Genomic DNA, 144,179 nt, shown 5'->3' on the forward strand with positions numbered 1-144,179 from the left:
TGATGTTGTTGAATAAACTCTTAGAAACACACTTGCACCATATAGGTCCTGCAGAGTCTTGCAGATGAAGTTGTTGGCTTGTTTCTTTGTTTTATTAGGGTGTCCTTGTGCCATATTCACAGAGCAAAAATGCCTTGAAGGGGGTAAGATGGCTTTCTGAAGCTCTTTCCCTTCTCCGGGTGCAGATGACCTCCACAGAAATACGGTTGGACATGGAGCACATTGAAAGGTCGTACTAGTTTCAGGGTGAACCATGTATACCTGCAATTTATTTCATGGGGATTGAAGAGCGCAGAAACTAACTGAGAGTGCTCTGACTCATGTTTGGGACAGAACAGTCACAGCCTACAGCACAGACTAAGGCTCTCGGTCCCCATGTCCTTTTCCCTACTATTCATACCCCAAAAAGGCAAAAGGAAGAACAAGGTAAAAGAAATAACTGAAAAAAACAGCTTCCAGTTGCTGATAACCTCAAGGCAATACGAGCACACAGATATAGGTGTTCCCCTAAGTGGAAGAAATCTGATTCTACAAGTTACACACTTTTTTGAAAGACAGAATTAAAATATTTTTGTTATGCGCTGTTGAAACAAAAAAAAACCCCAGACGCATCACTTGAAACACAGCGGAGTGGGGAATAGGTGGCAGTGTCACAACTGCCAGCCCGACCGAGCCTCCAAAGGAGGTGATGCAAGACAGCGTAACAAAGGTGTTCTTGCTGAGGCTTTCCTGCTTGAAGAGATTTATGACATGAAATTAGATCCAGGCTGGCAAAAGTTGTTTCTTTTACAACTAGGTTAAAATATTCTGAAGTTCAGGATGCTGACACCAAGTAAATAAGCATGACATTTTAAAGTTAATGTGGTGCCAGGGAAAATGGCCAGAAAGCAGTTGTTAAGATGGTTAAATCACCTTTAGCTCATACTGGAAAAAAAAAATCCCACTGAAGTTTTCAATGCTGGATGTGTTTTATTGCTTCTAATATAAATTCACTAATGGTAGTTATTACCATAACTGGGAACTGATCACACTGGGCATGGAGGTCTTGGGTGCATTTAAGCTGAGCTAAATGATATTAGGCTGTGAGTGCTTTCTTGAATGGAAGACAGTTTCAGTATTTAATAGTAATTTGAATGTGAAAAAGCCAATTTTTAGTATTTGCAAAAATACAGGGGCATGGCTTGTTACATTTATATATTCCTATTCCAATGAATAGGAACTGCATAATCCCTTGGCATTTTTCAGGCTGCAAGTAAAACTTTTTTTTAAATTTTACCATTCTACAGTGACAGAAAAGTAGCTTGCTCACTTTTTTTGCACTTTCAGTATTTCATTTATTCCTTCCAGTCAACCTGTTCTTTCTGGCATGCTTAGACAAACTGCAAACTCATGTACCTTTACAGAACTGCTGCAAGCCAGGAAACAGAACCAGACAAGACAGAAAAAAGAAAAGGGCAGGATGCATTCATTTGTTCTTCACTGTGTTTTCAACTGAAACTCAAAATGTATGACAAAGATAATCATCTATTACTTTTACATAAAGTAGACGTAGCTTTATATAAAAGCTGCCATGACAGCTGAATCTCCAGTCAGTTCGCATTTTGTCCAGCATCTAGTATTAGTTTGAAAAATGCCTTCACTTTGCCAATCTCATGTTGCCAAGTCACAGTTCAGAGTTGCAAGAGAACAAAGGCAAATTCAATAGCTGGAAAAATACAAGAGAAAAAAGACTGGCCATGGACAAGATTTCATTTAATGCTGCTAGGAGCTCTAGCGCTGGCTAGAACTGTTTCAAAAGCCTGTATTCTTCTGCTCTTCCTTCAGGAAATAACATGTTAGCGTACCTCAAACCCAGTGGAGCCACCCAATGGAAAAGTGACTATATAATGCACACACTGCCAGATGCTGTTCTTTGTAGCTGTGGCTAGAGCTACAAGTATCTCAGTTAACCTGCTCTGAGATAATTCAGGTATCTCTAGCCTTACAGTGAAATGTGCAGTAAAGATAAAGGCTCTTCTAAGTTTTGTATTCAGAAATGGCTGATATTAAGAAGCCCGAGTTTCCCAGTTTCTAAGTCTTTTTGATGTTTTTGAAAATTGTACCCATAGTCTAGCAAACCTACCAAAAAGCATGCCTGTTAGTTGGTATGTAATCTGTACAGAGGGTATTGGCACTTGGGACAATAATGCACACATTAACATCAATGGACATTCTTAGATGCTCTGTCTCCTCTCCCCACCCCTTACTTTTTGAGGGCAAACATGATTGAAAGTTGATGGAGAAAATGGTTTTGGAAAATAAATGACAAGCTGATTTTTAGCTGATCTTTAAGCATGCATACAAGATGTATGCTTTGGAAAATACTTAAGATACAATCATACACTGATATTTCCTGAGCACATCCATCACTCTCATGGGACATGTCTTTTCAAAACTCTTCTTCATGCATACATCTCTATGATTTTGCAGATACTTAGCATCATTCAAAAAGTTCCTTTCTCCTATCTAAAGTTAATAAAGGGCTTCAGAAGCAGACAGAGAACCAAACTTGGGTCTTCTGGAATCAATGAAGAACTTTAAGTGTCATTAACATCACTCATGATCAACAGAGCCAAGGATCTTTCTTCATTACAGCAAAGAGAAAAAATGTTGACCATGTCATCATGGAGCTTTCTGGACAAGTCTTGTCTGTTTTAGTGAATTTCTGACAGCAATCAAATACAGCTTGCAACCCTTTGTCAGCCCCGTTGACTAGCTCTGAGGTTTCACAGACTGCCTGAGAAGCACGCAGCTCCTTTGGCAATTTGACAGCCATAATGTGGCATCCATCACTTGCATTCCCTGAAAGCTCTGAGTGCCTTTCAGCTTCCCACCAGGACGTTCAACTCTTTTTTTCTTCTGCTCCTTCGCATAAAGAGACCTGCATGGCCATAACTGACTCCTTAGCTTGTGTATGTGCCGTCTGTCCCATGAATATTTCTCAGATCACAGCTTGACTTGTCTTTTACGCCCACATAGAGGTGCCTTTAATTACTTTTATCTTTCAGGCTGAACAAAGGGTTTGTCATTTTCAAGGATGCTCTTAAAATCACACTCCTTTTCAGTGACAGCATGTTACCACCTTCCAGGAGCACAGGATGACTGCCAGGACTATTGGCCACAGTTTCATGAGCCAAAGATTTTAGTGACTTGGTAGGCAGTAACAGTTCCCCAAAATCAGATGGATCATTGAAGCTTGTGCTTTGCCTTAACTCTCAGCACTTCATTAGGGGCCTCCTAAATCTCTTTGAAAAACCCAAATAAACCCTGGCTGTATGGTGCCTGCTGATGGAACATTACTTACTCATGTATTTGCCATGGATGGTGTGTGATTTTTTTTTAAAAAGTGTTGGCCGGTGTAGAAAATGAGCCTGTGTAAGCAGAGAAGGAAAACATAACGTTGAAAAAAATCTCAAGAAAGGCTAGGACTGACATTATAACCAAGATGTGCATGAGACAATTCTGTAAAGTCGTGAAAGCCACAGGTAATGTGACACTCTGCAGCTGGTTTTAATGGGAGCAGAAGCTCTGTAGAAATGTTTTCATCTGATTACACAATTACTTAGGTTGCAAGCTCAGAATTAAATAGTTTTCCAATTCAGATAGGAGGAAGTAATTCCCAGGTTTTATAGTTTTACCAGTTTACACTGGTAGAGATGCGGAACATGAAAACTAGAACAATAATTTTGTTATCTCAAATCTTTTTCAGCTTTCTCAAAAGCATATTAACTCTTCTCATTATTTCTTCCTCAGTTAAGGCCTTTGTTTGTTTCTTTCAGGTTAATTGATAATAGGCTAATGAATAATCCATCAGCATGTGAATTCAGATTCTGATTCTGTGTGAAGATGAATTACTTCATTCAGAAAAAAAAACCCACTTTAGCAAATGCTAACCTTGTTGTGGTTCCAGGCGTTTAATTTATTCATTGTAAGTAACTAAATTCTCAAGTCAGGGCACTTTTTAGGACTTCTAACTGTTTCTTGGTTACAGAGATATTCTCGTCCCCAATACTCACACTTGGTGCCTCTACAAGGTAGATTTATACTATTTGCAGACTCCTAATGGGTAGAATAGCACTACTTAAAAATGAAGGTTCTATATATAATATCAAAATATCTCCCTTGGGAATAGGGAAGAAATGGAATTAGCATTCCTTGTTGTTGCCTAAATTTTACTATTCAGTCTATAACGCAAGAAACAGATATACATTGGGTTACACTTATTAAATCTCATGTCTTACCTTGCCAAATGTAGTCTTAAAGAAGGTTTATTCATTGTTCAGGCAATGCCTTTAATAGTGAAACATGAATGGGGAGAATGTATCCCATAATTACTTTTTAATGGCAGCTTCATCTTGGAGACAAAAAAAAGAAGTGCTGTAATTATTTAACCTAAAAATAAAGATAATTTGTAGAAAGCAATACTGAGTGTGTGAAAAGGTCAAATATTGAGCTTCAAAATAAAAGAGAGCTAAATATGTCTAGGTGCCTGTTAATTGTGTATAGCAGAGGTCTTTAGTTGGACGGGGAAGAGAATTAGTTTTTCATTCAATTAATTAAAAAAATAACCTTACCTCAAAGCTTGGAGCAGATTTGAACAAATCATCTTTTCTTTGTTTAAATTATGTTTACTAAAGGCTGAAACTTTTTTTAAGCAGAGATGTCAAGTGAATTTTGAGAGGAGTATTTTTAGTTTGTTAAGCCTACAATTGACTTTCTGTATCTCAGTGGTTGGCTTGTTTACCTGCAGTAATAAAACATTTCTGATTTTGGAAAACTAACCTGTCTTATATTTATACAATCAGGCTCGTATATATTTTTGGATTAGTACAAAACTACTTTCTTATGGATCTATGCCGCCTCTGTGTAAATGATCGAGGGACCATACCCCCATCCTATGTGGAAGAGAGGAGATAGATACATAGCAGAAAGCCTTTGCATGTGGATATCCTAGGCTGTAACCTCAGCCACTACACAGGTTCCTTTTTTTGTACTAACCATTTCCTCACTGGCAGTGACATTTGCCTACCCGAAACTGGTCCTGATGTGTAACATGGAAATGTTTTTTCCTATCTATAATTTACGTTGGACTGTTCCACGCACTGTCAGATAGCTTTGGCAATCAATGAGGTGACCACACTCTGTAAGTTTTAAGTCAACCAGAACTTTTCATTTTATTCAAAATTCATCGCTTATGTTGGCTTCTTTTGTTTCCTATACTGTTTGTTCCTTATCGACCTGCTGTAGCTGTTTTTGTTTCTTTTGCATCTCAGATTGCTTTGACAGCGTTAATATGCTGAGACACACTATTTTTATAGGAATGGAGTATAATTTTTTCTTTTTTGCTATAAGCATGTTATATAAAATACCTGGCAGCCTGAGAATCCCAGAGATGCATTATGTGGAGCAGAAGTAAAAAACCTGCTTTTGTTGCAATGGGTGGAAATTATTTCAGGTGCAATGTTAAATGCAAATTATAGAATATATTATTTGCTTACAAGATGGTCTTTTTATAAACACAACAATGTGAAAATAAGGAAAAGGATTATTTTGATAGCCTGAATGACTTGTTTACTGTTTCTTTTTGAAAAGTTAATATCTTTGAATATTTTCCACTTTTGATGAGGCAGTTTTTATCATGTTCTTTTTTGCTAAAGTAGCATTTCTCCAACCTCAGATATGGCTCCTATTACAGTTACGATAGACTTAATTATAGAAAGGGAATAACTCTGCTGGGTCAGAACGGATTTAAAATTACAGAAGCTGCTTGACTAAATTTCAACGCTGATTCTACAAACAGCTCCACACCTTACATTTCTGTTCCTAGCTGAGTCCCATGAAGTGAGCTGCACTCCAAACTGGGCACTGTCTATACAGAGACAGAAAGATCAGCCCTGTACTAGCATTTGTATCAACTAAAATATTTCTACTTGCCTGTTATTCAGTGTAAGAGTAACAGAAATCTAGATCCTTGGGGTAATGCAGTGCTTATTTCTCACCCCACTAGAAAATTTTACTTTAGGAAAACAGGTAATGAATAAGAAAGGACTACAGGTACTGTTTTTTTCAAAAAAACTATCCTGCTTTGTTCCTCTGGAAGGCACTGATTTCCATTCAAGCAAATAGTGCTGAGCTCTTTTAACCCGTTCCTGTCCCTTACTAGTTTCTCCCTTCCATTTCTGGACTTTTCTGGGAGCCTGATTAAAGCTATTCACCAGATTGCATTGCTTAGGTAACACCATTTTATTACTGACGGTGTTCCTTTTTGGTACTTTGGTAACCTAAATGTGTCTACAACTTTCATGGCTCTCTGATACTCCCCTTATGGACAAAGTAGCTCTTCAGCTGTTAAAAAGCTTCTGTGACGATACGTAGAGCATCCTGGAGATGTCCAATGCTTTTCTTTAACTCACCATAAAAAGCAGCCTCTAGACAGCGTAACAGATGCATTAAGTATTAATGTTTCACAGTAATCAACAGATTTATGAACGCAGCTGAATCAGTTTTTGTTATTATCAGCATTTCTCACAGGATAGCTTCAAAACTTACATTTTGAACAAACTGACAGTTATAACCTTGTGCAATTTTTTTTCCTTCTTTCATTTTTATCTAAATCCTTCATAAGGAGTATTGGGATATATGTGTTTATCTTACTTTAGAGAATTAAAACGTTGATATAATTGGGCATGAGGGATAGATCTAATGGGAAACAAGTATTCCGAGGTAAAATGGCTTGTGAAGGGGTCATAGCTGTAGTACTTTGAGTCAGCCCTGTTTGCTTAGCTGCATGTAGAAAGTCTGACTAGCATTGGTGTGTACGATGATGTTATAAGCTGTATATATGTATGTCTGAACTGTGCACAAACGCTATAAATACCTACTGCTGCGTGATTTTAGTACACATATTGGTAACAAAGACCAATTAGACGTGTTACAGAGTGTCGTGGTTTAACCCCAGCCAGCAACTCAGCACCACGCAGCCGTTTCCCCCTCCCCCTCCCAGTGGGGTGAGGAGGAGGAAAGCAAAGGAAAAAAAGTAAAACTCGTGGGTTGAGATAAGAACAGTTTAATAACTAAAGTAAAATATAATACTAACAATGGTAATAATGAAATATAATAATAATAGTAATGAAAAGGAATGCGACAAAAAAAGGAGGGGGGGCGGGGAAGGAAAAAACCAGTGATGCACAATGCAATTGCTGACCACCCGCTGACCGATGCCCAGTTAGTTCCTGAGCTGTGATCCGCGCCTCCCGGCCAACTCCCCCCTGTTTATATACTGGGCATGACGTTCTATGGTGTGGAATACCCCTTTGGCTAGTTCAGGTCAGCTGCCCCGGCTATGCTCCCTCCCAGCTTCTTGCACACCTGCTTGCTGGCAGAGCACGGGAAACCAAAAAGTCCTTGGCTTAAGATAAGCGCTACTTAGCAACAACTAAAACATTGGAGTGTTATCAACATCATTCTCACACTAAATCCAAAACCCAGCACTGTACCAGCTACTAAAAAGAAAGTTAATTCTGTCCCAGCCAAAACCAGGACAGTGTAGCAACTTGAACGTTTTCCAGAAGCTGTAGTCTTACAGGGAGGCTGTCATGTCCCCTAGGAGGCAAAGGAACGCTTTCCTCTCTCCTCGTGCAAGTGGCATGGGCAGCTGTTGATAGCCTGGCTTCCTTATTCAGAAGTATGAATCTTTTCAGTACTCCTCTTGCAGCATGAGAGATGCACTGCGACTATTCTCTCTTGTGCTGAGAGAAGAAATTACCTCCCTACCAGTTTTTCAGGTGCATGAGGCAGATGCCGAGCGTTTCAGCTATATTGTTACAGGCATTGCTGTGCTTGCTGACCATAGGTAAATACTGATAAGTGCCATGTAAGCGTGCTATAGAATGAATCACTGCTGTTTGTTAGAGTGACCAAGCACTCTGTTGAAGGTAACAGGATGATATTGGTTCATATGCTTTCAGGAAAAGCTCCTGAAAACATTTTTATGGACTTTCTTTCATTACATACCCACATTTTGGGATCTGAGAAAAGCAATCCTAGATAAAGTGTCTAAGTTCATTGCAGAAATTTTTTTTCTGTTTCCTTGACTGATGGGAGAATAATAGTTTTGTTTATCTTCTGCTGTCCTAGGCAGCAGGTAATTCCTATTCGCCTTTTCTCTCTGGATTGTTTTTTCCTTCTGCAGGACAGATTGGAACCACAGACCTAATCTTCTCCTGCTTTATATCCTATGCAGCCACTTACAGGTGTGTCTATAGTGTCACCTTACCAAAATGGCAATGCTTTACAGAGATATAAATTAGAAGGTACAAGCAGTACAAGCAATATAAAGAGCAAGACAGGAGATAATCAAGTCCCAGGGAGAGAGAGAAACTATGTTTAAGTCTTATACCATCTGGACACAACTTTTTGTGAGTGCTTATGAGTTTAAAATAGCTGTAGGTGCTGAGGCATCTGAAAGTTCAGCGGCATATGCCATTTTTATGCGAGGAGCAGCTGAGTCCCAGATCAGAGATTTACTAGCTGTTAAAGGGAGATACTCCTTAAGAGACTGGAGCAGATAGATTAAACTTCTTACTTTTCAGAAGCTGCCTTTATAAAATAAGGTTTCTGTTATTTTCTTCCCCTCCAGCCTGTCCTTTGCATAAAGCTATGTCAGCTTTGGTGTTTGGCTATGTGTGAGGACAGGGAAAATGCGGTTGTGCAAGGATATTGCCTGTACTGGTAATACAGAGCTCTTTGTTGGAAGGAGTTGAGAAAAAGCTGGCTGTAATCTGCTCAGGCTGAAAAAGGCTGAGCACAAAGCTTTAAGTCATATAAAAACAGGCTGCAGAAAGAAAAGGACCCTGAGGAGGGCTTGTAACAGCAATGTCCTACAGAGTAACCAGTGAATCATCACATTGACTACATAATATTAAACCTCATCTATTTGGACCTGTTTATTACAAAAATTGTGTATTGTGTCTCATCCCTTTCACAGCTGTACAACACCAGCCACTTGAAAATTCCTTAATGGGTCTCTAATCTCAGAATACCACCTCTGAGTATCTTTTGCCCCAGCCTTGTTTTTACGTGCTTTGGTGGAAAGACAGCATAATGCCACTTAGTATAAAATGTACCTGCACTGGTAAGAGCATAATAAAGGTTTTGTTGTGCTGCTGTATAGCTGAGCCAAGACATAAGACAATGCTGAGGTGAGACATTGCTGCAAACTCTTTGCTAAGGCAACTAAAAGGTAGACAAAAATAATTTCTCACAGGTCAGCTCATTAAGGATGCTACTGAAGTACGGGGAAAAACAGGCTCCTGAGTTACTTTTTTCCTTTCCTTTTTTTTCTGGGAGCTGAACCAAATTTGCTTAATGAGCTTTGGCATGAAAAATGATCTTTATTTCTTTCTTCCTACTATTTTCTATAAAAATAGAGCTGAGGGAGCAAGAAAGAGTACCTGGCAAACAAATCGGTATGTTCAGAGAGAAACGACCATTAGTGGGGAATAAAAAGTGGCAAAATAGCTCCTCCTACTCTCCCCAACCCCTTCCTCGAGATAAAGCAAATGTCAGGGCACAGTGGGGCTCGGGGTCGGCGTGGCAGGGGCTCCCCTGGGGCGGGCAGGGTCTCGCAGCCAGGGATCCCACTGCCCCAGCCAGCGAGCAGGGCAGGCCCCTGGGGTTGATGCCCAGCACTTACAGCTGAGAGTTGCCTCTGGTCTTTCTTTTTTTTAGAAACCATTTTCATCTGTGATTTTTTCTTACCTAATCTCCTTCTGTGCTATTTTGCAGGACAAGGAGTCTGTACTCTTCGCGGTCCCTATTACATGTACACTGTCATTACGTGAAGTGGCTGAAATAGAACTAGTATGCTGAGCCGACTTGGAGCTTCCTGGCTGTCATAGTGATTTTGAAGTATTTTACCATTTATCTGGAAAATGTTACATACCTCTGCTAAAACATCCGTTTGTGGTCTGGGCAGTATAATGCTAGTATTCCAGTGTTATTGCTGATAAGAAAGGTGTCGGAAGGGTGCTTTGAGCTGTGTAACAGACTATGGTGTAGTCCGCAATGTTTTCTTTATTGGCAAAGCTGGCCCACGAAATTCCTGCCTCTCCATCCTATCCTCTGCCCTAGACATTCATTCCCATGTCTGTGCTGCAGTTTGCTTAGTTGTGCTCAAGCAGGTTTGTGAGGCTCTGCTGAAAACAAGATCTGGTCTGATTTGGGTTAAAAAGAGGAATATTTTTGAAATCCACATCACTTCAGGATGTAGTGTAGACCTAGTGATATGGGTCTACAATATCTTCACTGACCTGAGCAAATACTTACCGGCTTGGTAAAAAATTAATCCAATCCTGTATGTGATCTGCCCTCACAGGTTTATTCTGTTTTAAAAAGATTTTAAAAAGCAGCAAGCTGATAAGACTGTTTTTCAAGAAGTAGCAGTCACATGTTCTGGATGCAATTTACTGCTGACCAAACTCTCAAACAGCAACAGCTCGGGAAGATGTATGCATGGTAAAAAAAAGACTTTTAAAAATGAAGAATGAATGAATGTCTCTGCATTTTTAACATCTTTTTGAATTTCAAATACTACAGGTTTTATTTCATTTGTTGAAGTACTGAACATTCACTGAATTGCCACTTACAGATTCTGAGCACAAGTCCTTTTATTTCCCTTCCAAATGATGCCAAATTAAAACAGTCTCATGTTTCCTCAAAACGACATTGGAATTACACCAGAGTGTCACTGTTTCTCAGTCGGCACTTCAGGTCAGTCTCCCTGTTCTCTGAGCCTGCCTGAGCCTGGAAACGGTCCTGCTGCCTGTAGGTACCTTGGCAGGAGCTGAGCAATATTTAGCACAAGGATAGCTGTTCAGATAACCACCAGACCAAACAAATGTGGGAGAGTGTGGACACATTCTGCATCAGAAGGAGAAATAAGGGATGATTTCAGTTTTCAAGGTCTAGAAATAGGATTGCAAATTTGCTCTAGTCACAATCAAATAGCTGGATACAGTCCTCCTACTCTACACAATACCTTCAGGGTAATGAGAGACTTCTTATTTTCTTCCCTATTGGGAAAAGAAGGGGGAAGAATGGTCCAGCTTATGGGTTCCTTTCTTTTTCTCCTGGCTGTTGGTTATTAGCTCTCTTTCATGTGAGAAGGAATAGAGGTTTCTCAGCTGAGCGAGGAGAGCATATATTCCCAGATGAGAAGACTTTGGCAAAACTAGGGAAGAACTAATATTTTTTCCTGGCCAAATTAAATAGAAATCTCACACGCCACCTTCTCTCCCTAATTTTGATTCTATAAATATTTGAATAGGCTTGTGATTAGGTGAAAGAAATTCACTCTGTCTCTAAATGGTACCATAACTATTTAAAACAGCTAAATACAAAATGAACTCATTTACTTGCAATAGTCTGAGAAGATTTTTCCCTGGTTCTACTTCAGGAAACTATACCATATTCGCTAGAAATTTTAGCTTCTTCAATTGTATTTTCCCCTCATGTTTTAAGAATAAGGCTTTCCAAAATGCTACTAACAAATATATCTTGCCATTTTTTAAATTTGGTTTTCCTGAATACCGTTGGAGCGGCAGGATGAAAGAGAACAAATGTGTCTCGACAGTGTCATCTAGTGGCAAAATACGTACGAGGCCCTTGAGAGAGCAGCAGCAGCGGAGCTGAGCTGGACAGCTAGTTAGCACCTTCTTTCACACGCTGATTGATGACTGATCCACAGATTTGTACTTTTTTGGGAGGCCTCCCTGCAGGCGACTTGAAGACTTTTTCCATCCAGAACAGATGAGAGAGTAGTTCTAGCAGTTTGCCCAGATGATGAGGCCATCCCTGTTGCTCTGGGGGAAGAGGTCCGTGTTTTTAGTTCAGTTGCTAAGAAAGACTTGCCCTTTGCACACCTAAAAATATTGCCTGTGTAGTGAAAGCATAAAGGGAGATTGGTATCTTCCAAGAAAGAGTGTTCTTTAAGCTAGCCTGACACAGAAAGTCAAACTACATGAGCATAAAGACTATGAATTTGTGCTTTGTGGGGAGCTGGTATAGTGAATGGAGGAGAGTGTTGTCTCAGTTAGCAGAGCTAATAGGAACTATTCAACCACTGGGATGTTTTAAATCACATTTTTTTTTTCTTTTTCTGTTTTCCAAATAGCTCCACTTCGCTTATGTTTGTGCTACTGTGCTCTGGTGTGTTCACTACATTGCAAAAATCCAGCCTACCAGTCATGAAGATGTGGATCATCATCTTGATTCGTCATCTGGCAGCATGAGATGTATCCTCTCAGACAGAAGAGGAGAGAGGAGCATACCTATAGACAGCACACATGGCTGCCGTGCAGCACTGAAGAGTTTAGAATGAATGTAAGTATAGGAGCTGGCTTGATTCTTGAGGGCACACTTTTATGAAAATGAGATACAACTATAAGTGCAGTGAGAGATGCTACAATTGTATTCCTTGGGCTCCCTTTTTTGGAGGTCTTCTTAGTATCAGGCCTTAGAACCAGGTCATGGAATTTACTGTCCATTTGGGAAAGAAAGCAGAAGAGAGCTGAGTGGTTTTTGTACTACTGTTGTTCAATCCATGCTGTCTCACAGGCATTTATGATCTTTTGGCCTACAGTTCTATTAAAACACCCTTTTGTACCTGCAGTCTAATACTGAGTGTTCACACTGCAGCAACCAGTGCTGGTAGAGGAGACAGAAGTCCACTTCAGACTTCATACCTGGAAGTAAAAAAATTTAAATAATTAATCAGAAACAATTACAACAAACTTGGGATTACTTTATCAAAACTTACAAATCAGCAGTGTATATGAAATCCATCAAACATTATGCATCCTCTTTGTGAAACCAGAACAAATCATACAAATGATCATTTTCATCACGAATGCTAATCAACCACTACACCTAATTTTATTTTCAATAAACTTTGAACAGCATATGAAGATGCAATTTTTTATAATGGAAAAATGCTCATAAATCTTCAGTATCCTTAAAGGCTATGACCATGGTTCTATGGTGATACATCATAGAAAAATAGTATTTATGCCCATTAGAATGGCAGTTCATAGATATGCCGCTGCTTGGCTTTTGCTATTAGAAACCTTAGCAGAAACTCAGCCAGATGTAACAACGTTGCTAGAATTAACGTTGAAAGCTATTAATCAAAAATCCTTAAAGCTTTTCTTTTAAAAAAATATTCTATACATTTCCTGATATAGTCTGTCTGGAATACAATGTACATAAGCATGATCTTTTTAAAGTGGGCCTAAATGATAGCTGGGTAGGTTGGAATTACTTGAGAGAAAAAACGAACCTTTTTAGTTTTTAGGGTTTCTTTTCCCCCTACAATTTGGCATATCTTTGTTTTTAAAATTGTAGAAAAAGAGACTCCACTCATGCCTTTTATAGTTTCACTTGCATCTTCATTTGTAATTTCATCATACACTAAAACAAAACTGAATCTCAAACTTTAAGTACTGAAATATTTACCATTTCTTATACAGTCTTTCATTCATAGGTTTCAACACACTTTAGACAGCCCTTTTCCCGCCTATTTTGCAGGGAGTCAATGGTCAGAAACAACTTCATACAAGGGACAATTTAAAGCAGGTAAGTTAAATTCCTGTTTTCAGCAGTCCTAGTAGAGCTTATTCTGATTCTGTATGGAGACAGACCATGCTGGGAGTGAGGAAGGATGAATATTCTCCCCACTGCCTGATGCAATATTCAGCGAGCCACTGGCACAGCTGAGACTAGCTCAAGACAACTGCCTTGAGTCCTGAGCCTGCACTCGACAAGCTCTGCATGTGAAGAAAACTGCGGTGCTATAGTTTTTCTTGCAGAATTACTTTGCTAAGCCTGTGAGCTGTTAACTAAACATACTGTGGTATCAGCTGAGCGTCAGCAGAGTTTTTAGACTGTAGATGGCACTGCAAGGTAAGTGCAAAGGTGTGTGTAGTAGCTGTGGAGGTTTTATTCTCTTGAGGTTTTTTATCTTCCAAACACTCTGAAATCAGTTTGGAAGATTAAAAAACCTCAGGAGAGGTTTTTAAGACCCCGAGAAGACCTAGAAAGAAGTAACGTAAGGCCAGAGGAGAGGTGATGTAAAGAGAATGCCATGCTATCTTTGCCAACACACCATTTATTGCAGGGTTATCCCATTTTGGGAACCGACACCTCCCACAGCAGTGGTGGGTCACTGCAGAGATGGACAGGAGTGGTGACTCCAGCTGCTCCTGGCATCCCTGGGTCACGCAGCTGGAGCAAGACAATCCAGGTCCCCAGGCGTCACTTCAGCTGGGCCATGAACTCCTGCAGAGAGCACGCTGGTAGACTCGGAGAGACAGGCTGCATCCCACTGTGCCCAGGGCTGTGAAGTGCATCCTGACCCCACGGCACTTTGCGTAGCACGTGGCAGTAGGTGGGCACCCTCTGCCACCCAGGCTGAGCACAGCGGGACCACACTGGCAGCAGCAACCCCAAAGCCAGTATATCTGGCGCTCAGTGCCAGAGGGGGTGTCAGATGCCTTGTTCAGGGATAGCACCGACATAGCCCAAATAGCTGCATCTGGGCATGAAATGGCCCAGAAAAAATCAGCTGTATTGTAAACAGGATGTTTACCTAGTCTTTACAAAAAGTTTTAAAAAATAAGAAGCTCTTTTTTCCTATCATCAGAACAAGGCAAGAAAGGCAGTTCCTCTCTGTTCCCACAAGTTCAGAAGCTATAAACAGATGCTCCATGCCTCCTAACCACCATGATCTTGCCTCTCCCCTGTCTGTGAGACTGCCACAAGACCAGCATTGTTATTTGCAATGGCTATGGAGTCTGAGATGTGCACTGGAAAGTCCTTAGGAAGCCCAAGGGAACGTCTTTGATTCTCATGTCTTTCCATCTATCCTCTCCCCTCCATAGGAGGCTGATGCTCTGAGGTAGTCTGCAGCCTTGTTCCTTCTGTTCAGGAAGATCGGGGTGGAAGATGTCCAGGAAAGACAGACCACAAATTGAATTTTCTTGCTGCATTTATACAATAAACTTCCCACAGAATAAGAAAACACTTACTTTAAAATCATACTCTTCTGCAAAATATTTCACATCACAACAGATAACATCCACTTCATATGGACTGCAGTTTCTGATTGTATTGAAGATTATATTCCAGTCACTGAAAGTAACTGTCCCTTTACCAGTTCCCACAAATGATTGCCTTTTACTACCTAGGGTATGCCAATTCAATTTTTATATACGTTGTGCCCTTTACCACAGGTTTTTGCAAAACTTTTTTTTTTTTAAATATGGCAATTCTGTACAAATGTAAGACAATGCGTTCTCATCCCATACACCTCGTATCACTGGTGACAAACTATTCTTTTCGGGTGTCTGGACTACTATAATAATGGAAAATATACCTTGGGCATCAGAAATGCTCCCAAGGTCTCATTAAACAAGCTGGAAATCTTATGAGTTAAAGAAGAGATGTCAGAGTATCTGACATAACACAGCTACGTGGAAGTGTTCCCAATCTTATGAGATGAAGAATCTGCTTTGCTGAAGCCATGGTCTGTTGAGTGAAAGCTCCTGGGTGCTCACCACATCTCCATTTCCTACTTTACCTTCACAGGGAAACTCTCAAGTAGATTGAGCAGACTTCAGGGAATCCTCATACTTCACCATCCTCCTTTTCATGCTATTTGATCCTCGGACTTCTCCACACTTTTCTCAAATGGTATTGGTATGTGGAATTTAGTAACCCTGTCTCTTTGAGTAAGAGGCTTTCTTAAAGCAAGATGCACATCTTTTTAATAAATTTGGAGATACTTTACTGGGATAAAAATGCTTCCTTTGAGTGTGTGGCTGATAAATAAATAGTAGTCTGGGTTTTTTGCAAGCCTTCCCTGCTAAGAGGTGTTACACTGAATCTTCCCCTATTAGTTCTGTAATAAAAATTTCCCAGTATTTTATAATCTTTTTTTCCAGTTCATAAAAGAGAAAGATCATGAGGAACTTATTTAGTATCAGCAGAAGGTAAGCCTGGAGCTGATTAATTTTTTCTTCAGCAGAGAGTATTACTGCTGCCAATAAGAATTATTACTCAAGGCTCCAGAGGACACTGGTAATAATTAGGCCAGCTAAGGCACATAAATAGAAATGTGAAGGGGGAAATCTGTCACTCGACAGTATAGCTGAAAAGGAAAAAATTAATTATTTTCATTTTTGATATATAGCCTGAACTTTTTGATTACTGGCTGATAAAAGTAATTACCATCTTTTTTTCAACATTCAGAATCAATTTCAGAAATCTGTTATGAGATTGTTACAGTTCTAGCATAAAGTGCAGAGTACATTTTTTCCTTACTGTCACTTACATCTTCTCCTCTAATTCCGCCATTAGCCTAAGTCTGGTGCAGCAGACAAGGCATGGAACTTTACCTCAATATTTCTGCAGACTACTCTGGATGGATGGGTAGGATCCATAGGTTGCCAGAAAGCTGCCTAATGGGGTAGCCTCTCTATAGCTGAGATTTATCTCCCCTAGCCTTAAATGAGTATACACATTTGGAGCACAGTCAATCTATAACCCTTCAACAGTCAATGAACTGAGATGCATACTAAGACAAAAAATACACTCTGTAGGCTAATTAAATCTCTCAAAATTGATGTTCCTCCTCAAATGCTGAAGATGGCTAAGTATACTGGTTTTCCTTTTTAAGTGCTGCTCTTTCCATTTTTCGAGGGATTTTTGACTTAAAGTCTAGAGCTGCTATAAAAAGTAACAAAGGCAGTGAGAGACACATGTTTTTCCTATAAGATAATTACATGTTTGTTTGTGATAATTCAGACCCTTTCATGACAGACTGAAAAAGATGAAGAGTTCCTAACTGTCAGGCACGTACTACATGCTTCAGGAACTCACAAATCTGGCTGTTGGACTACCCAATTAAAAAAAGACTTTTCAGTGACTCGTTACTGGCTTTTCATCTCCACTGCCTGTAATTTCTTCTGAAAGGTTTAAAATAGTATATTTTTCCACAACAATGTTGTCATTTTCCACTGGTAAAAAAAAACAAAACAAAACCAGTAATTTAAAGAGGCTCAAGTTAACCTGTTTGAGCTATTTTTGTTTTACAACGTTACCTTATCACCTAAACATATCTTTGCAAATCAAACTATATCATCCTGATTCTGTGAATGGTGTTCATTAGTTTGCTGCTTTTGCAGAGGCAGCACAAGATAGCAGGAATTTCTATTACTGACCTATGAGCTGGGGATAATTAGAAAAGCCTGAACAATAAACAATAGGTAAAGTAGTTAGTATCTTACTTTTCCATGAAAATACTAAAAGTCCTGCAAAGGAGATCAAACTCTTGCACAGAGACCCATGGCTAAAAGCCTTTGGTTATTCTGTCAAGGTTTTGGCTGACTCAGACTCCATCAGGTCCTATTCATGACTCAGTACTATTTTCCAACTTTTCTGTGTCCCTTGCTGTAGTTTTCTATTCTTTACAGTAGTATTTTGTATGAAAGACCTGAGGGGCAGTCCACCTTCTTAGAAATTATTTTTCTCACATAGAATCTATTCATGTTGTCTTCGGCCTTGTTCTACTTTAAGCCTCTTGATCTTTCCACTGTGCTGTTTACCTCTCCAACGGATGCCAGTCCCAGCTATTCACTGGAATTCATTATTATACAACAAAGCATTGTTTATGACTGACTTCAGCTGTATTTGGACCTCCTTATCTCCCCAGATGGTCATTACTGTTCTTAGGCCAGCTGGCAGCATACTTGGAGCAAGGCCACCTCTGAGGTATGCTTATGACTGAAGCAGAAAGAAGCTATCATGAGGAAAACAATGCATAAATAAATTTCAAATAGCATGCAGGGTTAGTTACAATGGTGAATGACTGCTGGCAAACCAAACATTTATACAGTGAAATACAGAAAGCAGATTAGACAAGTCACGTTAACTGGGTCAGATGGCACAGGTAAAAATGCTTGAGATTCACCTACATATACAACTTCTACTCAATCTTCCCCAAATTGAACTGCTGCTGAAGAACACACATAACTTTTTTCAACTTCAAATGTTTTGTTGTTTAAAAAATAGCTAAGTTGTTTTAAAGTCTTTTAATGCTGGCACCACACAGGGGATAAAACTGGGGCTTTAAAGAAACACATAGAAACTCTGGCCATTGGCATTAATAGTAATACATCATTAATATATTTCCATATTTTGGAAAAAGTGGTACATGACTTTGTTACTCTGTATTTTATGTTAGGTACTGCTTGTCTTGGTTCCTAGCTTCCTACCCTAAAATGCTACACCGTAATCCTGTTGCAGATTAATCTGTACCACCTATTACATCATCCAAGGCATTAATTAAAAAGTAGAATTGAACTGAGCTCTCATGGAGTTTACTTGAAACACACATTAAGTGAACCGTAGGTAATTACTTTACAAGAGCAGTTTTTCAAATCCTGGTGCACATACGAAGTTTGCTCATGAGACTGCCCCGAGTTGGTGTCAAAAGCCTCACAAAAATCAGGCTGTATCTTATCAATTAGGCCACCTGCTCTGTCAGAGAGAGAAATTACATTGGCTTAAGACAATCTACCTCGACACAGCCTTCTCGATGCTTTCTCTCACTTCATTATTTTCCAGGGACCTGCAGGCTGGCTACTTAACCATTTGCTCTCGCGTACCCCCTGGAAGAGGTGTTGCCTTGCCAGAAGCCCACCCTCCTCCCTCACAGCCGGCCACAGCTGCTTCTCTCGCGAAGACCGACAGAAAAAGGGACTGAAACACCCCAGCTTTCTCCCCTTCACCTGCTCTCTCCCCAGTATCTCCAGCCCCCTTCCTCGCTGCCGGCACGACGTGCAAGGCCGGCGCCTCACACCTGCAGCGCCCGCTTCGCTCTAACCCTTCCACACCGCCGGACGGCCCGTCATGGCAGGCCCCGCCCCCTCGGCCCGCCCCGCCCCCTCGCACCCCTTTCGCCACCCGACCCAGCCTGTCAGTCGATCCGGGCTCCGCCGTGGGGGGGGGCGGAGCCGACTCGGTCAGTCGCAGCCAATCGACGTGCGAGGTGCGGCGGCACCGCGGCCAATCGGCTGCTTGCTTCTTCGGGGGTGCGGCGGCTGCTGCTGTCTGTGCGCCCCGCTGCGAGCTGCTGGCACCGGCTGTCGCTGTCGCCGCCTGAGGTGTCGCGGTAGCCGCAGCAGCCTGGCCCTGCCCCGGTGTCACTGAGGATGAGCCCCCGCGCTGCCCAGCGCGCGTCCCGCCCTGCCCGCCCGAGTCCATTCATCTAGCGACTGGTGAGGGGCGGGCCGCGACCTGCTGATGTGTCCGGAGGGGGAGCCGGGCCTGGGAGAGGGGCAGTGTCACGGCCGGCCCTGCCGGAGGGGACGGGACGGCGGCGGTGGGGGACTGTAGGAATGGGGAGAGCCCCAAGCAGGAGAGCCAGGGAGGGTAAAGAGCAGCCGGCCACGTAGGATGGGAGGGGACTGGCTTCGAGGCGGAAGAAAAGTGGCTTGGCCGCCTGTTTTGATAAGTCTTCTGTCGCTCGTCGCTTCCCCGCTACGTGGACATGTGTAGTGGGAGTCAAAACGGCCACCTTTCCCCTTGCCTGCCCCTGGCCTGTGGCTGGCTCTTTGAAACACTTCAGACCTTCCCCCCGTGACAGCGGCAGCAGCCTCTGCCAGGTTTCCTTAGCTGGAGATTACCGGGAAGCCTGTTTCTGGCCTTCTTGGTGATACTTGTCTGTGGCTTTTGGTAGCAGCTCACAGTGTTGCTGGCTTTGAGCAGCAGCGTAAGCACCAGAGAGCTGAAATGTCCTAGTTAGCTTAAAAGGATATTTCCATGCAGTCTTCTTAGGGGCCAACAACCTGATCTCTGAAATCCAGCTCTTTTTTTGCTGACGTGGTCAGTGTAGTTGTCTGTCTTCGTGGAAACTGACCACAATTTGTGGTTTACAAAAAAATAATCACCCAACATCTGATGTGGGTACTCTTTAGTAATACTGTACCAAAAGTTCAGAGTTCTTTCAGAAAAGTCAGCTTTTCCTAAGATTTGATGTATTTATTGGATATAGTTTTAAGTGTGATGAAATTCTAAAACACATTTGTGTTTCATTGCTCGTGGCTTATCTTCAGGTTACCTGTTTCAATAAAAAATCTAGAGCAAGGTCCCAGTGTATTGTGGAAATGCCTATAACTGCACTCACGGTACTTTTGTCTATACCACTTTCTGTATGTTTTGATTTTTTGGACAGTGTTAAGTTATTATATGTAAGTAGTTTTGACTATTTCTTGATAAGCCAAGCACAGTATTTCACAGTTTACTGTTTATGTACTATGATTCCTGACTAATAGATCCACTCTGACGCGTTGTAGCTGAATTTAGCTACCAATGGTGCTTTGGTATTTTTTTGACAGACGTGTCTGCCTTTAATTGGTAGTGCTTGTTAGCACTGTTAGGAGCAAATGGATTAGAGTTGCTGGATCATTGAATGTCTCATCCTGATAAGGATTATGCTGTTGTTGCTGTGAGGGCAGGAGTTGTAGAAAGTCTGGCAAGAACCTCTAAAGGTCACCTGTGCCAGGGATGTAACTGTGCCAAGTGGTGGCACAGAGACCCTGGCCCAGTAAATGAAGCAGCTTGGATCTGCCATGGCCCAAGGGACATAGCAGGCATGGTGGAACGTGGTGTTTTTTAAAGCTAGCTGGTTTTCCTCCATAGCTTTACTTCTAGGCAGGTCACATTTATTTAAAACTTGAACAGGTTGCTTGTTGTCTAGCCCATTTTGAGAGCCTCATTAGCTTTCAATTTATCATTTGAAAGTGCTTCCTGACATATAATCTTAATCTCTTACGAAATTTGAACAAATGACTGCTTATCCCACTGTCAGGGGTAAAATGGACTAGAGTTTTGATTTTTCTTCTTTATGTAACAGCCACCTTATTCAAAGGCTCTCGGTAGTCTGTAGAAACCGCAGCTGAAGGAGAAAATAGATCCAGTTTGCTCAGCCTGTACTCACGGGTTGTTTTGTAAATCTTCTGAATCCTAGTTGCTCTTTCCAAAGTTTTCTTCTACTTACCTACTTCTCTTAAAACTTGATATATGAACTAGAGGTAGCACTCTGCCTGATGTTTTGCGTATTGAGAAGAGCAGAACCCTTGCTTTCTGTGCCTTGTATTGCAATGCTCCTGTAATACAGTCAAGAAGCTACGTTTTTAAAAGACTCTGTGGGAATTTCTGACTGCCAAACCACTCTATGCTGCTGCATAGCTTAGATTTACCCTTTTTTCCTTGTATATTCAATTTTCCCCCCGTAAAATATATTGTGTATTCAAATAATATTGTTCAAGGGGTTGAAAAGCCTAGATTTATGCCCAGACTTCAACAAATGTGCAGGCAGTTTCTGAACAGGTTAAGCTCTCTGTGGATATGTAATCTTCTGAGTAGAAATTAGTAGTCTAGCTGTTCTTTAAAGCCTTGGACAGTGTGGTGCTTATAGCTGAAGGGTGTGTTTGCTGTTATTTATCTGTGTTTCCTCGAGGATATGTTGCTTAATGCCAGTGCTACGTTTATTATATTACTACCCAGCTTCAATTTGCTAGTTGCTTTTGTCAGATTCTAAACTACAACTTTAATATGTGTTAGTGAAAGTTGCCTTTAGGTAAGACTACAGTCAACAGAAAATCCTGGAGAATCAGTAACATGATAGCAAATTCCCGTGGCTTTAACTCTGTAAGCTTTAGATTTGGGTTTTTTTTTTTATTAGCTTACTAATCAAGTAGTCTGCATAGTGAAGTTTGTTTTGGGTACAAATATTTTCAGGATTTTCATGCTGTTATGGTTACAGGTCTTTTGTAATGTTACGAAACAAGTGCGAATGGACCAGCTTGGAGAATATTATTAAATGTCAGCATGCTTGTTTAAAAAACAACCGCCCTTCCACTCCACCCTGGAAATCTTTAAGAACTCTCAATACCCTTACAAGGATGGACTTAACCTTCCTGAAGTGTATGATATTGCCAGTCATATCTCTCTTCATTTAGCAACTTACTATCAAAAGGAAGAGCGAATGAATTTTGCACCTTCTGAAAAGCCATATTATTTACACTTTTTTTTTTTTTTTAAGGGAGGGCTGTTAGGATTGACAAGGAAAACTCTAGGCTTCTTTTATATGGAAAATAGAAACCGTTATTTAGTTCCATTTTAGGAAAGCCAAACGCTAGGTAGTTTTTCACCAAGTACTTCCTAGATGCAACTGATATTTAGAAAAAAATCAGTAGCACTTAAAAAAATAAATTTAAAAAACCCAACAGAAAAACAGTGAATGGAATGAGGTTATGCCAATTTAAAGATCAAATAAGGTCTTGAGAAATACGTTCTTCGTAAAGCAGCCTAAAGCTGGGTTTCAAGGCCATGTCACTAATGTGACAATTCAGTTACTTTAATGCACTGCACATGGAGGATGCAAACCCCAGCAATCTGTTTTCAAGTGGCACTGAATTCTAACTATCTGAATCTCTTCAGTTTTCTCTTTCACTTCCATGTGAGACTATTGTCTCTATTAAGATGAAAAAAAAATGCAACAGCAGCTACTAGCCACTGCCTTGGTACTGGTATTCACATCCAAGTTAGCCAGATTTTGCTAGATCTAATACTGAGTATAGGCTTTCATCAGGAAGAATCTGAAAGACGGCAGATGTGAATGCTAGTATCAAATGTGTGCTTCACAGACTGGATGCCAGAAACATATATTGAAACTGCCAACCATGTGGTAAGGGTTGGTTGCTGTTTCTCTTCTTGATAGCACCCTTGTACCTTTGAGCCAAGAGCTCACAACCTCCATCAAAACACTTTATAGAAAAAAAGAAAATTGGGAATGTGTCTGGAGAACATGATCCTACAGATGTGGAAATGAGCAGTCTGGTATTTTCCTTCATCCAGTAGCTTGTGATGCCTCTGTGCTAAATGTCAGTGTTCTAGGCATCACAAAAACTGGTGCTGAATATGCTCTGCCTTCACTGGGTTTGTCTTCTGAAAGATAGTGACTAAGAAACAGATATGCAGTAGGGGGTCCTAAAGCTGCCTTGGTATCGTCATCTCTTTTTTCTGGCTTTATTTTTGTAAGATTTCATATTACCAGAATGCAAGTGATTATGTATTTTTTATCTATTCTGGGAAGCATCTTGGATAACAAAAATAGGTAAACAGAACCCTTGGACCTGAAGACCACTAACCGACCAGAACTCCCTTTTAAGCAGCTTTGATATGCAGAGAGATTTCTGGAACTCCACAGTGGGAAGCTTGTGCCAACTCTGTTCATTTTTCCCAATGATTGAACAGAATCTCAAGATTTCATGTCTGCCCTCTGCTGTTTGCAGGAAATGAAATCTACCATCATCATCCTTAGTCATTAAGGTATTTGTTAGTTTAGTCTTACAGATGTGTAGAATCTTAGCTAATTTCATACTCCAGAGAGGCGTGACAGCTTTGATTTTAGACTTTTTAGCAAAAAAGTGCCGAATCTTTGCTTATTTGTAGTGACTTCTGGAAAGAAACAGAGATTTTTGAGACAACCACAGTAGGTTGAGAGCTGCTTTTTCAGCTGTAGGAGTTCTGACTCGATAAGGTCAGATGACCCATCTGACACACTGCTGCTTGGAGAGTGTCTGACAGCTGTGGTGCAGTGGTACTTTGCCTTCTCTGAGGGGAGGAGCTGAGTGAGAGGGCTCTACCTACTCACTTCCAGGAGGCAAGATACCACAAACACTTTCTTGCTACTTAGGAATTGCTTCCAAGTTGGTTGTAATCTTTTAAATTTTCCTGTGCTGTGAACATGTATAATAAGTAGCTCACGTCTCTAAGGGAAAATTTAGAAACCTGCTTGCTGCTGAAATAAAATATCTTTGGGATACTCTCAATGCTACTCCAATTCCTCCATTTTTGGTGACTTTTTTTCTATAATGAAAATGTTAATTAGGAATCAGTTTTTAAAAAGAATTTGAATTCCAAATGATACCTATTGTATCATAAAATGTTTAAAAGATTATAATCTTATTTAGCTATTTATATCTTTTAATAATTACAGCATTAGGAAGACACTGGTATTATAACATGAATATGATTAGTGCTGCGGAGCCTACAGAAATATCTGCAAATAAGAGCAGAGACACATAATCGAAAGGGCACCGTATTCTAGACATTTCAATTCAAAGTTTAAAAAATGCTGGTGCTGTTCCTATTTTGTGCTTATTTTAGGTGCTGATCATTCAGCTGGGACTCCATATACTAGAAGTGAGCATTTGGACAGCACGAAGGTTTTCACACAGACGTGAGCGTTGATTTACAATTTTAAAGGTTTAAGGTTTCACTTAAGGACCTCTTTTGTATTTAAAAATAGTCAGATCTGATTATTAACCCTTTTCAGATGTTGTAATAACATGATAGTGTGTGTTACTGGTGTGCTAGTCTTTATTGTAGAGGGGTGAAAACTTGATCTCCAGCCTTTTGTCTCGAAACTCAAGGTGTATGTATCGATGTACTAATATAGTATCTAGTGTTGTAATGTTTATAGTAAAGGAGGGCTGGGTTAGAATGACTTATAAAGAAATAATTCAGCAGAGTCAGATGTCGCATAGCTGCAGTAAATGTCACCATAATGGAGTTAGTGTGACGTAGGCAGGGTTGTATTTCTATCTAGTAGCAGACTTTTTATTCTTTTAATGTGTTGTTCGTTGTTCACAGTATTTTGGTGTTTGGTGAGGCTAGAGCTCAGGTGCTTTAAAGAAGTTTTTCTCTCGCCTCCCTGTTCCTTTCTTGTAATGGCACAAGTTGCTTTGAAACCAGGATTTACTTTCTTCTCAATCATTTTCTCATGCAATACAGTATCTTAAATAGGTGTGTATCTGCACAAGGGAAGGTATGGCGCAGGGCATGGCAGGACTGCTTCCTTGGGTGGCGGTGCCATTTCATACCAGTTTACCTAACAGATTAGTCAACTTTATTTTATGACTCCCCTGAGTAATTTTTCTTTAAGTTCTTTGTATTTTTACTTTTCTTTCTTTGTAGCACTAATTGCAATGTCTTAACGATGAATTATATTTAAGATGTGCTTCACAAAGCATATGTAAAATTCATACTTCTTCCACAGCATAATTTTATTGCCTCATGGCATATTGATGAAATGTGACAAATTGGTTTGAGGATAATAGCACTTCTGATGTTTTTCTTATAGATCTCCAAATATTTTTTTAAAATTATTACTAATTAGAAGGGTGTTTGATGCACTGGCAATCTGAGTCTGCTGATAGCAATCACCTGTCACACTTTGATTCCTTGGAGCAGCAAGTCAGGCTGTGTTCTTGAAACTAGAGCTTTTTTCCAAGCTTGTGATAGTGATTCACTTTTCTTTATAGTTTGAGGCGTTAGAGAAGGTGAAGGGAGAAGAGTCCACACAGGTACATGTTAAATTTCTTGCGTTACTGCAGAAGTTTGTATGTTGGTTGTAAAATGCCCTGTAGAGTGAACTGAAGCTTGCTGTGCCAAATGTAAGCAAAACAGTTGTGGTCAATTTTGATCTCTGAAATATTTCTGTATGTCACTCCTGGTCAGGGATGAGGGACTAAATTGTAGTGAATAAAACCTACTATTTTATTTTCTTTATTTGCCTGCTGTTTGAAATTGTTTTGAAGGTAAATACTGAACAACTTCTGATCTGTAGATTTCCATTCCAAGTATTTAATCCCTTCTGAATGACGTGGAAAAATAATTGTTGAAGGCTTTGTCATGAGATGTTAAAATGAATACTCTTGGATTAGAAATGTTTTTTTTTCTTGAAAGTTTAGATTCCATTATTAGTGTTTGCTCTAAACCAATTGCTTTCAGCTTGGTGGCAATCTTGATGATAATTCTTGACATAGGAGCGGGACTGGGATTCCTGTTTTCTTTTCCAAACAAAATCATCTTTCCCTGACATGTCTTTGGAGATAGAGACATTAACAAAATACGGTTATATACTCAGTGCCTGAAAAGCAATGGAAGCTAAGCTCAACAGGATTTTTTGAGGGGAGTGGGGGCCAAGGAGTAAGGTGTGCACATTTATGATGACTGCTGAGCTGGAAAGATAGCAGGGTGGGGTTTTTTGGTTGTTGTTTGTTCCGCCCCCCTGGAGGATTTGTTAACATTTTTAGTTTTATTTATTCAGCTTTCATGATGGCATTGTTCAGCTTCTTTTGGAATATTTTACTCATGGGTAGAACAACTTTGAACTACAGTTTGCATAGCAATCAAAAACATCAAGGAGTGTAACACATGATTGAGTACTACTTCACTCAGTTTGCAACTTATGCTTGAAAGATTGAAGCGTGAAGTTTTTTGGGACTGAATAGCAGTTCACATTAAATTAGGCAGTCTATCAGCGATGTATATAGTTCACTTTCTGTTTTAGATGGGTTTATGTGTGATTTTTATACTGCTGTCTGCACTTCATGTACTGTAACCTTATTAAATATACCTGCACACATTTAATAGGCTAGATGAATGCTTCTGTCAGGCCTTCTTTACTTTTGAGAAAGTTGATGCCAGAGAAAGATGGATATGCTAGATAAGTATGCACAGATAAGCAGAAATGCTATATGCCACAGACTGTGAATATATTTTCATGAAGAAGAATTTGTATCTTTGCCTCCTTTTCCTTCTTCTTCCTCTCTTACCCATTCCAACCTAGACCTTCACTTCTCCCTGCCTGTTTCAGGAGCTTTAGACCTTAGCCCTGCATGAGTGCTAACAGCCTGAATTCATGTCTCTTGTACAAGTTGCTTTTCTTCACTTTGTTGCCATCCTTCCTCTCACCTTTGTGAGTGGCTCCGGGAGAGGTGGAGAGGAGCCTTCCTGTTGATTCTGCAGAAGAGACTTAGTAGGGAGATGGGTAGGCATTCAGGCCAGGGAAGAGAAAGTGGGGCATAATCCTATTTTGCAGTGGCTAAGGGAAACTGTGGTGGTCCCTCCCTCCTTCTGGGTGTGACTGACAAAGCTTCTGTTAGCCAAGGTGTACTCAACAGCTGTGGGGATTTTTTGGTGGGTGTCTTTTGGGTTTTGGTTCCCCCCTGCCCCAGTCTTTTAGTTCAGTTCTTGCTTTCTGATCACAAAGTAATGATATAATTAGACAGTAAACTATCAGGGTCCTAAGGACCCTAAGGCTGGGAAACCAAACTTTTTTTTTTTTCTTCAGATGACTTTTTTGGATCCAGTTCACCATGTGGCCTCAAAGATTTATGTCAAAGAAAGGGAGGAGGTGCTTTTGGAGGCTGGGGTGGGGAAGGGAGTCATGGGTTTTTAAACTGACTGAATGCCTGAGTATAAGCTCAGATGGCATGCGGCAGGTCAGTTAACCCTTGCCATATTGCTCCTGTACTAGTTTGATATGCATTTAAATTGGTACAGTTGCTGGGGAAAAGGATTTTTGTTTACTAATCTGTTCTGGTTTATTCTCTTTCAGGTCTCCCTTGCAATTATGGAGTTTTAGAAGAATAAGGTAGTGTGGAGGGGGAATCCCCCTCTACACACTTCAGGTAGTCCACTTTTGGAATTTTCTATGGACAAGAATATTTGTTATATAAGATGGTGAAATAAGACTTCAAAAAATTTATATTTATAAATATTTATTTGGATCAAGTGCCAAACATAGCAGTACAAAGATTTCTAATGGCAGCTCAATAAAACTGGATTTACATCCTTGGAATTACAAATTTTTTAAGGCACTGTGCTGTGTACTGAATTGGAGTGCCTTGATACACTTAAGGGTTGTCCACGCTAAGGAGAGGAGCAGCTTTAGAAGTGAAGATGAGTTCTTTCATGCCAGACTGCACTCCAAAGTGTCGATCTCTACAGCATGCTTTGGATGTTATTTCTGTAGTAACCAGAGGAAGTGAAGGCCAGATCAAGGCCTTTCTCTCTTCTTACTGCTACAATGCTGCAACTATAAAGGATGCCTTTGGTAGAAACGTTATACATCTTGCTTCATCTTGTGGCAAAAAAGGTGTGCTAGACTGGTTGGCTGAGACCAAAGGAGTAGATCTCTTGGCGAAAGACAAAGAGTCTGGATGGACAGCTTTGCACAGAAGTATATTTTATGGATACATTGATTGTGTTTTGTCATTACTGAAGGTGAGTGATTTGCAACTGTAGTTTTCCTTGGTATCTACAATTTTTAGAGTTCTATTGGTTATGTAAAAGTGGGTTTTTAAACTTGACTGCAAGCCTCTTGAGGGTTGTCTCAATACTGTGTTTAGATCACAGTGCATTGATTTACTTGAAGGCTGTCTCTGTGTTCATGAAAGATGTCTGCCTTTGCCCATGCAGAAATCAGCACTGAGTAAGGATCCGTGATTAATTGTGCACTTCCTTGAAGACTGGTGTGTGTGGATGATATCAGGGTCAGGATCTTAAAAGTGGAGAGTCATCAGACTAAAGATACTCTAAAAATAGACTCTTCAGTAATTATACCAATGTGTTCTTAGAGCACATAAAATAATGAAAGCTTAAATGGAGTTTAATTAGAAATGAATCTTACATTTGAGAGATAAGCACGTCAAGATATGGAGCATTTTGTTAAGCGAATCTCCATTTCATTCATATTTTATCCAGGGCTTTTGCTCAGTCCCCCTCATTCCTTTCTTGCAGTTGCTGTTTCTTCCCTACCACTTAGCAAGTTGTGTATATTTTTGATTGCTCTTCCTTCTGTGCCTCCTGTCCCAAGTACAGCAGAGGGAAGAGATGTTGATACATATGGTTGAGATGTTAGGGCTCCGTTTAACCAAATGAGAAAATGAAATATTTGTGGTTCAGGGTTACTTAAAAGCAAACCTTTTAAGGCATAGAATTTTCTGTTTTGAGTTCAGCCTTTTTAAATTGCAGTGACTAGCCATTTGTAAACAAAAAACTCTCTGCTTTCAACAAGATTTTAAGCAAAATGGTTGTGGATCCAGTATTTTTTAATTCTTGAAGGTCTGATAACTGTTAAATATGTATTTCGTGTGCTGTACCCTTACATAGTGAGGAGGTTTTCATTAAGCTCGACAAAAGTAGGTGTTTGTATGAGAAATGTACATGATTCTGTTCTCTAGAAAACTGGAAACTGTGTATGTGATGTATGAAAAAGTAATCAGTCCTCTAGTGTGTCTGTGTGTATATCTGTATCTTTGATATTTGCTTACAGGAGGCCTGTACAGGTTTCCCCAGATGTATTTTACTTTTCTGTCAGTTGCATAAATGAGTGAGATTTTTCTGATAGCTAGCTCTGCTGATACTCTTCTAAGAAGCAGAATGAAACAGTTCATGGAGAGTGCTCTGCCTCCCAGTTCCTTAACTGAAGTCTCTCTGCTGTACTGCATTATAAAACGGATATGTTCTTAAGGTATTACAGCAACAACAGGAAGGGATTATAGAATAGAATTATGAAATAGCTGAGTTAGAAAGAGATCTCTGAAGGTTGTCTAGTCCAACCCTCATGCTCAAGCAAGGTCAGCTAGAGCAGGTTGCCCAGGGCTGTGTCCAGTCGGATTTTGAATGGAGACTCAAACATCTCTGTTCCAATGTTTTAATACCAGTGCAGTAAAAATGGGTTTTAGGTTTATACAGAATTTCTTATATTTCAATTTGTGCCCTTTGCCACTTGTCCTGCCACTGGATATCACTGTGATCCCCACCCCTCACCTCCAATCAGGTATTTATTATACATATGGATAAGATGTGTGTTGTTCCTCCCCGTTGCCCTCCCCCCCCCCCCCCCCCCCCCCCCCCCCCCCCGAACCTTCTCTAGGCTAAGCATCCCAGCTCTCTCAGCTTCTCCTTATATGTCAGATGCCTCAGTCATTATTTTCATGGTCTTTTGCTGGAGCTGTATGTCCATGTCTGTCTTGTACTGGGAGTCCAGACCTGAACCCAGCACTCCAGCTGTGGCTTGCCAGTGCTGAGTAATGCCTGCTGGCAACACTCCTACATGCAGCCCTGGATGCTTTCACCATTCTTAGCTGCGAGGACACATTGCTGGCTTGTGGTCAACTGGTTGTCCACCAGGAGCCCCAGGTCCTTTTCTGCCAAGCTGCTTTCCAGCCAGTCAGCCTCCAGCTGTATTGGTACACTGGGTTGTTCCTCCCCAGGGCCAGGATTTGTTTTTCCCTTTGTTGAACTTCATGAGGTTCCTCTCAGCCCATTGCTCCAGTCTGTCAAGATCCCTCTGAATGGCAGCACAACTCTCTGGCTTATCAGCCACTCCTCCTGGTCTTGTATCATCATCAGCCTTGCTGAGGGTGCACTCTGTCCTGTCATCCAGGTCATTAGTGAAGAAGTTAAACAGTACTGGCCCCAGAATCAACCCCTGAGGTACTCAACTAGTGTGGATGACAGACTTCTGTTGTGGGCTAGAGGCAGTCATGACTTATTCTCAGACTGTATCTAACTACAAATTTTGCCACTCAGCAAATGGGGTTTGTTTTTACAAATTCAGACCACGTGAATATCACTGCAGCCTCTGTTCTGCTTGTAAATGACTTATACAGCTGCCAAAGAGAGGAATATCCAGCTGCCTTTTAAATCATAAAAATAGGTCAGTCTTTCTGTCATACAGTGAGTTAATACCAGCACTGTTGCTAGTAGGTTTGGAGAATGTATGTTGTTGTTCTTCTGGCTAGTGTTTTTTCCAAATGAAGTTACAGGTTAAAATCCCTACTGCAGATGTGGCTAGCTGTCCTTCTGTCAAGCTTGAATGAGTTGTGCTCCCTCAATTTTTGTATTTCATATGTTTACCTCTTAAGTGTGAGATTCTGTAAGGCTTTCCTTTATATTAGCCAAGAGCTGTGGTACGGAGGTACAGCTGTATTATCCATTAGGTTCTGCTTCGGGACATCTGCAGTTCTTCCCTTCAGGGATGTGCTTGATGACACTTGGCTTCCTAAAAAAACAATGCTGGTGTAGCAGCACTTTTTTAATTGAGAAAACGTTATATACAGAGAATATCTACCTCTCTCTGAGTTCTAAAGGAATGACCTGTTCATGCTTTGTGCTTCTGAAGCTTCCCTGCTGCTGTCTTGTCTAGCTGTTCATTTTCTCTTGCCTTTTCTCAGCAACTGTGAACCACTGTTCCCTGCTTGTTTTCAAAGCCATAGTAGGGTTTCTTGACTTTTCTCACTTCTCTAGCTTGTCAAAACTGATTCTGTGAACATGCCAATATAAGAAAATGTGTTATTTGAAGCTGGTAACTGCATGTTTCTAAATACTTGCCCTTCCTAGATGGCAGTGCTTTATCTTCAAGTGTATTTCCTTTGTGGTTCGCTGATTACATCTTATTACTCAATCAGTATTCATACAATAAAATCCCAGTTAACAGATCAACGTGATGTATACATGGCTGAACAGAATTGCACTGTTTTTTTTCAGATTTGCTTACAGTTTACTTGAATCTGAAGATTTATCAATATTAAACTTCAATTAAAGATTTATTTAGCTTCTTAGACGTTTACCTGGCTTACTTCAACCTGTGGAGTTAAAATTAACTTCTGTTCTTCTCTTCCCCTCCTTTCCTTCTCTTTCAGCATGGCGTTAGTCTGTATATTCAGGATAAAGAAGGCTTATCAGCCCTGGATCTTGTGATGAAAGATAGGCCAATCCATGTGGTGTTCAAGAAAACTGGTAGGAAATCAAATAGTTTAAATTGTATTTTACAAGGAGATACGTTTCAACAATCTATTAATATATGTACCAGTGTAGACAATATTACCTGTTTCTAATTAGGACTGTGTAAGTTATGAGATACCTGAAGATACGGGGTCACTAATATCGTGAGACAGTAGGTGCAGAATCTTGGCAGTAGGCACAGGATGCACATGTGTAGCAAAAATGAAGGAATAATGACTGACTTAGAGGTTAAAAAAAAAACCAAATGAGCGATATGATAGGTAACCCAAAGAGGTTGTGGAGACTCCATCCTTGGAGATACTCAAAACCTGAGAGAACACGGTCCGGAGCAACCCACTCTAGCTAACCCTGCTTAAGCAGAGGCGTTGGACTAGATGATCTCCAGAGGTGCCTTTCAACCTCAGTTATTCTGTAATTTTTCTCTTTTATCTCAATTGAAGTTATTAGAGAGACTTCAGTGTCTTTGAATTTGATAGTTTACATCACCTCCGTGTCCTCTGTGAAAAGAGGGGGAGTATGTTCTTGAATCTTCAAAATATTTTTTAGACAAGGTAGCTTGATATAAGCTAGTTACAGTCACTTTAAATACAATTTCTCCAAATAAGAAATGAGTATGTAAGAATAACTCTGAGCACACAAGTTTTTTTTTGACAGGGGAGTAGTTTTTCCAGTAGCTTTTATTTATTTTTATGCTGTTTTATACTTTTCTACCCCCTTCTTTCTCCTTTTCTCCATGTCCCCAAGTTCAGTCTTGTTGTACAGTGAAATTCGTTTTTTTTCAGCTTGTTTCTAGTCAGTTTAAGTAATTTTGGTTACACAAACCCTGAGTTTTGGGTATTTTAAATTTTATCTTGCAAAATATGTTAAAATGCTTTAATCTTTTTAACAGTGGCACAACATGATCAAATATACATTGATTTCAGTTTTTTACTCATCAGAAAATGTTGTTCAGATATCACTGTAACTGAGAGGTTATTTAAAAAATACAAAGCATTAGTTTTTGGCCACACCTCTGATTTGAAAGTGTTTATGGTTTTCATACATGACAGCATAACATTTTTTGGGAAAGACTTTTTCCTAAATTGAAGCAAAGCATGTATAACCTAAGGTAGTAGTAGTTGTCTTCTGAAAACATAACAAGTAAGTCTGCTGCTGAGGAATGTTTGCATTTTCTGTGACTGAAAAATATATATAAGTAATGTTAATCATCTGTACATTATTGTTAAAATATTTTGTCATAACACCTTACTTGTCATAAGAATAAATATTTTTAAACTTCAGTTTTAGGTAAAAAACAGCTTTCCTCTTCAAATTTTAAGTAGAAACAGCAGGAGTTGCTTTTCAAAGTCAATATGCACAAGACGGGTAAATTGACAAGCTGCAGAGAGAATTTTTTTCATTGCAGATCCCACGGAAGTCTACACCTGGGGAAACAATATAAATTTTACTTTGGGTCATGGTGGTCAACAGGGTAAACATCATCCTGAATTGGTGGACCTTTTTCCTCGGAATGGCGTGTATATCAAACAGGTATTCTTAATGTATTACATAGGCACCTTTCTTGGTGAACTTGGAGGAGTGTGTGAGGGGGAACAAGTATCGAAGATGTTATCAAGTTTTGAAAATTTGCATGGAAAAAAAAAGTTGGGTCTGTGGGGTTTTTGTTGTGTTTATTTTTGGTGTTTTGTTCCCTCCTCCCCCTCTGTCTGTCTTTATTTTGTCCTAGTCATTTCTCAGCAAGCAGTTTCCATTGATCTGGCAAGCAGCTTAGAGCAGCTAAGGAGTACTAGAGTAGGCCTGCTGTATTATATTCTTGCTGCTGCCTCCCTGCCTCACCCCAATCATCCTCAATGAAATCGTGGTTCTCTATTTTGATGGGGAAATTTTTTTTTTTATATGATTTACCTTGGATATATGGCTCCTATATCATTAAATTCAGAAGCATGATAGTTCTGTAACTGTTTTGAGTTTCTGACTTCCTGTGCAACTCCCATAGTCAACTGAAGTGGGACAATGAATCTGTTTGATACATGTTGAATTAAAATTCTTCTTGTGTTGAAAGCAGCATGTGCTGTTAAGCACACTTCCTGTAGCAGTAGTTTTGTCCCTAATAATTTCTTGGGACTTCAGTTTAAGAATGTTTGAAAGTTTAAAGTACAACTCGAACAAGCATTCAGGGCAGAGAATCTGTGCTGCAGTCTTAATATGTTTCCTTCAGCTCTTCTGAGGCGGTATTGTTGCCCTTAAAACTCAATCTTTTGAGCTTCTGTTAGCCTGTAGGGCCATGCTTGACCTTATTTTAATAAATACAAACTGTAGGTCTCTTCAAGTAGGTTAAAGCAGTACATAATAAATTAAAGCAAATATTTTGTGTTCCTTGTGACTTGGTTTGGTAGTCCTGTGCTTTAATACTAGTATCTCACTTGTATTTTCACAAACAGATGTTTATTAAAGCTGAGCTTCTTCACAAAGTAGTTTTGGCAGGTGTTTTCAGATTCTCCAAGAAAATTAATTTGTCCTATACTACTCCTCCCCACCCCTTTTTTGCTCTTTTTCTTTCAGGTGGTACTCTGCAAATTCCACTCTGTGTTCCTTTCCCACAAAGGTCAAGTTTATACATGTGGACATGGACAAGGAGGACGCTTGGGTCATGGTGATGAACAAACATGCCTGGTACACTATCTTATGCTATCTCGTGTAGTCTAGCATGGTGTTTCTTTTATTCAAACAGAAAGTCTAAAAAGTTAATTAGAGTTTCTGTGAGTATGCTTTCAAAACGAGTTTGCTGTTGATTTCAAACAAACCCCCTTGCTCCCCACCAAATAACAGAAAAAAAACCTCTCCAGTACTACTAGTGAGGTAGCAGAGAGTAGAAGAACGTGCATTTAAATGTATTTTAATTTAAGATAGCTAGGTACTGTGGTCAAACTTCTGTGTTATGGCCAAATTATTTTAAAGGCTAGCTGATGCCAGATAAGTGGAAGCAAATGGTTTTTGGCTGGGCTGGCTTCTTAAATAGATTTGTGATGCCATCTGATGAGTGTCAAGGCTGGCACAAAGGAAACAGCAGTGCTGTGGAGCTGTAGTGGCATGAAAAGTGATGGTAGGGTTGCTTCTTACTAGACTTGCACAGATATTAAGTGAAAACTCATCTGTCATTTTCATTTGAATAGTACATTGCTGCAATATGCAAAAACAAAATTTGAGAAGACTAAGATATGATGACAATGCAATTCTTAGACTTCAGTATCTTATCCTGTGCACACTACCTGGTAGCATGCATTTAGTTTGCAGCACGATAATTTTTAAAAATTTCTAATATCAAGTATCTGGTAGAACTTGATATTATATTGCTGGATGTTGTAGTGAAGACTGGAGCTCAATTCTTAATGCTTTTTTTTTTTTAAAAAATGCAATTCTATGAAATTAGAATTTTTTGCAAATTACTGTTTTGAAATTGGGATGTTACCCAGTTGAATAAAGGAGAACTCATGTTAGAGTGCATGAAGAGTCAAAGATACAGAACTGCTTCCTTATTCTATGGAATTTTCTTAGGATTATCCTGTGTTGTGGAGGGAGAAATCTTTATCGCTGATGGTAATTTAAAAAGAAAAACAAAACAGGTAATAGTTAATATTTGTCCAGCTGTCCTGAAGATATAGTTTCCAACCTAATTTCGGAGCAGGTAGTTTAAAAATCATCTCCCCTGATAGCAGAGGACACATTTCAAATGAAAGTAGTTCGTCTTACTGCATTGGATGTGGTAATTATGTTAATGAGTGTATTGTATGTTCAAATGCATTTTCATCTGTAGTTCAGTATTTGGTCATGACTTTCTGTTGGTGTAACTTTAGTTTCATAGATGGCCACCGGTTAATATCAAACCAGTATGTTTTTATATCAATATATTTTTTTTTTCTTGTTCAGGTTCCAAGGCTCGTGGAAGGCTTAGCTGGCCATCAGTGCTCCCAGATAGCTGCAGCTAAGGATCATACTGTTGTTTTAACAGAAGATGGATATGTTTACACATTTGGTTTAAATACTTTCCATCAGTTGGGTATTCTTCCTCCTCCTCCTAACTGCAGTGTTCCTAGACAGGTAAAAATAACATCAGTCAAAGCTTGTTTGTTTGTTTGTTTTACAGAAAGTAAAATATGAAGATTGTGGAAATAACTTTAAAACTTTTTCAGGACAATAAAGTCAAATGTGAGTTCAGATAAAATCTTGATTCTGCGTTATCGTACATCTCAACCTTAAATACTTAACTGTGTCCTGATAAATCTCTTAGTTTGTAACCTGAACTGTACTAAAGTTTGTAGTGCTAAGCATGATACAAGGTACAATTGCCAAAACCCTTTTCTTCCCCAAATTGTTCTGTAGCTGAAATGACATAGAAGTAATAGGTATGTGTTACTTGAGATTCATGCTCTTTACTCCTTTTGAATCACTGGATGATGGATCTCAGGGTTTGATGGTTGTGTCCTTTGCTGGAAGCACTGTTGATTCCGGAGCCATAATGCTTTGGGAAGAATAGCAACAGGGAAGAGAGGGTATGGGCATCAGCAACTCTATTATATTCCTATGCTCAATCTCTAACTTTTTCTAATTTTTTTTTTTTTTTTAAGTAAATAAGAGTTACATTACCTTTTATTGAAAGGAAGCTTCATCTGGAATAGAACAACATTGTACTACCAGTGTTATGAAAGTAGGAAAGAATAATTGGCCAAAGTGCGACAGGATAGTGTTTTGGGGTACAATGGGATGCTCTTCAGTAGTGTAATGATAGCTGTGTATCCACAGTATTTGCTTTGATCTCGATCATCTTCATCTGGAAAATCAAGTTAAATTTGAAGTGTGGAATTAGTAGTATAGTATTCTGCAGTGTGTTCAGGGCATTAGGACTTGTCAGCTGAAAGGTTTCAGCTGACACTTTCGCAGCACCTGAGTCTTCTTTGGCTGTCTTATACATGTACTGTGTAGTCTTGTTCAACATCTTACATATAAAGACAGCCTAAGGAGATTTGATTCTAGTTCTGATTAGATAATGCAAAAAGTTTACTACTTTTTGCCACTAGTGCAATAGTGCACCACTTGACAAACTTCTGAAATAATCCTGACTTATTAGACTGTATGTGGATTGATACAAGTGCTTCATTCTTAATGACTTTAGGAGTTAAATGTTGTCAGAAGTTTGTACATGTGAAATTCACCTGTTGCTGCTTAATATTAAGATGTACTTTGGATTTGTGCTTAGGTTCAGGCAAAAAACCTGAAAGGTAGAGTGGTGATTGGAGTGGCTGCAGGCAGATTCCATACAGTGCTATGGACTAAGGAAGCAGTGTATACCATGGGGCTGAATGGCGGCCAACTAGGTAAGGTAGAAGCGTTCTGAAAGTAAAACCCAGCCATTAAAAGATTGTTACTCATACTAAAGCTGTCATCTGCTTCTTACAACAGAAGCCTGGTTAAAGCTTTCTCTTCTCTCCCCCGCCCCCCCCCTTTTTTTTTTTTAAACCAGTCTGATGACATCATCCCTTCTTTGAAGAATATTTTTTATTACTGCCAGTCACTTTCACATTTTGAGATGATGGGAGCTAGTCAGACTTAGCTCTGTTATTTGAACTCTTTATAATTCTTTTGCCTTCTGTGTATCTTGTATGGTCCTGCTACTGAAGACTTTCAGGAAACAGAATGTTGCTGTTTGTGTTGCAAATTACCCCAAGGCATGCTTGTCTCCTTCCAGCAGTCTGGCTGGTACTGCCCTTAATAAATTATAAACTAGCATTCAGCTGTCCTGCCTATGTCCTTCTTTCACCATGCACTGTAAACATGCTACTGATAACCTTTTCTATACTAACTTTTTAAACTGAAATGCTTGCCCATATCTAGAATTTTTTTCAATGCAATTACCAGAATCTTCACTTAACTCAGTATTATTTTGAAGTCAAGAAAGAACCTAATAAAAATGTATTACCAACTAGTGAACTTCTTGATTTGTTGTATGAATGGGATATTTTAATTGCTTTTGTCTTTTTTAATAAACAGGTATTGCAATATTGGTTTGGATTTGCATTTCCGCAGTTCTGTATCTGTGTGCAAACAAAACTGTTAGCTAGCTCTGGTACTTACAGTTAATCTGCATCAGTTCTGGCATCAGGTTCAGACACTTTTTTGTGTTCCTATTTAAGATTGCAAAGGTATGTGAAAAAACTTGTCTTTGTCAGAGAAGTATCTTCCTAATGAATATTTTGTTTGTTTGTTTTTGGGGTTTTTTTATATGCACCCATCATATAGGTTTTTTTGTGGTTGCTTGTGTTGTTCAGATTATTCTGGTGTGCACATGGCCCAGTGCAGTACCATATGGAGACGGTAACTGGATTGTAAGCGATATAGTTGTGTCAGCTGGGCACTATGATGGACCTGTGATAATAAACCTTGCCTCTTTAAGATGTTTGGGTATAGTACTACGCTGTCATATGACAAGGTTGCTTCCAGCTTTAGAGGTGGCTCTGCTGCTTGTTCCTGGATGTTTGTACCCTGATCCAGTCTGTGGCACAGACATAAGTGCACACAGAGCAGGATTATGTTATGTATGAGATTCTTTGTGTTAGATTTCTTGATGCAGCAGAGCAGCAGTTGCCTGATTTTTTTTTTTTTAATATGTTTTCAGAGACCTTACATTACAGCTCCAACCTTGTCTGTTGTTTCATGTAACTGCCTGCCTTCATGCTTATGTGCACTTACAGTAATTTTTATGACAAGCTTGTTTGGTATCTTCCAATGGCTGAAATGTATGTAGTATCCAATGCCAGTATGTAGTATTTCTAGTGTCTTGAACTGTAATATGATCAAATAAATGTTCTTTCTTTGGAATCAAAGGCAGTACCACTGCAGAATCTAACCACATTAAATAGCTTTCCGTGTAGAATATGCCTTACTTCATTTTTTGTATATCAAATCTTGAATGTTTTCTGGTGTTTGTGGTGAACTAACAAGTATGTGTGGTGGGTCTCTTATCTGTCTAATTATTTTGAAGATGAATTATCTAACTACCTAAAAAATCTTCTAGAATTTAAAGGTTCTTCAAAGTAGTGTAGCAAAGTGTCCTTTAAATGAACAATGTGTGGAATGGCAAATAATGTTTTTGAGGTGTGTTGTATTTTCTAGGTTATCTGCTGGATCCTAATGGAGAAAAGTGTGTAACTGCACCTCGCCAAGTTTCTGCTCTATACCATAAAGATATCTCTGTGTCTTTGGTCTCTGCAAGTGATGGCGCTACAGTATGCGTTACTGAAAGAGGAGATATTTATTTACTTGCAGACTATCAGTGCAAAAAGATGGCTTCGAAGTACGTGTTATTTTTCTAATTTGTCCTGAAGAACAATAGGTGAAGATTTCACTGTAGTCTTATACTTGCAAGCTATTTTAAAGATTTTTGAGTGTAGAGATAATACAGTGTCCCCTGAGTTTTCTTCATTTGCAGTTCTTTCATATGAACTGTGGCTTTTTTGTTTGTTTATTTGTTTTTGTTATTAGATGAGGCTAAGGTGCCATTCGCTGTTTACCAAAGATATTTAAAAAAAACATAAGAGGAAATATCTTGTGCCATAGGTTTAAAAATATTGAAACTGGTATTTTTTTGTTCCTCTGCTAGCCTGAATTTGCATAAATGCATCTTGGTAGAGGCGCTGAAGATCTGCTATTCTATTTAGTTATGTTGTTATGATTTTGAATTAGTAATTTGGGGTCTGAACTTCATAATTAATGTGTGGATATAGTATGTTATAAAGGGTAGTTTAGGTTGGAAGGGGGACCTTGTGACATCATCTGGTACATATGCTAAAACCTGGATGTAAAACCTGTTGAAGAAACTGGGCCCATGACTCGTGAATTTAGGAAATTATTTGATCCTGTTCTCTCTTACTTAGTTTGCAATAGCAGATTAGAAGAGGTAATTAGCATTTTTGCCCAGCTAACTCCCAGTTAGCTTTTCAGCTTCACTTCAAATTCTAACAGTATTTATTGACATGTAACAGCTTAATAATTATTTTATACTTCATTTTCTACATGGTTGTAAGTGAAGGTGATGGCACTTGGAGAAACTTAATACTATGTACTGCGCTGTTATACTAAAGAACTGAAAAGAGATAATGTGCATGGTTTTGATCAGGTAAAAACCAAAGCCCACCAAAAACCTGAGAAACTGCCTACTGGGATAGGATAGGTCTTTTAATACAAACAGCTAAATGAAATTTATACAACTATAATTTTTGTAATGCTGAAGATTGAAGCTAAATCATATACTGGTTTTCACTTACAGAATTTTGTGAAGAACCTGTGGATATGATGTGACTTACTTAAAAGCAAAGCAAAAATTACAATCTGCTAATAGTATTTTATTGGCAGTTATGTTAGTCATACCAGTGGGGTGAAACTAAACTTAAGTAATTTTTCTGTGTCACTACTTCAACTATATTTTTTTACTGCTTCTCTAAATGAAAAAGGTAACTCTGTTGTAGAAGCAACCTAAGTACTCAATGAAGAAATACTAATTTAACCTTTTGTGTTCTTTCAGACAGCTGAACCTTAAAAAAGTTCTTGTTAATGGGGGATATTTGGAATATAAGGTAGATACCCAGCATCTTGAAGAAAATGGGGGTGAGAAGATTTGCATTCTAGCACTGGATGAAGCTGGAAGAGTAAGTTGTATCCTTAGAAATCATAATTATATAGCAAGCTGCATACTGATTAATCAAACTTTAAACATAAGACAGGACAAAATCATGCATAGAAAATACCCAGTTCATTTCTGGGTTCACTAGAGCTGCTAGTGATTTTTTTTTTTTTTTAAGGGCTATGGGAAGACTACCAAAATAATGTACAGTAGTTTATTTTTAAATCTGTGAACTTCTAATGGCTTTTCAGTGAAGGTGTAAACTCCTTTGTTTTTATGTACAGAAAAGGTCTGTTGTTTTGTTCCCCCCCCCGCCCCGTCCCTCCTCTCACCCCCCCTACCCAGTCACCTTTACACCCTCCAGAAATTGTCTCAGAAGTAGTCTCTGGACTTGAAGTTTTAGAACCTTTGCTGAAAAGCAGCTGTTCTGTAGATGCGATGTCCCTTTTACTGTTGAAAAGTTGCAGCTAAACCTGGTGAATGGTTCAGTATTTATAGTTAAGTGTAGACACTGTGTTGTCTTAGAACTGAAATACTGTGGCGGATTTATTGTTTTCTTCCCTCATTCTTTCATAGAGTAACACTTTATAGGATCCTTCAAGACCCCAGCCTTTTCTAGATGTGCTCACTGGGAGATCTAAATCTTCAGTGCCATCTAGTGGTGTTTACAAAAAGGTTTTGTTACTGAAATGCTGCCACCTTAAAGAATGTTAAAAACTGAGCTTGTATATCAAAATAGGAAGCAGTGTGGGTATTTCCTTTTCTTTCCTTGCATTTGACTGAATTATGTTTTGGGATGATCTTATCTGTTTATTAGGTCATTAGTTGTCTCAGAGATTATAAACTTCCAGTTCAGTATTTGTTCATGTGAGGTTTTGCCTCTAGCATCTGTAGTATTGGTAGTGCCCCTTCAACATCTTTGGGACACTGCTTTAGCAGTAAGAAACTACTTTGTCTTCCTACATCAGTGGAACTATGTCAGCCTACGTTTCATATCTTTCCATGCTGAATACTGGCAAATGCTGGGATCATTAGTGCTTTTAGGCATTATAAATTATTGAGTAAGGAGAGGGATGGAATCTTAATACTTCTGTTTCCTGAATCAGCGCTTCCTGGTCTGGCTTGATTGTACTCTCTTTAAGAGAGTACTGTTTAGCCTAGAAAAGAGAAGGCTCAAGGGGGATCTTATCCGTGTATATACATACTTGAAGGGAAGGTGTAAAGAAGATGGAGCCAGGCTCTTTTTAGTGGTGCCCAGTGACAGAGCCAGAGGGAATGGGCACAAACTGAAACAAAGGAGGCTCTGTCTGAGTATCAGGAAGCACTTTTTTACTGTGAGGGTGATCAAGCACTGGCACAGGTTGCCCATGGAGGTTGTGGAGTCTCCATCCTTGGAGGTACTCAAAAGCTGTCTAGACATGGTCCTGGGCGACTGGCTCTGGGTGGCCCTGCTTGAGCAGGGGGTTGGACTAGATAACCTCCAGAGGTCCCTTCCAAACCTCAACACTTCTGTGATTCTGTAGGGCTCAAGAGAGGGGAAAGGAAATAGGTTACTCAGATTCTTTTGTCCCCTCCTTATGTAGGTGTTAACAGACCTGTACAGGTCCTTCAATGGGAGAAGACGAAAGCCTGACTTTAGCACCACTAATGCCACATCTGGGCTTTACCTCGCATGGGATTGTTGCTTCATGCTTTCTTTGTCAGACATCTGCAGTATACCTTGTTGGGGTCCTGCTGTGCATGCAGTTCTTCACGATTCTGTTGAATGTTTTGAAGTTTGTGTTTGGTCATGATTTCCATTCCAAAACCTTGGCTGGTACAGAGAAACTTGAGATTTTTGTCAAACAACAGGAAATGGTTTAAATTTTTGGTGTGTTAGCTTTGAATTTTGCCTGATTTATAAGCAAACCAGTTGGACAAATCTGTACATTAAGAACTAGATTAAACTTGTTTCTTGACTTGGTGACACCTTTTGCTGTCCTTGTTGAAATGTCAGTAAAAACTGTCCTATAGATGACTGCTGTGAAGATGTCTGAATATTCAGAGAAGCTTTTCAAATGCCTTTCATAGGCAAATAGATCTTGATATCATAATAGATTTTTCCCTGTTTCACTTGTGGGTTCCTTGTAATAGATGCTTGTAACACTTTAGGATATAATTTTGAAGAATGTTTTTCTCCTTTTATATGCAACTTTGAGATCACATGTTCTTGTGTTTTTAAAAAAGTAGTGTGTAATATGTAACCGCTTTTATATGATATGAAGATTTCCCCTTTCTCTGAAAAAATGATATTATAGGTGTTTTGCTGGAAGTCATCTAACAACTCCATGAAGCAGTGTCGTTGGGTTTACGGCCGGCAAGTCTTTATGTCCGATGTTGCTTTAAATGGGAATGAAATAATGTTTGTCACACAGGATGGTGAAGCCTTTACAGGGAAGTGGCTGGAAGAAGGGAAAAAAATCTCAGAAAAGAAAGGTTAGCTGTGATTTCTTAATGGTTTTTAAGGACTTCAAATCAATATAGAAGTTTAATTGAATCTTTACAGTCTCTAACAGTATTATGTGGTGAGTTTGTTCTTTCATCTGTGGCTGACGGTTGGTAGCCTTGACCAGTACTGTTCTCTTCCCTCACTAATACTAAGATTTACTTTGCAGCCTTCAGTTAACCTTCAGGTGGAGATTTCCAGGAAGAAAAGTACTTCTGAAGAGTAATGGTAGCACAAGGGTCCAGTGTAATGATCTTGTCACATATTAGATGACCAGTCCTAAGAGACTGGCATTGAACAAAAGGAGGAGCATCTACTTGCTTGCACTGCTAAGTCTGTGAAACCTTATCATGTTTCCTGCTCTCTTATCTGGGCATAATAGAGGGTCCAGAGCAATTGCTGCCTTATTAACTTGGCTCATGTTGCTGAGAATAGGTCCTGATGGATTGTTTTTCTGCAAGGAAGATACCTGCTTACTATAGGACAGGATTTTAATTGAAACTGTCAGCTCTGTTCATGTAGGGGTCTTAAAACTCTATGGATAGAAATGGATTTACTTCCAACCTGGGATGTATTTGAACTTTGTAGCTTTATGTTGCAGTTCTTCTTTCTTTGATACTGAGATTCCATCTTTAGTGTTATTAGTCCATTTTTGCATTCTTTCACAGCAAGAATCTTTCCTGTATTGCTCAATCCAGAGTTGCATACTAGTTTTACTCTGTTGCTACTTTCTTTTATTCTACCCATCACATAGTAGTTTCCTCATTACAGAGGCACCAAACGCATCTCCTTTTTGCTCTGTTTGTCCTGGTGGTGGTATGTGTCTGTAGGCACTCTCTTCTTTTATGCTTATTGCTGTTCTTTTTGTAGTTTTAGTATCTTCAAGGAAACTTCAGAATCCAGACCTGTTGACTAGTTGAATGTCTAGTTCATGTTTATCACTGCTTTGTAATGAATGAGAGCTGATGTTTTTTTGAAAGGTTTTAATGAATGTGGTGAATGGTGTGCATGTATTCAGTTATCCAGTGCTTGAAAAATAATCCAGTATTCAGAGAATATCATGCTTTTTCAATAGCATTTTGTTAGTTTGGGTATAATTTAAACAGATATAATACGAAGTCTGAAGGCAATTGTATTATATCTGCTGTAACTGATATGACAGGAAAAGAAAACAATCTTGCACTGCTATATGCTGATGCACAGCTTGTTTCATTCCACAAGAGGTTGCATTGAATGTGAGATGGAGTGTTTTCCCCTATATGAAGAAGCGGCAACTTCCACAAGGAGTTCTGGATAAAAACTCTCCTATATGTAATGTAAAGTCTTATTCTTAAAGTGTCTTCCTGCATGTTGGTTAAGTGAGCTGAAATCTTCAGCATAGTTTAGCCTTATTTAGTGACTCCATCAATGGACTTACAGAAGTCATAAATCTTACTTTTTTGTTATATTAGTTGCATTTTAATTAGCTGGACCTTTCTGTGGGTTTTCTTCAATTGTTTTGTTTTTTTTTTTTTTAGCAGAACTTGTATCGAGCCTTCAGAATTCTTCATGTGATGTGTCTTGTGAACATGATACAAACAGTGTGTATGAAAGAATTCGACTTCAGAAGCTTACTTTTGTCCACCGAGCTGTTAGTATTGCCACCGATCCTAATGGTTGCAATTTTGCTGTTTTACAGTCAGATCCTAAAACAAGGTATACTTAAAATATCAACAATGGTAATTTTTCTCTTTTTTGTGTGTGATTGCAATTAAATCATTCTGCTTTTCAAAACTGTTTTTTGGCTCATACAGAAGTCACAGTAAATGTGGTTATCCATACTGCTAGAGAATAGCACTTGTTAGTAAACAACTGTGTTGAGGTTACCCAAAGACCTCAGCTTATATATTTGCATAATTAGTATAAATAGTGTTGATGTTTTATCCAAAGTGTTTAAGGCAAGCATTTGTGATATATTTCTTAACACACTCTGAGCTTAAATACTGTAGAAATTCACCCCTTCAGTAATCACCAATAATCAGCTTCTAAATAAAAGTAAAAAGTGGATCTTTATTTGTTTGGAAAAAATGTTTAAAGTAAAATGAATAAGTAGAATACTGAACCATGTTCCTTGCGGTCTCATCATAGTTTCCAATATATCTGATAAATAAGTAAATATTTGCTTTTTTTTTCTTATTGCTTTGGATTGTAATATGAACTAGAACAAACATTTCTGTGTTTTCCTGCTGGAAAAATGAGATAAGATAAGATAGTTCTGATAATACGTATTTACTGGCTACATTATAGAGACAAAATACTATATTTGGTATTCTGAAGCTAGACAGATCTTACATATGTGGTTTAATTGCGTAAATACCATATTAGTAATTCTTCTGGTAAAGAATAGGACAAGAAATGTTGAGTAGTCCAGCAATGTGAGAAAAAACCCAGACAAACCAAATGGAAACAACCTCACCCTCTTCATTAAACATACTATGTAAAATTTTATGGAGCTTGTAAATAGTGGGTTTTTTGATGGATTTCATTTTGTTCTAGTCTCTATGAAATTCCAAGTGTGTCATTATCAAGTTTTGGAGAGGATTTTGGCAAACTGTTAGATGAAACAGATGAAATGGACAGCATCCATGATGTGACTTTTCAGATTGGCACAAGAACTTACCCCGTGCACAAATACATCTTGGCTGTACGCTCTGACTTCTTCAAGAAGCTGTTTGTTTCCAGCGACAACCAGCTAGACACTCCAGACGTCTACCGTAAAGATGAAGATGCTGTTGGATGTGATCTTTATGCAATAGAGAAAGTTCATCCAGATCTGTTTGCATACCTTCTGCAGTTCATATACACTGATACTTGTGATCTTTTGACTCATGGTTATAAACCAAAAATCCTGCATAAAGGAAAATCGGAAGAATATCAAGATACTTTGATTTCTAACCTGAGCAAAATGAGTTTTGATGAAAATGTTAATGGAAAGTCAGCTTTTGAGATTTATAGAAATAATCAAGTGCAAGTTATAAATGAAAAACAGAAGAGCAAATCTAAAAAAGGTAAAGTTGTTGGTGAAGAAGCTAACCTCATAAAAATGTTGCAAAGTGCTGCAAAGAAGTTTGGACTCAGCAACTTAAGTGGAAGGTAGGTGAAAGGGAATGCATTTATATTCTGGCAAACTCTTCACGGAGTGTTTTTATGTAAGCTGATCTAACTTTAGTTGTTATTAAAGTGGAAGGCTAGATGGGGTTGATAAGTTTGCCTTTTTTTGCTTGTTTTATTATTTGTAAGTATAAAAGTTTACAGCACACACCGTGTCATCTCTTTAAAGCAACATCAGTTTGTTCTGATGCTCTTTGCTAAGAGAAAGCATGTGTGACCTTTTTGAATAAAGTCAGAAGCAGACTTTCGTAGCATGATTATGTGCTTAAAGCATCATTTTTCAGTAGGCTTCTGTATGATGGAAATGTGCTGTTGGCCCTTATTGTGTCCTAGAACCTCTTGGACATTTGTATTTAAAACATCTGTCCTGTGTATCTTTTAAGGCATCAGCTCTCTGAGACTTGACATCTGATGCAAATCATCTGATTTTCCAGAATGACTGTCATAAAACATCAATACTTGTTTTGTTAGAGATAGCTGATCTAATTCAGTTTTGGATTGATGAATTTCTATGCTGTGGTCTGTAGTCTACCAGTTTTCCCATAGACAGTGGACATATTTAGTGTAAAACAACACAAAGCAAAGTTAAATTCTTGTTTAACTGATGCATTTTTAATGTTATGTGGTGAAACTAATGGAAACGAGACCAAATGTCTCTAGAACTGTATTACTCGGGGGGGGTGGGGGTGTCCGCATTTGTCTTTTCCTTTCAAAGGAGGGAATGAGCTTTTTCATTGCAGTTTTCTTCACTGTATTTTTCTCAAACACTAAAATTAATCAGCAGAGATGTGAAGCTGCTGCTAAAACTAAGTTCCCAAGTAAAATTTCCATGTTAAAGAACTTTCCCTTTGAAAGTGCGTTGCTTTGTAATCCACCAGCAGCACTCCTGTGTCTTTACCCTCCCATTCACAAGCCTCCTTGATGAATTAGGGTGCTAAAGAAGCCTGTGCTAAAACATGCCTCTTCCAAACCACTGTCTTTGCTCAGATAACTGAATGGTAGCAGTATATATAACTCCTAGATTTTTGACCCTGTGGTGTTGGACTTTGGTCTTAACTGTAGCAGTATAGCTTTCATCTAAGATAATAAATAAGATAGCTAAGATGTGGAAAGAATGTCAGTTACATCTTACATCTGCAGTGAAGACTTTCAAGTAACAACTGGCCCTTTCTAGTTTTCTGTGATGAATGATTTTGATCCTTTTTCATATTCACAATATGAGCCCACTGAAGTGCTGTTACTTTGTGAAACTGTTCTTCTTAATGGTTTGAACTGTATACTAATTGTATTACTTATTACTAATGTTAATGATTTGCAGATTGGATGGAGTCAGGTTAGAAAATGGAAAAATTAATGTTGTCAACAAGAAGAATGGGAACAAACCAAAGTTAAATCAGAAGAAATGGTAAACTTTTTAAATCAAGCTTCCCCTACCCCCACCATCTTCCTCTTATGTCATCTCTTTGTCTGTTAAGTTTAGGCTAAGGTTGATCAGCTGTATTTTAACTTCTGGTTTACACTTGTCTCTTTCACAGTAACTCATGTTTGGAAGTTCTCTGTAGATGCTTATAGACTGATCTATGAATTAGTAATCTGGGATAGATTATGTATGGTATATTTTTGCTTCTTTTTGCTGTACATTAATGTGTTCTGTGGATTAACTGTGTCATAGAATACTAATGCCAGGAGAAATGTTGCGGGTAATCCAGTCAAAAGCAGTCTGACTTTTGCAAATATGTTTGCTGTGACAATAAGACTACATGGATTAGAAATAAGCAAATGTATAATAATTTTTCTAGTTAAGAAAATCTCTGGAGTATCTTTCAATAGAAAAATTCCTTACGCTTTTATCAGTGATGTTTGGGTTTTAATTGCATTGGTGTGATTGGGTTATTTATACACAAAGGCTTGAATAGTCTACTTACGTAGTAAAAACTACATTGCATAAAAGTAGCTTTTTCACAGAATTTGAATTACTTCACTCTTAAAATGCATTGTCAAAGCATATAGTAGCTACTAATATAAAAGAAAGAACTAACTTAACATAGACCATTTAAGATTGACTAAAATTAGCCATAATTGATTTATTTGGTCATAGCAGTTTTGAAACAGTAATTGACCGTGTTTTGAAGGAAATACTTCAGATGGAATTTTGAGAGCTCAACTTTGGACAAAAAATTTCTCTCTTGAAACTATCGTGCCTGTACTTTTAGATTCATTTTATATGATATTATTAAAGTTCAGGTGTGTTTTATTTTAAAGGATAAATCCTAACTTGCTAAAGTAAGCATTTATGTGTAGAATTTACAACTTGTAGCTCTTCTGAATAGTCACAGTTCTGATCCTGTTAAATATCTTCTAGTTCGTACCTCTGCGATGTGACCCTGAAATCTTTAGATGGAAAGGAATTCCCTTGTCATAAGTGTGTACTTTGTGCAAGACTTGGTATGTGTGTGTATTTTTATATATATATAAGTCATATTATCTTATTTTAACTGAAATTTTATTGCATCTTGAACTGAAATGCCTTTCTTTACAGATTATTTTCACAGCATGTTAAGCAGCTCATGGATTGAGGTAAGCTTGCCAATAAACTTGTGTGGTGGTACATTTTGTTGCATCAAATAAGTGACAGCTTTTCAGTTTTTCCTAGAATAACTTCTCCTAAATACTGGGGAAGGGGAAAAGCTGAATTCTTGGATCCTGGTTGCAAGAAAAAAAACCGAACCACATTTTTGGTTACTCTGTATTTGTACTATTGAGATTGTGTGTTAAATGAGAGTAATAAATGTAATAATGTATATCAAAGGAAATTAAAGTATTACTTTTGTTTTAGAGATTTATTTTGAGCTAGTTCATGTATTTATAAAAGCTTCTGGACTGTTCTTATGGGTAACTGCTTTGGATGAATTTTCGTTTTCTTTCTGTAAAAGATCTTACAATTTAAATAGTACGCAGTATGGATTAGCTTTTCATATGTACTGAATGAAAGATACAGCAGAATTAAGAGTCAATGTGTAGAATCTCTAGTTGACTTTTACTGTTAATGAAATAGAGGATATCAAGGACTATTCCACTTTGTCACCAGCTGCTGCTTCAAAAGGTGTAGATCTTTTATTTGTCTTGCTTCCTATTTGCTAGCTGTGTGTCAGTGCCCTGGTTGTTCCTGGACATCGTAATTTCACTGAATGCCTCTGTTTAAGTGTCTGAATACTATTGATAACGGTTGTTGAAAGAGGGGAAAGGTGTAAAGGGAGAAGCATTTTTCAGAGACTGAAAGCTGAAGCAGTGTGCAAGACTTTTCTCAACTTTCATAGCTTTTTGGCAATATGTAAATCTAAAAACTTGGCAAAGTACTGGCAGTTCTTTTCTGCTGCATAACAGAACCTCACCTGTCCTCTAAGTTACTGTGCTGCCTTTTCCTCAGTCATCGCTGAGGAAACATATCCAAAACACTGAGACAAGTGATTGATGTATTTTATTTTTTAAGTGTTGAACATCCATTTGTATCGTTGATTTCTGTATCAGTTGTATGTAGTTTGCGTAAGTTATCTATTATTTCTTAAGTAAATGTAAATCATACTAAATTCATAAGTAAATATTTTGTGAATCAAGTGCTCTAGATGTTGTATAAAAATATTAATGTCTGTAAGAGGTTTTTAAACTTCAGACAGGAAATACGTCAGTACCAGTAGCATGTTCTAAAGTAAAAGAAATCTTTTAGTATAAAGCTTTGCTTCAGTACCACCTGAAATAAACCAAAGTTGTTAAGCAGTGATGTTGCATAAACTTGAATGGTGATGATTACATGGTTTAATGGCTAATGTTTGCTTATACAAAAGCTTTGCCTTAATGGTTAAGATGGTTCTTCAAATGGAGGGTTTGTTGAGGAGGTAGTTTTCTGAGGGATTAACAGTAATGGCTACTTTTGTTTTATTCTTGCATGGGAACTTGTGATTTCACTAGATCTTTTACCTTGAAAGGAAAGCCGTTCAGTACTTGCATAGGGGATTCCTGTAGTTCTACTTTTAGACAATTGTGGGTTAAGTAGTATAATCAAGGAGGATTGTTGAAGTAGATGCTGAAACTGATGAAACACTGAACTGTTTCATGGATATTTATTCAGAAGTTTGGGCAGATTTTAATTGCTCTGCTACAATCAGTTCTTAATTGAAGAACTTGAACAGATTTTGTGCAAATGCTTAAATAATTGTTTAACTTTGAAAACGTGACCCTCAGTCTGAGTCATTTGCTAAATATAATTGCTGTCTTAATTTTGTATTTTATTCCCAGTAGTCAGCTTCTTTTACTCTTTAAATCCTTTTGCCTTTTAGGCTTCCTGTTGTTCGGCTCTGGAAATGCCAATCCATTCTGACATACTACAGATAATTGTAGATTACCTGTATACAGATGAAGCTTTTGCGATAAAAGGTGCCATTAATATATTTTCAACTCAACTGTAGCTTCTGCAATTTTTGTATTTTTAAAATAGAAATTCAATATTTAATATGCTTGCATTGAAGTTTTATGTAGAAAATCCACATTTTTGTGACTCTTGCTTTAGATTTTGAGGTGATAGCTGTACCCCAGGCCTTCTTGTACCTTTTCTTTAGTTTGTTAAACTGCAGTTTTCCTCTTCCCTCCTCTTGCTTCAAAAAAATGACTGTTTGTGATGATCTAAGCTATTCCTTGTGCTGTGAAAATCCCATAAAAATTTGCAAAACCATTACATTTGTCCTTTGGTAAAAGCTTATTGAAGCTGTATATGTTATAGTTGCTTTTGACTTGCCCACAGTGTTTACATGATGCTTTGTTTTCCAGATTCCCAAAATGTGGAATTCATATGTAATGTTCTTGTGGTAGCAGACCAACTTCTTATATCCAGACTCAAAGAAATCTGTGAAGTAGCCATCGTAGAAAAACGTGAGTTCTTCCACTTGTATTATAAAGGGTTAGAGAATAAAAAATGCTTTTTTTAGATGTTAATGTTCATGCCTATTTCAGCACAGAATTATTTGCTTATATTCCTTTGCTCTCATTAGCTTTTGCTGTTTGTTGCATAGCTGTTAACAGTTGCTTCTTTAGTCTGGGTGATGTTCTAGGTTAGCATAATCTTCCATTCCTTATGCATCGTTGTCTTCATCTCATGCTCTTTAATAAAAGAAAAAAAAAAGTAAAAAAGCAAAAAGCAAAAAAAAAAAAACCCTGACCCAAAACCACTATAACAAATAAACCAAACTTTTATAAAACCTTTGTTTCATTGCATTCAAACTTCTTGTCTTTAAAACATGATAAAATGAATTCTATGTTTCTATTTCTTTTCTTGTATTTAGTTCTTCTGTTGTTTGACACCAGTGCTGTTTCGATATGGCTATGAAGATCTGTCTCTTCTAGAAAACACTTAAGTGTTGTTGCTTAGCTTGATACAAGAAGTCAGCATACAATTTTTGCTTGGCATTTCTTAGTGCCTTCCATTTTTCTCTCTCTCTCTCTCACCTGCCCCCTACCCTTTCATCCCCCTTTTTTTCCTTTCTCCCTGCTAAAGGAACATTTGGAGCTTTAAGAACTGTTTTATGCTGTATATGAAACTTGCTATTTTTAACTTTCTTTTTCCCTTTGTTTTGGACTGCTGAGTTTCAATATATTGAAACGGATACGTTTGTAGGTAGGGCCTTTCTGTTTCTGTGAAGCAGTCATTGCTTTCAGGCTGCTACAAAGTTATGTGGAGCTTGCTGTAGTTCATGGCCATTTGAGCATTAGCTTTTTTTCTAGGAATGGAGAAGTATATGATATGTTTCAATAACTAGATCACGCTGTGCAATAAGACTTAAAAACTGCTGCATGATACTGCAGCACGTTATCCAATTTAGTTTGTTGTATTTCTTCTTTGCAGTTACTTTAAAGAATGCTGCCGAGCTGTTGGAGTTCTCAGCAATGTATAATGCCGAACAGTTAAAACTGTCCTGCTTGCAGTTCATAGGACTCAATATGGCAGCTTTGCTTGAAGCAAGGTAAGGAGGAATGCAAATGTATTCATGTACTAGCTGTTAAATTCAAACATCCCAAAAAGGCAAAAGGGTTGGAAGAACTAATAGGAGCAGTTAAATGCTAAAATGCAACTGAATGCTGCTAGTTTAAAGGGAGGCTCATTTTTGCCGAACAAGGAGAGAGAAACTGGTTAAATATCTGTACATACTGTACCAGTTCTATGGTACAAAACCCTATGGTACAGTCTGGCATGAAGAGCCTGAATTAAGGGGAAAGACCTCTCTTGAATTCAGTGGGCTTTGACATTAGGCCTAATCTTGTTCAGGTTTTTTAAATTGTTTTTGAAGATGCATAAAACTGCTGTGTGTTTTTGTTGTTTGGTTGTTTTTGTTGGTTTGGGTTTTTTTTAACATCATAGTTACTATGCAAATTGAATTTATTTTAAGTGGGTTTATTACAGCTGGTGCATTTTCCAAAGAGGCTGGGCCTGCCTTCTGGTAGTCTCTTTGCTTTAACTGCCTGCAGTGAGGGCTGAACAAATTAATTACCCTTGCTTTCCACAATGATTCAGCTAGGGTTCTAAGAAGTTGAAGGCGTGCTCTGGCCTTCCTTCTCTTGATGCTTTCGGACAGGACTTCAAGTTGCTTCCAGAGTACATATCATCTTCTCAGAGCAAGCCTTATGTGCACTCATTGAACTTCTTTTCTAGCAAATACTTAAAAAAAACCCCCAAAACCAACCAAACAAAAAAAACCCATCTCTATTATTGGTCCTCTCTGTCCACTCCTAGCCTTTTGTCATGCTTCCTTTTACCTATAGAAGTTCTTAGAGATCTGAACCAGTTCAGAATGCCAGCGCTTCATTGCTATGTCACAAAACTGCTCTGCTTGTACCACAGATACAGGAATTCGTTCATATTAGCAATTTTCCTCTTCACATCTTTATAAATTATAAACATTTTAACCTTTGATTTTGGACAGAAGAGTAAAAATCTAGTAACATTGTCTTAAGTATTATTCTGAATTCAAATTTGTTTCCTTTTAAGCCTGGAAAGGACATGCAACATTCTTACTACAGTTAAGACTGTATCTGCATTTTAATGAAAATCTGAAAATGTCATTACTGGGTAGCAAGACTTTTAATCTGAGACACCTGAGACAGAATTTAGTTGTGACAGCTTTGTGCAAGGAGAGCCGCTCAAGTGGGCAAGACAGTTCTGTTGAGTAAAGTTTGTTGCAGTAGTAGTATTTTTTGACATAAATGTCAGGGGATGTTGTGGCTGAGTTTTACAGAAGAATTTGCATGGACTTGGAGTATTAGATACATGTCAGGAAGACTTGAAAGTATGCAGAAATAGGTAAAGTAATGACCAGTTCATGGTAACTTACCTATATAGGTCTATGTTGGCTGTGGCCTTAAGTAAAGGTATAGGCTATCTGGAAAGGTTGTGGGTTTAATCCTGCCTTACAACAAGGGCATTGACTAGTTTATATTTTGTGTTCGTTTTCTTCCTTCTGACTCTGTGACCACCATGAATAGGTAATAATGCCTGTAGGTGAGATTCATCTAAAATGTTCATTTGAATTTTTCATTAATGTGATTTTTTTTTTTTTTTTAGTTTTTTTTTTTTAAGCTGGTAAGATAAATTTGTTGGGGTTTTTTTTTTTTTTTAGGACTTTGGATGTCTTAAGTGATGAAGTTGTAAAGGATCTTTCTGTTTATTACAGGAAAATGGTAAGTTGTACAACTCGAGTGTAAGCTGATTAGGTTTAAAATGAGAACAGATGAGTAATAAATACATACCTGCAGGGTCTGTAGATGACAGGCTGAATGTGGAACATCTGACTCAAAAGCTAAGGTTAGCTGCTGCTGTTATCACTCTCATGGAGCTCATGTTTCATTATTCACTAGCCACTGCTGCAACTGTATTGTATCCTTTAAATTAGTTAATTATACACATTAAATGTATTAAAGTTCTGTAATTAACAATTGTTGCATGAAAAAAACATAAGCAAAACCTATGGAAAAGAGCATCTGTTACTTAGAAGAAAGGAGAAGAAAGCAAATTAGACTTCTCCAGTGTAAAGTTCAGGGTGATCATATAGATCTTAAAAGCAGTAAGAAAAATAATGTGGAAGTTGAACTTTAATGCAAAGGGGAAAACCAAGGCACATTATAATCCAGTATTCTTTAACTGTACAGTAGTAAAAGATGAATGTTTGCAAAACCTTGAAGCATTTTTTTGTCAGGAGTTACAGGCAGCTGAAATATGCATTCTAAGTCTGTCACTTAAAATAATTCTCGTTCTGTTTTGCTTAAATATGTAACTTAAATTTATAAGCTGGTTAAATAGTTAATTAGTTGATCTGTAAAAGTGTTTTAAATGACAGTTGGTTTTGGTCCTTTTACAAGAGATCATATATTTGCTAGCATACAACTTAAGAGAAACTTAGTGTAATGGCTTTTACAACTACAGATTCCAGCTATGGTCAGGAGAGTAATTACTCCATATCCAGATGGACCTGACATAAGTTCTTTTGAGCCTGAAGATGGAGATAACTTTGTCTTTTTAAGGGAAGAAATGAATACAGAACAAAATTCTCAGTAAGTATCTATTTTTCATCAACATTTTTAACTACATGAGCTGTATATGGTATTTATTCCCCTTTGGATGGTGCCTGACTCCCTTTGAGTTCAGAACTGAAATATTAAGAAATAGGAGAAAAGGAGATTTCAAAGACTGTTCTCAGTTTCGTTAAGTATTTTAAAACGTCACAGAACTGCAGCAGAGCATTTTTTTCAATTTATAAGTAGCATGTGAGTAAAGGTAGCAAAACAAGCATTCACAGTAATGTTTGGGAGTTGTTCATGTGATGAGAGTATCTGTGTATGTATGAGACCAACTGTGGAGTGCATTGAACTTCACTAATTTAGGAGAAATCAAGAGAGAAGAAAGCGGAGACTTGGATGCAGTTTGCTTTATGTCACTTGCTGCGATGTGTAGCAGGTTTAATCTGACCTAGGTGGCAGTGCCAGCCTATGCAGCTGCTCTGTCTTCTGCTGTCTCGGCAGAAGTCTCTGTGCAGTGTACTAGACCAGAGACTAGATCTAGATTGGAAAGAATTTTTTCTCTTCCTCCTGGATTCCTCCCCCCCCCGAGTCGTTTACTAAATCGTTGTGCCAGTACATAAGCAGAGTAGGAACAAGCAGCTAGTGACAGCTGGTGGGACCAGGTATTATTGCTTGAAGTATAACTGCTACTGCTGACGGAAAAACTTGACATTGACACTGATAGTCCTGAGGCTCAGTTTCTTTGGCTTTAATCTATCTTGGGTTTTTTGTTTGTTTGTTTGTTTTTAATAGGGAAGCCCTTTTCAAAAGAGCAAAAACTAAGGCAAAAAAGAAGCCACGAAAACGGTCCGACAGCTCTGGAGGATATAATCTATCAGATATTATTCAGAGTCCAGCCTCTACAGGTCAGTGGGAAAGAGGTTCCTTTCAGGTATAAAAACAGAACATAAAGTTTAATATGCAATGCAATGTGATTTCTGTACTTCAATAAGGAAATCTTGCAAAGATTATTTCTTTTCAAGTGAACACCATGGTTGAATTTGCATAGTGAATTCTTAAGATTAAGTTTTGTTTGAAGGAATGTTTGTCATGTTAAGCTTGTGCCCAAAGTTCAGATTCTGTAAAAGCATGTATTTTATCAAATAAAGTTAATGGACGCTTTCCCATGTGGTTTTACTAAGTGGAACATTTCTGCTGATGTGGTTTATTTTGGTTTGGGTTTTTTGTTGTTTTTTTTTTTTTCTGGAATATAAAAAATAAATTAGTTACTGCTTATTGAAAAGATGGTAGAAGCCTTCATTTTCAACAGAAAAGTGTCAGTGTTACTTGCTAAAACTGTATATTGTGAGACAGAGAAAGAAAACTGGGAGTAATCTTATTTTGAAAAAATATTTAAGATAGCCTTAAATTTGCTTATACTTATTACAGTCTAGTATACTGGACTAGGTAAAACTCTGGTTATTTTGTATTCATCTTATGGAGTGAATAACTTTTGTTTTTTTGAAGCATCGTTTAGTCTGGCTCTCATGATTTAATAGTTCTACTCTCTTTTCTTATTTCTTAGGCTCACTAAAACTGGATAAAACTAACTCTGTAGAATCACTTCCAGAACTCTTAACATCTGACTCTGAAGGTAGTTATGCAGGAGTGGGTAGCCCCAGAGACTTGCAGTCCCCCGACTTCACAAAAGTATTTCATCCAGAGAGGACTGAGGTTGGATTTCTTTGTTCCTAGCAATTTATTTGTTTGTGTTTATCTAGTCTATCAAAAGCAGAGTTTGTATTTTGGAGTGTTTCTGAGAAGCTGCTGTCCTTAAAATGGAGTAGACAACTTTTAAGTAGTTACTGTTTGTCTGATAAAGCAAATAAAAATGAGTATTCCTTGTTAAATCTTCTAAGGGTAATTTATTCACGTGGTACCATAATGAGAATTTTTATATGCTGTAGTGTTCAGAAGATTTCAAACCAAAAGAGCAATTATGTAAGGTCTTTATCTACTTCATTTAAAATGCAAAGCAGATCTGAAGTACAAAGCCAAAAAAACAAAACCAGAAGCCAAAGAACTCCAGGAAAATCCTGCTGTTCTTTGACTACTGTAGTTGGACAGAAGTGTGGTCCAGGAGAACTGAGCCATAACTGACAAAGAAAAATAAGTTTGAGAGAATTGTGCCTGTGTTAAGTGTTAAAACTTCAGAAGTGAACATCTGTGAGTGAATTTTCCACTACCAAGATGCATATTTGGAATTAAATGATTCATGGTGAAGTGTGAAGCGAAAAAAAAAAGGTACAAATAGCAGACTGATCAGGGGTTCACTACGTTATTACTATTTTTGAGGTATCCTTTAAAATCTTTTCACTTACACATATCATTCATGTTGTTTGTAGCATCATTTTTTTTTTCTAAATGAAAAAATGTGAGAATATTTATTCAACATTTTTCTGTCTTTTTTTAGATGAAGGACAAAACATGCAGTCAGAGTATGAAACCCTCTCAACCTAACAAGGAGATGAAGTCATACAAGGGGTCATCAGCATTGACACAGTCTGTTCCACAGTCCATTCCCAGTGCCAAAAACAGCTCTGCAAGCTCTCCCAATTGGGTAGCAACCAGTTTCAGGTGCAGTAATAGTTGTGGTGCCTACCTAACTTACAATCACTGTTCTACACTTGGTAGTGAATGCTAATAATCTATTCAGACTAAAAAGCTATCTGCTCTTCAAAATGATCATATGTTACTTGACACGTGAATTAAAGATTTTGGTAGTTTAATAAAACGGGTACATTTTTAAATTATTCTTTGAGAAAAGCAATTGCTAGATATTTTTTTTTTTTTTAAGTGCTACCAGTCTGGACTTCTAATATCTTTTTTAGAAGGCTTGCTTGGTTAACACTTTGTAAAATACTTGGCAGTTTTTTGTAGAATCGGACCATGCTTGAAGCCATTAGAAGCACCACTGTACTTTGACATTTTTAAGGCATGCCTTTGGACTTAAACAGTCTGTGAAAATCAACACCACAGGTTCAACTGATACAGTAATAAAAAATTGATTATTAATTCTTATCTGTAGCAGTTTCTGCATATGAAAAAGGAGCAGTACTGTGATAGACTGAAGTTCTGTCTTACCTGGTGTCCTGTCTCTGACAGTTGTCAGTAAAGGTTGAATAGAGAAGAGTTTAAGGATTTAGGGGATCATATAGTGATAATTTCCCACAGTTTTCCCAGGCTCTGTTGGTTTGTGGCTGATGGGCTTTGTTAATACAGGCGATACAGCTGTAGAAATTAAAAGTTGCAGCACTGAAGTATATTGTTTGGTGAGCAGGGTCCATTAGGAATCTGTGTTTTGTCTCGCTATGTATTTGTGCAAGCTTAGTCTATGCAGAGAGGGTAACACATTCCACAACCAACTCTTTGGTCTTCAGACTGGTTGGAAGAAGCTCCACCTTCATCTGCTGTCTTAGAGTTCTTTTCAAACATTTTTTAGAGGATTGAATGGAAGGGGAACAAATAGGACTTTGCTGTAATTTCACTGTGCCTTTATGGGTTTCCCTTGTACTCTTTCTTCACTTTCTAGTATTGCTGGTATGATGTCAAGAAAAAGCAGGCACCACTGTTGTGTCGAATGTTTAAAGGATTAATACTGTAGTGTATTTGGTTGAACTACTGTGGAGGAGCAGTGATGACAGGGTTTGGTGTGACCTCCCACTGGTTAATTCACTAGTCTATGGCAGTTGGGTTTATGTAGGGAGAGACAGAGGGAGTGCTGCTTATATTTTATTTCAAAGCCTGTCCTTGAATCTAGTTGTAACACAGCTTAGTTTACAAATGCCTTTAAGTACACAGGTTTTAATTTTTGGTTTTTATGTAAAGCTTGGAAATGTCTGGATTTAATTCATGTTCATTTCTGTGGAAGTTTAAAATTAGGTCATTTATGAAAATGAAACTGATTCCTAAAATTTGAGAGTGTTACTGGTGTTCGTACAGAGCTCTAACTTTGCAAAGAGTATTCTGCCATGTGAAATAATTTAAAACCTGTTCTTCAAAGACAGATCTAATGCAGTCTTCATCAAAGAGCTGTGAGCAATGCCTCTCTAATACTTAGCATGAGCAGTTGACTACTAAATAAGTATCCTGGATTTAGGTATCTAATTTTTTTTAAAGTAATCATAGTTCACATCTTTTTGTTTCATAGTATAATGAGTCTTGAAAGTATTTTTATAGTGTGCTCTTAAATATGTGTATATTTATAAAAGTTTTGTCAGAAACATTCTATTTGAGGTTTGCCATAATTGAGGAAACAGACATAAATTATACATCCGGTTACCAATCTTATGTATGGTTCAGAGGGTTTCAGTGAAGGCTGGAACTGTGGAATGTAAGTAAAAATGAGTGCCTTGTAAGGTAACTTTTTATTTTTCATTTAGCCCTGCCAGCCCTCCTGCTATGGATCTAAGAACCATCATGGAAATTGAAGAAAGCATGCAGAAATGTGGAACCATGCCAAAGGCAAATTCAGGGTTGGTAAAAAACCAAAATCTATAAAAGAAAAGTGTGATAGACCAGGCTATTATGAATTTACTTAGTGGTTCAGGCTGTTCAGAGTTTAAAAAAAGCAGGAGAAAAGTTGTCCTATTTGTTTTTAACGGCTTTGTTTACTTCAGTTTGTTATGGTGTTTTTCTGTGAGCATACAAAATTTATCCCTTTATTTTACTGTAGTCTTGTTTGGTCAACTACTGCAGAAGCATGTCTTAGCTGTTGAAATGTGGAAGAAGGAACTAGTAAACTAGTATCTTAAATCAGTGGCCTGCTCTGCTGAGCTTTCCTATTTCCAACCAAAAAGAATTAATTCTTGTCCCTAGAACTCTGGAAGTTACTTGTGGACCAGTACTGTAACTGATCCTGAAGTCTGTTTCTTGTCTCACATTCTTTGACCTCCGCCAGCACTCGTGTGTTGATGTTGACAATTCTTCCTCAGACAGAAGCAAGGGTGGTTCTTGCTGGGAGAAGCATCCCAAAGACACAGGGAGATAAATGTACTTTTTCAGGAGGCAGTGGATTAAACCTAGTGTTTCTTAACTGGCGACATACGGAAGAGAACTGGAGATGACTTTCATGACCTTTGAAGTGTGCATTCTTGTAAAGGAGAGCTAGGACAGTAGTCCTGGAGCCTAGTAAAGGGTTGCTGGATTCAGAAGCTGTGAACAAAACAGCCAAGACTGAAGAATGCAAATAACTTGGAAAACAAATTATTACAAATAGAAAAAATGGCTATATGCTGTTGTATACATTTTTTATGCATGAATATTTTTGGTTTAAGGGAGCTAAGCTTCTGACAGTCTCTAGAAAGTCACAAAATTAGAAAATAGTCTTCATCTGGTGGTAGTCCGTCTCTTTTGGGGACTTGATTCCTACTCTGCATGTTTTCATTGGTAGACATCTACGTGAAGAATAGTTCATGATGCTTTTCTTTCTGTCACTCTTGATATTCATTGATCCTCCTTTTGCTCCCCAGCCATCCAACCACCACCACCCCCCCCCCCCCCCCCTTTTTGGCACTCTAGACAAAGTATTTTGTTCTAGGAAAGAGGTATTTCTCAGTTTAATTTGCAAGAATAAAGGCAAGTCATCTCAAAGGACACTGATCTTACATCTTCTCTCTTTGCAATATCAATTCACAGCAGAATGGCGTCTCATGGAATCAAGCTTTCTCAGAAGCAAAGGAAGATGATAGCCCTGGCAGCAAAAGATAATGGATCAGTAATTAGCAGCACAGAGCCTACTACACTAATAACCACACCACCCCCACCTACGAAAGTTGCAAAACTAGGGAATGCATGGTATGTTATAAATCAAATATCACTTCTTTTTCTTTGGAGGGTTTTTACATTGAATAGTCTCTTAGAAGCAGTTTCTTAAATAAAAATGGCCTAGGTTCTGTTCATTAAAAAGACTAGCATTGAACTATTTGTATCTACATTTGGTAGCAATCCAGAAATTCAAAGGGGGCAGGGAAATGCAGTGGTTGCAGTTTAACAGTTCTTTGAAATTTTGCTGTAGTGCGTCAGAAGACTGCATCCCATCTGGTTCTTCCCTGTGTGTGATGTGGTATTTGCAGATGGTATCAAAGTGAAGCATAGAAAAAGAAGGTTGAGCACAAGCTCTGAAACTTAGTCAGGAAGAGGTTATTGAAAACCATTATGAATGCTGTTTTTTCTCTGTCAAAAACATAAAGAAAAATGTTAGCCCTTCCTGGGGGAAAGGGCTAGAATGACTTTGGAGTAGAGCGAAATTGACCGAAATTATGGATAACAAAGTTATCTAGGTGTCTAGGAGCTGGAGGGAGTGACGGATACTGCTAAGAATTCTTATCGTGGAAGGATGCATAATGGGTTTAAAATGACTTTTAATGATTACACACAATTTAAATGTTCACGTTAATATCACTGTATTGAATGGAAAAATGGTTTATCATCTGTTCAATGAACTAGGTTTACAACAATGAATGTAATGAGGTGCTAGCCTGATTCATGCTTTGTTGTTCACATTTAGAGTTAGTATGAGATGAAAGCATAAGGGCATAACTGTAAAAGTTGCAAGCTATGTAAATTTTATGTGTTTAATTACTACAGAATAAATACTTACGTGCATGCTCTTAACTTGAGGTAAATGTTGGACAGTTCTCACCCTTTTCCCTGTTCAAGAACATCTAGACTTTTATTGCAGCTTGCTTCTGTACTGGTACCCTAGAAGAATTGTGAGTCCGTCTCCTCTCTCTAGAGCTTACCTGTTTGTGCCTCTGGGAACAAAGCTTGCTGCATACCCACTACAATCACTCTATTTTAAATGAAGTCTTTTTTAGACAATTTAGCTGTTTTAAATGCTGTTGTAGTAGTTTTCTTTTTGTGTTGGATAGATTTCAAAGTAAAATAGGAGTCTGTCTTTTAAAGGATAGGTTTATTTTCCACAATTAGAGCCATCTCCCTCTTGTGTCTTTTGACTCCCTTTGCTTTGATCCTTTATATGAATTTGTTGCTCCTTTCAGAAATAAGAGTAGTAAGCATCTGCTGGAATCTTTGCCTTTCTGCTGTGCTCCTGTAAGTTCAAAACAGACATGTAGCCTGTTAGCTATTTAATGAGTGTATGGAGAGAAAAAAAATCACATCACTAGCTGGCTGAGGAAAAGGTAGGCTGCTTCCTGGCAGTAGTTGCTTCCTGAGAGGCATTCTATGTCAAAGGGTTTAAGGTAATATCTGGAACTGCTTGCTTCTCTGCTCCGTTTCATGTATCTGTTACCTCAGCTTTCTTTTTTGGATGGATGCTATTATGATCAGCACCTTGAGTTTGAAGTGCCTTTAGATTTATTTGAGATTCCACGTAGGTCTGTTGGTATGCTATTATCTTAGTTTAAGACCATAGTAATAACAGTAATATCCCAGAACATAACAATGATAAAACAGAGCTGGTGTTCAAAATATTTATCAGTAATGTATGGGAAAAAGTGCGGGAGTATGTTGTAATCATCCCAAAATCATGCATTATAAATCAGATAATAATTGATTCTAAAATGGTATTCTACTTCCAGTTATGACACCAGAACAAGCTTTGCTTCTCTAGTGGACACCATGCAGTACATTCAGCCTTATGGTTAAAGGGCTTTAGTATTTTACAGGGCCTGTCCAAGGATCACGTCAGTCTGATCTGAAATGGGCAGTTGTTTGGTGAATTCAAGGTAGTGTGGCATGACATGTCCTTCAGGTAGTGATTCTGACAGTGATGGCTGGGATTCCTCCAAGAGTCAGTGAAACCAGGGACAAGAAATCTTCTCTGTAGGCATCTGTATATCATGGGTTGACTGTAAAAAAAAAAAAAAAAAAAAAAAAAAAAAAAAAAAAAAAAAAGGTAGTTATATGCCATGTATTTCTAGTGTCCACCTTACAAGCTATAGACGTATGTTACTACAGTAGTTACAAAAATGAACTGCCTAAGATGACCTGGTTTTAAAAATATCCAGCACACAATATTTCAAGTGAATCTAAGAAAAGGTTGAATTCTTTTGTTTTGATTTATACAAGCAGGACTTAAATATCTGTCTTCTCAATTTGTTTTCAACCATGTACACCTAATACCAAAATTTAGGGTCTCATGTACTCCCCCAGCTCCCAAAAGTTATTCTGATATAACAATGGGCAAAGCCCCCGATTTTGTCTTAAAGAGAAAATAGAATGAGTTGCTTTGCACCTAAGGATTCAGACTCTACCTGACCTCTGAACTGTAATTGGGACCTTCACAATAGGAGAAACAAGGTTTGCAAGATTTGTCTTCTGAATTCTAATGAGTGGATGAATTTCAGAATCCTGAACACTGTTCCTCTCAAATACTCCAAAGAACACGCTACCTGCTTTAGACAGGTGATACTGCAGGTCAAGCAGCAAGTTAGTTATTTGGCTTAGCTAATGGAGGTGTCACAGGGCAATTACAGCTGAGGCTTAAAATTTGCTGGGAGAGACTGACGGTTGAATCAGATGGTGACCAACACAGGAAATACTGAGTTATGCTATCCTTTATTACATTAAAAAAAAAAAAAAAAATCCATCTACTGTTTTTAATCTTAGTACTACTGTTATAATTATGCATAAACAATATGTAACCTAACATCTACAGTGACCATGTACACAGTCTTACATACACAAATCACACGGGCTCATTCACACACTAATTTACGCGTTGGTACAAACCCACCATCTTTCTACCCATGAGTGACTCAGCGTGACAGCGCCAGGGAAGCCATGCTCTTGCGCGCTACCTGATGGGTGACTCAGAGGGGTGTCCGTGCTGATGCAGGTGAACAGCTGCAGCTGGCCAGGGGTGCTGCTAACGAGGTGGACTGGGGCCTGCATGAGTCAATCCTTTTCCTCAGGCACCCAGCAAAGTCAGGGGCCTTTCTGTGATCAGTGGTGACAAGTAGGTCTTCTCTGGAGTCTTCAAAGGAGCTTTCCCATACCTGCCATGCTGTGGATTGGGCTGATGTTAGTGATCACTGGTGTAGGCATTTCATGGGTATTTTCAACTAGTCATCTTAAATATCATCAATGAATTTCCTTTTTTGTTTTAATAGCCATTTTCAAGCTGCAGTTTTATATACTTGTCTCTGACAGACTTTGGGTATCAAGGGAGGGTGCTATGAGAACTCCGCGGCAGGAGGATGTTTGTATAGGGCATCTGTCTTTCTCCAGCCTGGTCTTTCCCTTCTCCCCTTCATACACAACTTTTAGATACAACAAAGCCTAAAGTAGATCTTGGAGGACATTGCGTAGCTTTTCTAGTTGTCTGGGCTTCTTCAGAAGAGGTTTTGGTTGGTTCCTGAAGTCCTATTTTTTGGTGTAAGAGAAATGACTCTTTAGAAGTATTTGTGCTGGTTGACTGCAGCACATGAGCTAGATGCCTCTAGTTAAATGATTTACTTCTTAATACAGGAAATAATAAGATATTAAGAGAAGCTCTGATAAAAGGCATATAAAAGTATGAGGCATAACTTCCTTGATCTGACATCTGAATAGTTTAACGATTCATGTTGTTCATTTACTCTCCGATAGATAATTCTTTACCTACGACCACGACAGGGTGTTACTTAATTTTGAACTACCAACTGCCTATGAACTGTTCCTTGCCTTTAAAAAGCAAGCGTGGATTGATTTTTTGAGTATGCTTAGATAACTGTTTCCAGAAAATACATTGTGCTCTTAAGGTTCTGATCAAACAGGTTTTGAAAGTAGCTGGGCTCTGCTGTGTTACACAAACCACCTTAAGTGGAAAGGACAGGGTATACTTCAGGAGGATGGAATCCAATCGAACGCTTATGTGATCACCACGCATGATTCTGTACGTTCTTCTGCAGTGTTCCTCTGGCTGCTGATCTGGAAAATGCCAGTAGCTCAAGAGTTCAAGCAAAGAACCAGTGGGAGGTATATGAATGTTTAAAATTATGCCTAGCTGCTGGAAGAAACCATTTGTTGAATAAACTTTAAGCTGCTTTAGGCAAGCCATCAATTATTTGATTGCCCCTGCTAGTTGTTCAAAGTATTTTTGTATGTAAAGTAGAATAGTAAGTGTTACTCATCTGCTCTAATATTATATTTGCAAAGTTATATTCTGTAAATTCCCAGTGGACTATTAAGAGTGCATTTGGCAATAGATTGAGCTTTCCACGCATGCAATACAGTCAAAGCCATAGAACTTGTGTTCCAATGAAATAAGATACTCATCTTGGATGTGCAGTGAGCACACTTGCCAGAAGGGTGTGGGACCTTCCGGCTCTTTTTTGGTTGACGAAAGGACAGAGTCTATCATATACAATGTCCCACCTTTTCCACCAAAAGAAACCTCCAGTTTCGTAGTTTTGGGGGGACTGAACCTATGCTTCCTCCTTTCAAGAAAAGTGGAAATTAGAAGGGGGGGGGAGGAATTACACTAGTAATACTTTGAGAGTATGCCATGCAAGAAGCTAGTTGCTAACTTTATTAGTTCTCCAAACCTAGTTTGATTGAGGGAGGGGGGTGTTGTTTATTTGTTTTGGGTTTTTTTAAGCTCAGGAGAGCCTATGGCTTTTCAAGAGTGGAGGCATAAAGAAATTTGAAGTCTCTCTTGAGAATTAACAATTGTGTATTTTAATGTTTACGTTGTCAGTTTGTTAGTATTCCAGCTTATACTGAAACATCAACAGCTGTTTTGGAAATTCATGCTTTGATGTTTTGCAGTTACAGCTTAGAGAAACTTAGTCATATTCCACTTTTTAAAAAAAGATGTATACATTAGTTTTTCTAATGCTACAAATTAGATAGAAATGACAGTGTATCAGACAGGACAAGCTGAAATTCAGAGTTGTTACTGTTAGGAAAATTTGTACCAGTTTAAGCCAAACCATTTTAAGCCACCGGTAATTGTTTTGGATACGTTCACAAGCTGAGAATGACACAGGGTTGGGGTTTTTTTGGGGGGGTTGTTTTGGGGGTTTTTGGGGTTTTTTTTGGTGCTGCGTTGCAAGTGGATCTGATTGGAGTACAGAATTTTCATGAAAATGGGTAGGCGACTTAAATTGTTAGTAGCAGAAGAAGATTCTGTGACAGCAGATCCCAAGGGAACCATTTGCCTACTCAGTATAAGTTTGGGGAAGTTCTGGTCAAACACTTGCCCAGACTCTTGTGTGCCAGCTGGTAGTAGGAATAGAGGATGTGCAAAATGACTCTGAGCCCCTGTATCTGGAGGTTCCCATTCTGCTTTCTATGCCTTCTGTGCTGCTCATGCAGTATGGAAAAGAAAAAAAAAGAAAACAGCAACAAAAAAACCCCCCAAACCTAAGCCTGGGTGGTCTAGTATGGGGTTCAGAGGTCATATATAATTTTGAGATGCTTTTGTTGTAAGATTTCAGATACAATGTTGCAATGTTTTAATTCCCTCATGTTTGTTATCTTAAATTGTATACCACATAGATGTCGTTTGAATGCTTCCCTTCTTATGGTAGCTGTACAAACAATTAGCATTATATAGAAAGCTTTTTTTACTTCGGTAGTGTTTATAATTGATCTCTTATTTCTTTGAGTAGATAATGAGCAGAGCTATTCTTCCAATATATATTTTGTATATTTGACAATGAGTGGGACTGCTATGCTTAATAAAGTTAAATGTATGGAGAATTAATTCCGAAGTCTTGACGGGTAAGGGAAAGACTAATGGTAACTGCCTTGAATTCTGTAAATAAAAAGGCTTTTGGATCAGAAAGTGTTCAGAATAGCTATGATGGTAAATTGCTAAATTTTCATACTGGTTTATTTTTGAAAGATAATATGCAGGCTCTAGTTCAGTAACAGTGCACATTATACTTGGGCAAGTAAAAGAAAATGAAGCATATCAGTTTTATGAATTTCACTGTGGATTAAGTGATTTATAGAGCCTCCAGCAGGTATGAGTAACTCATTCAATATCTTGGGGAAAGAAGATCAGCTATACTTAACTCTCATGGTGGTAAACTAACAATATTAGAACGAAAGTACTAGAGCGTTGTGTGACTTATGAGAATACTTTTCAAGGAATAATACTGTTAGAAAAGGTACAGCTTGTCTAAGACAAGGTGTCTGTGAAAATAAAATTGCTTTTTAAGAGGATGGCTTAGGGGGGGAATAGGTGGAGGGGTGGTTTTTGGGTTTTCCTTCTAATGAAATTTCTGTACTACTGGCTTGTTCTGTTCTCATAGGTATTTATTTTCTGATGTTTACCTGTTTGACCCAAAGTGACTTATTTTAGCGAATGGGGTCTAGCAGGCATAATGGTGAGATACAAAAGCTAAGTAATAATGTATTTTTATTTTTAGTAACTGAAAAGGCACTCTTTGCTATCTGAATTGTGGAACAATATGGAGTCTTGGAAAATGCAAGTATAAAATAAGTTGGTTTTTTGTGTTTTGTTTTTTGTTTTTTTTTAAAGGTCAGCTTCATTACATTCTGCTTTGCCAAAGTCATTCCGTGATCTTGTAATGGAAGAAGAAAAATGTATGAGTGCAAATAATTCACCTGGTACTGGTATCAAAAGAGCTGGATATAAAGGAACTGAGGATTCGTCAGTCCAGAACACCATAAGGTAAGAGAGCAGTCTTTTCCTAATTGATCAGCCATTATACAAGAACCACAAGAACCTGTTTAAATTCTGCTGAAATAAGAACGGACAAAATTGTCATTTTGGGGAAAAAAAAAAGAAAAATCCTGTAAGCATTCTTTTAATGATTCTGTTAATAGGATTTTATGAATGGAATACTCTTATGAATAGGAAGCTTGAAGACTAAAGCAATTTAATGCCACTGCTAATATTTTGTTTGAGGTTCAAAGTGTTTGTGTCCATATATATGGACACATGTGTGTGTATATATATGTATGGACACAAACACTTCAGGCTCCAAACAAAATATGTGTGTGTGTGTGTGTACATTTGTATATGTATGTATAAAAATGATAAACCTATATTTTCTAACTTCTGTAGAAATTAGATGTTCTTCAGGATTCAGATATGACATGCATGAAACAGAGTTTGCTTAGGAGTATTTCTGTGTAACCACTGAGTGGATAAAATCAGTTTATTCAAACACAGTTCTGGCATTTCCTGATCTGAGTTTTCTTATAAGCTGACGTAATTGTTTAGGTGCGATTTTTCATGCATTAAGAGGGTTTACTGAAATATTGATGCATTGGTTGTGCCAGTGTATTATAATTACTGGGGGACTACAATTCTAAGGACAAAAATAACTTGTTCTGAGGTGCACGTGAATTATATGTCTAGTTATTAAATAATATTGCTTTTTGGTCAAATTGTTTTAGCCATGCATCCTCTTGCTACCTCCAATAAAACCTCTGTTTTGGGTTAAAATATCTGTCTAAGCTGAGGAAAGAAAACTCAGCCTTATTCCTGAAGGTCTATATGACTGAGTTGCCCACCCACCTGCATCTCTTCCTCCTCTCATCAGTAACTTTGAAAGCTAAGCATTTCAAATAGATTTACGAGACAGAGGGCCTGAAAATCTTACAGACTTTCCCACCCACCGTCTGGAAGGAGCACAGGCCAGCTTGCCCCATGGTGGTAGGGGAGCCAAGGGTGACAGCAGGACTGGCTGGGCGGTGGCCTCCCTGGCAAGGGCACAGCCCCACTGTGCCGGAGTGCGGTGAGCAGGGCAGGCTCCGTGATGAAAACCAGGGTGAGCCACAGTCAGTGAGCACAGACAGGTCCATTGGGATGAGGCAGCGTTGAGGTCAAACCTGCAAGTCAAGTCAGGGTCAGGAACAGCAAGGCTGGGCTTGGGCATAGCTGTAGCATGGCTCAAGAAAGGCCTAAGACTGAGGGAGTGAGCTTAAATGCAGCTCCTGAGTAAAGAGGGGGAAGCCCCCATGAGTCTTCGCACAGCTCTTCCTTACAGCTCAACTCTGTTCATAGCAGCCTGACTCAAGTTTACACAGCTGTGCTGAGGGAGAAGAGATTGCAGAGCCTCTTGGTGCACAGGGAGCCCTGACACCCATTACCTCCTAGTTTTTCTTACAAACTACCATCGCCCTCCAAAAACTGTCCCCTCCATAAGGAAAAGAAAGTTCTGCTGGGCCTCCCGCTTGGTTGCTCAGCTTTTGTAGAAACTGGTGTTTCTGTAGGACAGAAGTAGTATGTGTCCTGTTGGTAGATAAAGAAAAAAATAAGGGTGGAAATATAGGAACATTGTGTGTGGGATGGTGTAGAGGAGAGAGGTGCAAGGGATTTGGAGAGTGTGTGTGACAGGTGGGCATTCTTTGGGAACAGAGGGATAAAGCTGAAGTTATTGTTGTGAGTGGAGATGTAGGGACACAAAGCACAAATCTGCAGAAAAACAAGTATCATTAATTTTGTTGCTAGCAAAATAATAAAGCTTTTCGTTGTATGGGAGATGGCAAGGGCTGGTGATAAGGGCATTTGCACTGGATGCTATTATTAGCTTTGTCACACCTGCTCTGTGATCTTCATAAAGTCCTTTCTTTTCCTTTTGCGTTGCTCTGTCTAGTCTGTGCAGTCTGGCCAGTCTGCACGCTCTCAAAGTGGATTATTTGAGCTGAATCCAGGCCTAATACGTTAGCTGTCTGAAAATGATATATTAAGCTAGTGGGAGCCTAGATGACTAGATTGACTATAATCAGTTGGAAAAGATGGCACTTCCAGAGCTATTTCAGGTTTTTTTTGAATTGTGTCTCAAGATGCTTATTTCTCTCTATTAGGTATAAAGAGCCTAGGTGACTAGTTCCTCCATTTGAAAGTTAGGAGTTGAGTTTCTAGTTTGAGGTAATTTTATTTTTTGACTGTACAGTTCCTGTCACAGTAGGCTCTGATTTTTGCCTGTGGCATTCAAGGGCTATTTCTGTGAAGATTAATTATCTACACTCTTACCTCTTCCTTTTTAAGGAAAGGAAATTGCATGTGCGTAGAGCATAAGTAATCCTCATCTGTTGATGTCAGACTCACTGATGGGACACTGAAGATACTTGCATGGCTACTGTTCCTGCTTTGTCTTTTTTCTTTGGATAAACTGTGCAGTAATTAAACTGACAATTTTCTTAAGTCTCTGGATGAGGTGGCTGCATAAACACTCTTCCATATACTGTCAGCTTCCAATTTATGTAACCCAGAAATTTTCTGTAGATGAACCATGTCATGAATGTGGAGATGTGAACTGGATTCAGTCCAGAGGCAGATCAGCCCAAAAGCTGGGCTGTGTGGATGTGGCTGCATTGTTTCCAGGGACAGCTCAGCCTTGGGAGTTATGCTGTGCAGCTGTGCATGTGTAGCTCATAGTCCAAGCTAAAAACATAGGCCTGACATGACTTAATTTTGTTGTGGCAGCCTGGGTTGTCTTCACTGTATTACTCCAGGGAGCAGCGAAGAGTCTTAGTGGAAACAAGTCTTTGTGGCTTCGCGTGGGAATGGCCTAGTTCTGGCATGGCTAATAATGACCTAATAAGTAGTACATGACTCAAATGGTACAGCAAAACCCAAGAGGTTCTGCAGGAGACCAAGCTTTGTGTTCCTTTTCTGAGAGCAGTCATGAGATTAGGGAGGCACTGGACCTGAACTGACTTCAAATGAACAAAACCTCAAGAAACACTGGGGAGCTGAGTGCTGGGACATCTTGGTGGCTGTGCAGGAGTGATGGCAAGTTCAGCCAACTGAGTTAATCCGGCTGGTTCAGTACTGATACTCGGCTGGTTTGTTTCCATGCAGAACCACTTATGTCTCTGCATCAGTCTTTAATTTACAAGACTTCCAGGTTTCCAAGTTCTATATTTTTGAGGCTTTTTTCCATTTTTCTGTATATGCTAGCTTCCTGTTTCCTGTCTGTTCCATTTCTCCTAGTTATTTTGATGCCAGCTGAGGAATTAATCTAGCATGCTGAAATATCTGCAGTTGATTTAATTTCTGGACTGAGTGTCTTGCTAGCAAGAAACACAGATGTGCATATGTACAAACAGCTTCAAAATATCTGAACTGCTTCCTACATTTTAAAGCCACATTTAAGTTGAGGGAGATGACACAGGTATTTAAACTTATCTTTTAATTGATCACTAGAGTGTGCTGTGACACTGGAACTATTAATTCCAGTTTTTGGAAATTTCTGTTGTGGCTTTTTTTGGTTGGTGTTTGGGTTTTTTGGTTGGTTTGTTTGTTTAGAAGTCTTACTCTCGAAAGAACTTTTTATCTGTACTGAAACAGGTTTGTTAAGTATAACAATCTACTTGGATTCATTTATAGTAGTGCTGTGAGTTTTTTGGATTGTGAGTGGGAAGAAGAGCATAGCTGTCAAATGGGCTGGATGGGTGTCAGTTACTGTCAAATGTGCAGGAAGGTGAGCATTATTAAAGCAGGTGGAAAAAGAGATAAAGTTTAGAGATGACACCAGAATAAAGACATTTAGTAAGTTGTACAAACATGCTCTTAATTAAACAACCCAGCAAGCAAAAAACTGCCTTCATCTCCTCTGCTCCTTTCTTCCTTTTCTCTGGTTCTGTCCTGATTTTTATTACGTTATTATCTTTCTTAAGTGCAGTAAAAGCTGGAAGCTGATTTATCTGGACTTCAGCTAAAAAGTAGTCCCCTGCTGTTGAAATCATAGAATAATTTAGATTCTCTGGTTCTGCCTCCTGCTCAAAACAAGTCAAACTAGATCACGTTGCTCAGGGCCTGGTCCTGTTGAGTTGTGACTGCTTCCAAGTATGAAGATACCGCAGTCTTTCTGGGCAACATGTTCCAGTGTATGATCATCCCCATAGTGGGATTTTTTTTTTTTTTTCCTTATATCTAACTGGGATTTCCTATTTTGCAGCTTGTGTATGTTGCCTCTTGTTCTATCACTGTGCACCTCTAAGAAGATTCTTGTTGCATCTTTTCTCTACCCTCCAGTTAGGTAGTTGACGCCTTCCTTTAGGATTAACAAAACACAATTCTTCCTGTTGTGTGCTCCAGCCCCTAGTCTTGGTGGCCCTCCACTGGACTTGTTCCAGCCTGACAGCATCCCTTTTGTATTGAGGAGTCCAAAACTGGGTATGATACTCTCTGTGTAGACTAACAAATACAGCATAGAGGGAAAGGATCACTTACTTTGACTGCCTGGCTACGCTCTTGCTAGTACAGCCCTGTATGCAGTTGGCCGCCTTTGCTGCAAGGGCACATGCCGATTCATCTTCGACTTGCTGCCAGCCAGGACTCTGCAGGTCCTTCTCTGCAGAGCTCCTTTCTAGCCAGTCAGCCCCTGGCCTGTACTGCTGCGTGGGGCTATTCTCTTCCAAATACAGGACTTTGCACTTGCCTTTGAAATTAATGAATTCTCAGTTGCCCATTTCTCCAGCCTCTTGAAGGCCTTCTGAATGGCAGCCTGGAATCCGGAACGTGGACTGCTGCACCCTCCCCACCCCTCTCCCCACCCATCTGTGGCCTTGCTGAGAGTGTGCTCTGTTCTACCAAAGACGCTAAACAGGATTGGTCCCAGTATCATTCCCTGAGGACCACCAGTAGTACTTGGTTTCCAGTTGGATGTTGTACAGCTAATCCACAACTCCTGAAGCCCTTCAATCCAGCCCATTTTCCACCTATCTTGTAGTCCATTTACTCAGTCCATATTTTTCAGACTGAGCATAAGGATACGATGACAGAGGATGTCAAAGGCCTTGCTGAAGCCAAAGAACATGACATCCACTGCTCTTTGGTTGTCTGCAGAGCCTGTCATCCTATCACAGAAGGCAATCAGGTTGGTCAGACACAATTTGCCTTGTGTCATAAATCCATGCTGGCTGTTCCCAGTCATCTTCTTGTCCCACATGTGCTCAGAAATTACTTCCAGAAGGATTTGCTCCACAACCTTCCCCAGGATTGAGGTGAGACTGATCAGTCTGTAGTTCCCCATGTCCTCCTTCTTGAAAATGGGTATAACATTTAGCTTTTTCTAATCATCAGGAAACCTCTGTGGTTCGTTGGTTTGTTTTTCTTCTTGCTAATACAGAAGCTGTTCCTTTTGTCCTGCACATCCCTCCGTTGTTTCAGCTCCAGCTGAGCATTGGCTCTTACAGCTCTGTCCCTGTACACAGAAGTAATATTTCTATTTTCCTCTGGTGTAGACTGTCCCTGCTTCCACTGTTTCTATGTGTCCTTTTTGAGTTTGAAGTCCATGTAGAGTTGCCTGTTCATTCCTGCCAACCTTCTGCCATGCTTGCTTGACTTAAAGCACATTGAAATGATCTTTTTTTGTGTTTGGAGGAGGCTGTCCTGGTATATCAGAAGTTAGTCCAGATACTGTCTATATGAAGTGTAGTCATTCTCTCTTTTTCCTTCCTTTGCAAGGTTAGAGATAATTTTTAGTCTTCTCTCAGAAGATGATCAGTGGAAGACTCAACATCAGTTATTTTTCTCTGCATCTATGACAGTTTATTCTTCCTTGAACCTAAGCGACCAAAACTGAAAGCTCATCCAAATAAGCTTTGTCCAGTGTGGTATATGTTGGCAAAAGTATTTGTTTCAAATGGAAACAACGTTGTTTTTTTCCCAGCCACATACTTCTGATTCGTTATCATGATCAGTACACCCTGGATTCTCCTTTTTCTCTTCAAGCTGAAAAACTCCCAGCTTATAGCTACTACAGTCTTCACACAGTCTTTTGTTTCGTACTTCTGAATTTCCTTTCCCATTGCTTTGTTCCACAGTCATACTGTTCATTTTTATCCTTTGCTAAATTAATAGCATCTCTTAATATTGTCTGCTGGTTTGAGCTTTGCTGCTTATTGTGTCCACCAAAGTTAACTTAGTTATATTTCTTTTAGTTAACTTATTCTCTAAAATAATTATTTACCCAGCTGTAAAGTGAGTAAGGAATGAGCTAGGTGGGAGAGGTATGAGAAACTTGTTTAAAAAAAAAATAAATGGTTATGTGGCTCTTGACTCAGTGTCTTACAGAATTCCCATATTTGTTTATCACACTTATTTGGCATGACCCAATACCTTTCTTAAATAAAATAGGATTCTCTAACCTGCCATTGGTTTTCTTTTACCAAAGATAAAACAGAAAAAAAAATTACAAGATACTGATTTTCTACCTTTTTTCCATTTTTAACTATTCTTCAACATCTGTGGAAAAACATTGCATATTAATGACGTCAAAATAAAGGAACTGCAGCTATATAGATACTCAATCTGGAGAATGGTACAGCAGATTTGACCACTCTTGCCATGGATCTGTTGTTTCATGTGTCAGTTCTTTCAAAGCTCTGGAATAGTGGTTATCCAGAAACGTCCAGTTTGGAGAGTACCACACCTTTTTGGTTTCCTCTCCATACAGTGTGCCGCTGGCTGTCCTGTCAGTGTCTGATATGATCACCATTGCTGAAAATGAAGGGGAAGGATCATCTTGACTAACGTGAACTGTGCTTTCCCAGTGGAAACACAGAAGCACTATGACCTGGCAGAAGGTGTATCTGCTGGGTTTGATTCAAGGTAGTGACACTGTAGAAAGCCTCTTTTGAAGTCCAGTGTTATGCCTTGGCAGCTGTTGCTGCAGGTATATATATATTTTTCCCTGAACAGTTAAATTTGTGTTCATTTTGTTCTTTGAATGGTTGGCTGTTCGGTGGGCAAAATTATGTTTTGTGACAAAAAGCTGGGCATGGTTCATTTAAATGCCATTTTTGATGATGGATGTTGCATTTCAGATTTTTTGAGATCTTGCCCTCATTGCTTAGCAGTAGGAATCATGGTTCTTGTTGTCCTTGGAAATTGTGTTCTGGGGAAAATATTCCAGGCACAGAACTTAGCAGTTACTGGAATTCTCTTAGCTTTCTATAGATTTTTCCTCTTTTCCAAGAGTTTGTGGCCACTTACAGAGGATCACCAAAGCCTTTAAGAAAATTGAGACTGATTTATTGAAATACCAACACCCTTAGAGTTTTTTACATTGCCATAGAATAATTCAAAAACGTCTGCTGCATGCTGTAACACTTCTTTAGAGTTCTGGAAATCTCTAAAGTTGCCAAAGATAAGTATTAAATAACGAGAATAGGTCCCTCTCTTCCTACTGATGTAGGATTTTTCTGACAAATATACTTGTCTCTTAAGGCATACAATATACCAAATGTGACCTCTTTTTGTTGAGAGGTTAACATTTTGCAACTGAATAAAATATCTTCCTGTTGGGAACTCTGTTGATATTTCATGATTTTTTTTTTTCCAATTCTGTTAATTCTAGTTTTATGCTATTCTTACGAATGTGGGAGGTGGTTGCAGGATATGCGCTGGAAGTCCATAATTTCTGGGCTTACACTTGAGGAAATCATTTACTAGTGCTATTGTAGCACTGGTTCTTTTACATGAAACGCTTAATTTGAATACAGGACAGTTGTTTGGTTTTTTTTTTTTTTTTTTTACCTTGAAGCCATATTCTTTTCATACTAATTGCAAACATTTATAATCAGTGCTGTTAGTGCATAACTCAGTTGACTATTTTACATGTAAAAAACCCCTTTTAAAAAAAAAAAAAAGGCGCCTTTGTTCAAAAGCTCAAATGTTAGGAAATGTCGGAATTAACACCCAAGCTGAAAATCCATTAAGTTCTGGTAGTCAGAAATGAGCATCAGTGTCTCCTCTAGTCATAGTATCACACTTAAAGACAAATTCAGCATTACATCCTAATGCCTTTCTTCTGGAAAAACCCTACATATTTGTAATTGCCTACTGTAAATTTATACTTCACAGTATGATGTAGGAGAATGCTCTGTCAGTGACTTTCACTCTCCTTTCCTACCTTTTTCCAGGTATACCACTAGAAATAGCCCAGGTCTGGAAGACCATGTTCTGGATTCTCCACAGCTGGAGAGTCATAAGTAAGTTTGACAGTGGCTTAGATTCCGGAGCTTGTTTTCTGTGTGTTGTGCTGATCTTGTTCTTGATGTTGCCTCATAATGTCATTTGGGTTTTTTGCAGCCCTTGGTTAGCAGCATCACCAACTAGCTCTCCTGTGATAGCACCTGTCATGTTTTCAGCTATTGTAGAGGAAGAGCTCCAGCAAGAAGCTGCTCTTATTCGGAGCAGAGAAAAACCTTTGGCTTTGATCCAGGTAAAGTGCTAAGTTACTGCAGCTGTGAAGTAACACAAAGAGTTTCCAATGGCTGTTTCAGAGATCAGTTTTTAGGATTAATTACGTATTGGTACATTTAGTATCATTTACATAATGGTATTAAATATCATTTAATAATAACTTCACATTGCTGTTTGATAAGGTAGGTCTATATTAAAGTCAAATTGGCTACTGAGTCCATGATTAATGCATTCACAGCATCAGAGAATGGTTGAGGTTGGAAGGAACCTCTGGAAATTGTCTAATCCAAACCCTTGCTCAGGGCAGGGTCAGTTAGAGCAGTTTGCTCAAAGCCATGTCCAGGCAGCTTTTGAGTATCTGCAAGGATGGAGACTGCATGGCCTCTCTGGGAAACCTGTTCCTGTGTCCAACCACTCTCACAGTAAAAAAGATTTTTATATTTAAATGCAATTTTCTGTATTTCAATCTGTGCCTATTGCCTCTTCTCATGTCACTGGGCACCGCTGGGAAGAGCGTGGCTCAGTTGTCTTTATTCTCTCCCATCAGATATTTATACACTTTGATAAGATCTCTTAAGCCTTCTCTTCTCCACATTAAACAACTGCAGCATGCCCAGCGTCTCCTCATATGTCAGATGCTCCAAGCTCTTAATCATTTTTGTGTACCTTCACTGGACTGTCTCCAGTATGTCCATATCTTTCTTGTACTGGGGAGTCCAGAGGTGGACCCAGCACTCCAAATGTGTCTCACCAGTGCTGAGTAGAGGAGAAGGATCACCTATCTCACTCTGCTGGCAATGCTGTCCCTCGTAGAGCACAGGAGGCTGTCACCCTTCTCTGCCACATGAGCACATTGCTGGCTAATAGTCAACTTGTCCACCAGGACCCCAGATCCTTTTATGCTAAGCTGCTTTCCAGCCTGTCGGCCCCCAGTGTGTGCTCGGGCTTGGGGTTATTCTTCCCAGGAGCTGCACTTCGCATTTCCCTTTGTTGAACTTCATGAGATTCCTCGTCGCCCGTTTCTCCAGCGTGTCTGGGTCCCTCTGAGTGGTAGTGCAACCATCTGGCATATCAGCCACTCCTTCCAATTTTGTATTGTCTGCTGTCTTGCTGAGGGTGCACTCTGTCCGATCATGCGAGTAATTAATGAAGATGATAAACAGTACTGGCCCTAGTCTCAGTCTCAGTACTGGTGCTAGTGACTGGCCTCTAGCTGGACTTTGTGCCACTGATCACAACCCTTTGAGATCACTAGTTCAGCCAGTTTTCAGTCTGTCTCACTGTCCATTTATATTGTCCGTACTTAAGCTTGTCCACTTTAAGCTCTGCCATTTTCGTAGGGATCAAGATGAGGATCACTAGTAAGTAGTCACCCAGATCCTCCTTGCCCTTCTTGAAGGTAGGAATGACATTTGCTTCCTTCCAGTCCTCAGGAACCAACCCTTATGGCCACAGCCTCTCAAAGATTTTTTTGAGAGTGGGCTTGCAGTCATATTGGCCAGCTCTGATCTTAGGGGCCTGGGATTGCTGAAGGCTGATCTTACCACTAAAGACCAAGATGAAGGCGGCTCTTAGTTCCCCAGCCTTTTCCATGTCCTTTGTCATTCAGCAGTGGGCCCACGTCGTCTTTTTGCTGCTGTAGAAGCCTTTCGTGTTGCCCTTCATGTCCCTTGCCAGATTCAACTCTAGGTGGGCTTTGACTTAATTCTAATTCTGTTCCTTTGTGCTCAGACAGTGTTTCTGTTTTCCTTCTGGGTCATCTTTCTCTGCTTCCACCTCTTGTATGCTTCCTTTTTGTTTGAGTTTTGTCAGGAACTCTTCTTTCATCCATGCAGGCTGCCTGCCACTCTTGCTTGGCTTCCTGCTCGTTGGCATGGACCATTCTTGAGCTTGTAGGAGGTGATCCTTAAAATCAGCCAGCTGTCCTGGACCCCTCTTCTTTCCAGGGCCATATCCCATGAATTTTTTCCAAGCAGATCCTTGTACAGATCATAGTCTTCTCTTCTGAAGTCTGAGGTTGTTCCTGCTATTTGTCATGTTCTCATCTCTCGGGATCCTGAGCTCCACCATCTCATGGTCATTGCAGCCAAGGCTGCCCTCGACCTTCTCATCCCCGACTAGTCCTTCTTTGTAAGTATGAGATCCAGTGGGAGTATCTCCCTTCATCAACTCCTTGATCATCTGTGTTAGGAAGTTTTCACCAATGCAGACCTCCTGGAGTGCTTGTGCCCTGCTGTGTTGCCTTTCTAGCAGATATGAGCGTGGCTCAAGTTTCCCATGAGGAGCAGGGCCTGCAAACATAAGGCTTCTTCAAGTTGTCTGAAGAAGGCCTCATTTACTACTACTTCCTGATTAGGAGGTCTGTAGCAGACATGCATTCAGGACCAGTAAAGCCAGTTCATAACCGTACTACTGGTGTAAATGTAGATCTGACGCTGACATACATGTTCTTTTTTCCTTCCAGATCGAGGAATGTGCTATTCAAGATTTATTAATCCACTATGAAGCTTTTGACAACCCTGACGAATTTGTGACAGTTGAAAGGGCTCCACAGGGACCTATAGCAGCACCTATGTGGAACAAGCACTAATTCGTACTCTTCACAGTCCGTATTGTATGTGCACTTCTGAAGTTCTAATTCTTGTTACAAGTAAAACAGGACTGGAAGAACAGGAATCATGTAATTTTTAACATCAGCATTAAAACACTGCACATAATCACTAGGTATTTGTTAGAGAGAATGGAAATAATGTGTTCACTGTGTCCTTTACCCACAGTATATATTGTATGTATGTTTTGAGAGAGTTTCTTTAACAAGACATATTATTAGTAATGTTACATGAAGCTGTAGATTGGAAATGCATTTGCTAATCTTAATTTGTGAGGGTTTTTTGTTAAATTCACAGGTGGCTGAAAAGCGAGTGCTTATTTTGTGATTTAATGTGGAATTGAATGTGCAGAATTATACATCTTTAAAGTTTGGGGGGGGGGTATGTTCTTCAGAGCTTTCTGGCAAATTGGGAATATTGGAAAAAGTTTGTGCTTGAACTTCATGTAAAAGTACAGTTTGATAATGCGGTTTTCCATAAGTTATGCGTGCAAGTACTGGTTCTCTGATTGTTGCGGCCAGTACTTTTTACTGTCATGCTCCACGATGAACCTCTACGCTGTACCTAAGTGCCCTGCCATTGCCTGCTCTCAGTTCAGTTGTGCATGTTTTTTCACTGTTGTGAGACTGGCCTTTGAGCAGTCAGCTCTGTTGTGAAGTAAAGCACACAGTCGAATAGAACATGGTGGCACTTAATTAGCTCATCTATAGTCTTACTCTGGTAAATATGGTACAGTTTTAGAACCACTGTGTTTAAGGTACAATTCACTTGAAGTGCTGAGGAAATAAAAGATCTATGTATTCATTGCTAAAGTTATAGGGACGAATGCTTGACTGTGGAATTTGCAAACACCTAACCTTCAAAGATTATCATAGGTGGCTTTCAGTATTGTGTGTTCCAAAGTTCTCTGTGCCTGGTTTAAACAAATTTATATATATAAAAAGAAAAAAAAAAAGTAGCCTTATCTGCAATATTCTGTCTAGTTTGTCTGTTTGTATAGGTGTGTTTGAACTGGTAATTTTTCAGTAGTGTCAGTACTCATGAACTCTGGAGAACTGGAATTGAGAGAGCTACAGAAAATGAATGTAGAGAATTGATCACTGTGTGATAAAAGAATCTTGAAAAAACCTCTGTAGATATGTCTAATGGTTTCAGGTCAAGCTACACCAAAAAATCCCCCACAAAAATTGTAAACAAATGCAATAAACCATAAAATCTTGATTTACACAAAGTTAGTATACTTTATGTGCTGTCTATATATAATCAACGCTTTAAGTAACTATAGAGTAATCTAAAAGTTTTTTTTTTTTTGTGTATGAAACAAGAACTGTAGGCATTTTGAAGCTACACAGGCGAAGGAAGATGTAGCTATTAATTCTATTTTAAAATCTACTGGTGATTCATTCATTATACTGATGAGAATACTCGCATTAAGTGCTTTATTTGATGCACTGCAGGGCCTTAGGGCCTGCTGAAACTATCCTTCTGAATTAAAGGAAATCTTATGTACTGTGAGAAATAGCTATAAAACCAGTGGGCCTTTCCAGATGTGAACCCGATTTGTTCTCAAATATAAAATTACTGTAAAGTTGCTAATTTGCATTTTGATTTTTTTTTTTCAAAGTTGATTAGAATATGCTGTGTAAAATGTCATTTTCCAGACATTGTAAGAGGATTCGTGCTTCTGCCGTGCTGAGGAGCTTGACTACTTTTAAGTTCTGGGTTTATTGTCACAGTTTGTTTATATATCATCACTGGTTATACTTAATATTCACAAACAAAAGTGAGGAATAATCAGTGTACCACTCTTCTGAAATTGAGAACGTTTTTTAAGCGGTTGTGTTAGAACAGCTTAAAGTTGAAGCTAAAATGTGTCACAGAAAGCTGTGTAAACTTATAGATTCCATTTTTATTTATCTTCCTTAAAACTTGGAAATGAACAGAGTTTAAAATGTCTCAAGCATACTTAAAAAATTCAAATTGTAGTGGAAACAGAAACAAAAGTTTCTAAATCCCTGGATACACTCTGAGGATAGCTTATGGTAATGTAACGACAACTTAAGTCAGAACAGAACACTGGATTATTAGATCTTATTCTAAATATAAAGGTAAAAGATTTATATTGGAATAAAGTAGCCCTTGGCTTGCATGATGTCATCAGAGAATGGCAAGGTCTTTTTGAAGACGTTTTCAGTAACAGGAAACTGGTTAATGAAGGCATCAAATGATCTCAGAATGGATTCTACCCATTGTACTCCAAGAAAAGTCTGTAAAACTCCATCAAAGAGCCTGTTAGTTAAACTGAAGGGAAAATTCTTCCCTCTCTAACATCTGATGTGCTTGACCCTGGTCAAGTGAGATGTTGATGAGGCATCCGGAAGGCGAGTCCCTCCTGTCAAGGTTCTAGCTGTGGCAAACCTCAGAAATGCTGAGAGGGAAGGGACTGTTTTTGCAGTGTCATTTTAGGTGTCTAACCTTGAGAAAGAACTTATTAATTGTGGAAGGCCAACAAATTCACACGCATACAATATATATTTGAAATGAAAAAGTTTTCAGTAATGGTGCAGCAAAGGAATTCTCTGAGTTCAAGGAGTCCTTCTAATGGTTTGTGTGGGATTTTTCTTGGACGGGAGAGTGGTGTCTGGCACAAACTCTACCTAGAAAGTTTTTGCTTTCCAAGCAACTATTTTCTGCACTATGGGGTCTATCACGGCACCAAAAAAACACCATTTTTTTAGTAGCTTTCAGATACCTGCATGGACTCATGTTGCACTAGCACTGCAGCACTAGGAGCCTTGAAGGCCTTGCCTGGAGGAAGGGAGTTTGGTATGAAGAAACAAGAATGTCCTGGAGACTAAGCTACTCCTCAGGTGAGCTATCTTCATTCTTCCAGCAAAGATTCTGCCTTTTTTTTTTTTTTTTCCTTTTCTTTTCTTTTTTTCCAGAAGCACATATAGAATGCTATTTCTTTAGCATGGCCTGTCTTTTTTTCCCTTTTTTCTCTCTCATCACTTGAATAAAATGAGAAAAGAAGTTGAGCAAAGTTTTGCAAGGGCTTCAGGTAAGGATTAACAGTAACTAATACTAATATATAATGCAAAAGTGGAAACTCTGCTCTGTAGGTCAGCCTTGAAGAATTTACCCAAGTTTATTGAGGTGTTGCTTAAAACACGTTTTTTTTCCTGTAATTCGAGTGACTGCAATGCTAACAGTTTGCTGTTTTGATGTGTATAGATTTCAGCTAGAGCCTGAAACCTGAAATTGGGCCTCAGGGTAGGTGCTGTGTGACTAAGCTGCTGTTACAGACAGTAAAGAGTTAGGCAATCGAGTGAGGGGAGCGTGAGGATCCTGGAGTGAGCTCCTGGGGACTGGTCAGTGGAGTTCTCTCCAGGCTCTGGTGCCTGCCTTGCCTGGGTCTTCTCCAGCTCTGTTCAGAGCACGTGAAGGTGCCTGAATTTGCATGTCTCAACCTTGACAAAGAGGGAGGAGAACTTCTTGGCTCATGTTTTCATGAGAACACCGAGTTTGTCAAAAGCATAGGCTTTGTGCAAGTGCATTGTCCTTGGGTGGCTCTTCTTGGAGGATGCTTTTGACTGGAAATACCCAGTCAAAACCAGGCTGCTCTATAGGATCAGTAATCTCACAGAGCGGGAGAACAGTGTTCTTGTTCAACTGTAGGTAAGGTTTTTGAGAGGAAACGTGATCCAGGAAGATCACGTGATCTGAGTTAAGTGATAGTTCAGAACAGGTAATCACAGTCTCCTCCTTGATCTCCATTTAAATGAGTTCTCTATTGATCTATAGAGTTGCTTTAAAATACATAGTTTTAATGTTAGGGGTCAATTCTTCCAAGTCTTGCATGAGCTTTTCAGATAACGAAGTGAATAAAACTGTTAAAAGCCTGGCTATGTTTTGGGTTTTTTTTTTTCTTATTTCATTTGCATAAAGGATTTGCATGCATGAAAAACAGACAAGCAAGCAAGCAAACAAAAAGCATGTTTATGTAAGAGCAGGCTTAAAACAAGCCCACTGCATTTGCTCTCAAGTAATAATGTACAGCTGGGGGAAAGCTGAGAATTAGCTCTCTCCTCTCCTAATAAAAAAATAATCATATTCATGAAACATTCTCAAATAAGAAAGTAGGCAGGGAAAATTGAGCCAAAAGCTTTTTTATCGTTCTCAATACTTTAAGACTTCTTGCCTTTTTTCTTTCTTTTCCTTCCTATCCCTTAAAAGTTTATTCCAGGAAGATATGGAGAATGCAACACCTGAGGCTGGATTCACAACTAATTTCTCACGGTGGTAAACCGTTTCTAGATCTCTGTCTCCTCAGACTGAAGTGCCATTAAAGTAGAAGATGAGTCTTTCTTCTTCATCTAGTCATTTCACCGTCCTGTAGTACGTGACATATTCCTGCAGAACGTTTGTCAGCCAGTGAACCCTGACTACAAGGAAATAGCTGCCTGTCTCATAGGTTATGTGGTTTGAGGTGGGAGGATGCCAGGTGCCCTTTGCTTTAAGCACAGCAGCCGTATCTGCTACGTGAGCCTGGCTGTAATCCCGGTACGGTAGGTGAAGAGGTCGTGAGAGCTGCACGGGGAATACAAGCTACCTGCTCCTGCTCAGCTCTCTCCAGTCATTGTGACTCATCAGCTGTGACTGCCTTGCAGTGTGACTGAGCTTCTAGGGCTATTTTTTGTCTAATGTTACAGGTCGGTTCCGAAGGGGACCCTACCAATTCTGCTAAATGTTGTTGATGGCAGCACAGCACTTCATTGTGAGAACTGTGCTCGTGCCATCTGGTGACACAAGGCCTGGAACAACAGGTGATATATTAGCAAAAAGAAAAAAATATAAAGAATGTATTGAGTGTAAAGTTGTGTATTCCTTATGCACATGTACAGATATTTTTGTTTATCCTGCCTTCTGTATGCTGCCTTTGTTGCAATAGAAGGGAAAAATATGCAGAATCTTAGTCTTTTTCCCACTGTGTGTATTTTAAGATGTTTACAAGACACACTGCCCACATTCAAGCATACTGCGAAGATGGAATTGAGCTGTAAGGCTATGAATGCAGCAGGGTTTTCAAGATCACATCTTTGTATTGCACAAACAGCTGATGGCATCAGAGCTGAAGGAGTATGTGTGTGTGCGTGTATGCATGTGTGCGTAGCCATAACTCTTCATTTGATTTGTTTGCGGTTGTAGAATTGAATTATGTTGCACCACTTCAGCAAATAGAGTTAACGTGTTATCTCTTCTCTCCATCTGTATGTACTGAGTGGTAGTGAACCTTTTCATCTGAACTTTATCTCTGCGCTTTGCAAATGTTAACAATTAAGCCTCACTATATTTGTGAGTGTCCTGGTTTTGGCTGGGATAGAGTTAATTTTCTTCTTAGTAGCTGGTACAGTGCTGTGTTTTGGATTTAGTGTGAGAATGATGTTGATAACATGCTGATGTTTTAGTTGTTGCTAAGTAGCGCTTATCCTAAGTTAAGGATTTTTTCAGTTTCCCATGCTCTGCCAGCAAGCAGGTGTGCAAGAAGCTGGGAGGGAGCATAGCCGGGGCAGCTGACCTGAACTAGCCAAAGGGGTATTCCATACCATGGAACGTCGTGCCCAGTATATAAACAGGGGGGAGTTGGCCGGGAGGGGCGGATCACTGCTCGGTCAGCGGGTGGTGAGCAATTGCATTGTGCATCACTGGTTTTTGTGGTTGGTTTTTTTTCCTTTTTTTTCACCCTCTTTTCCTTTTTTTGGTTATATTCCGTTTCATTACAACTATTATTATTATATTTCATTATTATTATTGTTAGTATTTTACTTTAAACCGTTCTTATCTCAACCCATGACTTTTACCTTTCTTCCCAGTTCTCCTCCCCGTCCCACTGGGAGTCGGGGGGCGAGTGAGGGAGCGGCTGCGTGGTGCTTAGCTGCTGGCTGGGCTTAAACCACGACAGTGAGGTACAGTAACTGTGAACTGTTATCCAACTTCCAGGTGGTGGCTATCAACACACAAGTAATAAGTTGGTTAGTCTAAGGTTAAGCGGTAAATTTATGGTCATCTCCTGAAGGAGAATCTGGAAGTCTCTTCCTCTAGTTGCCTGTTGCAGCCCCATGTAGAACCTGTAGCTTTTCTGGGATCAGCTATATAGAAATCCCTTTCAACCAGGACTTGTTCCTATCTTTCTCTGACCCCTTTTCTGAAGCGAGCACCTCTGCTGCCAGAACATGCTCCTCTGGGCTGCCAGTCGTTTGCTAATACCTGTTTGTTCCTGTTCTGAAGGGGCTGCAAGCCCTTCACAAGCGTCATATTTCTCTTTTTGTTTTGTTTCCATGTTCCTGAGCAATTGCTAGTCTTGTAAACTAATGTTCTTGTAAAAAGCGCTTGACCTGCTATTGGCAAGTCTATGATGACTGTTACCTATGAGTTTTAGTGTGATGATTTCACTCTAAATAGGGAAACTTGACTAGTTGAACTGGTGGTGATGAATTCCTTGGGGGAAGGCACGCTAATGTAAGGCAGGAGCTGCGCTGAGTAGCATGTGCCACCTGCTTGGAGAAGTTATGGGCGGACTTTGAGGTGTCTAAAGGTGAGCTGCAAAGAGAGGAAAATTGAGCTTACGTCCTCTGCAGTTTCTTCTTGATGGCATAGAAGTAGTTTCTAGTACATCTTTTACATATTTCTGTGCGTCTTTTTTTTTTTTTTTTTGCATTACAAGTTCAGTCCATCTCTATGTTAAATATATTGTATTATCCTAGTACTATCAAGACAAGAAAAAAGCAAAGAGAAGGTGAAGATTTTAATCACAGCTTGTATTAACCTCAACGCGGATATTTTCTTCCAGGTGTTTAACAGGCAACATCTTTCAGCTAACCTGTAAGAACAGGCAGTAAGTATCTTTTGAGTCTCTAAAATGTCCTCTAGTAAATCTAGGAAAGTTCTGACCTGAAATTCCTGTTATTTGAAGCAATAAAATCAAAACGATTCCCAGTAGTTAAGCGGGGGGGGGGGGGGGGGGGAGGGGCAGGCGGGTTGCAGCAGAGAGACAGGGAAATGGCAAAACAGTACAATAAAAAAAAGCATGAGCCTAACTTGATTGTTTGGGGGGTGGAAAGAGGTATATGGTTACTTTTCAAAGCATATGATATTATTTGATGTGTGTGAGCTTTCAGAGCGTCCCGTCAGGGCTGGGCAGCGATGCAAGCAGACAGAGGTGGAAACTGCACTCGCAGGGCGCTCTCTCTTCTGGCTGATGGCATCAAAAAAGAGGTTTTGGCTGGAATTCTGAAAACTCATTGTGAGTTGCAAGCTGCAGTTGTTTATGCTGCCCTATATTCATTCTCATCTTACAATTTCCAACCTCTTTTTTCCTAGAAACAATAAACCCAGGTTTTACTCAGTCCTTTTCTCCCTGCTCCTTTGCAGCTTCAGAAGGAGCAGCAATAACTGAAGGCGTAGTATTGATAAAGCTTTGGTGGACAAGGAGATGTGAAGACTTATGTAATACTGTGCAGTGCGAACTTATTCTGTGAAGTGCTATTGGATATGTTAGAAATGCACTGATTGCTGCAGAAATTGTAAGGCTTTCACCATAAGTGGCAATGACAAAATGTGTATGCGATGTTTTGGTTTTTATTGGAGTGGACTTTGTATAAAGAGCACCCAAAGATGTCTGATGTTCCCATATAAAAGTCTTCCCTGCATAGCGGTCATTAAGTTGTGCTTTTTTTTATGTTGTGCAGAGCCTGAAATTACCATCTTAATTTCAGTAATGTCCAAGTTTGTGTAGTTCTGAAGCTGAATTTAATTTCTCCTGGGTTGTGCTTTTATACCTCATGTAACTTAGAGCATGAGCAAGTCTCCTGCTTTGATGATAAAAATTTAGCTCATTAAGGGGATGAGAGTTAAAAAAATCCCCCCAAAAGGAGCTATATGGAGTAAGATTTACACTAAGTACTGAAAAGGCTTTGTGAAAACACAGTAGCAAAAAACCGGCCAGATCAGAGGCATTGTAACTATGTACTGGCTCTCAAACACGCGTTTCTCCTTGTGACTGTGGTGCTGATAGCCTTGGCACAGCTGCTGCAATGCCAGATGTTTCAAATTGGCTCTGTCGACTTGTGAATATTTTAGTAGTTTTCTTCCGAAAGCTATGATGCTTTCAATCTTAAATACAGGAGGTGCCTGCTGATTCTCATGGGACTGAGGCAAAGGAATCAACCAAAAAGCATACAGGTGTATCAAGGGGCAGCTCCTACCTTGGGTATAATGCAGTCCATCCCCACCACAGCTTTATAACCCTAATATTTTTTTCTGTTTTCTTCTGTCTCAAGTGATATGCAGTAGTGGTGGCATACTGCAACAAAGGTTTTAAGTCCGTTGTAAAATAAAGGTAACTACCGGTCTGGTGCAAACTTTTTTACAACATGAAGTCACTTTTTACAACGTGTTACAAGTTCCCATAGATACATCTTTACTAACACTTTAACACGTTGCAGAATGCTTGGGTATTTCTGTGCCTGTGCAGTAGCCTTTGGTGCAGATTTCATTACCAACCCTCGAGCTTGCTGAGATGCACCTGTGGCAACTTGGGCTGAGCACAAAAGGGAGTTAGAAGTGCAAGTTACAAGGACTTTTTTCTGGTTTTGAACATACAACAACCAAATATTTTCCTCTTGTCAGTATTACCTTGATAATGAATATTTTTTTCTGTTCTTGTTTGTGTAGTGCTGTGTTGCTGTATCTCAGTTGCATTATTTTCATGCGTAAGCATGTGCATGCATGCACACATGCACGTACACAGACATGCGGACACAGAAACCTACCGTGAAATTTCTAGTTGAGATCTCCACCTGCTGTAAGCTGAGCCACAGTTAGAAATGCCATTGGAGGGTAATGGGCAGCCTTAGAGCCACCACAGGTAGTATCAAAATGCTATTGTTATTTGTGATATACTGATGGCTGCTACTCATCCTGCTGTCACAATGGTATTGAGTAAAATTACAGAATCACAGAGTGGTTGAGGTTGGAAGGCCCTTGGCTGGAGACTCTCCAGTATGTTCTCTTGTACTGAGGAGGCCAGAACTGGACACAACACTCCAGGTGTGGCCTCACCAGTGCTGAGTAAAGGGGAAGGATCATGTCCCTCAACCTCCTGGCAACGCTCTTCCTAATGCAGCCCAAGAGGCTGTCAGCCTTTTATGCCACTGTCCTGGTTTCGGCTGGGATAGAATTAATTTTCTTCTTAGTAGCTGGTACAGTGCTGTGTTTTGGATTTAGTGTGAGAATGATGTTGATAACACGCTGATGGTTTAGTTGTTGCTAAGTAGCGCTTATCTTAAGTCAAGGACTTTTCAGTTTCCCATGCTGTGCCAGCAAGCAGGTGTGCAAGAAGCTGGGAGGGAGCATAGCCGGGGCAGCTGATCCGAGCTAGCCAGAGGGATATTCCATACCATGGAACGTCATGCCCAGTATATGAACAGGGGGGAGTTGGCCGGGAGGGGTGGATCGCTGCTCTGGCATCGGTCAGCGGGTGGTGAGCAATTGCATTGTGCATCTCTTTTTTTTTTTTTTGTTTGTTTGTTTTTCCCCTTGAGTTTTATTTCTTTTTTTTTTTTCCTTTTTTTCTTTTCCTTTTTTTTGGTTATATTCCATTTCATTACAACTATTATTATTATATTTCATTATTATTATTGTTAGTATTTTACTTTAGTTATTAAACTGTTCTTATCTCAACCCACGAGGTTTACCTTTTTTCCCCGATTCTCCTCCCCATCCCACTGGGAGTGGCGGGGGGAGTGAGGGAGCAGCTGCGTGGTGCTTAGCTGCTGGCTGGGGTTAAACCACGACAGCCACAAGGGCACGTTGCTGGCTCATGTTCAACCTGGAGTCCCCCAGGGCCCCCAGATCCTTTTCTGCCAAGCTGCTTTCCAGTCTGTCTGCCCCCAGCCTGTCCTGGTGCATGGGGTTGTCCCTTCCCAGGGGCAAGGACTTTGCACTTCCCTGTATTGAACTTCAGGAGATCCCTGTCAGCCTGTTTCTCCCGCCTGTTGGGGTCCCTCTGGGCGGCAGCACAACCCTCTGGTGTGTCAGCCACTCCTCCCAGTTTTGTGTCATCTGCAGCCTTGCTGAGGGTGCACTGTGCCCCATCATCTGGGAACCTCAAGGTGCACCTCTCATTTGCCTTCTGTTTCCAAGTGTGTTGAACACTGCTGTGACCTTTGTGGAGATTAATTTTTGATTTTTAATTTTATTTTTATTGTAAGCTGGGTAATAAAAATGCTATTGCTTGCATCGAAGCAAGAACTGAGGCCTCCAGCCTCTTTGTCTTGTCGTGTTTTGCCAGTGGCCAGCATAGGGTTGTCTTCTCCTATTACCTTTCTGTCCCGTGGTGTTGGCAGTCACAATAGCCGCATCTGTAGTCTAGAGGTCCCTCTTGGCAAACTAGTTATCTCACCAAAGGAAAATTAGATGTCCATGCCTTTGGACTGTCCAGGAGCTTTTAAGGGGCAAGCTTTCCAATTTCAGTGCTCAGAGAATGCATTCAAACAGTGGGACCTTTGAAGTGGAAAGGTCCTAAATTTGGGGGAATGCACCAGTAGAACAGGTAAGTAGAATATAACTAATACCATTAGTCTTAGCCCATCTGACTCCTTTTCATTTTCGGAGGAGAGTGTTCCCATCTCCGTCCATTTAGGGGATGTACCATCTTGCCTTTTCCTTCCCTGTGGTTTGGATGGGACACCACTGATGGATCAAAGGGGTCTTTATGGGTTGTATTCATCCGAGGTCTCATGACCTACTCGCCTCCATGTTTCTGTGTTAGTAAGTTGTTAGTTAGGGGGAAAGCTGTCAGAGTTCATTTACTACTGGTGGCTTTGCTTGCTTGTTTCAGCTGTTTCATGAGGGGGAAAGGAGCTTTCTCTGTTCACCACCTCCCCCCAAATCTGCATTTGTATGGCCTTCTCAGCTTTGCTTAACGGAGTTGTAGATAGGGAATGTCAACATGGTCAGAATTATCCTTAAACAATAGTTTAAAGCAGATTACTGTGTCATTAATTGTATAACCTTCTAAAATATGTATTGCTATTACTGTGATTCTGTGCTTGCAGTGAGGTCTTGACCAGATTCTCAGAAGCCTTTGCTGCAGGGACAGAAATATGGAAGTCCAGCAAGCTCTTAAAGCTTTGTTAGAACAAAATGTGTTGAATGTTAAATAGGAAAGGAAATTAATTTATGAGCTATTGAAGGCAATCTACTTTGGGTAGGACTTCTTACCGGTACTATTGTAAGATGGGTATACTGGAGATAAGGAGCTCTGAAAAGAGGATTTCTCCATCAGCTATTTTTAGGCAAGGAGAATACAGGAACTTAATCTCCCTGTGTAGCCACTGTAGGGAGGTGCATGCCTTTGAAGGGAGCAATTTAGTGGACTGGAAATCAGTGCTTTGCTTTATCACATTTACGCTTATCGCTGCTTCTTTGTAGGGTTTTTGGCTTTGTCTAACTGGGTTCTCCTGAAGGACTGTAAGGCTCTTTGCTTTAGTAGTCTCTGGCTACAAAGCTGAGGAATATTTTGAAAAATCAAGTGTTTTGGCAAAATAGTTCTCTGTAAAACCTAGCTGCTTTAGACTACTGCTTCACAAGCTTTTTGTATGGAAGAATCATGATCAGCCCCAACTTACGTGGCAGGCATGTGGCTATGTGCAAATAACAAACTGACACATTCTGCTGTTTAACGTGGTCCTGTAAACAACTGTGGACTGCCTATCATGGCCAGATGTTCACTAAACTATGATGTATGGATCATGACTTGTTTTTTTGGGTTCATGACCTGTTCTTTAGGGTTTTTGTTTTGTGCTGTCCCTGCCCCCAAGTGAAGTTACAGATGAGAGATGAGAAGTATAGAGACATCTGCTCTGGTTAGGGATTGTGTATTGGCATATGAAGTCTCCTCCCACTTCAGTCGAAGGAAAAATGAGGTTAACTCAAGTAGGAGTAGGATTGAGTTATGCCTTGCATTATTATTTGTACACTTATTTTCAGCAAAGACGATGGGATCAGGTAAAAACTGTTGGCAATGTCACTCTCTTTCATTTTTGTCAGTTCTGGCATTTGGGAATAGACAAGAACAGTTCCATGTTTTCATTCTGGAAACATTACTAATAGCTCATAGCAGCTGGAGGAGATTCAGTGGGTAGCACAGGAGAGTGCAAACACTTTTGCAGTTTGAAAGTATGGCTGCTTCTTCATGTACTCTCCTGTGGTGATGCAGCTGTGACACAGTTCAGCTGCGCTATGGTTGTAGATGCAATATGTCGAGCTTGAGCGTTTGCAACATTCCTGGCATTCTTCTATCAGTTTAACACCTTTTGGATCAGCCTGAGAGGGAGAAAAAAAAATAAAGTTGCATGTATTTTAATGCGTTATGCAAGACTGACTGAAACACTGCCTTGCAGTAATAACAACATTACCAAGGACTGGGTTAAGGTTGTCTGATGATATTTTGATAGTAGGTATAAATTATATAGTGCCAGAAAGCTTGCTTGAATAGAAAGGAAGAAAAAGTTAGAATTATTTTCTCATTAAACCATTTTATGCTCTTGGTCCCTTGACATGGAGGTTACAGTAACTCCTTAGACAATGGTATGGAAGTATAGGCAGCTAAGCATAAAAGAGCAGGATGGAGAGCAGCCTGAAATCAGGAACCGTTTCCCTTCTCATGTACCTTCACACACTCACATCCATGATAGAAAATGCTTCCAAATGAGCAGAGTAAATTCCAGGCAAAACTGACTTGGTTCCCTGTGGCTAAAAGCCTTTCAAGCAGATAAGTTATCCCATAGACTCCTTCAGTTCCCTCTTGTCCTGTGTGAGACAGGAGTGAGACACAAGAGTGCAGCGTCCTGGTCCTGTTTCTTCTTGCACGTGCGCTGTCCTCACCAAGTGGAAAGTCCTGGAAGTTGTTCTAGTTTCTTTATATAAGATCATAGCACCCTGTACGGGGAGATCGCGTAACTTGTCCCTCTGTCACATTTGTTTCAGACAGTAAATTTAAAACGAAATAACGTTGTGTTAGGGTAGATTAGCTGGCTTTATGTATTTGTCAATACAAAATTTTCTCTAACCTGAAAGAAACACAGCACTCTCCTTTCCAAACTAATGGTATTTCACTGAAGTGCTCAGTCCTTCTATACTGAAAGGAAATTAGAAATAAGCTCTTCCACATATGTAGCAGTTTCTCCCAGTGAGAAAGATTGATGCTGACAAAGTCTTTGTATTTCTAGTAGGTCTGGACTTCTTGGGCACTTTGCAGTCATCTTTCTTCTGAATGATCAGTCCTACTGTTGTTTCTGTCTGTAGACGTGCTGGAGACAGTGAGCTCCCTAGATAATATATGTTTGTCTTGATATCACGTGTTGAAATAGTTTGGCATTAATGTTATTGAGGGAGAGTTTCTGAACCCAAAAGTGCACTTTTTTCCTTTCAGTTTTAAAAATGCATTCTTTGGGATTTTAATAGAAGATTTGGTTTTCCTCCTTATGTGACAGTGATATGGTGGTAATGTGATATGCACGTATTTCTACAAACTCACTGCAAGACAACAACCAGTTTGTGAAACTGTTCCACTGAAATGCTGTGGGGTTTTTTCTTTTTTTCTTTTTCTTTTTCTTTCTGTAAAGATTTCTCTGGGACCCACAATACTCTAAAATCTCAATTTTGAATATTGTTTCATATTATAGAGAGGTAGATCCATGTAGTTTTGCAGCAAAATCCCATTTCAGCTTTGTTCCATGACCTGCTGCTAGTGCTATGAGCTGTCATTATCTCTTTGCCACTTAGCTTCACTTCTGCAAGTATCATGACCACTTATCCCAGTGTCCTTGGCTGAATTTGGCAATTCTGACTTTTCAGAAATAGCCTTCTCTCTGCCAGTGGCTCTGACTTTTGACAATACTTTTGTTCTTGGTGATCCACTCCACCTTTTAAGTAACGCTTTCAAGCTGGCTCGGCTTGTCTCTGTGGTTCTTGTCTTTATGGGCACAGAGAAGAATACTTTCCCCTGTAGGGCCAGCCTAACAGAATAACAACTACAAGCACTTGGATACCTCTGCTTTATTTTCCTGTTTCCTTCTAGTGCCTGCCTTAAAATTCTCACTTAGGCGAGATGGCTGGCACTTTCCATTTGATTGTGAGTTCAATGTTTTAGTTCAGTTGACGGGTTTTCATATAGCAAGGCCACTCTGCCTCAGCAGTTAGCTAGCTACCTCTCAGTCACTTTAATGAAGTACCTGTTTCGATAGTGATGTTTTTTGTTAAAACAAAACAAGAAAAATACACCCCAAAACTCCCACAACCCACTAATCAAGTACGTGGTGGGGGGGGGGAAGCCTCTCCTCACTGGCTTACTGGCTATTATCCTTTGCTACTAGTTTTTGCTTACTCTTAAAAATTCTGGCTAGACTTTTGTCAAGCAGACATTTGTTTTAAGATGTTCTTTCCAAGTATTTCTTGACCATCTGTTGATAATGAAGCTGATGTGCAATCCAGCAGCTCACTGCCTTTTGCTGGAGTGGTACTTCTGCTCTGTCTGGCTGATTTCATGCTGTATGCTGATTGCCTTTTCGTTCACCACTTTATTTTTCAGGATGTGGTAGCTGGCTTCCAGCTCCTGTCAACATTCAAGTTACAGTGTGCTAAGGCAGTATCCTGTAGAAGCTTACTCCATTTGTTGTCTCAGGTGGTGAACGTACTTGGAGGTCTTTGAGAAAATATCAGATAGTTTAAAATCCTAATGATTATTGCACTGATAATACTAAGGATGGATATCTGCAGTAGCATTTTTACTTCTTCAGGGTCAATGATAAAAAAGTGTATCACGAACTTGTGACTGACTCATAACCATCCTGGTTTTATTAAATTTTACATTTACTTGTTGTATGTCTTCAGTTTAGTGCAAGTTAATCTATGCACTTTTTCTTAATCAGAAGCTGTGACTTTTCCTCCCTGTGTGAAATTTCAATCTTTATACCTTTTCATGTCTCTCACTGTTGTTTATAATAAAGATCCTAGTCTCATCTTATTGTACAGTTTTAATTTGCACTATTTAGTACAGACTTTAGCATGGAAAAAAACTGTTGATTTTCTTTTGTGTTTTCATTAATATCTTACGTGAGAAATCTCGAAGTCACTGACAGGTGAATTTGTTTCTGAAACCCTTGACACAATGATTCTATGTATAAGGTTTTTCCATTAAGTTTTCTACACAACATCACTGGTTTTCTTCTTGTATTCTTTTTGCATCTTGTACCTTTGCTATTGACTGAATGCTGGTTTATTTTCCATGTTGCTTTCTCCTCAGTGTATTGTCTCTGCCCCTGTTTGACTTGTGACTTGTGTTTGCGTACAAGCTTGTTTATCAGGTTTGTGCGAGCCTCTACTGTTTGGTAGAGTTTGCGTCAACTTTCTGTGCTTTCATTTCAGCTATTGCCTTTTCCGTTTCTGTTACTCGTGCCATCTGTTCATCTCTGGAAACTGGGTAATTACACGAGTCTGTCGGGTTTTTTTGTAGCTTAGCAAAATACTATTGTGTGGTTCCTTCAACTTCTTGATAACACTGTTCAAAAATGTCTTTCACACATGCCATTTTTTGTGGATTTAAACTCCTTTTGGAGAATTCTCAGGATTTCCCTCCCTCACCCCCTGCAATCTTCTGTTTTATTTAAATGCTCTGGCATTGTGTAGCAGCATTTTTTAATTGCTGTTCCTTGCTGCGCTGCACTTGGCTCCCCCCCGCCCCCCCCGCCCCCGCCATTTTTCTCTCTTCTTACTGCAGTTTCATAGTGTCTCTCATTATCTAGGGAAACGTTACTTATTAAACATCTTCCCTTTAAAGTTCATCTGCTTGGAAACAAGAATCTGATCTACTAGCAGATTCTCATTGGTTATATTTTATTTATACATTCCTTTGCAATATTCATAATATCTGATTTCATGTCTGTTTCCGCAATGTTGTATCTAGACCTGTTTCTAGCTTTGCTTCACCATGAAGCCAGAATTACCCTCCAGTTTTTTCCTAGCTTTTTTATTAGATCTGGATGCAAACAGTTGTCTGTCTTTTTTAGCCCATATTAATTTTTTTTAATACAATTTAGAAACTGGATTGAAGTTTACTATCTTTTCTGTGCTTCTGCAGGAGTCTGTAAAACTGCAGTCAGACACATCTCTGGAAACAGTTTTCTGTTCCCAGTTTGCTAATCATTAGCCAGCGCATTGGACAGTCAAAGCCGTTTCATACCCACCTGGGATCCCCTTAACTGATACACTTTAATGTACTATCTATCTCATACATAAATTTTCAGCAGTTAGTGCTAGTGTTTTAAGTAGATTAATTAAATATCTGTGAAATCAAATTAAGAGAAGTCAATGAGAGTTGAGTAAGATAAGGTAAATCAATACAGGAACTCTGCCAGCCCAGGAAAATAAAAGTCTTTCAGCTACTTCTAGCAGAAAATTGCCAGTTCCAAGCCTGGTTCCTGCATCCTGACTTGCACAAATTGATGTAATTTTGAAGAAAGGGGATGCAGGTTTTTGTGAGCGGGTACTGGAGGAGCATGTGTAGAGCTTGCTGTGGGAAGGACAACAGCACATTTCTGTCTCAGGAATGGTGTCTGGCCATGCCACGTGCAGGAATGGGCAGTTCAGGGGAAGGTCTCTGCTGAGTTGTCTCTTCTTGTGGGCCTTACTACAAGACTGTGGTATCGGAAGAGGCTTTTTCACATGCTATGGGATGCTTCAGAGGAGGTCAGCAATGCTGCTTTGGGTGGCATGGCAGCACGTTGTTCCAGTCTGAGAAGAAATAGAGAAGCACAGAGGACTGCTAACAGGTGAATGAAGGGAGCACTAATGAAGCTTTCTTGGTTGTCAGCAAGGCTCATGTTTGAGTTTTGTTTGTGCTATAGATGGAGGATGGAGTCAAATCCTATAATGCTTTTGTTTCCTCTCATCCCTGTTTTTTAAACTGTTCTCTACCTTTTCAGTATTTTTGCATATGAAAAAAATCCTACTTTTCTTGTGATGAAAGAGACTGGAATTGAGCTTCTCAACTTGAAAATGTCAGTGGCACTTCCAAAATAAAACTTTATAGTCTTACCTTCCTTTGTTGCTCTGAACAAAGAAAAATGCTGTATATTAAAATTATAGACTGACAACAACCCAGTGAATTAAGGATTTCAAAACTCAGCAAGTGTGGAAATCGCTACATTAACCTAATCAAGTCTTGATATAAGTGTAGCTCCTTGACATTTAATGCACACGGTCTACTATCCAAAAGTCAACTGACAGATCTATAGGTCCAGTGAAATACTCTGAGCAGTCTTGTCTCCTACACTAGTGGGTTGAATTGACTTTGAATCTTATTTCCTTAGCTTCAGCTTCCAATCATTTGTCTCAATACTGCTTTGTGTGCAGGACCTCAATGTATTTATAATCCCAAAGGATGTGACTGAGTAACTTTCTGAACTAAATATGCTGGATTCCTTTGATGCTTCTCATCTTTTAGCTATTTTAGCAGCTCTTGTTTGAAACTTTCTGGATTTTTTTTTTTCTTCTTAAAGTCCTCTTTGAAATATGAATATTTGGGTGCCATGATCTGATACAGCACTCCACTGAAGCCATAGTAGGACCAAATGCTGAGATATATAAAGTTGCCCTGCTTTTCTCATCTGACTTGTTGACGTGCACAAAAATTCCAGTAACCCTTCAACCTAGTTTCATACTGAGTGCTTATGTTCATCTCATTACCCCTACTTTTTCCATCATCACTGTTTTGTTGGGTAATCTCTGATATTGACACGTGGCTTTCATTTTTAACTCTATCTGTATGATTTTACATAAATGTATGGAGTCATGTATTAGGTGCTTACACATAGGGTGCATGTTGCATTCAGAGGTCACAGTGGGCTTTTGGAGCACCTCCTGCTATGCCTCTGCAGTAAAATGATACCTGTGAAAGTTGGCTGGACTTGCTTTCCTGTGCAGGTTTCTGGCTGAGATGGACACGTTTGCTACCAAGAATAATTTCTGGTGTAGAAAATTTCGCCACTGAGGAAGGACTGGAAAAATTAAAGTTGTTTAGCCTCAAGAAAAGAATAGTAATGGATCTTCCAAAACAATAGGAATATACTGCACAGGGGAAGAAGTATCACCGCTTGTTGATGTCTATGGTGAATAAGGAAGAAATAAGCTGGACCATGAAGGACTCAGCTTAAACACTCGAAAAACCCATATAATACTAAGTATGGTGAAGCCTTGCCATGACTTCCCTAGGCAGTCTTAATCACTGCAGTCTTTAAGAATAGGCTGGAAGAAGGCAGGTGTAACTAATCCCAACTCAGGATAAGGTGAACTAGGTACCAGTCCAAGCCGTTTCTTCCATTTCTCATGCAGATACCCTCCTGCTTAGTAGTTTGCCTGAAATCATGACCAGCATCCTCCTAAAAAGGAAGCACTTTCTGCCACTGCTGACATCTGTATGAAACAGAGACCTTTTTATAAAGACAGTTATTATGAGAAAAGGTTCTGCATTAAAGGCTGTTATTACTGCAATGGACTTTTAGTATTTTTAGTGAGCAGTTCTTATTAACAGTTGATATTCATGAATCATGCAGCTAAGCACTCAGACTTGCCACTTATTAAGAGCACTGACAATTTTTTCAGGACAAGTTATTTTAGAGTAATTGATAACAACCCCAGAGAGCTATCAAATCTCAACAAATCAATGCTTGAAGGGAAAACAATTAAAGAACTAATAGATATCAAAACATAAATCTCATGTGCCATGGCTGAATAACAAGATTTGACTGACTATCAATTTTTACTGCTCTGAAATGACTTTTCTTTAAGCATATCAGAAATTATTTTAATTATTTCAGTTTATTTCAGCAAGTGGCTTTTAATATGCATCTATGTACTTGAAGTACCATTCAAAGCAGCTAGATCTTGGTGTTGCCTCAATGAAAATAACATACAAACACTACTATGCCTGTGTGAATTTATGTAAAACATCCATTTTTAAAACCCATTATGTTCTTAAAAAAGAGTGACTGTGATTTTGAAATTGTGGTAACTGAAGAGAGAGAGTCAAGTGCTTTTATCTTGGCAATCAGAAGGATAAGTATAGCACGTAAGTGCCTGGCTTTTAGTGGAGATGTACAATAGCAGTATGAATGTGCAAATATGTAACAAAAAGTAAAGCAGGCTGACGCAAATACCCGATTGCATCTGCTCTATTTTACATCATTTATAGTAATTGCGTGATCTTCTTCATATGGTGTCCTCAACCCCCTCAGTTGCTGAACATTAATTATTGGACACCTTCTTAGCACTTGCTTTTGTGTCGAATCATCTACAGAAGCACAAATAAAGCCATTCTATGAAAAGTGCTCTGGAGTGCTGAATCTCTTAATTAGGCATAGTAACTGTGAGTTTCAGATTAAATTAATCTCCCCCAAGTAAAACAGAGGGCATGAGACTGTTTTGGTAAGAAATTGCAAGATCTTTCTGAGTTTATACTTACAGAACATAATAGTTGACTTTCTAGTGACCTTTGCATGAAAACAAACAATAAAAGAAAACCCGTTGTTTAAAACACAGTGATCAAGTCCCAGTCAAGCTGTAATGTGATATTTTTAGTTTAACTACATTTCTTGTGGTGATGGTTTCACAAAGTCTTTTGTACTCGTTAGTAGTTATTATTATTATTAGTTCAGTCAAAGTAACTGTAGCCTGGCTGATTTTCTTTTTTTTCTTTTTTTCTTTTTTCCCCTTTTGGATGTCATTAAGAAAGTACAAAAAATGAATTCTAAGTGAAGGAAATAAATTGACATTTCTTGAGAAAAGCAAGAGCAAAGCTGAGTAGGCATTGAAGAAATGCATTGTTTCAATTTGAGATTGCTTGGGCCAGACACCATTTCGAGAGAGAGACAGTATGCAGCACCTGAATTTAGTGCCATAGGCTCAGGTTTTACAATACATACAATTAGTATTAGCCCAGTAGTAAGTGATCAACTTGTGCTTGATCTCAAAGTTGATGGGGGGATACTCATGTTGCAGTAAAGAGAGGATGTTTAGACCTCTTACAGTACAACGGAACGTTGTGTTGGTCTATGGACAAGGCAAGTTTTGAATAACAGGAGTAGCTAAACAACATGCACAAAACAAAACATTTTTGAATAAAAAACAAAAGCTACTGTAAAAGCATCCTCTCCACCTTGAGGAAAACTCCCTTTCTGCCTTCAGACCTCTTGCTGTCCCACCCCATTTACCTCCAGTACATTTGAACTTGCATCTTCCCACTAAGAGCATGTTCTATGTCTGCACTTTGTAGACCTGTTTTTTTTTCCTTTATTGTGAGAGTTACACCCATTGCCAACTCTGCAAAGATTTATTTATTTCCTGATGTATCTGATGAAGATACTTGCGAAGAGCGGTTACAAGATGTGGTTTCCCATGGTGCCCCATCATATCTTTTGTGCCTGCTGTTCTTGTAAGGAGATTTAGCAGACCTCTGAATCAGGAGCCTCTACCAATGAGTCTTAGCTGTGAATTTGGAGGTAAAGAAGAATCTGGGGCTAGGGCCGGAGCAGAGGTCCTGTGAAGGGTCTGAGTCTCTCTGTGCCAGCACCACTGACACACACCAGTAGGACTGAGAAATCAGAATTTTCTATTAAGGAGCCCCTTTCTCTTAAGCAAGGTTGCCTTGAAAGCATAATGATTAAGCAGGGACTTTTTCAAACCAGCAAGTGGATCACACTTGTTCCTTGGCCTCCCAGTTCACAGTGCCATAGGACTTTTCCTCTGCTAATCATGACTACACAGCATGTTTCTTGAAGATACACCACTTGCTAACACAAGGAAGTAATGTGGAAAAACAAGAAGGCTTAAGACTAGACGTTTCAGAAATGCCAAAGGTGAAAATCCCTGCCATAACATAACTTCTTTTTATGGCAATTTAGCAAGTGGAAATGAGGAGGAGAGCCAAAAAGCCTTTAACAAGTTAGGTCTCCACAGACCACGAACAAACAGTGTGTTCTTGGTCTGGAAACTGGAATAGAAACTGGCTCAGCCAAGCCAGCCCAGAGCAAGAGCTTGTTGCTATGCTTTCCCTCATTATTCCTCCCCACCACACACACACATGCACGCACCCTAAAAGTCACCACTGTAGTTAACGCCTGATCATTGGTAAAAGGTGTAGGCTTAATTCATAGCCATACCCTCTAAATCAGCAAAGGAAAGATCCCAGACAGTCTAGTGGTTAAGATGTGGGTAGCTGTACAAGCCTTGTACAGAGGTAAGACTCTGTGTACTGGTATTAGAAACTGTTGGAAAGAAAGCTAGCATAGTTCTGATCATTGTGGATGAACAGGATCTGAATACCTTTTGCATCTATTTCTGTTTTAGCCTGACCATGAACATTACCTCTGGAATTTAAACCTCTCACAGTTGCTTACAATCTGAGTTATTGCAGTATTCCCTCCTTTTTCTTCCTGCTCTGTTTTTTCCTGTCTCTTTCCTATGTGATGCCTTTTCTCTTACAATTTCTTGTTGTCTCATCATTGCATGAAATGCGTCTTCCTTGTTTTGTTTTCAGAAATGCGTTTTAGAGACAAAATATCCTGTAATTTTCGAAGGTCTCTCCTTGCTTCCTCCTTGCTGCTTTTCTGCTTGCTGTATCTCATATCTCGCATCTCCAGTCTCTCAGCAGGTATGTTTAAGATCTTCATGTTCTTTTGATATAACCAAAGTGTTTTTAATAAGTCTGAGGCAGTCATTTAGAACAATGAGGATTACAGCAATTTTGTGGTGTGTACAGAGACTGATGGTAGCTGCTCTGGAAAACAACCTTATTCTCTGCAGAGCGCCTAAGGGTATTATTTCACAAAATGTACACCTACTCCAGAAATGTCAGGGTGTAGGGTAGCAGCTGGAAGCCGTAGCATGTTATGACTCTTTCCCTGCTCAGACACTCTCCGACTGATGTATAGGTGGGGATTTGCAGCCACTTCTTAGCTTACCACAAAGAGCATATGGAGCAGTTTGTATGTCTGGGGGAGGAATGTTCCTTCTCAGCTTTTATTGCCAAATGGAGTGACAACATCTTCTGATTATGTTTATGCCAATTTGTCCCCGGCTGCGAACTCAAGGTGAGCAGCAGCCTCTCTGCATCTGCTGATGACTGTGTTTCTCAGAAGCATGGAGTGGAAAGGGAAGGTCCCAGGAAAGGATGGACTTTGATACATCTCTGGCATGATGGACCTTGTGCCCTCAACACTAGCTCTGGGCAGGAGTGGCCAAGTTTGGGTGTTGAAGATAAAGCCAAATTTCTGGAATGTTGCGTGTCATGTGTTGACTTAAACTAAACCACACTGTGATTCTGAAAAGTACAGAATAACAAAATATTCCAAAGATAAGGGCCAGGTCTGAAGTTCTGGTTGGTTCCCTTGGGCTGCTGAGATGAGATGTGTAGTTCTGAGTTTATCTCTTACCTCTACCACATAAGGATCTGTTCGCTGTTTTCCAGTCCAGCTATCCTATTTACCTCAACGCGGTAGTATCCTGTCAGTCACTTGTGTGGGCTTTTATTAAAATGTGCGTTTCTGAAAAAATCAAAATACTGAGTCATGCCCACCTATGGCGGTTGTGTTCATAAACTGCATTTTTTTATTTCCTAACCAAAGTTTATTTTCAGTGCCTTGTCAATTGACTGATGAAAGACTAATGTTCAAGCAAGCTATGCAGCATAGCTTTATTTCCTCACTACAATATTCCATGCAAATGAGTACTGAAACAGCATTGTCTGCTTTGGAGTCAGATTAATCTTGCTGAAGCTCATGCAGTAGCAAGCCATGAAGCTTTCTACACGAAATCACTGTAGGATTTCTACTGCTTAAAGAGAAAAGCCAGAAGAAGAGCTTCACAATTTATGGGAGAGAATTTGTCCTCCCCCATGGAAAGACTTGATTAATGTGGTAAGTATGCTTTGAGAATATTTCTTCCTTATGGATATTAGCCTTACTTTAACATGAAAGGTAAGAACACTTCAGGCCATGTATTTGCAACCATTATCTCAGTTAATTACCCATCCAAATGGAAACATTTAAAGATAATCCCCATTTTGTAGTTAGAGATATTAATCTGTTCTTCTACTTTTCCTGCACAACACACAGCTCCTAGATTACTTTGAACTTTCTTCCTAGGTCTCTGTCACAAAATTTAAGAATCTCTTTTATTTCCATATCAGATTTGGTACTGTGTGGGGAAGTCTGTGTGTACATGGAGCGGCTGCTTTGCAGTTGGGTGAAAGCGTGCAATGATAAATTACAGATCAACACTACTGTTGATAATGCTAGTGGAATGAGTACTGAAGGAAAAATAATCTTTTCATATAAATAAAAACTAGTAGAGCCTGGGGTAAGGTGTGCAATTGGCAGACATGTATAGATAACATCTGCTAATCTCCTTTACCTAAAGGTATCTTTACATTCTTCTTCCCCCATCAAAGATGTCTTAAACTCGGTTGTTTGATTCCTTTTTCGTAAGGCTGGATTTCTCTAATGCCTCATATTCAGATGCCACCAAATAACAGTCATTTTTATTGCATTTAAAAGGTCCTATTCACTGACAGTATTATTAAGTAAAACACACTGTGAAATGAGTATCATGCTTTACACTCAATAATGACCTTACTGTCATTTTGATGTTTTGCCATTATCTGCAGAAGTGCTCACTTTATCCTACATTATTCACTAGCTCATATCAGCAGTGACTGATTCAACATGACGAGATGACAGCCAGTGCTTTGTTCCCTACCAGCCAGCTCTACCACTCATGAATGCTAATAACAGCACTGTGAAGTGACTTGGGGAAGAGGGGCTTGTGTACAGCCTGCATTGCTGCAGGCATCTCTAAAGTTATCATTTTTATGAGGTTGCTTAGGAAGTGATGAATTTCAGATGCAAAGGATATTTTACAGGGCATTGCTACTAAAGTGTGCTATGAGATATTTGTGACTCCTTTGATTGCTTTAGGGCTATATCTAATATCGTGAGTCACTAACTCAAGTGTAGAATGTTCTAATGGCATATTAACATTAATGAAAAAATACTGGGAGATCTGAAGACAGCCTGAGCACATCAGTGATTCTTCTACTTGTAATTTTGATGAAGTAATGGCTAAATGGGCATTGAAAGAGTTAGTGCCAATGAAACCATAAAATTCTCTTTCAAGGAGTAAATGATTTGATTTATCGGACTCTTTCTGTAATTTGGATTTTTTTTTTTAAATAAGTAGATCCTATTTATTCACTCCTATTATTTTAAATTTGTTCTCACTTTGATCTGAATACCTCTGTATTCTTCTAACATGCTTAGTAAGTCTTTGCAGCAAAATAGAGTACATTTAAAAAAAACCCTATCTTATTATTAGAAAATTATTTAAACACAATTACAGGAGATGTTACAAGGTATTTGTTATAAAAGATATTCCACCTCTCACCTGAGACCCCAAACCTGGAACACAGGCCCTGTTTTTATCATTAAATTAGATCATGATGCCATTCAATGCAACTGTGGTATGCAGGGTCTCATAGAGTTTACAGTTCAGTTGTGTTAGCCAATTAGTATGTTCCTTCTCATTTATGTGAGCTTTCTTCTGATCGCGATGTTTTCAAGATGATTTCAGTATTCTACATATCATATCTTTTAAAACTTTTACCTAGATCTATCTCTATCTCTTTTTTAAAAAGTTTCTGTAATAAATGGGGAGTTCTTTAAAGTGGGACTTTCTTCAACCGCGTAGTCTTCCTGTCAGCATCTGAGACCTAAAACCTGTCTGCCTAATAAGTGAACGTCCCTGTCTATCTGAAGGTACACCAGCACTGAGAGGCAATGGCACAGGAAGACATCACATCAAAGATGAGGAGGAGCTCCATTTTGGAGGCTGGATGGCTTTGAAAGTGGTGTTTTCTTGGTCTTCAGAACATCTTGGCAAATCAAACTTGTCAGGCAGGACAAAACATATGAAAGAATGGATGTATCCTTTGTAAAGTATCTGTTGCCTGTTTTGAAGAACAACTGCATTTCTGAAATTTCCAAAGCACCTCTATGGGTCTTGGTCCATATTCTGAATGCTCCTCATGTGGCCTGGTCTTCTAGATTGCATGCCCATTTTAGAAGATCATGTTTAAGGAAACCTTCATGCGCTTGGACTTATGCATTACAATGACTGGTAGGTGGGATCCATGTGGGTAACTGCTGAAAGAATACAGAAGGGCTACTTAACCTACAGCAACCAGGCCTTTTGAGAAGCTTTGTTTGCATGGATTAGTAACTCTTTTCCCTGGTGTTAAATCCCTGTGCTTCTGGACTCCTTGAATGCCAAAGGAGTAGGAGTAGATGAGGTATTCATATGGGGCAGGACACTCCTTTGGGCATTGCCAAAGCAGCCCAATTTTACCTACCTGAGGTGAATGAGCCCCAAAGGGTAGAATCTAAGTTAACAATTCACCTTAAAGTTACAGAGTTACTATAAGGTAAAAAATTATTATTTTTGTTTTGTTTTTTTTTTAATTTTTAAACTCCAAAAGGTGCCATGGCAAAGGAATAGCTGTCGGACTGCTTATGCAAGCAGTCAGGGCCATGTTAGGTATTAAGCCTGTGAAGTACAGGTGGGATTCTGTCAGGGCCATGGTGCTACCGTATGGCATCTGTGCATGGCTAGAGGACTGTACATCGCATACAGTGTGGGCCGCCATCTCAGTCCACATTCAGCACAAAATCCTCTGAAAACCTGCACACCCAGGACCTTCTTGTTGGTGCTGGGAGAACTTTACCCAATGTTCCAAAAACACCTGGTGGTAACTATGATTGCTGGCCAAATAGACTTAGTGAAATTTTGACTCTAGTAGAAGCCATAACTTCTGGAGAATCAGATTTTCTTTGGAGTGTTCAAAAGTTTATAATTTCAGAAATGTTTGTGCGTATTTATTTAGGTAGAATCACCTGTCCCTGCTGTTGCATCCGTCTGCAACTAGGTGCATATTTTTAAAACACAAGTCAAACAATTCAGAGGCTAGAAGTCCAGGTCAGAGTTGACATCTGTGTAAAAGACTTCATTCGGCCTGTGAAAGATCACACACCATTTTGGTTTAATCATCAGTTTTTATTGTGGTGCAAAAGATCTGTTTGTTCTGCCTTTCCCAGTTCCGCTGGTAGCAATGGTCTTTGGTGCCTGCGAGTCTGGGACATCAGGCAATTATGTTAATATGACACACTTCCTATTGAGATGTATTTGTTTATTATGCTTTTTTTTTTCTGAATAACTGTAATAATTGTCTATTAGATAGCCAGCAACCATATCTGGCTAATATTCTTTGACTTTTAATCAAGAAAGGTAATATTCATGCAGCAAAAAAAAAGTCATCCCTGGTCCTCTGTGTTGGTCCTCACTACTGCTAAAGACTGCCTATAATTTTGTTTGTTTCTTAGGATTTTGAACTTTAAAAAATGAGTAATATAAAACTGTGTGTGTCTTTCTTTGTGAAGATACATGAGAAGAACTAAATATACTTAGTATTTTATTGTTTGTTGGGATCAAATATCTAAGATTATAATATGGGAAAATGCTCTATGAAGAGCCCATTTGAACAGAAATAAATTTCTGTTTAAAAACAGTGCAGCCATTCATTCATAAGAAATGTTTTAATGGCCTCATAGTCTCATTAGAAGAGCTTTGTCTCTAGCCAGAATGCTGAACTCATCTAATGTAAACATAGTTTATGATGACAAAAAGACAATTTTGCTGGCAGAACTTCATGGCATTGCATGTATAAACTAAGCAATACATAACTGAAGTACTTTCCCTCTCATGATATAACTGAAAAGCCATTATGATTTTGTCACTTAAAAAAGAAATTGATCATCCCACCCACATCCTGCAGTACAAAACTGGTAAAAATTTCTAGTGCAGATCTGGGATGATACAGTTAAAGGAAAACAGCTCCATGGTATAGAGGCAGATATACTAGCAATAAAAATACTCTTTTCCCTGTATAAACCAGAAAAAACCTCTTTAAACAGCTTTAAAAACATACAGGCAAGAAAAAAGGCTTCTTAATTTTCTTTCTCTCTTTTTCTTTTTTTTTTTTTTTTAAGCCATATCTAAACTAGTTTGATCTATAGCTAATTCTTTGAAAGCACTGACAAAGATGTGAGTGTTTTTGCTGGAAGATATCTGGGACAGCCATTACTTGATTGGGATTAGTGGACCACAGAAAGCTTTTCAGCATGTACCAGGCAGGATCAAACTGAGATCATTAAGGAATCTTTGTGTTACCCATAAACCAAAGCATAATGAGGTGAAACGTGTGTGTCTCTGTATTTATTTACCACTGTTGTATGGTTCAAGGAAAGGCCCAAATAATGTTTTTCCTGGTCTAAGAAGTGGCTTTATTGTCCTCCATTGGAAAGTCCACGTTGGTCCAGGAAGCAGGATTTGGACTTTGTTTTGTTAGAAAAACATATTTTATTGCATTCTGAGTAATTTCCGTTGGCGAAAATTATGCTTTTGAAAGAAGGGTAAATAATGCTTTGTGGAGCTTCAGCACCTCTCAGGGGAAGACTATCTCTCTTCATTAACTTATGAAAACATAAAAGTAGGAAATGTAGCTGTTGCTTATGTGCGGATTGTTGAATTATTGTGAGTACAGATGCCGTCTGTAGCTCTTAACAACTATCGGCTTATCTCTGTTGATTTATGTTGATATACCACCACGCTTTGGCGACTGAGATGTGGCTTGAAATGAACTACTACTCTGCGTCAGAACAGGAATCAGCAGACTAAAGAGGGAGTAAATCCAGAGAGGACAAGTGGGTCGAGCAATGCAGTCGTCGCTCGAGTCTGCGAAAGGCTGTGTTGTGTGGTCCCTGAGATCCCCAGCTCCCGCTGGGAAGAAATGGGAGCAGAAAGGACAACTCAGCCTATAGTGGGATAACATTTTCACATGAGTTATAGATGTGTTGCTTTAACGTGTCAAGCACTGGTATCACTGTTCGTACTAGCACATCTTGCATTTACTATTGCATACCTCTCGTAGTGCTATGTAAGCATAAGGTTGCTTGTGCTGCTCTGAGGACCCCTATTCCTCTATAGAAGGAAACAAATTAGAGATGAAATGATTGCTGAAATATTTAACAAAGCCATGTGGCAGGAATAAGTGTGAGATGTATGTATCTGGGGCTTGACACTGTACATACCCTGCACACCATGGAAAATATTTTTTTCATTCAAAAGCGGGAATTGGCAGAAAGTTACAAGCACCCAAAACCAGGGGTTTGGATTTTGGATGGGTTAGCTACTGTGAAGCATTAATTGCTGATGACCATTTCCATTCCAACTATTTTCTTTTAAAGTCAATGAGCAAGTCTGACAATGGAAGACTAGTTTCTTCCTTATTAGAAAATGTGTAAGTTTAAGAGATCATTATTTACGCAGTGTTGTGCTGTTTGGAAAGTTGTATCTGTTCTAAGCTTTTGCACTATTGTTTGGAGTGAATTTGTTGCTCATGGTGGATGATGACGGTTGCTCTAGTGGACAAATCTGATGTGATACTTAAGTCTATGCCTTCTGCACAGTAGGGATCTTGTCTTTATTTGCTTGACCAGGGATGAACAGGTATATGGTTGGAACAATCTGCTGAGTTTTGTATGCACATATGTGTGTTTTCAAATAAATTGAGTGAACAAGGAACATCAGCTCTGAAGCTGTGTTTTCCTTGGCTACTCAACCAGTCTCTGGAATGCAGTTTAAGCTGAATATCTGTAGACATGTCTCTGAATGTAAAATATAGGCTACCAGGACATGGGCCCTTGTTGTGTCTGTTCATAAGGCTGCAGACATGCCAGCTGCATGCTTTTTGCACACTAATGGCTAGTTGGCTTGGAGAATTGTGGTTAATTAACAAGTGCACCATTACTTGGTTTTTGAGACTGTTGACTCTTAAGATGGAAGAGTGCCTTGCCCAGCAAGAGCGCCTAGCCTCACTAGATTCTGAAAGTGGATTTGTGACATAAACAAATCACTATACAACGAATAAGTAAGAAAAGAACAACAAAAATGGTCACTAAGAAGTCACGTGCTGAAGGAGGGTCTCTGTTGGACTTGATGGACCTGGTGTGCTCCCTGGCTGTTCCTGTCATGCTATGTGACACTTCTTTTCTAAAAAGTCCTTCACTCCCTACCTGTTAAAATGGATTTAGCACCTAAGGTATTTGTCAGTTATCAGCAGGTAGGTGATGAGCAGGGAGATGGATGGCACCATCATATACATTCTGAGAGATCTACCCTCTGCCAGCGAACTGGCATAAGTTAACAGTGAGCATCTGAGTTGCTGTAACTATTCATGTGCGTACTATAAACCCATGGCAAACATCAGGTAATATAGTGTACCTAATGGAAGAGTTTTTTAATATAACTTGCACGACTTTCTGCAGGACTACAGAAAATCTCTGGGCATGCAATAACCTAAACTGTGTGTCTCAGCTGCATCATTTCATTGGGAGGGGCGGGGGGAAGGTAAGCAATGAAACAAAAGCATGTACTCAGTATTACTGGCACAGACTAGGACAGCAGCGCAAAGGACAGCATCCCAAGTCTGCAGGCATTGCCAGGTATAACTCAGCTAACACAGGTGGCATCCTTACAGCATTGACTTCAGTGGGACCTTTGGTGATTGCAATGCATCAAGATTTCACAGTTTGTTCTTGCTCTGGCCCACACCCACTTGAAAGTTAAATAGATAAACACTCGAATGCACCCACTAACTTCAACAGCTCTATCCACGTGTGTAACCTTAGGTGTGTGCTGAGCTGGGATTCCTGAGTGTTCCCACGGCACCCACCGTGCAGCACTGTTTCCTACCAAACTGCGTACAGTCTTGTTTGCAGGCTCCTGAATTTCAGTGCAGATGTTCAAATGACTATTCAGATGCAATAACTTCATCTGGAGCCAAAATGAGCTATTACTGCCAATAGTATGAACAATCCCACAATCCACTCTTTTTGGGGCTGAGTTTATTGAGATGGACTCTGAAGACAGTCTTATCTTCATGAAAGAGTTGTCCTAGTTTAATTTGGTTGAGAAAGTTTGTTTAGACAAAAGTATTCCATCTTCTGCATGGATACTGCAAATAAAATGAAGGGCTTTCATGGCAGATTTTGTCGTATAACCAAACCAGTTTTTAAACTCAAGGAAACAAGACAGGCTGGCCTGATGGTTGGGGAACTACCCTGAGAACTGATGGCATTGAATTTAATTCCCTGCTCTACTCTCAGGATTCCTATAGGAATTTGAAGTATGCTTCAAACCTGACTATTTAATTTTTGCCCAAGCTGAGGATTGCGATGCTGTGGCTACTCTAGAACTAGGAGCAAGCTTCATTTACACTCAGCATTGTTGGTGCTTATGCCTATATTTGCAGAATGGGGATAACAGCACATCCTAGCTCACAGGGGTCTTGTAAGGAGACATACATTACCAGTAGCAAGCAGCCCAGATGATACTGCAAAAACAATCACCATTTAAGTTCTGAAGACAGTTAAATTTGTGCATTTAGCTCAGATGGACCAAACCACTGCGTGACAAGAAGAGCTCTGAGCTAATGAGAAGGCCTGATGGACCGTGTTTAGCATTGCCCTTTCTTTCCAGCTATCTCTTTCAGGGGCAAAACTGCCCAGTGTTTGTTTGTCAGCAGTTTTGTCTTTCACCTCTTACTCTTGTGAGCTCTTGAAATCCCAGTTGTCTATCCATGCACAAGTAAGGCCATGATGGATTAATTGCTCGAGCATGATGGTGGGCTAACAGAAAATTCAAGACTCAGACCAAAGTTCAAGGAAGTTTTTGTTTGTAAACCTGTTGGGCATCTTTCTGTAAGAAAGAGCAGAATCTCTACCAGCCTGTTATTGCTAATGGGCTACATAAAATCTAAATTACACTAGGAAATTTGAAGAAGAAGAAATAAGGGGGGAAATGATTAAGTGTGGGCAAATTAAAGGAGCCAGGATGTTGGTCATCTTCATAAGAGGAAAGTTTGAATTTGTTTCCAGCTTGCTTATGAGAATTTTTGTGATGTTATTTTCTTCTGCATTCAGTACCTTTAAAAACAAAACAAAACAAAAAACAAAACAAAACAAAACAAAAGTGACTGGGGGTTCAACAGAGCTCCACCATGGTCATTGCCACTACCTCTTATTTGTTTGGCTCCAGAAAAGGAAGTCTGTCAAGCATTGTTTAATCAAAGGAAAAAAAAAAAGTTTATCTGTAATCCTTCATATTGTTTCACTCTGTACACACTGCCAATAGGAAAGGAGGCCGTGTTAGCTACAGAATAAAGAGATGTTGTATGTGTTGGCAAAGGAAATGCCTAATTATCCTCTCTGTTCTGCTTTGGGATTCTGTTTCTGAGGCGAGCTCCAGAGAGATTTCTTGGAACTTTATGGGCTCTTGGACTGGAGCAAACTGATGGCTTGAGATTTCTGGCCCACCACTTGGACGAGAACATATAGGTCTGCATGTCAAGCAAAAGACCTGCCTCTTATCTGTTATGCTGGAGAGAATTTATTGCCTTGGAAAAATGAGTTGCTCTCTATCCAATTCTCTTGAAATAGTGGCATTCCTAAGCTTGCCTGTTGGCACCAGCCAAGTGAATGCCAGGAAACTCGTAATGGTCTTAGAGGCACAAGGCTTTTGCTTTGAATTTCCTGCAGAAATTCTTTAAAAAAAACCTCCCTGTGATTTACTGGTCTGAAAATTTAACTTTGTGTAATAGGTTGGATATTTTCAAATAGGTGATTAAAGAAAAAGAAAAACCTTTGCTCTTTCTAAGGTGGAGTTATTTTTTTAGTAAAATAACTATTAAACTAAGGCCCCTGTATAATTGCAAATGTTACAATAAGTGACTAATTTCAGAATAGCATCTTTCCAGCTGTTTTCTTTACTCTGAAATATGGTTCTCCTACATCTTGAAGGCCTGTGTCTAGCTTGTGAAAATATCTGAATTTTGATAAACCATATCTGTTATTGTTCCATGCACTGTACTTCCATCAAATCAATGCGAGAACTTAAAAAGCTTGGGATGGGATATTGCCAAGAATGTGGTCCCAAGATATACAATAAACTGCAAATTTTTTGTATAACCATATAAATGCCTTTTTCTCCCAGTCTCCCAGCCATATGAATCTTTGTGCTTTTCAGAACATTACATTTAACGTAAATGATCAAGAAATGTCTACTGTGAAATGGTGGAGTGATGGGGATTTTTTTTTTTTGTTAAGATGTACATTTTTTCTTTAAGGACAAAACACCTTTTCTGAAGAGGCTTTTAGCACTTCATGTTTCCCACACTCTTTATTCTTTCCTTTTGCTCCCGGGATGCTGACAGGAAAAAAACTGAACTATAAAATGCATTTTCGCTTCCTGCATTTCATTGTTTAGTGGAGCTATAGTGCTATGTGTTCCAGTTTTGGAAGATCTTTATGGCTGCATCTAATTCTGAGCATACACGTAGCCTCATATTGCTGTGTTGCAATGCACTTCGCTGTCTTGCTGAATTACAATCAGAATGCTCAGAAATAAACCCTTGAATATATGTAACTCACCCCTACACCTTCTTCCCCCCAAATCTTGGCCCACTTCTCTCAGTGTATATTTTGAGTAATCCTGAGCAAATTGTGGAAACTATATGAGAAATGCAAAATGACAGTGACTTCCAATCTCCAAGTCATCAATGTTTTGATGTCACCAAAGAGGCACAAGTTCATTAGCCACCTAATATTTAGAGGAATGCTTAAACAGCAAGAACAGGATACTGATGATTGGATCAATAGAAGTGAAATATATGTAGGTTGCTGCCTGGATTCACTGGTCACTTGCTCCCCTGCAACCCATAAAATTTTTATAAAATTAAGTAATTTGCTTCTCCTAGTGTGGTAGCTGGCTGTGCTTGGAAAAGTGGAGTCAAGAAAAAGTACAAACTGTGATGATTACATTTCAGTTTTCTGCAGAAGTATCCCATGCAAATGTATATGACAGCGTCTGTCTCCCCAGCTATGAGCTGAAACAAAGGGGCATACCACTAATATGAGTTCAAAGCTGAGCCTCCTCTATTCTTGCTGCCTGATGACCTGGGCTAGACAGTGTGTTAGTTCTTCAAAACATATTACATATATCTAGCACATAAAACAGTGAAAAATGCAGCCAAACAGAGAATGTTCAGAATTGTTCCCCAAAAGCTGTGAAGACCTTATGTGGGCACCATTAAAGATCTGGGGGTTGATGAGACCTGAGGATGCCTCAGCAGCACCCCCTCCTTCCTCAGAGAGCTGCCTTTCTGCTGGGACTATCAGCCTCATCCTCGCCCGAGCTGCCCCACAGGTATGTCCATGTCCCCCATGTCCCTGGCTGACCCTCACCCACTGATGGGATTTCCTGGCCTGACCAGAGATGGCCCCATGGCTACGGACTGGCCTGGTGGCAGCAGGGTCTGGGCTGAGCTCATGACAGTCCCATCCTGGCCCCACGGGTACATAGTGGGTCTGCTCTTGGACTTCCTGATGGGGATGTGACTGGGATCTACAGCTTCTTCCTTGAGTGAGCGGTCTTGTGCCACCTGGATAAGTTAAGAGGAGCTCTTCAACATGTGGTTATTCTGGTGGAAGAGGCCGCCACTAGTCATAGCAACTTCTGCTTTTGAAATTGAGGGATTGTTTAACATTTAACATTTGTTCACTGACTAACAGAGACTCTGTTACAAAATACAGATGAGTGCACGCAAGTGTGTTCTCTGGTGCTCATGCCAAAATCCTTGGTGTGGTGTACGAGTTACTGACTTGTGGCTAGATCGGCCACTGAGTCACCTTAGGAGCCTTCCAAACCAAGGAGCCCAGGAACTGGCAGGCCTATATTGATTTGCTTTAATTCCACTACGCAGGACAAAATGGGAAATATTGCGGCACGCTCAGCAGACTGACTTGTTTTTTGCTTTTAGTTATTGGTAAGGCTCAGACGAGTGACTGTGCTGTGCTTTCAGAGCACATTACTACTCCCCGTCCCCAAGAGAGAAATCACGACATTTCCGTTGGTTGTATTGTGTCATTGAGGGGGATTCCAGGTATAATGAAAAGAGCAGAGATCATCTGAGCTTCATGAGTAAAAAAAAGCATGTTTCCAAAGGCATCAGCTGTGAGATGCCCTGCAGTCACCAGGGAGAGAAGAGCCTTCCTGGCAGGCAGAAAGGGAAGAGACAGCTAGCAAGAGGAGAAGGAAAAGAGGGAGACCTTCCCAGTAGTATTGCAGTCCAAATTCCTCTCCCCTCCATCCTACCAGGCTGTTGTTAATTAATCATCTGTTGGGAAGTACTGCATTCCCATAGGCCCTGTGTCAGTGTCATCCTTGTCCCTTCTTGTTTTCTAGTAGCTACTTTCTAGGTTTCTCCAGACAGTTGTTGCTTGCCCCTCAATTTTACAGATCAGAAAGCTGCAACCTGAACATCTGATTTGTGGGACATTAATTCTCACCCTGGAGGAAGCTGAAGAACCTGGTGAAGCACAGGCTTTGGGAAGCTTGGCAGAGATCAGTACCACCAGTGCCTGCATCCTTGCAGCTGGGCAGGGAGGTCATTACACAGAGGCTGCTCAGGTGGCCCTGAGGCATGAGAAGTGCCACGGAGGAGATACAGGGCTTTCCCAGTGTGTCTCTGGAGAAGATTCTTCTTCAACACCAAGTAAAGCCCTGGAAAAAGTCCTGAACATGGAAGCCAGGCCTATTAGCTGAATACATAAACAAGGTGATCCTCAGAGTCCCCAGAGTCGATGGCTGGCACCTCTGCTGTCCTTTGAGCTGCTCTTCCATGCTGGGGTGGAGACGTGCTTACTGCTTGTCTGCTCCCTCCCCCACAAATGTACACACCTGAGCATTCAGGTCATGAGCTGAAGTGGTGTAACTTGAACTTGCTTTGTACCTGTTAGTTCAGAGCTGCAAACATGCTGAGGTCAGGGCTTTCCTATTCCCTGCCTGACTTGGAAATGCCAGGCAAGATTCAGATTTGCAGATCCTTTTGCTAGAGGAACTGCCTAGCCTGACCCCAGCTATACGCAAATTATTTGCTTTGCATAGGTAGGGACTAAAAGCCTAAATTGTACATTTAACCTCATTAAAAAAAAACCCCAAACATAAGGCATTGAGCTACAACTTCTTTCCTCAGTCTCTGCTCCCTCTGGCAGAGACCAGGGATACAGTGAGAGGGGTGGTGTTTTCTTACCCACCCACAGGAGGAGCCTGAGGAAAAGAATGGTTGTAGCTCTGTCAGAAGTGGGGTTCTTCTTTGTCTGCTCCTGGTGACCTCTGTAATTCCCTCTACTGCTCTGCAGGCAACACCACAATGCCATAAGTGACCCCTTACAGCCCCACCAGTCTGGGTAGATGAAGTCTGGAGAACTGGATATTTGGTCTGCTTTATTTCTGCTGCTTTGAGTGTTGCGTAGCAATCTCTGAGTGAGTCAGACAGTAGAAAACTAGGAACTGGAAAGCAACATTTATTTGCAGAAGAGAAAATTGATCCTCATACCCCTAGTGTTACCACAGGATCCTCTTCCAAAGTTTTCTTTCGTTATAGCGTCCAAGGGTTGGAGATCTATTGACTGTTTGTAGGTAAGTTTATTACAAGATGCCCTGATAGCTGTGCTTCTCCTCTTCCACAGTATAGCCCTAAATATAGTTCTAGTATAGACATATGTTTTAAGGTATTAATATATACATATTTAGTCTAATATAATTCCTCAGTTTCACCAGTTTGCTGTAAGAAACTGTAGACTGTAAGAAACAGTAGATCTTTCCTCTTTGCACTCCTGTTGCTCTGCTGTATGTAACTGTGTTCCTCCTAAGGTACACTGCATTAGGAACAAGCCTCCTTGCAGGTATTGAAGGCCTTGCCAGCATCACTCGTCAACCCCAAGGAAGTGCAGCCCAGCCCTGTGCATCCTAGCAGGCTTCGGGAAGAAAATATACTTCAAGCGAAAGGTCAAGAAGGAGCAGCTGCAGCAGGCTGATAGCCAGCTGTGATAAGAGATCAAACACAGCTGAACAAATACAAACATCCAAACACTGTGGAAGCAGCAGGTCATGGTAAATCACATACAGTAGCAGAGACTCCTTCTGTCCTGAAAATTTACTTGATCTTGACACTAGTCTTTAATTCTTTTTCCAAAATTGTCAAGTTTAAGGTCTGTCATTTTCTATAACACTCATATGCATTTCAGAGCTGTTTCCAAAGGAATAGAAAAGTGAAGGAAAAATCAAACCAACAACCAAAGAACTTCCAAACTGATCATTCCATTAAAAAAGCAGCTGTGAGTTGTGCCAAAGTTTAGTGTAGAGCTGTAAATCTCAAATATACCTTGAAAACTCCTTGCTTCCTCTGCTTGGAACATAGCCACTATATTTGCTTTCAAAGCTTTCCTTTCCTTTCAGAGCAGTGTGCAGAAAGTCACCATATGGAATGGCAGCATTTATAAAGTGCTATGGGAATGGAAACTCCAGTCCTGTTTTGTCTTCACAATGCTTGTTTTTCCTTTTTATTCCCATAGAAATACTAAAAGCTTAAAATTCAAAACAGAACTTATTGTTGTAAGATAATGTATATAATTTCTAGAAGTATGCTTTCTGTGTTTTTCCTCAAATATCTCAAACAGCTGGTTAAAGATGCTGGCCAGCAAGCTTAGACTTGTGGATATAACTGCACTGTTCTGGCTGCATAGTTTCTTAGAAGCGGGAGCCCAAGCTTAACCTTGTCCCCAAAGGGTCTTTTGGCCAAGTGCACCCTTTTGACATGTTTTTTCTTTATAGGGTATGAGCTAACTGAGCAGTATTTTATTTATTATTGAAAATTTTAAGGTGTGAACACACGGTTTTGTTTTAATAACCTCATTCCACGTTAACACAACTTCTGAATAAATGAACTGGAGCCTCAAGCCAAAGCCGAGATGAAACCTGGAGCCTCCTGAAGAGCAGACAGCAGTACAATTTAACACCTAATGATGAGAAGTGAAGAGTACTGTAGCTGGTCTTCATGTGGCTTTTGTCCCATTTTTTCTGCTTATGTCTATAAGAGCAGGTGAGGGGAGGGCTGGGGCACAGGTTAGAGCACTGTCCTTTGATCATTTAATTGCTGGCATGCTCCCAGGCATTGTTTTGGTCAATGGCAACTAGTGTGTGTCCAGGTAGAGCTTTGACATGGTTCAGGCACAGCATGGCCCAGGATTATTCCTAATAAGCAGTTTGGACAGGGATACTCTTTTGTGGGAGAAAAAGAGAGGCAGATGGGGCGTGGGAGAGGGATGCAAACCATGGTATAAAATCTGAGCCAGAAAATGCAATTCTGTTCTGTTTGCTCATGTAGTTGTAGCCTTTGATCACAAAGTTTATGTGAAAGCATCTTGTTGGCTTTAGTGAGGGACAGGTCAGGCTCGTAGTTGAATCTTTGCTTGAAGAGGCTTCATCAAGCAACTCTATTATTTGCAATCACTTCCCTTTACTTTCTTCTAATCTTTTCTAGAGCTGTAGTTCCTTTCCATGACCTCGTTTCCTTGAATTGCTGTGCAGCGTTTGCCTTCTTGTCCTTGACTGTAACTGCATCACTAAAGGGCAATAAGCTGGTTTACAAAATTTGCAAGGACCTTCAAAGATACATTGGATCTGCAGTATGGGCCAGTCCCCTTTTCAGCAGCCATGGCAAACTGTTAACATCAGTGACAGTATATTGGCCTAGAGTTACCAACAAGGAAACTGGACTGTTTCTTAAAACAAATACAGCCACAGAGACCAAGAAGTTTCACCATCTCTGCCTTAGGGCGTGATGGTCAACTTGTGTTGACGTCAGTGGAAAGATTCTTCTTTTTGAAAGAACCACTGAATCGGACCATTACTCAGAAGGAAAAGTCACACTTATTAAGTCACCCACACCTCTTCTTATGTTTTCCTTGGAGACCTGAACTATCAGACCTTCTAAGAGCAGATCACGTCTTGAGACGATGGAAGAAGACAGTGTAACCCAGTGACTGGCTGTTTGGTATACCCATCATCTGCTGCTGGTGTTGCTTAATTCTAGACTGTAGTGAAGCATTCATGACAGAGTGCTAGCAATGCAGTTGCACGTTTTTTATATGGCAGGTCCAGTATGCAGTACTGTTTACACTTGGGGTACTATGCAGATGTAATTTTAGGACAGTTATAAAATTACAAATTCTTTTCCAAAGATGAAGTTTCTTCTGAGGTGGCAACTGTAATCTGCTGCCCACCCACATCTCTAGCAACTAGTTTTCCAATGCTAATCTGTTTTGCTGGATCCCATCCAAGCATGACAGTTGTGGTGAGAACTGAGTCAGATTCTCTGGTGGCTCTGAAATTTGTCATCAGATGTGTCAGAGTTCTGCCACAATATCCCTCACTTCTCAGAACAGGCTTCTGATGGTCTCTCTCAGGGTCACGTCCCTGTTTGAATCCCAGCGGTCAGGCCTCCCCACCACATTTCTGTAACTTTAGATCTCATGCTAGATTTTCATTATTTTCCCACAAATATAGCAGGAGGAAGGAACGAGATGCTAAGCACTATGTTGTTGAAATGTTGTTTTCTGTTTTAGTTGTGTGAACTTCTATCAGCTTTACTGAGAGATGTAGCAGAGGCAATTGGTGAAAACTGTTAAAATGCAAAGACAAAGACAAGCCATAACCCTCTCCCAGGCACTGAGAAGGAGGGTCAGCAGCAGAGCTCTGCTTTTCCAGCCAGTTTAATTAAAAAACATAAACTACCGTGGCTCACTCACTTCATCCCAAAGCCTTTGCTATAAAATCAGACAGCCTAGGCTTCCCAGGAGCAGCATTTTCCCCTTTGCCAGCACTGTGTTAAATAAAAGATCATAACAGAACAGATTTTTACCGAAGGAGAAAGAAAGCAGAAAAGCTCCAGTGAAATTTGGAAAGCCTGAATAACCTGTGCACTGTCCCTTTCCCCTCAACTAGAGTGTGCTGGCCCTCTCTAAGGGCTGTGGGGCCCTGCTGGAGTAGTCAGTTGTTACTGTTCCTGCCCAGATGAGCCCCACTTGGAGTCTGTTGGCTGCCTCCAGAGGATTTTGATAGGTAAGAAGGGATGAGGCTTTCTGGAGCCTCTACAGCTCCCCCTGGACAGGAGTCATTGTTCTCCGCTGGAGGACAAAGGCCCCTGTGAGTTATTGTTGAACTGTAGTTGAATAGGAAGTGATACTCTTGCTTGCACGGCTCTTTTCTAGCCTTTACAGCTAGTTGGGGCTGCTGCTGGGCTGTGCTGGCCCTCAGCTTGCAGGGGGATTTTAGTGGGTTTCAGCTCCTTTGGAGGAAGTGGAATAGCAAATGGGATGGGCAGAGTCTGTCACAGAAAGGATGCTTTATAAACAGTTTTTTTCTTCCCTTTGCAAAAAAAAAAAAAAAGGAGGTTTGGGGAACCTTCTTTGCTCAAGAAAGTTTCTTTTTCACTACTTTGATCAAGTTGGCACCTACCCTTTGAGCATTTGGTGTGTTTGGGTTTCCAGTGGTTGTCTTTATATTTTTATTAACTTCACAGCTCCCTCATTGGTAAAATGTACCTGATTTTAACGGAAAAAGCCAACAATCTTTGCCGAGCATAGATATAAAGCAACCACATTTAGTTTGGCCTTTGCCAGTCTGCTTTCCTTGTTTTCAATAGTGCTTTTCCCCTGCTGGGATTCTGTCTTTCTGGAGCTCTGTGGAGGGCTTAATCCTTTCCTTCAAGCTTTAAGCAACCAGGCTCTTCTCTGAAGGCAGTGACTGCAGTGGTTTTTGAACTTAAAAGGGCAAAAACTGTGGGTCAAATATCCATGATGAATCACTACAGCCTTTAGAAAATGAGACATCAGTGGGAGCTTTTGATTTTGGCAAGTTTGTAAAATGAGGTGCTTTTTTCATCAGTAACCCAGCTGTTACCCTTCATCTAACTGCTCTGGGATGTTCTGTGCAGCAGTCCCTGCTATCTGAGAACCTGGACTGAGGCTTTTTATAGCAAAAAGTCTTCCAAGGGCCTATGTCATGAGACAATTTTGCAATTGCAATTGAAATTAGTGTAACGGTAGAATTTCTACTGAGCATGCTTTTACATTGAGTTGAGGGTATCTTCGCTGTATTGCCTTAATTCAGTTTCCCAGTGACAATCAAAGTCAGGCAGGTTCCTTTGTTTTAAAATACATATCTGAATTAGTTTAGGTAGTGTCCAGCTACTTTTATAGTACCTTCAGCAGCTTTTAAAACTAGATAAACATTTCTGTACGATGACGATTTATGGCGATGTAATAATCATTTGAGAACCTACAACTCCCACCCCTACAACAGGCAGCCAGTAGGAAGAAGATGGTGAGAAATCCTAAGGAGATTGTTACTGGCATGTATTTGTACTCAGGTGGAATCCGTTTTATTGCCAGACCTATGTTTAGCAGCAGCAGGTAAAATCAAAAGAATACAGATGTGGCTGTCAAAGGTGTCCCAGTGGAAGATGAGCGGTGGGATGGGTGCTTGATGCAATGGACGTGGGAAAATCCATGACAACTAATTTGAACTAGATCTGAGTAGCCTTTTCCTCCACACTGTGGCAAGATTAATGACAACAGCAATAAGCCAAACAGTTCCTTGTTCTTTTTATTATTAGTGGTAATAATAAGAAGAAATAATTATATGTGGGGCACATATAGACTAGAGAATATGTGTATATACACAAACACGTATACACAGGTTGAGGTGACAGATTACTTAGCAAATCTACGGCAAATGTAGGCCAGTGTCCAGAAGCCTCGGTCTGTGAGTCCTCCTGAGAGAATATTCTGTTCTGAATCATCAGCAAGGCCTTTTGCTTCAGCAGGGTTTGTCAGCTCTCTCAGCTGATACTCCATGTCAGGTCTTGATCATCTGTTTGTGATAACAGGGGCGGAAACGCCAGAAGGAACAGATGAACTCCTCAGAAGCAAGTTTTCTATTTCTGTATAAATATCCTTTGCAATAAAGTGAAAGGAAGAGAAAATACAGCAAATCTGTTATACAGTATCAGCAAAACTGTTGCTAAATAGAATGTTTTTATGAGCAGTCAGCAGATTGCTGAGGCTCAGATATTAGCCTAGCGACCGTATAACAAATTACAGTCATGATATAAGACTCAGTTCAGTTTCACCATCGTGTGCTTGTTTTAATGGCAAATAAAGACCTTCTGTTTTTCAGGTGGTTTGTTGGGCTTTTTTTCAGTGAAGAATCATATTCTCTTTTTCTGGCATTCAGCAGAGTACAACTTGAGTCAAAGATAGAGGACTTCACAAAGACCTCATTATCTTCTTCTGATTTATTAGTGTGATTTTGCCTTCTTGCCATACAGATAAGTCCCTTAAATCTCTTTGCAGGCTTTTGTGTTTAGACTCCTCCAGGGCAACAGCTTAGTGAACATGTAGCTAACCTAAATTTTACAATGAATAACCTTTCAGGGTTTTTTTCTTTTGTACCCAGTGTAATTTTTGGGCTCTCTCTGTGTGTGTAATAGTCTTAACTAGTCAATTTAAAAAGTGATGGTTATGCCTGAGGTCAAATGAATTTTCTACTGTCCAATACATGTCAAAGCGAGTTAGCTGAAAAACTTCCATGGGGCCCAGCAGAATTGGATCAGGCTCCACACCTTTAACAAAACTCACATGGCTTACAGGGCAGAGAATAAAGTTATAGTTTGCATTTGCTTACAAAGCCGGGGGAGGAAAGCATGCTCTCAGCAGCTACTAAATGGAGTTTATGCCTGAATTGTTTCTGGTTTGAACTGTCAAGGGAGAACACAGCACACTGGCTACATGTGGATCTATGAATTCTCTGCAATACTCAAGATGGAGAGGATTTTACCCTTTCAGACAACTAAGTTCCTCTCCAGACAGCTGAAGGAGATAAAATAAGATCAGGAAAAGAGACATTTTTCATTATGTTCCCACTACCCTTTATCCTTTGTAGGTCTAATTTTAGGACAACAGCTCTTTCTGATGAAGGGTCTATGCACCAGTGCTATCAGCTGAGAGATGCTCATGTTGAGCAGAGCGTTTACTGTGCTGTGGCTTATCTTCTATTTTAAAATGCTCTGGACTAATGGCATTTGTGGCAAAAAAGCAAACGGCAGAATCCTGCCTACAATAAGTACAGGGTATCTCAGGCTGCAGGGGTCTGAGGTATCTCGTATTTATATATATTGCATGCCCTGCCCAGGTATACAATTTAATGTTAATAGAAATATTTCTTAGCATGGTAAAGATGGGTTGCACTGATTAAGTTTTGGGGTTCAGCTTGCTGTCTTCACTTGCAGGTCACTCCTAAATATAAAACATTCAGCTAAGTTTTTCAAGTTCATGATCTAGAAGTCCAGGAAAAGATGTGCAGTAGATGGTTGGGGTTTTTTGTGATTCCCACACTCTGGACACACCTCAAAAAGCATTGACGTTTGAACAGTTGGAGAGCAACCATATTCCCTTGCAAGGCTGCATTTCATCTGTAACATCTGGTGTAAATAAGTAAATTCCTTTTAGATGCTGAATTCTTGTTCTTTTGAAATACTTTGCAAATTTTCCAAGGTTGAATTTTTTTCCTTGCTTGTGGCTTATGTTTAACTGCAGTTAATGATTATTGTGTGTTTGGGATAGAAATGCTCTCCTGTTTTACCTGAATGGAAATTACTCCTACGTGTGTGCCTTTTCAGCATGAGGCAGTTTATAACTAAATAGCACATTTCCATAAAGCATCCTATTAACACTTTTCCTATTTTCCTTTTAATAACAAAACCCTGAAGAACACCTACAAATGTATTTAAATGACTTTCAGCATTTAGAAGAGTGGATAAGAGCTGCCAGCAGCATTCTTGCAGCCCAGCTACAATCTCTTTCAGCCATTGCAACACCGGCAGGTCAAATTGTTTCAGAAACCAGCTTGGTTACTGCTGAGGCAAGAATGTGTTTAAACTTATTTTTCCACACAGATTGGAAAAATCATGGGCTCTAGTGGCGCAGCCTCCTTACTCAAGAGGTCTGCTGAGATTTACAGCTGAGGTGCTTCTCCGTGGGCCATGAGGTCCGAAGAAATTGTACCCTTTGCGGAGGCTGTCTGATAAAGAGGTCTGATCATCTTCTGGTCTGTCCTGCTCCCTCCTGAGCCCCAGGTACCGGCCACCCTGCAACCATCTGGGGCAGTTCTCTGACTTCAGGGCCTGTTCCTTACGTTTGTATGCTCACGGGCTTTACTGCCTTGTTTGTTCAGTGGAACGGAGAACCCCATGAGACATAAAGAAATATTTGCACTCTGTTAACAGTTTGCTACACTAGGAAAATTTAGGGAGAAGGCATTGGGATGCATTCTCAGCAGGTGAAAACTGGTAAGGCTTAGATGAAGGGAAAGGTGCTTTGCTCTGCAGCAGCTGAGGATTTGCTGCTGCATGTCCACTAGGATATTGAACATTAAATAAAATCTCAGAGTAAAAGTGAGGGCAAGTTTTTAGGGAGAGCTATCATCTTACCTCTCTCCGTTACTAGTGATAGATTGGGGAAAACAGATGAACTTTTAGGGCATGTTCAGAGAAGTGTTTTTGTGCTTGAAAACTTACCTATTGTCCAGTTGCTACAATGAGTCCAATAAAAGACATTACTTCTCCTTCAGAGAATTCGCTTGCTTTAGAAAAATTGCATCAAGCACCGAAGATGAATTATTGCTTATGCGTCTCCCTCTTCCACTTTGGATGTGGGAACAAAATCCCAGGCAATATTAGCTGTAAATTAAAAGAAATGTGAATTGACAGGTGCAAATCAGGACTGTATAATTTAATGCTTATTGGACACTCTGCTTTTCACATGAATTTGTATGAAAACAGGTTTGGGAGCCTCAGTTCAGATTTATAATCAAGAATGAATTGCAAGTGATACTTACTCAGTTAGACAGAAATCATATTCATGGTTATCTGGCAAAGGCTGTTTGGCTTGGTTAATTGAAGTGCGTAGAGTAAATTACTGGCTGCACAGTGCACAAAAATAGTCAGCATTTGGACTTATAACCAATGTTCCTACTTCTGTTGTTAGTTTGATCTGATCCTGTGAGATACTGAGCATGTGCAGTCAATGATAATCAGGTGCACAGCAGACAGAAGTACACCACATCAATAAGCTGAGGATTGTATATTGGTTTTGTCTCAGCGTTATTGAGAACAGCTTTCACCTGTTTTGACAACTTCTTGGATCTTGGATGTGTCGAGTGGTGCTGAATGGTAGTGATGAGTCAGGATTCTTCTGCCTCCAACAACAATATCTGTGCAAACCTGGGTAAAATGAAAAAGTACCAGCTACAGGTGTGTTGAAGGTGATATTTTTAAAGTAAAAGAGACAATTAAAATCCTTTTGGATTTTAACTTTTGGATTGAAACTTTCTAATAGAAGACTTTTAAAGATCCACTTTTCTGTTGCCTTTTTGGCTTTTAATTTGTCTTTCAAATTATCACTAAGGTCTGGACATCTATATCTTACAGCCTGAGGATGAAACTGCAGCCTTCAGCTGCATATCAGGTACTCCTACCTGAAACCCAAACTGAGGATCTCTTTTTCCAGTTAGTTCAATTTTTTTTTTATTATGAAGACAGTGGGTACAAATTTGAACCTAGAAGACTTAGCTGATTTTCAAGATGATTTCCTTTACCTAATGGGCTCTCAGCAGCACCATGACATTTCCTTTTATCTTTTAGAAGGGTATCTGTGGTAAACAGTTATTGCTTTCAAAAATGATCATGCATTTTAAAGCAAAAAACCTCCTCTGGTGGGTTGGCCCCAGGCAGCAGCCAGGCGCTCGCGCAGCCGCTCACTCTCTCCCCTTGGTATTGCCACAGGTTACGCTCAGCCCTTTCGGCGGGCTGACAGGTAGCGCAGGACATTGAGGTCAGTGGTTTCTTTCTGCTGCTCCGTGTTCCTTACTCTTTTCTTTCTCTGTTCCTTCCTTCTTACTCGTTTCCCTTGCTCCAGCATGGGTTGTTCTCAGGCTGCAGTCCCCTGGGGGTGTCACCAGCTCCGCTGTGGAGCACCTCCTACTGCTCTGGCCTTGGAGGTCCTTTTTTTTTTTCTTTTTTTTTTTTTTTCCCTTGGCATTTACTGCCCTTTCTTAAATATGCTTTCCCTGAGGCGCCACCATCGTGGGTGGCTGCTGGGCTCAGCTGTGCCCTGTGGTGGGTCTGCTGGAGCCAGCTGGAACTGGCTGTGTCTGGCATGGGGTGGCCTCTCCTCACAGGGGCTGCCCTGCAGCCCCCGCTGCCAGCACCTTGCCGTTTATACCCAATGCATCTCCCTGCCTTCCTGGTTTTTAGATCCCGATTATTGACTTCCAAAGTCTGTTTTACAGAAATATTTATCTGTACAGGAATGTGTACTACACAAACTTGTCACCCCAGCAGGGGACACTAATTTAGTCATAACTCATATCCTGTCTATTTAGATTCTGTCTAGGACTTCTAGACCTACCCTCCCATTGAGAAATCAAAAGCAGTTGTTATCTTTCCTGACGCTTCTGGAGTATAAATTGCTTCAAAACTGGCAAGAAGTGGAGGTCAACAGGGCTGGAGTTCAGCTCTGACTTTGCCTTTCTCAGCAGAGGGAGATCTGCTCCCAGCTCTTCTCCAAGCCCCCATAAGACTCGTCTGCAGTTTGCCAGGCGGTTCTGAGACAGGTAGCGAAGGCCTGGGTTGAGGCAGGGCAGATCTGCTGTCCTTCAGCACAGTTAGTAAGTGCCAGAGTTTGGTTTATACACTGTGTTTTCAGCAGCTGGAAGAATAGATTTGAAAAAGCTATGGCTGCAAAGAAAAATTAAGACCAACATTCAAGCATGGCCATGGCATGCCCATGTGCTTACAGCAAATTTTCAGAAGCATTCCACGTTTCATGCTCTCCAAAGGGAGCACTGCTTATTAAATGAAACCACTCTTTTTAGCATTCTTTTTCTGTAGCAGAAGGTGTACCTTTTTTGCCTGTATTTGTAAAGGCTGCAGTATAGGTTTATCTGCACTATATTCTGTAAGGCTTTCCCACATAGAGGTTAGAGCCAGAGAAGGGTCCCAACCAAGACTCCTTGATTCATATGTCTTCACACTCAGGAGTTTGAAATCCAGATGTCTACCATATTTGTAGCAGCAATAAATCTAAAAACTTGTAATAGCATTTGATTATTTCAAACCCAAATTTTACCTAGGACTGAACCACAAGATAATAAGACATGTCACTAGAACTTATATGAAGCTGGGAAGGGAAGGGAAAGAGTAAGTGAAGCGCAGACTTTTCTGCAGGATTGCTATGACAGGCTTAAGCTGGTGCTAAGAATATAACAATTTAAAGCCAACTCAAGGATCCTATTATTACCTGAAATTCAAACTAACTTAATGCAATAGTAAACATTACTTTAGAAAATTAACTTGTCAAATGAAAAGATTTGCAAAAACATCCTTTAGTGCTCAGGTTACTGCAGTGGAAGTGCCTTTCTGAGACAAGTTTGGTTTGGTTCACAGTAAATATGAACGTTAATCAGCACACTAAAGCATAGCTGCTTAGAAGATTTGTTTTTACTTTGTAATTGAACCTTTTCATGAAATGAGGAAAGAGGGAGCAGCAGGAGGGATCTCTAACCAAGGAATTTGAAGGTCATTGTAACACAAAATCTGTGTGGTTTTGCGTCACCTGCAGCATCTGAATATCTTACAGAACTTGTAGTTGCTTTTTATTTTAAATAATTTCCCACATTCTATGAGATAAATGCCTTTGTGTGCTTTCAGGTCTTTTATATCCTTCTATTTCAGTGTGAGTGTGCGGTAAATATAGGTCCAATAGATCATACCTTTAGATGTGAAACATCAGTTAAGAGGCTGGTTTCCTGTCCAAGGTAGAAGTCGTGTCTCTGGCCCTGGCAACTGTTTTCTGCCAAGCTGAAAATGCAACATCACAGCAAAGGTGACAATAGCGATCCTGGTTTTGGATACATAGGTAATTTCTTGATCAGGTAACTTAAGCCAATCTCTTGAAGTGCTTTGACTATTAGGACCTGAATTTAAACTGAACTTTTGTCGTGGTTTAACCCTAGCTGGCAACTAAGCACCGCACAGCCGCTCACTCACTCCCCCCTGGTGGGATGGGGGAGAGAATTGGAAGAGTAAAAGTGAGAAAACTCATGGGTTGAGGGAAAGGCAGTTTAATAGGTAAAGCAAAAGCCACGCATGCAAGCAAAGCAAAACAAGGAATTCATTCACCACTTCCCATCAGCAGGCAGGTGTTCAGCCATCTCCAGGAAAGCAGGGCTCCATCATGTGTAACCGTTACTTGGGAAGACAAAATGCCATCACTCCAAACATCTCCCCCTTCCTTCTTCTTCCCCCAGCTTTATATGCTGAGCATGATGTCCTATGGTATGGAATACCCCTTTGGTCAGTTGGGGTCAGCTGTCCCAGCTGTGTCCCTTCTCAACTTCTTGTGCACCCTCTCCCTACTCGCTGGTGGAGTTGGGTGAGAAGCAGAAAAGGCCTTGACTCTATGTAAGCACTGCTCAGCAATAATGAAAACATCCCTGTGTTATCAACATTGTTTCCAGCACAAATTCAAAACATAGCCCCACAGTAGCTACTGTGAAGAAAACTAACTCTATCCCAGCCAAAACCAGCACAACTTTGATTCCTGTTATGGAGCTGTTGTGGAGAGAACAGCCTGGAAAATTGCATCCATACTGACCTGAGCTTTCCAGTTGACCTGGTTCATTTCTGCTCTAAATCTTTAAAAAGCTGTTTCTTCAGCAAGATAACAAAATCTGTTTCTGGAGATATTCTGGACATACACTACTAGAATTCAATCCAGACTAATATATGCCCATTAATGGTGGATACTCTTTATCTGAAGTTCTGCATACTGCTTTCTAATGACTTCAGTTTGACATTGGAGAATGAAGCATACCAGGAGGTTTTTGTTTGCCCGTTGTCATGTAATGGATGGCAAGTGAGCTTTCAATGTAGCATATATTACTTGGGAGTAAACCCTATGTTTAAAGATAATGGCTCAGTAGGGAAAAAATATATTTCTGATATTCCCTTTCTGAAAAAGCTGGTGTATCACTTTATCTTATAAATCTTATTTATAAACTATCTGTGCACTATACGCTATAGAACCAATCCTCAGCATCACCATGCTCCAGACACTGCTCATTCTTCCTATATCCTGCAGTGAACATTATATTTCTAGGAAGGCTTAGAAAAACAGCGTTTTTCTTTTTCTGCTTGTCCTGTAATATATTTGTGTAACTGCTCCTTTCTTTTTTGCAAATGTGGCTGCAATGACAGCCTCCTCTTCTTTCACCTACCCTACCAAAAGATAACTACCAAAACCACACGAACTCACCAAGTGTCCTTGATTCTCAACTCGGTCATTCAAAACACAGCTTTATGCATTTTGTCTAGCAAGGTCACCAAATTCATTTGGTACCATAATCACAGCTTTTATGACTGTCCTTGAAAACTACAGGCCTGTTCCTATCAGTTTTATACCCTTTTGAAAGAAAAGAGCTGCCAACTGAAAAAGTTTTCATTCACATGAGTATATCTTTGCCCCTTATTTTTTCTTGTGCAACAGGCCAGCGTGCTACAACTTCGGAGAAGCCAGTATCATCTGAGGCTTCACTAGCCAGATGCATCTGCAATCTGAGAGTCAAATTTCCCACTTGTGAAAATGGGTAAAGGTTTGTTTAAATCAGTAGAGAAACACCTAATTGCACCATTTGATTATCTGATTCTGAGGATCAGACAGAATCAGCATCTCACTTCTCTTAAATAGTAGTGTATCACTTAGCCACATATCTAGCCTTCCTTCCTTTTGATAGTTAGCCTTTTCCATTAAAGACAAATGCACGTCATTTATTTCAGCAATTTTATTTTATCCATTGTTTTTTTTCTGGTATTAATTCCAGCAAAAATGCAAGAAAGACATTTATAAGCAAGTCCTTAAAAAACTGGCACTGCATCAGCCAAATTAAGTGCATGAGCAAATGTGAAGTCCATAAATGACCTTTAAATGATGTCTCAAAGCGAGAAACTGAACTATCGTCTTTGATAAGTCCAAGTTTGGTCATTCACTGTTTTAGAAATAATAAATGGAGTAAAAATGAGAGTGAACGAAAGGTTTAACAACATTTCTCCTGACAATTGAAACAAAACCTCACAGAACCTGGAGAAATAACATACATAGCCCTGAAAAGGGAAACAGGAGACTATCCAAATGCAGACATTTTTCAATAAACTGTGGCATTACTATTCGTCATCTCAAAGGAATAATCCAGTACTTGCTCTTTTGGCATGTACTTTTCTTGGCATGCTGTGTATATCGGTATCAGGAGTTTTCATAGAGGTATGTATGTGCAAATGCTGCACTGTAGGATGTTGTTCCTTCTGGAGCAGACCATTAATATCAATGTAGGTGAACGAACTGATTATGGAGGAAGTTCTGACACAGTCAGCAGAACTTCTTGTTGATGAAGATGCTGTTCCTTTGTAAGTATGGGTGCTGTAGTCAACTGTTTAATAAGGGGGATAAATAGACTTGATTTTATTTAACTTACTTGCAGCTGAAAGACAACAAATATTCCTTTTTTTAAAAATCCCTCTGATGCTTTTTTCACGGCAGTAGCTGAACATGGTAGAAATAATAAACAATTAATCTTCATAAAAATTCTGTGAAGTGGGCAATCTGAATGCTTAGCTTTGAGCAAGAGAGCAAAAATATTGAAAACTTAAGTGTTATGCTCAAAATCACAAACACTGTGGCAAAATCTGAAATCAAGACCTAATCTGGGTTAATTGACTGCACTGAGACCCCACTACCCTCTCTTAGAGAGGAGACATGGAAAAGGTTTGTGAACTTGCTGGATATTCAAAACGAGCTGTGGCCCCAAGTTGCCAAGTTCACATCCCAAAAGCGTCCAGGTTTGAGTCCTCTGCCTTGCAATGTGAAGGAAGAATGAACTGGCATCTGTGTGAACGGAAATTATTTCAGTGTAGGTCTATCTGTTGCTCTGCTGGACTATAAATGGCAATTACTTTTCTGTGATCAGTGTTTCAGTGCCCTACTGACAAGTAAAATCATACACAAGTAGTGAAGATTATTGCAAGTACAAATGAGCAACTGCAGAGAGATTATTCATTACACCCTGCCACAGCTCAATCACAGAATTAATTCGTTTCAGATGCTGAACAAAGGTTTTGAATTTTGTTCCAAAGAATCATGCTAGTGACTACTGACATGGGGAATAACTGCTGCCGCTGCGGGAGTGAACATTGCTTGAACAAAAAAACTAAGTTCAGACTGATGGGTTTTTGCCATTTTTGATCCAGTTCATTAGCAAGGTAGCCAGGCGAGGGAATCCCATATGCCTGGGGCTGTGCCACAGTCACTTTGCTTGTATCCTCTAGCTATCAAAACTTGAAAGAGAAAGAGACAACGGCTTTTGTTCAGTATTATGTGCAGTGCTATTTATCCTAGAGAGCTTTTCTGATATTGACATCCTGGGTTAAGATCTTCATCAAGACATATTTTAAGTTATTACCATAATGTTCATGGGCTTTGAAATTCTCAAAGGATTTGTAATGGAAATATATTGATATCAAAGCTTCTTTCAAGCCTAGTTTCCACAAGAATCAGGTATAGTTGGCTGTACGTTATAAAAACAGTAGAAGAATATTATATTGTGGCCAAGAATAGCAAAGAGTTTTACAGATTTTTGGAATCAAATCTTTTCCCTTCACCCACACATGATCAAATTAGCCTGTAAAATTAATTTTAAAATAATATCACAATGATAATTCCTATTGGACAAAAGGCATATCAGAGTGAAGGAAATGGAAACTGGGAAAATAACTGGGGAGGAATCAGACTAGAAAACTTTCACAGCATCTTCTGTGGGTATCCAGTGAAAACCTCTGGCCGGCATGGAGCCATTATTATACTTACAAATTCACTATCCTGGACTCCTTGAATCTGCTTTAGGTCAGACGTCAATTGTGCTGAGGACAAATTTCAACATGTTTCCTGGGAAAAGAACTCAAAGGAAGAGAGAAAATCTCAAATTTGTAGATTGTTGGAAAGAGCTGTCTCTTGGCAAACCTCTGTGTGAGTGGCCTTCAGAGATCAACTTGTTTCTGCCATTGGGAGCTCTGGATTAGTTGTCAGGATGCTGTGCAGGGTTTGTATAGAGTAACTCACCTTGGAAAGAGCTTTGGATGCAGACTCCCTGTTGTGGTCCACAAAGAAAAAATGTCCCATGCTTGAAGCGTGAAGGTTGGCTTGGTGTATGCAGGAAGCGTGGTCTTTTTGTGGCCTCCAACAACAAGGGGTTCATCAAGCCCTGAAACAACATTAGAAAACGTAGTGTTTTGGAGAATGGATGAGTTCATTCTATAAGATTCGAGGCAGAGCTGTGGTGAGAGGAGATTAAAATGGAGAAATTGTAGCTTTGTGACAAATGTTCTCCTGACAGAGCCAGGATTTCACCTGGCACATCCAGACCTGTTTCATCCGACAGGGCCATTGAAAGCATCTCTCATGCTGACAAAAGAAATTGCCTTCTGTAGCATGTCTCCCCTTTGTGTAGTGGCCTATGAGATATCCTATGCCTCAGACTGCATCACATGGAGGACTTCAACTTCAAAAGCCTCTACTGGATTACTGTAAATATATGTAACGTGCAAACCAGGAAAGGAATGTAATGGGAGAAACAAAATAGTTACAACTGTTAAGGAGTATGAACACTGAAAGCAGCTAATTGAAAACTGACGGGAGCTAATACAGTCATGAAAAAAAGAAAGAACAAGCAAATTAAATTACATGGAAATATCAGGGCAAAAAAGGAAAAGATTTCAGAAGAAACCTACAGGAATAGATAAATATATCAGAAGGACACATTGCTTTTCATTAGATATGTGTTCTGGAGTAAAGCTATGAGCTAATGATGCTTTTAATTCTTTCTAGGGCATTTGAAAATTCTGTGTGATGTTACCTATAAGAAGGAGCACCCTTTTTTTTTCCCTATTTCCTACAGAGTAGACAGAAGAGACACAGTGATCTCTTGTGGAGATGCTACCTAATGCTTATCCTGACTTGATTCAAAACAAGCCATCCAAGCTTAAAGGAAGAGGCTGCTCATTATTGGAAATTTTAAGTGGCCGCACATGTACCGATCTGATAGGAGGAGATAAGTGTGCCCTGTGCTTCTGTATGATGCATGGCCAAGAGCAATCCTTAGTGTCATTGCAAGCAAACTTTTCTACTGTGATTGCTATGGTGATCTGGCATTTTAATAGCAATTGGAGGAGTAACCGGCTCAAGACCCATGCCTGGGAATACAAATAGGCAAGTACCCATCATGATAGGGTTTTTTTTTTTTCCCATTTTATCAGCCTCTGGAGACTAAAGTCCTGAAAGTGCTGATGGTCAAACTGGCAGACAAGGGGGCTAATGCCTTTCAGCCATGGTAGCTGGTGGGATCCAAATGAGCAGATGATGATGGTATGGTGATGGTTTCCAGCTCTGTGAAGGAAAACTCCTCCTGATTTAGAAGTTCTCCTTGATGAACACCACATGTCTATATTGAACTTTCTCTTCTGTTTATCTTAAATTTCCTATGAAAGCCATTTCTATGTGAAGGGATAAAGAAGCTACGTGCTTAAAAACAAAAATCAAACTGCAGTGCTTAGAAGTATGTTTATTCAACTGTGAAGTCCACTGTTGAAATAGGGATTGACAGACGTTAGCCACATTTTATCACTACTCTCATGAATGCCGGGACTGGAAATGCTCAGATGATGCCAACAGTAATCTGAGCCGTCAGCCCTCAGTTAAACATGTCCTGGGAAGATTTATTCTTGCTTTTTTTTCATTATGCTTATTCTAGCCTTCCCACAGCAGATCTTAATGAAAAATATTCCAAATTTCAGTGACAATTCCAAGTAACTGACTGAGATGGAACAAAGTGCACCAAGAATTTGATTCGAGGAAGAGGGCACCTGAAATAGGACTTAGGAGAGATGTAGGTGCTTACCTCCAACACTGCAATCCTCAAGACCTTCTCTCAGCTGCAGCCTAATGCTGGACATGCTTAAAGCGTGTTGTCATCCTAGTCTTTTACTTCGTAAGCAGCCAAAGTTTGACTTCTGCTCTGTCCAGAACAACCTTCTTTGTGGTAATCGTAATCACGTAGCAACCACCCCATGCCTAAAACCTAAGAGGATGCCAAACATGAGCAGCCTTCCTCTGTCTGCCTTGCTTGAAGGCATTAATGCAGTAGGTGACGGGAAAAGGGCACGCTGCCTCCAGGATGGTTTCATGCACAACATGCAGCAGCAATGGCCTTTGTCCTCAGGCTGGCACCGTGCCCCTTTAATGCAGCAGTCCAGTGAATGCATTGCTCAGTCTGCTTGTGGGATATTTTGTCTGATGAGGGTGAGAACTGCAAGGCAAACCTATTTCAGGACAGGAGCAAGCTTACCCTCTTGTACTGAGACTGTGTCACATTGCCTAAAAATAATTTGAGACTCATTTTTGCGTGCGGGCTGTAAAATGCTCTTTAGTTTCACCAGATGGGGATTAGCTAAACAACCTACTAGCTCACATATGCCTCATGGCTTGTACAGCGCAGCTCATGGTAAGGAAAATATCCAGGAGTGGTTCTTGAAAGTCAGAAGTGATTTTTCAGTTTTATGTCCCTTCCTGACCTGTCTCTGGCATCTTAACATGAACACACACATGCTCATTTGATTAATAATCTTGAAAAACCTTCAGAAAAGCAGAAAGGCTTAAAGATTCACTACAGGTCAATGCTATGTTCAGCTGCATAGTCTGTTTATATTCTCATCACATAATGTTCTGCCTCTGAAAAGGGAACAGACACAAAACCATCTGATTGATTAATGGGATGCAGTTACACACAGTGTCGTTATAAATATGTACAGTGAACTATTCACAAACCGCATAATATCCAAACATTGTTTGTTAAAGGAATTTACAAATAACTTCTGCTAAGACTGTTTATTTCATGACTTTTCTGTCAAAGATTTGCAGACAGCAAGTGTAGGTGAAATTCACTGAAATAGTGATTTATTGAAATTGCTTAACTTGCTTTCAAATATATTTATGTGCATATATGTGTGGAGAGCACATCAGATTTCATGAAGAAGGGAGAAATAATTCAATGGTTTATTTGTTTCTACACAAACAAAATCCCTGTGCAAGTTTTGGAGGTAGGGAAAAAAAGAGCAGAGCTTTTATGTTCTCCAGAAGCGCCTTGAGGCATCAGTCCTGATTTACTGCACCTCATAAGCACTTACAGGGGAGGTTAGAGATATTTTTTTTCTCACTGAGGAAAGCTGAATGGGATTGCTGTGGAGTACTGCTTCAGCAGTATGCAGGAGAGTGATGTTCACCGCAGCTGGGTGAGAGGTGCTCCTTCTGCCCGAGAGGTAAGGCTACATGCTTCTCCACCACTCTGGGCATCCTTCTGCCCTGGAGCACTGGCTTTGGTCCAGAAATTATGAAAATCTGTTTCACAGCAGTGCAGAGAATGAGTTGCAGAGCCATTTATAACAGCCAAAATAATTCAGTTGTGACCTCTTCATGTTCCCATAAAACTGTTTTTCCCTCGGCATCAGGAGATGAGTCAGCAGTAGTGATAACAAGACTTAGAGAAAGACTGGAAAAAACGAGTGTCCCAAGTACTTTGGCAGTGAAAAATTAAGCTTCAAAGTGATTTCTTCATGGAACATTTTTTCTCTCTCCAGGACACCAAATTGACTGACTATTAAAGAAAAAAGAAAAAGAGTGAGAGAGAGCGAAAAGGACTTGGATGATATTTCTCAGTGTCTGCCAATATCTAACATGCTTTTGGAAAAGTTGCGTAACACAACCTGCCAAGACAGCCCTGTTTGAATAGATGTTAGTAATCCTTTCTATTTGGTGGTATGTTTGTGGTTTTGCAGAACTGACCCACAGGGCCTCATTTTCAACTGGTGTAACAGGCTGTATTTTTTGTTAAACCTATAAGGATCAGGAAATTGTCCTCTGAATGCAGCTTAACAGACCATGTGCCTGCCCAGAAATTACCATCAGGTTACCATCAGGTCTATCATTCTTCCCGTAGGACACTTTGAGTGATAGGAAACCTTGAATGTCCTCTTCCTTGAAGGAGAATCTTTGCCTCCAGTGATCAAACATACAGGTAGGATGTCAGGGAACTTGCAATATGAGGTGTTATGTTTGAAATAATTTAAACAATGACTGTTGCAAAGATTTTTTTCTGATTTGAAATGTTTTCAATGTAATTTCTTCAGATTTTTTAATCTACTCTGCATGATAAATTAAAAACGGTGTTGCAAAAAGTTTTTCACTACAGATAAGAGTTAGTAATTCAGATTTTCAAATGGGGGAAAATAACTTCTAATATTTAGCTACTTTTGTTTTTGTGGCCTTTGGATAATGGTTATGAAGAAAAAGGCAAGGAAAAGAAAAGGAAATAAACTAACATTTCCTTTTCATGAAATGTGTTGTAAAACAATTTATTTTGCTCCTTGTTCATGACAATGAGAGACAAAACTGAAGAAGCACATTCCTATGTGTGAGGCAGTTTATGTCCGGGGAGCATGTGTATCCCAAAAGGACCTCTCCAAGCATCCAGGGCTGACACCAACACTGAAAACTGCTGCCTGAGCCTGGAGCAGGCAACCTGCCTTCTGAATAACAGTTTGGCAGTTTGGCAGTGGGATGGAACATCATCTTCTTCCTGAGGTTTGGGCCCTACCTGCCATCCAAAGCTACTGCCTTTACAGCTGCATTGATATGATGGACCCACCAGAGCCCCCTTGCACAGGCATAGGTTGTGCATTGTTGTACCACACCTCCGACAAAAATCTTCTCTTGTCAGCTCAGGGCTTTTGTTGGCTGGGCTATGCATGTTCGATGCTGGAGGACAGCGCATCTACCCTCTCAGATCCCTCTGGTACAGAAGGATATAAACAGAGGAAGAAGGGGCTTTGGGCATGCTTGAAGGTAGGTAGCAGCTGAACTGCGGTGTTGAGACTCTTAGGTGTCTAAATCTCTTTGTGGATTACACCCTTGTGATTTTAAGCAGGACGCTCCAGAAATATCCTTGTCTGTGTCCCTCGCCCTCATAGCTGGCTGCTCAATAGATAGCTTGTGTGCTTGGGGTATTAGAAAAATGTAATGATGCACTGGTGAGGCAAGCTGTGTGCTGCTATCTTTCCAGCCTCTACCAGAATACACACTCAGAGGTAAGCAGCATCTACCTGGGGCTGTCATCCTTGTTTTGGAATTGACTGTCTCTGAGGGTGAAAAATTGCCTATTTTAAACAGTCTGCAGAAAATGTTTGTTGCTATGATTCTAAAATGATGTTTATTGTAGTAATGAGTCTAAAAGGAGAAACGTGTTTCATAAGGCGTTTCCCAGGAACTTTGCCCTCAACATTTGCTACTTGAAACTAGTAAGTGAAAAAAAAAAAAACACATTGCTATCTTGTTTTATTGTTCTGTCTGGCACTGTCCTGTGCATACTGCTTGAGAATCTGACTCTGCACACCAGCAAAATCTTTGCCTTGATTCACTTCTCCTTGTAGTCATGAAGACGCCTATCAAATTATCTGGGATTTGGATGAAACCCACTGAGAGGACTATAACATTCCAGCTTTCTTCAACCTAGAGTTGTGAGAAACATTCACCGCAAAACCTAAAACTTTTCAAGTGAGCTTAGGCTGAATATCAGATGCAGGGAGGGATTTACTGTTGGGTGGAAATCATGTAAAACTCTACTTTTGACATACTTTTGACCTGAAACCTGACAATGCTCAGATATTTTGACTGAAGTTACTTTGAGGCTACAAAGCCAAAAGTTAAAGAAAAACTCAGAAACTGCAAAGGTGGCATGAAGAGCTCAAACTTAACACAAACCTGCTTCAGCTTTCATGCTGGATTGAACTAGGTGCTGCTTAGCCTCTCTGCTTCCAAGTAAACAACAAGCATATTATTAAAGCATTGCAATCTATTGCAAGCATGAACACAGACTAGTATACTGTCAAGCCTGAAAATAATCAAGTCAGTTTTGTATTCTCAAAAAAAGGTCATGAACTATGGGGATAGGAGTGTTACTGGTGATTTTCCCAAAGATTTGCTCAAAGGTATTGTTTAGAATCCCAGCGGAGACAGAGCTTTCCTGGATATCTAATCCGAGTTGTTCCTTGCTTGGTGTTGCCTTATCACTGTCAGGCCATCTCAAACTTTGATCATGAGCAGCAACTTGGAAATAATCTGTAGTGTATTTGTGTTGTCCCCTATTTTAAAAATAAATTATTTTTTCTCATCTTATATTGCATTACAAATGACTACAAAAGATCAACACTCAGCAACAAGTAGAAATAACAGCAGGATTTGCTTAGTTATTTTGCCCAGACCGAATTTAGTGGAAAACCACTATCAGACGGAGAAGAGGCTGTGTTGCATTTGCAGATGAGAATATTCTTGGGAGAAAAGAGCTTTTCTCCATAGAAGTGTTACTGCAGAAGATCAGACAAACATTTCCAGCTCTCTGAATAGTTCAAGTTCTGAGAGCTGCGGTTCCAACAGCCTCCAGGAAAGGAGTCAGTTGTGCACATGTATGTGAATTCTCTCACATGAATAAAAGCACAATAAAAGCAAAGAAACTTTTTGAGTTGCCGAATCCTAACTTTTTTGTCAGCATGGAATTTTCTGTCTGGAGAGAAAGAACATCTTATTCTCTCCCCCGCTGCTTCTTGCTGCTTATATTGCCTCCGTAATTGGAAGCTGCAGTATAGATGTGCAAAAAAGGATATTCTTTGAGCATACCTCAAGGGTGAGCTGTCTAACCAAGGAAACAATTTCATCCTGTCTGTTGTGAGAAGAGCCTGGCTCAACAGAATGCCTGTTTCGTTGCCGAGCAGAGCAAAAGACGGCAAGGAGAAAAGACTCTGACAACTGAAACTGCAATACATTAATATTCATATTTTCTGTGTGCAGCTTTTTGTTGTCTGCTACAGAATTATTTGCCTTTAATTTGTATAGCTGAAGTTCCAGCATTCTGCTTTTATCACTGCTTCAGGTTAAACCATACTTGAATCACTGAAGAAAGAAAACATAAAATTCCAGACTAGATCTGTTGATTGCTGCAGAGCAGGCTATGCTTTCGAACGGTTTCCATCATACACCTTGCATTTTGCACTCACAGGTGCACAAATGGAATTAGCAGTTTTCAAAGGCAAGTCTGACAGCTTAGCAGTGCTCTCTGCAGGGGGACCGTGAAGTGTGGCCTGTCCAAAGAGCTACCCACCTGGATGTAGGTGGCACCCGCAACATAAGTGGTTGTGTTAAATCATGAATGTCACGGTGCTCCCAGAAGAGTATGTCTAAACTAAGAAATTGTTAAGCCTGTCTCACTGCCAGGAATGCCACAGCTGTATCAATGCCAAATTGCTATTGCAAATGGGGCACAACTTTAATAAGTATGATGGTCTTAATCCAGCAAATTTTAATGTTAGAAATATGCCAGCTAAAGCCAGTGTAGTTATTCAGGTGTTTAAAATTAAGCATATTTTCTATGTAGTATTTTGGAAGGGTGTAAGTATAACTGAACCAAGCTCCAGATGCCCTGTTTTCATTGCTGACATTGTTGGGAAGTTGAGAGTAATATTCGTCATCAAAGACAAACAAATGGAGGATGACTCAGTCTCGTCCTCACTCAGAGGGGAAGAATCCAAAGGGAATTGGATTTCCCTGTTTAGAGAAATCCACGCAAAGGGAAAGGAATTCACATTTGTCTGAAACAGTGAAATGCAATCCTGTTAAAAACTGTTTTTCTGTAGTTATTCAAAATTAGGTCTGAGGTTTTTAGGTCAAATGCAGCTGATTTCTCTCTCACAGAGAAAAGCTGAAGGAAAGGCTTGATATTATGGTGAACTTTTGCTTCTTGAAGAAACACACAATGATTCCAGTTTCACATGTGTTCCTTCTCAAATCAATGAAAAGTACTTTTCAGATACCAGCAGCACATCAACCACAACTTTCTGCTACTAGCCAAGAGCAAAAGATAGGTCCCTTGAAAAGTCCACAGTGAATTCAGTGCAGATAAAATAACTTTTTTATTAGCAACCCCCATCAAAACCACTGCTGTAATACTGACAGTTTATTTTCCTTATGTGCTTGGTGTCTTAGTTCTTATTACAGATAGTGAAATATATGGAAAAAAATACACTGAGTGAAATGATTAAAGAAAATTGGAAGATCTCATCAAATGCTCTCCGGGGTAAAAGCAAGTTGAAAGGTTCAAGTACTGAGTTCATCAGAGTGTCTCAGAAATATCCTTCATTATTTTTTATTAACTAAATATCTCACCTTCCCTGGTTAAAGCCCTGTTCATTTTGTTGAATAAATGCATGAACAAAGCTTGATGGATGGTGACAAATTAGCCATAAAGAACCTCATAAGTAGCAAAGGGCGATTAATCTGGCATAGTTTGAGCTTCACTTTCAGCACAGTGAGTAGGAGAAGTTAGCTGTAATTAATATCAAAGATCTTCTGATCATTGTCAAATAACTATTAGAAAGTGCATAGCTCCGAACTGTTTTCATGATACTGAAACACCACTTTTTCTAAGATGTGGCAGCAGTAAATTTTTATAGCTGTGTGATGGGATGCACTGAGCCTCTCCTGTGTTATTCAGAGAGTTTCCCTGAGCAGAGAAAGTAGCCCCACTGCTAGTTCTCAGCACAACAATTGCCATGGGTTTCACCGGGAGGGAAACGTAGTGGGGTTCAGCTGGCTTGAGGGCCTGAATACTGAAGGGATTAAGGAAAGTGTGGGGATGATCCCCATGAACTTCTGGCCAGCAAGGGAGAGGGAAGGAGAGTAATACTCTGAAAGAAAACTTTTGAGTCACATTTTCTGAACTGCACAGCTGCATGTAGTTTGTGGAAGGATAAGATTTAACTGCAGAAAACTTAGGTGTGAAACAAGTCCGGATCAGGGGGCTGGTGAGTTGAGCACAGTGCCCACTTCAGTCATGTAAACCCTCACGGCGGGCTCCTACGTTCAGTATAAAAGTTGACTCAGAGACATTCATCATAAACAGCACATAGAGAAAGGGTATTCAAAGAAAAGTTAAGCAATGCAATATTCAAACTGAATCTAAGCAAAACATGCTTCAGTTAAATAACATATTTGAAATATATTGGACTCTTTTTCGTGATTTTCCTCGGGGCAGTATTAGTGCAGTAACAAAACAGATGAGGCTGAGTGCTTGATTTAAAAAGGTTGGGCCTTCAAGGTCTGATTTACTGTCCAGCGAGGCTCTGCAGGCTGGTCTTCCCAGGCGCAGCAGTTCCCGAGTTTGGAACGTCGATGCGAGAGCCTTGGACCGCAAAACAGTCCAACTGTGGCTGAACATAAGGTCACAACCAAGAACATATGAGATGAATAAATCTTTATTGGGCAGGGCTGCAAAACATTAGGTAATGGGGCCAGTGACAAAAAAAGAACTTCTTCTGAATCATACTCCAGAATGCTCACCAGAACAGGAGTTCAGGCCTCTAGCAAGGGACAAAACTCACGTTTCTGATGCTGATAGGAAAAAAGGAAAGAAAAATCAAGCAAGGGGTTTCTTCTGCTTGTGTAAGTGCATGCATTGTACACATCTACAGTGTTTCAGTCTGTAAGAGCTCATGGCAGTTTCCATAGTTCAGACTGGATGCACAGGGCTAACACAATCCTTTGCAGTTCTTTTCCAGCTTCCGTTGCCATATCTGTCTTCTGCCTTCTTCTCACTTTCTTCCTCACCTACAAATAGAGAAATCAAGGTGAGAAAAAACAGAAAAACAAAAAAAAGCAAACCTTCCATTTCTGGGGAAATGTTTCAGCACTTGTTTCCATCCTGAACTGGGGTGGAAAGTTGAAATATCTCTTCTCCCTCTCCCCATGGGAAAAAAAAAAGTTGTGAAAACTCTTTGCTCAGAATGAATGAAACACTTTGTTGTGAATCATTTTGGAATTAATTATTCTATTGAACTGGATTGTGCCCAGGGGAGATGATCACACAGCTGGGGGGCTTGCTGAGTGAAACCTAAGCTGTCCATCTATTCAGGTCAGATATCCAAGAGCCTGTAGGCTAGAAGTTTGGGGTCCTTCCCCAGTTCATTTATTGAGACATACACCATGAGCTATCTCCTCCCATGAGGGCAAGGACTGATCTCCTGTAAAGGAGGAAAGCTGCTAAGAGGTGGTGAGACCTTGAAGAAGAGGCAAGGATGTCAGAGTGAATCAATCCTGCAAACTGGATCCAGACCTTAGGTCCCCAGTTGATCCATTTTAATGATCTGTATTGTGACTACTGCTCTGTCCAGGATGGGGACTCATCCAGAAAGACTCTAGTGGCTCTGCTGAGAGGCCTGTGGCCACCTGTGGGATGCTTTGGCCCCTGCTTGGTCCTGCTTATGTCTGTTCCTGGGCCTGTGTCCTCTTCTGCTCTGGGCATGCAGCACTTCTTATCCCAGAAATGTTCTGAATTAGATCATGAGCTTTTCAGGTCAGGACTGACTGGGGTCTTTTTTTGTCTCTTTTCCAAACACTGCCATGAAGGAAGTGCAGTACAATACAGACAAGCAAAAAACAGATAATGGACCTGTACAGGGTGTGCAAAACTCATGAATAAACTGTTACTGAGAAAAACACATTTCAAAGAGGAATCTGAAGGAGAAGAAAGCAGGTATTCAGTCAACCACAGCTAAGGCATTCTTCCAGTCTAGTGGGCTGTCTAATGGTCTGTCGTCAGGCAGGAAGGGACGTGAAACAGGTACTAACACATTTTTCTGCACTTGTTGCTGCAAGAAGAATAAGTAAGTTGTGCATTAAAATGAGATTCTTTTAATAAAACTGAATGTTGCTGAAATTGAGATGGTGCAGTGGAGTGGAATTGCATGGTTGCATGGAGTGGGATTGCACTTCAGATATGAAGTCCTGCTCTTCCTTTTTCTATTTCTATGACTGTGCCTATGACATGTCACCTGGTGGATTCAGTTGAGTCTGTAATGCTTCAAAAAGCTTTAAAAACTAGTATTGTGAAAAAGAACCGTAAAGCACAGAATTGTGTGTAAAGAGACATGTAATGATCTCTGAATTTACATCAGACACAGGAACAAAAGAGCATGAACTTGAAAAGAATGTAGCAAAACCAAAGGAAATCTCTTTCTGATAAAGCACAGAGATTAGTTACGGAAAGATCTCTTATGTCTGCTCCCCACTGCTAAGGCTGTGCTGCCTTTGACAGCAAACGTTGTTCAGTCTTGTCTTAATTGCTTTGGGCAGTGGTGCTACTGTTTTTCTCTTTAGGAAATGGTTCTAGCTTTAAGAAGCCTAAAGAAATGACCGTTACAAAATGAGCTGAAACGTCTGAAATGCTTTGCAGCTAGACATAAACAATTCACAGTAATTTCAATCCTGGTTAAAGTGTAATCTGTTAATTTTGCAGAGTTCAAGTGACCACACAGACTGAGTTTTGCTCAGTAGTTCACATTTTGTCTTTGAGCACCATCCCACCATGCATTGATCTCTTCTGAACAGCCTTTCTCATTTGCTTTCTGCACTTCAGAGGTGGGGAGAGGGTGTGCCTGGAATCGACTCACTTGTACAAATAATGCTGCTGCTTTCCTTTGACCTGAGTTTTCCTGAGGTAATTAGTGGGTGCTAGATCAAGGCGCTCCACAAAAATATCTCTTCTCTCTCATGCTCTCCTATCATGTGTGGAATCGATTTTCTGACTCAAAGTCAGCATCCTCATCTTGTATATTGCCCCCCTGAAGACTCACCATTTGTATCATGTGTGAGGAAAACTAGCTGTCATGTTATTTAGTGAGTAATATAGTTGTATAGTACTTGCTTGTGTGGAGAGAGTGGAGTCAATGCCAGAAGACTAGTGTGGAGGAAACACAGGGAAGACAGACAGCAGGCAAATAACCCTGTGTTCACCGAATACCTTTCTGTGCTGAGATGCCACTGTGTTGAAACAGATTATAATTTATGTTAATATTAAAAGCCGAAGGGGTTTATTTCCTTTGACAAAGTCAGGCTGGTTGGAGATAAATTGCATTTCAGTGGATGGTTTCAGTTACTGAATGCACCCAGAACAATACAGCCTGACTAGTCTGCCTTCCCTGGCAGTGTTTCTTATCCTGGTTGGCTCCACCTGAAATTTCATGCACATATCCAGAAAAGTGATTGGTACCTCTCCCGTCTTTGCAGGCAGCTGCCCAAGAGCTGCCCCCATGCTAGACTGGGCTGTAGGCTGATATGATTTCATAGGGTGCACACAGCTACTTCGGCAACTGGTAAAAGTTTTGTTGGGCCAGAAATAGGAGTCCTTCCTCACTGGCTGTAATCACTCATTACCAAAGACATTATTTCTTATGCAAGAAAGTAAACTACTAAAGTTCATACCCTTTCCTCATGTTTATACCCTTCAAATATTTACAGGGAAGATGATGATCATGCCTTTTTCATAATTTAATCCATGCTTAGTCAGACAAGTGTGTTGTATTCATCTTATAAAACCTCTCTTTGTACAGTAGGTCAGTCTCTCTAGCCCCTTAATCATGTGTCTTGCTCTAATCTGAAATTCCTTCTCATTTGTCCGTGGGATAGGTCTCTGCTTTATGCACGAGGTTCCCCAGGAGATGAATAGGAAGACTAGCATTCTGTGTGAAAGGAAAAAGGAGAAGGGAAGAACTTTGTGGGGTGAAAAAGCTAGGCAAAAGCAGCAAGCGCCCATTAGGTGGAATTCACTTCTGTTCATAGACTGACCCTTTTAGTGACCACTGGAATTATCAGTCTTTTCATTTGAGGGCTGAAGTGTGGGATTTATTTTAGGTTAAGGATGGTTAAGATGTTCTTTTATGCTGTATGTGGGCCCATTAGCAGGCTGCCATTGTGGATAGGGAAAAAGAGAAAAGGCTTCTGAAAACCGGCTAAGTGTGATAGATGCTTTTCAAGCCGTGGTCTGCTGGCTACTTCTAAGGAATTTCCAAAATGTAACTAACAAAAGTACAAGTTCAAATTTACTATACAGGGATCTGTAGCTCCATTGGATAGCTTTGAACAGATCTGAACACTGAAAAATGTTGACCAAACACTGCTGTAGAGAATAAGAACAATAAGAACAATATATTTTTCAGAAAAAAAAAAGCTAGAATATTACAAGTATTGAACAGGTTTCACATGTTAGTAATCTAGCAAATTAATTTAGTGCCCACAAAATTTATGGGATTCAAGACTGGCTGATGGGATGGATACCCCTGCACAGGGATTGCTGTCTTCCACTTAGTTGTTAAACATGAATGACATTTTACATGAAGAGCTGTCACTGTCTGAAAATATTTATGTGCCAAGAGGTAAAATTAATACTGGTGGGCCTCTATCTAGCACAATTCAGGACATCTGAATGACATTAATGGTTGGAAATTCAGCTCTTGAGGAAAGGATTGTGACTGTAATGATGTTAATCCTAGACAATAAGATATGAGATATGAAATCATGTACATAACTTGAAAACTGAGATTTACTTGCAATCTGTCCTACCTATTTTATTATGCATTATTGTCATGTAACTACTGTGTTTAGATCAACCTGAACAGAAGCTCCCATTCAGTTTAATATGGTTTGTACACTTCTATTCATGCAGCCTCACTTTTATTTTTCTATAACCAATTATAGCAATATGACTGACAAGAATATCCACATATATATCTGAACTTAATTTAGATTTAACCTTAAAGTAAGGTAAAGACCATCTAGATGAGCTGGGGGATATCCTTCAGGGCAAAGAAAGGAGACCCATGTGCAGCAGGCTGGTGCTATAAATACCTGCTTTTGAAATAACGGGAATGATGAAATGCATATCTCTAACTGGATGCCTAAGCTGTTCTCCACCACTAACATTTTGTCCACCGTTGCTTGCACTGTTAATTACCACTTGAACAGCTTCTGTAGCTCTCCTGCACAGTAAGTTTAGTCTCTGGAATATTTTATTTTAGTTTGGCCAATATTAACTCAGCTTGCTGTAAAGTTAGCTGTAGTTCAAGGAGCCATCATGCATGCGTGTGTGATATGTCTCTTTTCTGTGCAAGATGGCCTTGAATACCTTCACTGGAAATATTCATATACTGAAAAGCAGCAGCAAGTTCATGTCAAGTAGCAACATATCAGTTAGTGGATTCACCCTGCTTTCTGTGCACATTAGCTGGATATGTAAAGTTATCCTCTGACATGCAATTTATGCATTAAAATCTCTTGGGATTAAGATAGTGAACTCATTCTCAGGAGGAGGGAACATGCAAAAGAGACACTGGATTTCAAAACCTGGCCAATGCATTATTACTGCTGGAATCTGGGAGGCTGACTCTATTCCCAGGCGTGAGAAATGAGTTTGTAAAAGGCACTGAAGGTTCCCATGGCAGGCAAGTCATGCAGGCAGGAGGAATGAGTGAGAGAGCAGGCCTCCTCATGGCATGCTGCAATGCATGCAGATGAGAGCAGGGGAAAGACACTC

The 144,179-nt window shown here is 39.7% G+C and overlaps 1 protein-coding gene across 3 annotated transcripts; it reads left to right on the plus strand.

The window, feature by feature from the left end:
• The first annotated feature begins 19,327 nt into the window (after positions 1-19,327).
• Positions 19,328-78,737, plus strand: IBTK (inhibitor of Bruton tyrosine kinase). Of its 3 annotated transcripts, none has more exons than XM_050893589.1 (29): positions 19,328-19,373; positions 27,569-28,236; positions 31,662-31,758; positions 33,170-33,294; positions 34,327-34,437; positions 35,692-35,862; positions 37,019-37,136; positions 38,932-39,112; positions 40,340-40,463; positions 42,736-42,913; positions 44,441-44,618; positions 45,459-46,055; positions 47,392-47,478; positions 48,436-48,518; positions 48,613-48,650; positions 50,408-50,504; positions 50,895-50,996; positions 51,967-52,084; positions 53,735-53,795; positions 54,538-54,665; positions 55,425-55,537; positions 56,197-56,345; positions 57,085-57,248; positions 59,054-59,146; positions 60,309-60,467; positions 67,108-67,260; positions 75,474-75,542; positions 75,643-75,775; positions 78,221-78,737. In XM_050893589.1, the coding sequence occupies exons 2-29, from the start codon at positions 27,913-27,915 to the stop codon at positions 78,344-78,346; spliced, it is 4,077 nt and encodes a 1,358-aa protein (XP_050749546.1). In that variant the 5' UTR covers positions 19,328-19,373; positions 27,569-27,912; the 3' UTR covers positions 78,347-78,737. The 3 variants fall into 3 exon arrangements, with proteins under 3 accessions (XP_050749546.1, XP_050749548.1, XP_050749547.1); XM_050893591.1 differs by having other exon boundaries at positions 60,312-60,467; XM_050893590.1 differs by having other exon boundaries at positions 44,444-44,618.
• The last annotated feature ends 65,442 nt before the right edge of the window (positions 78,738-144,179 follow it).

Source organism: Gymnogyps californianus, chromosome 3, assembly GCF_018139145.2.
Source record: "Gymnogyps californianus isolate 813 chromosome 3, ASM1813914v2, whole genome shotgun sequence".
Classification (NCBI taxonomy): Eukaryota; Metazoa; Chordata; class Aves; order Accipitriformes; family Cathartidae; genus Gymnogyps; species Gymnogyps californianus.

Coding starts and splice junctions, on each gene's coding strand:
- IBTK (XM_050893589.1), top strand. CDS start 27,913: ATGAGTTCTTTCATGCCAGACTGCACTCCAAAGTGTCGATCTCTACAG. Junction 44,619..45,458: donor CAGTCAGATCCTAAAACAAG/GTATACTTAAAA, acceptor ATTTTGTTCTAG/TCTCTATGAAATTCCAAGTG. Junction 75,543..75,642: donor CCACAGCTGGAGAGTCATAA/GTAAGTTTGACA, acceptor GGTTTTTTGCAG/CCCTTGGTTAGCAGCATCAC.